Source organism: Danio aesculapii, chromosome 24, assembly GCF_903798145.1.
Source record: "Danio aesculapii chromosome 24, fDanAes4.1, whole genome shotgun sequence".
NCBI classification, from domain to species: domain Eukaryota; kingdom Metazoa; phylum Chordata; class Actinopteri; order Cypriniformes; family Danionidae; genus Danio; species Danio aesculapii.
This window is the reverse complement of record NC_079458.1, coordinates 33,950,001-34,089,747: the sequence shown is the minus strand read 5'-3', so window position 1 is coordinate 34,089,747 and position 139,747 is coordinate 33,950,001. Positions and strand designations below refer to the sequence as shown.

The 139,747-nt window shown below is 36.4% G+C and overlaps 4 protein-coding genes across 5 annotated transcripts; 2 read left to right on the top strand and 2 right to left on the bottom strand.

Moving 5' to 3' along the window:
- Positions 1-1,179: 1,179 nt before the first annotated feature.
- Positions 1,180-39,512, bottom strand: rpgrip1 (RPGR interacting protein 1). The gene is made up of 27 exons (XM_056450118.1): positions 39,428-39,512; positions 39,287-39,343; positions 31,272-31,389; positions 30,886-31,085; positions 29,263-29,368; positions 28,352-28,366; positions 27,750-27,893; positions 27,318-27,423; positions 26,659-26,682; positions 24,162-24,308; positions 24,007-24,080; positions 21,135-21,346; positions 20,457-20,563; positions 20,318-20,368; positions 20,041-20,220; positions 19,856-19,973; positions 16,359-16,859; positions 15,973-16,121; positions 13,824-14,172; positions 11,909-12,084; positions 9,811-10,182; positions 9,685-9,721; positions 9,502-9,599; positions 6,134-6,323; positions 1,888-1,972; positions 1,656-1,783; positions 1,180-1,568 (listed from the first exon to the last, which is right to left on the bottom strand). Exons 1-27 carry the CDS (start codon positions 39,510-39,512, stop codon positions 1,345-1,347), a joined length of 4,053 nt encoding a protein of 1,350 aa, XP_056306093.1. The 3' UTR covers positions 1,180-1,344.
- A 17,079-nt stretch (positions 39,513-56,591) lies between these two features.
- Positions 56,592-99,214, top strand: ptprh (protein tyrosine phosphatase receptor type H). The gene is made up of 18 exons (XM_056450475.1): positions 56,592-56,869; positions 69,153-69,432; positions 72,328-72,579; positions 74,887-75,144; positions 77,583-77,849; positions 78,194-78,466; positions 82,367-82,600; positions 82,686-82,955; positions 87,381-87,477; positions 88,131-88,178; positions 88,303-88,384; positions 88,475-88,565; positions 90,225-90,298; positions 90,472-90,609; positions 91,393-91,515; positions 93,532-93,692; positions 93,806-93,941; positions 95,577-99,214. Exons 1-18 carry the CDS (start codon positions 56,822-56,824, stop codon positions 95,721-95,723), a joined length of 2,979 nt encoding a protein of 992 aa, XP_056306450.1. The 5' UTR covers positions 56,592-56,821; the 3' UTR covers positions 95,724-99,214.
- Positions 98,051-104,054, bottom strand: si:dkey-197c15.6 (putative nuclease HARBI1). The gene is made up of 2 exons (XM_056450476.1): positions 102,964-104,054; positions 98,051-99,731 (listed from the first exon to the last, which is right to left on the bottom strand). The coding sequence occupies exons 1-2, from the start codon at positions 103,715-103,717 to the stop codon at positions 99,298-99,300; spliced, it is 1,188 nt and encodes a 395-aa protein (XP_056306451.1). The 5' UTR covers positions 103,718-104,054; the 3' UTR covers positions 98,051-99,297.
- Positions 104,055-105,018: 964 nt separating this feature from the next.
- zgc:101569 (uncharacterized protein LOC449822 homolog) lies at positions 105,019-135,079 on the top strand. Of its 2 annotated transcripts, none has more exons than XM_056450553.1 (6): positions 105,019-105,216; positions 106,688-106,858; positions 114,591-114,688; positions 117,006-117,150; positions 132,629-132,778; positions 134,829-135,079. In XM_056450553.1, the coding sequence occupies exons 1-6, from the start codon at positions 105,087-105,089 to the stop codon at positions 135,062-135,064; spliced, it is 930 nt and encodes a 309-aa protein (XP_056306528.1). In that variant the 5' UTR covers positions 105,019-105,086; the 3' UTR covers positions 135,065-135,079. The 2 variants fall into 2 exon arrangements, with proteins under 2 accessions (XP_056306528.1, XP_056306529.1); XM_056450554.1 differs by lacking the exon at positions 105,019-105,216 and adding an exon at positions 105,460-105,587.
- The last annotated feature ends 4,668 nt before the right edge of the window (positions 135,080-139,747 follow it).

Genomic DNA, 139,747 nt, shown 5'->3' with positions numbered 1-139,747 from the left:
TTACCAACAGAGATAAGGACTTTGAAACCGCTGACTCATTATGTGTGGTGTTTGGATATGAAGATTGTTCTCTGAGGATCTTGTGCTTGAATGTTATTCTGTTTTGGAATATTTGCAGAACACCGAACTGCTCTGAATGCTTTAAAAATAACTTGTTATATCAGAAGTAGATACATGGATCAAGCTGAGTACACCGTTTAGCCACTTTGGATTTGCAAATGTTACTTTGAAACGTAATCTTTTAAACCTTGTGGGAAACATTTTCATGTTGTTGTTGTTTTTTTTTTTAAGCATGAAAGGTCAATTTGTATGGCTTGTATAGTATGATATATGGATAATAATAAGCTCATTGTGTGAAGAGGCAAACACTGCAATTAAATAAGAATATGCAGTTGCTTACATTTATATGGCACTTATATTAAATTCTCATTTGTTATGTTTAATTTATAAAAACCATGAAAGATTTCACAACATGGTGGAATTATTTTAGCATATAAATGCATTTATTTGCATTTTTTTTTTTTTTTATAAAAGGTCTATACCTGTAAAAAGGCAGAGGGATTTGGAGCCCTTCTTGCAAAATAGGGATCAGGTCACTGTGTTACGTTTGCTGAAAACATTTTCTTAATTGCTCCTCCAAAACAGCTCAAAGTGGCTCAATAATATTAGGATCTGGTGATTGTGCAGGCCATGGGAGATGTTCAAGTTAATTTTCATGTTCATCAAACCACTCTGTCACCAGTCTTGCTGTGTGTATTGGTGCATTGTCATCCGGATACACGGTACCGCTTTCAGGATACAATGTTTGAACCACTGGGTGGACATGGTCCTCCAGAATAGTTTGGTAGTCCTTAGCAGTGACGCGTCTGTCTAGCACAAGTATTGGACCTAGGAAATCCCATGATATTGCTGCCCAAACCATCACACAAACATGTTGGCTTAGCTGAGTTGTTTATTCAAGATGCTTTTAGTAGAGTGGAATGGAAAACATCAGTGGCTGGTTGCATTAACCACTCCGACTAGTCCCACAACTTAGTTATGTGGTTTGTTCTGTAGCCAATCAAAAAAAATCTTAAGGTGGATAATAATATTGACCTTAAAATATTTTTTAATGGTTAAAACTGCTTCTATTCCAGCCAAACCGAATAAATAAATAAATAAATAAATAAAATAACCTATTCTGTCCCTTCTTTTGCATTTTCCACTTTTTTTTGCATTTCAGTACAACGACATCAAATATTTTGATTAGTATTGAATGTGGTTACAATGTCACAAAAGCATTTTCTCCTATAAAAAAATCTATTGATGTTCCTTATAAGACTGGTCTGGTTTGACAGAAGAGTTTCAATAAAAATCACTATCTTCATCAACTTCAAAATCGAGCACATGCAACTCCTCCTTTTTCTTTGTCACTTCTTCTTCCTCGTCCTCTTTGCTGCTTGGGGATTCTCTACTGTTCCTCTTCACAGTCTGATGATATTCCTGATAGATTCCAGTCAGAGCCTGAGCGGCTTCTACAGAGACTTTCAGCTTTCCCACCACCTCCTGTTCTTCATCCGGACTGACAACTGACATGGAGAAAAACAAACACTAAATGATGGGTGCATATGCCAAATATATTTTCATCTCGTTTTAAAATGACTGCGTTCTCCTACCATTGATTTGCTTTTCGATAACGTCATTTCCAGTCAGCAGAAGTTCTCGTAAATCCAAGTACGCATAGCCGACATCTTCACATTCCTCTTGCTCCTTCATGGGCTCACTGACCACTGTGAACTTTAGCCTGGATAAAAGAAGCTTAGAAATCTGAATATCTTTTTGTATACAAATATTTATTTTAATTTTAACATGGAATTATTTTCATTACATTAATATCTCTGTGTTTACCTGCCCTGGTTGGGGTCAGTGCCTTCCAGCATGGTGTAGAGGTAATGTCTCAGTGGAGCTGCTTCCACTGAATCCACATGGATAACTGTGATAAGGGGATATCAGTTGTTAATGATGTGTCTCTTCATCAATTTTCATACCAAATTGAAGGGTTGGTTCACCAAAAAAGTAAATTCTGTTTGTTAATTACTTCTCCTAATAATATTCCAATCCCCTGAGACATTCATTCATCTTCAGAACACAAATTAATATATTTTAGATGAATTTAGAGAGCTCCCTCATCCTCCATAGGCCGTAACAGTCCCGAGTAGGGTTACCACCCGTTCCTTAAAATACGGAATCGTCCTGTATTTGAGAATGAAATTGCACGTCCCATTTTCAATCAATACGGGACGGGTTTTGCTCCATATTTATCATTTTTTTTAAAGTTGCTTTTCATGCAAATCATCCTACACGCATTTTATGAAGATGCCTCATTTCCTACTTTTGATTGGGTAATACTTGATGTCATCGTTAGTTTGATTGGTCTTTGTCCAGTGAGGAGGGCGGGTCTTTTAAGCGGAGTCTGTCAAATCTTGCCCAGTGACTGTATAAAATGGTCTTGACAGCGAGTAATGGCAGACAGGGCCGGCGCGTCCATAGAGGCGACCTAGGCGTCCGTGACACCTCCCTCACCCCCCGCGTCCTCAGCAGTTATATCCGCGCCTAGGGCGGCAGAATAGAGAGGGTGGCATCCGCGACATCTCCCTCACCACCCGCGACTCCCCAATCCCCCCCCCCACCCCTTTCCGGTTGAGGGCGGCGTGATCGTCCTTTGCCTAGAGCGGCAGGTCAGCTTGCTCTGGCCCTGATGGCAGATGCTTTTCCAGGTATCCCCCACGTCTTAAAGTTTCAGAGTTTAAACGCAAGCGACTGCAAAAGTACAGCAGAGACTAGGAGGAAACAAATACCTGGCTGCAGAGTGTTAGAAACTGTTATAAAGCCAGCTGCTTGATTTGTCGGAGAGCGTTCTGTGGTCCTTGCGGGTCTGGTAGACGTGCAACAACATGCCTCCGAGAGCAGCATTCCCGCAATGACAGAGCTCACAAAAATCAAAGCACAGTCAGACAGTTCTTCGTACCCCAAGTCTCTCCCGAAGCAGATATGGTAATGACAGTGTAATCATTATCAACAATATTTAGGTTAATCGATAAATAATGCTAAAAATGTGACCCAGTCTGTAAATATCTAGCTGGAGTTTTTTTTGTTTGTAATTTACTGTTTTCTACATGAAATAAAGAACAGTCTGTGAAAATAATAATAATATATGTATTTAATATTAACCGAGTAAACCAACTGGAATCACAGTGAAATGAATGGCTACAATTAAACGTTATCTCAGAATTAGATTTGGCTTGGTTTTCACACACTGGTTCACAAATAGTAATTTGTAAAAATTCTGTAAATACAATGTTAGTGTCTCATATCCCAATGCAATATTATGATTTGTTTGTTAAGGTTAACACAGGCACATAAGCATTAATTTAATACATGAAACATTACATTTAATACATTAATAAACAACATAATGCCCGTGTTAAGAAAATAAACTAGTAATTTGCAACTTTCCATATTTTTAAATAAGAAATAGGCTATTTGAAAACTTGTTTGTAGCTAGTTTATGTATGTGCTGTTTCCATGTTTGGATAGGTGTTACTGCAAATAATGACAAATATTTTAGCCAAAATCTGTTATCAATTACACCCTTTAAAATTAGGTTCATTAGTATGTTCTCCTCTCCTCTAGGTGACAGCAGGTGTGCCACACTATTAAACATAACATCAGCTATATCAGTGCTGCAGAGTTGCAGAAGAGAAAGACTGACTGCATCTGTTTACACAGATTTCAATAAAACACAGTTTATTTTAACTGTCCAAGTTTTCATACTTTCCTGAAAACATATTTTAATTTGCGATTTACCACCACTGGCATGTTATTGGGCCTGTGATTGGGGATGGGGCCCCCGCTGCAGTATGCGTCCCTTATTTTTTGTATTAAAAGTGGTAACCCTAGTCCCGAGACCAGTATTTCAAACTGTAACATGATTTTATTGACCAATATCCCTTCTGTCAGATTAGGCTGTGCATTAACTATTAGCAATCCAATGCTTGCATATGCTATTGTAAACACACATACTAACCTGATGCAGAAAGAACATAAAGTCATTTTGTCGGTGCACAAAAGTGTTCTCGGAGTTTCCTATTATTACAGTTGCAATGTTTGACAATGTTTTTGCTTCCTTTTCTTTAAACTGCAGCTCCGCACAAGAAGTAGGTTAGAGGAGAAATGGTCATGCCCAACTGAGCCTGATTTCCAACACAATCTCACGGCAATTCGGAACTTTTTGATTTAGTGGCTAATTCGTATGAATTCGTACAATCTAATTCGTACATTTTCATAAGATTTGCTCATCACCCAATGACGGTTGGGTTTAGGGGTGGGGATAGGTGCCACGCCTCTTTTTTAAAATTGTACAATTTTGTACGACTGAACTCGTCCGAATTCGTACATATGAGCCACTAAACTGACAAAACGTAAAATACTTACGTTTTCTCATGAGATCAGGCTTGGATTTCTCTCAAGGTTTTTTTTCCTTCACTTTAATCAACTTGTGAAATTTTGTAATCTACATTGTAAAAGCACTATAGAAATAAAGATGAACTGAATAGAACTGAAACCTCTCAGGACCTTTGCTGTTTATGGAGGATAAAAGACCTCTCGGATTTTGTCTAAAAAGTCTTATTTCAAGAGTTCCCACTTAGATATGCTTGGCATATAAAGCAGGTTTTGCATGCTGTCCCGGGAGAGAACCCTGAGCTCGGAGATATTGGAGCCCAGGGCTCCCGCCCGGTCGATAAGCATATCAGGAGATCCGAGATCAGGTAGGTCTCGAGAGCTCCCCCTTTAGAAAAGGGAGGAAAAGGAGGAGATGGGGTGGAAGGGGGGATTCTTCCAAACGAAGATAGAACAGTAGGGAGAAAATGATCCATTTAAAGTAAACTAGGATCACTCTGATTGGATTATTACTGGTTACAGATGAGTGGCCAGACATGCTCAATCATATCACGTGCTCCTCTCGAAATTAGTTTATGAAACTTCACTTTGTGTTCTAAATATGAAAGGTCTTGGGGGTTAGAAATGATAGGAGAGTGAGCAATTGATAACAGAATTTTCAGTTTTGGGTGACAATTTAATATCAATAAATATACAAACAAAGGTGTACATAAGAACTTCATGTGCAAGTTAAAAGTCACTGTAAAGTTAAAAATATGAAGTTAAATTATAATATAATTTTGTGTAATTGTAATTACCAAATAATTAAATGTGGAAAATTTCTATATATTTAAATTGCACCCCACAACAACATTATTCTTATTCATTCATTCATTTTCCTCCGGCTTAGTCTCTATTTCAGAGGTGGCCACAGTGGAATAAACCACTAACTATTCCAGCTTATGTTTTACACAGCGGATGCCCAGCTGCTGTCAGACACAATGCACTCAATGAAGCTAGTGATGCCACTGTGAGGGGGAGGGGGGAGGGGGGGGGGGGGGGCGGTTAGGTTGTGGGGAAATGTCACCTGGTCCAGCCGAGATTCGAGATTCAGCGATCTTCTTGCTGTGAGGTGACAGTGCTAACCACCGAGCCACCGTGCTGCCCAACATTCTTATAAAGTGCATTATTTTGCTGAAGTACGGTATGCTTCTTTTTCAGAAGGTATGGTGAACAGCATTTTCCTTGGCAAGTGGCGTTTTTATTCATGCTAATCAAAAGCCCCTAACCCACATCTCCTAATCAAGTTATACAACACATTTCCATCGAGAGGTTATTTTAAAAACCATGAAAATCATTTCTGTTTTTTTTAAATACACTGCTGCATGTTGAACGTAGGTTTTGGACAACTCTTGACTCGTGACAAGAGTGAGTCAGGCTTGAGTTTGAGGTTTTTTTAACACAAAAGACTGAAGAATATTGGAAACTAGAAACCACTGACTTTTTTTCCTTCTATAGATGTTAAAGGCTTCCAGCATTCTCCAATATATCTTCTTTTGTGTTCAACAGAACAATAAAGCTTAAACTGGTTTGGAACAAGTAAAGGGTAAGTAAATGACAGAATATACCTTTTTTGGTGAACTCTCCCTTTACATTTTGTAGCTGAAGACCACCATTGAAGATTATCTCATCATGACACATAAAGGAAAATTACCTCGTGTAAAATTATAGTGTATTTCCTCCCCGTCTGTTGGTTTACGAAGCGACATGGGGGTTTCTGTTGTCTCCATGGGAACACCTAGAAGGCGGTACTCTACGTAGACCTGATGCACTGATTGGTCGAGTGCAATACTGGATGAAGGGTTAAAAGACAGTGAAAGGATTTCCACTCGGAGTCTGTCTCCCTGTGAAAAACAAAGACAAATTATTTTGCTGCTTGTTCAAACTACTTAATTAAAATGAGTTGAATCAACAAAATTCTTGAGATTTTTATGGGGTAAAACTAAATAGTTTTATGTTCAAACCACTTAAACATGTTAAGTATTGATTTGTTGGGACGACATGCATGAATTGATTGTAACCATGCATTTTTAACAATGTACTGAGTTTTACCATTTAGGAAAATAAATATACAAGTATTTGAGTTGACACAAGTGGCACTACAGTGAATTTATAATGGAAAATGTTATAAAACATATGGCAAATCAATGCTAAAATCTGTCTGAATAGTATAGATAGTTACATTTAAATTTATACAATCTCCTAGGTAGTGAGATTTGTTAAAACATAGCAGGGTGCTTGCAATGCGTTGGTCAACCATTCACATTTTGCATTTGTGCACTTAAATATAAAATATATATTATTATATATTTGAAGAGTGTTCTACAATAAACAATTTCAAAGCACCTTTAGAGAAAGCCATATAATTATGTCTGCAATGCTTTAGTATTTTACCAATGTGCAAGTTTTACAGATGAGATTGCAACAACAACAACAACAAAAAAATCATATGTGTGAACTTTCTTATTTAGATTGGCAAGCACATATAATATAACGGTGCAGAGTAACTCACCACATCTGATTCTCTGATATTCAAGGCAATTAGCAAATGTAAGTATTGGTTGTGGTTAATATACGCTCTTTAAATATTGGTTCAGTTTTGTTCAAAGCAAAATAAAATTAAAAAAGTTATCAAGTTCTAAGTAAAAAATGTGCAAAAAGAAAGCATCAGTGATGATGGTTGTATAAAAAGTCTGTTGTATTAAGTTTTAGTTGTAATTAGAAGTCATTCAAATAAGGATGTTAAGAAATATAGGGTATATTGCTTCAACCCTCTGAGGTCACCAGGTCAAGCTGGCGTAACCAGCATCTTTTTTCTTATCATTGCAAAAGACACTAAGAATGTCCCTTGATGGGTGAACATTAGCCAGTGGGGGAGTGTCTTTTGTCTCTCCAGGTGTGAATTATTCAGAGATATATCCAACTGCAGACCCGCAGACCCACACATGTTTCAGGCACACACAATCTAGCACACACGATCTAGGCAAACCATATATGGTTAATGACAGAATTCCATCTGGATTTCAGAAATAGGGTGATTGAGACCGCCTGTGCTACGATTGCCATTCATTAGACTAAACAGTTTATGATTTCCCATATCAGTCATTATTTCATTATCATGTCGTAACAATCATTTTGACATCTGTGCAGTTTTGGAACAAAAATTATGTAAATAAAATTAATTGGTTAAACACTTATTACTTTATTCATGTGTCCACATACACAAAGAAAACATGAAAGACCGTCTAATTGTACAATTAAGTGTAATGAACTAATTTAGGATCTTAATGTTGTCATACTTAATTAAAATCGTTTTGTAGTAAAATAAACAAACAATAATGTGTCACATTAAAATGAATGACTATAGCTAATAATTTTAAATTAATATAGTTATAAACTGACAAACTACTTTATCTTTTACTAAACTTTTACTTATTTTTTTTTATTAATTATAAACGATTAATTTGTTTGTATTTTTATATTTGTTGCAACTATAATCACCGCAAATTACCAGTACTTTATGGTTTAAAAACAATACATTAGTTAATATAAATTACTATAGTATTTAAATGTGGGAAATCATTGATAAAAAAGTTATTAGAAAATTAAGCAAATAAATACTATTCAGTCGCTGGGGCAAAATATTAATATAGTGTTATACATTTATTAAATGTAAAAAAGATTTTTATTACATATAAAAGATGTATTATCGATTATACATATTAACTTGCTATTATTTCCTTCATTATAATGAATCCATTATATAAATTGAACCTGCCCAATTACCGTTTATATATCTCTGAAAAATGTTTCAGCAAGGCCAGCAATTGACTCTGTCAGATGAATATTTATTGTGTACAATTTTTATTAACATTATATATATATATATATATATATATATATATATATATATATATATATATATATATATATATATATATATATATATATATATATATATATATATATACACACACACACACACACACATATATTATATATATATATATATATATATATATATATATATATATATATATATATATATATATATATATATATATATATATTTATATATATATATATATAATATATATTGATCACAATGTCCAAGAAGACTTTAATAACATTAACATCCCTCGAAACCATATATGGCTTGCCTAGATCTTGTGTGCTGGATTGTGTGTGCCTGAGACGTGTGTTGGTGTGTGGGTCTGCAGCTGGATATTATTGATTATTCATGGCCATTGTCACTCCCACGCATACAACAGTGCTGACCCAAAAACTGAATTTAAAAAAATGAATTGAACATGAAAAATGAGAGGACAGAATATTTTCACAAAAATTGTGAAGTAAATATTCTAGCCTACAAGACTAGTTACTCAAAGTCTTATTCAGGCCCATTCAGTGAGTATTTTTGGACCTTATTTCAGCAACATTTTTACATTTTACTCTCCAAGTCCACAAAACACTAATTTGAAAAGAGTTTTGAACTCAGTGTTGAAGGTAATGAGTTAATTAAATACCTCATCACTTCGACTTCAATGGAGTAAGTTCATGGTACTCAAATAAATTAGTTTTTAAACTTAAATGGTTTGTAGCAATCAGTTTCCTCAAACGATTTGAGTTGCCTTAACCTATTGTGTTTTACAGTTCTCATTTGGTTTGAGTTCTCTTCATTTATTGGGTTTTACTGCTCAAATTGTCACATTTACTTAAATGGATTAAGTTCACAGTACTCATTAGGATTAGTTTTTGAACTTAAATGGTTTGTTGCAATCGGTTTCCTCAAATAGTTTGAGTTACATTAACTTTTTGGATTTTACAGTCTAGTTAACAATGGCTGTTTTGGTAATGGTTTTGGTCCAATATTACTTGTACTGCTATTAAGATTTGCATTGAAATTAACATATCTTGCCAGTTTAAGATCACTCATATTGTGCTAAAACTAAAATTTGGGTAACATTTAGAGTCATGTTTTTTATTGATGTGTTTAATGTAATGTACTTGTGTGACCTTCACCTTTTTTTGTGGCTTTGGAGGGTGAGGAATTATGATGACATCACTTCCATTTGATTCTCTCGATTCTTCAGAATGAAGGACGTCTACGTCACTTTGAGCTATTTTGGATGTAAAAGGTAAAAATAAGCTTGAACTCATTTTGTTTAACTTGTGTAATAATTAGGAGACTTAAACATAACTCACTTTTGTCTTCTGTTTCATCATCCTGTTCTTCAACTTCCTGTTCCTGCATTGATTTAATAAGAAAATAACGATGATACTTTTGAACTGCTTTAGCTGACATTACATCTTCCTGTTCTATTATCTTACCTGTTCGGAGTTGCTTCTGTAGCTTCTTTGGCTGCGTAGAGTGCTTGGCTCTGACACTGATACTTTGAAGTCAATAACAGCATTAGCATCAGATTGTTGTGATTGAAGTGATTGAACAGACATGGCAGAACTCCGGTAAGGTGGAGTTGTGGGTTTCTGGATGGACAATGTTGCAGGGCGGTGTTGCTTCTTTCTAACTGACCTCGATGGCTGAGCTGAACTAGATGAGGGTTTCTGATGATCTGACCTGGCTTCAGACACCTGAATAGATGGAGACTGATGGGATGTGATCAAATGCCGTTCAGATTTTCTAATGGGTGTGGATTGGTGAGTGTCAGTGACTCCATGAGCAGGTGGAGGCCGAAGCTGTGACTGAAATTAAATGAAAATGTTACATTTAGATATTTCAGGAACATTGTAAAACGCGGTTTCCATAACTATGTAACTCTGGCAAAGACTTTAGAACAGCGTTCCCATTCTAAGCCAAAATAACAAAATCCCTGTGTTTTCCCTGACTTTCACTAAGTTAAATTTGTATGAACTATAATAAATGGAAAAACAGACCACTGTTGTGCCCTGTATTAAATTAAAATTGTTTTAGTCATTTTGAGAACAACAATGGACAATTTACTGTTACTTAGGGTGTACTCACACAAGGCTATCCAAACCATGTCCTGGCACATTTGACTCACATTTCCTGGTTCGTTTGACAAGTGTGAGTGCTTTGAATAGGGGCCTGGTGCAGTTCAGTTGGCCGGCCCTTTCTGATTTGGAAGAGGAGTGCCAGAGTGTGGTTGGGTTGGGCTTTGGCGCAATGCGCTTGTAGTATGAGTGCTAAGCACGCCTGAAGACGCGACGTCCCTTTATCTTTATTTAAGATACAACCCCCCCGCTGCAACCTTTAACAAACCTCTTAATACGTGCAGCATGATGACTTTCATGAAAATATATGAGGGTCAAATGTGGTGGATCTGTTCAGCAAAAGATTTGAGTGTAAGTCACTGGATATCAAATGCCTTAAAATCTCCATTGTACGGAGCGAGAATGCTTCTCCTCTGTTAACTGAACAGTCACATGATCAATGACGTAAGCGTGCTCAGGCTCAGAAGGTAAAAAATGCAATGTGAGTGTGGGCCGAGGGGGATAGCCTGGGCACGGTTCAAGACAACCGTGCCTAGTGTGAGTACACCCTTAGTGTTTGCATGTGAGGCTCTGAGGTGCTCCCTTACCTATATTTGATAGCTTGAAGGTAGTTTTACATACTTTACACCTAGGCATAAAAAATACACTATAGAAAAAATGCACTTTGATAAAGTAAGATTTCAGATGAAAAACCAGTGCCATCTGAAATGATCTTCTAAAATGAGCTTTTTTTTCTCAGCCTTTCGTGTTTGTTAAGTTATTTCATTCTTTAAAGGCAATGAAAAGAACATATTAGATCCAATAAAAGTAAAAATTACTGAAACTATTCTGATGAAGGGCACACTGTACATTAGCTGGTCATATCTTATCATATCAGCTAAAGGGTAAGATTGTTGCCCCCTTGTTTCCCCAAACATTTCATATCATTATCTTATACTTGCATTGTATTAGTACACTACTATTATAAACAAGTACGGTCTAAATTGGTTTAACTACTATGTAAATTGCAGTAAGACGTATTGTATGTATGATGACATTGTTTAGAATGACATATAGTTTGTAGTGTATATAAAAGTCATCAAAATGAAAACGTCAACGTTTGCTTGAACCTTTACTTATTTCCTGGAACACAGCCGGAAATGTTTAGAACCCTCAGCTGTTCTTTTGTGTAGAGTGAATATGCATAAAGATCTAAACTAAACTAAAATACAATAAAGAAGCAGAGAGTACTGAACTACTTTGAACTAATGAACAACTGAAACATCTTCATCTCATTCCATTATACTTATACATACCGTATTAGTTCACATCAGTACTGTTTCAAAAAATATGCTATACATTCAGTTGACCTATTATGCACTTATTCACTTAATGTAACATGAAATGTCTATGAATAGTAGATAAATTATAGTTGATAAGTTTATGTGGCCAGATGTTGTCATCCACAGACACTCACCCTGGGCTTTGCAATAGGTCTCTGTGACACTTCAGCACTCGGCATTATCCTTTCCTTCTCTGCTCCTTCTCTTTGTCTTGAGGGCACTTCAGGTGACTGGAAGGGGTACTTCCACCTGAGAGAGACCCTCACCATTCCTCTTGGACTTCCAGCAGGGTCTCTTAGCACATAATCACCTGGCAGCAGAGAATATCACTTATAAGTCATGTTTATTTGTTTCACTACTGTGTCAAAATTACGAAATACTATGATTTTTTTTCTCTTATACTCATAGCTGGATTTATGTGATAGACCAAAAAGGAAAAGCAGAAATATTGACAAATTTCTAATGGTTTTCTGTTTTAATATAATTTAATTTCTGGACACTCAAAGCACTTTGCACATTTTTGAGGGAAATCTCCTTATCTCCACCACCAGTGTGCAGCATCCACCTGGATGACGTGACGGTAGCCATATTGTGCCAGACCACACACCACACACCAGCTGATTGGTGATGAGTGATGAAGCCAGTTATAATATGGGGCGGTTAGGAGGTCATGATGGACAGAGGCCAGTGGGCAAATTTGGCCAGGATGCCGGGGTTAAACCCCTACTCTTTTTCCAAGGACATCCTGGGATTTTTAATGACCACAGAGAGTCAGGACCTTGGTTTAGCATCTCATCTGAAAGCTGAAATACTGAGCAGTATAGTCCCCATCAATAGGACTTAGGACTCACACAGACAGCAGGTTGAGCACCCTCTGCTCAACTTCCAGCAGCAACCTAGCTTTCCCATGTGGTCGCCCATCCAGATAATGACCATTTGCAGCCCTGCTTAGCTTCAGTGGGCTACCATGTGAGAATTGCAGAGAGATAACTGCCCGCTATAGATCAGTGGATGTACAGAAATTTATTCCTGTGATGTCAAAGCTGTATTTTCAGCATCATTACTTCAGTCTTCAGTATCATATGATGCTTTGGAAATCAGTTAAATCTGTTGATTCTCAGTGTTGAAAGTATGGCTGAGCGATTTGGCCTAAATCTAAATCTTGATTAATTGAACATTTTAACTCGATTACGATTAATGAACGATTATTTTTTTTATTTATTAAATTTTTTGTGCCCTCATAGTTCACTGACAAGTTTTATTTGCCATCTAAAGGCATCTCTGGCTTCCAATCATCGTCAATGTAGTGCAAAGTAAGACTCAAGAATGAGTCCATCATCCTACTTGACCAGATATCAGATGTGGCTGAAAAGTGGCTGCAGAGGTAGAAATCAGCAGCAGACTTTAACAGAGCAGGGTCATGTGACACGTAGGGAAAGTAATTGAAAAAGTCATCCTGGAAAAATTAGATTGATTATAGGTTCTGAATGTTGATTTTGACCACTTTTTCGATTTATCGCTTAGTCCTAGTTGAAAGCATTTTTTTTTCAAGATTCTCTGGTAAATATAAATAACCACATGTAATTTACATAGTAATGTTCTGGGACATAATTAGCATTGTTCTCAATTTAAGGCATCCCTACTAAAATAAATAAATAAATACAAATTATTAAGCAGCAGAAATGTTTAAATTAAATGTTCTTGAGGGCCAAATAAGCATGATAAATTATTTCTGAAAGTTCAGACTACTATTAGAGGATTACCTTACTTTTATATATTAAAAATAGTCATTTTAAACTGCCATATTTGAAAATATGGTGATTTAACTTCATTATTAGTGGGATTTTCCATTAGCATCCACACAGAACACTCAATTGCCTAGCAATGTGCATTACAGTAATCCAGCCTAGAAATCATAAAAGCATGAACTAGCTTTTCTGCATCTGATACATTTACATGGACACCAATAATCCATTAAGACAGCTACAATGTTGTAAACTGTGATTTTTGATTAATTTAGTCTGATTAAGTTTTGTTTAACTGCAGTACCTCTGATTGGTCTTCCTGCTGCAAGGGATCGTAGTGGTATGGGAGTCTTTGCCAAATAAGTGTGAGAAGTCTGACTGTCGCTGTCATCAAACACATAGACCCACAGACTTCCCACATTCAGGTATTCTAGTACATCTGTGGTTACAGCTAATGGATAGCTTGCAGAGTCTTCAAAGACAGGATCCACACAGCATTGGATTATGGGTGTAGAATGAGGTGGTAGGTCATAAAGGCGATACGTCAGGTAGGCATCAGGTAGAAGGCCTGGCCAGCGGGTACTGAGACCTACACAGCGCTCCAAAACCACCTCAAGTTCATTGGGTATGCCTACACCGAAATCATACATCTCCTGAAACACAAAGAACACATACTTTTAACAGTTTCAGCTTATAAACAAATTTTGCTGAGTAGTTTTGTAACAGTCCATTCATTTTCTTTTCGGCTTAGTCCCTTTATTAATTTGGGGTCGCCACAGCGGAATGAACCGTCAACTTATCCAGCATATGTTTTACACAGTTGATTCCCCTTTCAGCCGCAACCATTACTGGGGCACATCCATACACTCTCATTCACACACATACTGTAACAGTCCAACAAACAGCAAATGTATATTATTGGACAGAAATTAGTATGTTGTTTTTAATCTACATAATGAAGTTATTTGATCTAAAAATAAAACTCTTGAATGCTTAAATTAATTATTCCTTTAATACAACTGGAAAAGCACTACTAAATGACTTTTATGACAGTTTTTGGTGTTCTTTGTGTTTGCTTCTGTACAATATTTGATGCCCCTAGTCACTAAAAATCACCAATGTATGGAAAAGAGCAGCCTGGAGATTTTTCGAAGTACTCTATATCCATTTGTGCTTATTTGGTACAGCTGCTTCTATTGAACACAACATTTGGAATAATTGTTGTGACTATTGATGGTACCAACCAATTTCTAATTCAAAAAGAAGTTTGAAATTGCTGTTGAAAAAATACTGTTTAATGCTTCACATCTTTACATTGTTTTCTTTCTGCCGCAGACAGACACCAAATGGTGCAGCCAGCGTGTGTGATAAGGTGATAAGTTGGCTTCTAGTCTGATGTGTAAAAATCTTTAAAATCTCTTCGCGAGCGTTCGTACTGGTGCGGATACATCTGCACTCAAAAAATGACATTTGCTCTTTGTTCAAACTGCTTATTTAAAATCAGCTGAAATAAAAATTATTGTTTTTTTTTGGAGGGATAACTCAATTGTTTTATGTTCAATCCCCTTAAATTTGTAAAAATTAATGTTAACTTAATTCCTTCATGTTCTCCCAACACAAATTTATTGTGTGGAACCCAGCATTTCTTTCGATGTGTTCCAGCTCTGCTACTCCACTCTCCAGTGTATTAATGTGGCTAGTGTTGTTGTTTTGTGTGTTGTTCTCCTCAATTATGTACACATCACAACGCATCATTGGTAGCTCTAAGTTTTTAGGACTCCCTAATTAAACTCCCTAAAACTTTGCTTTGGTGAGCAGTTTCGAAAATAACTTAGTTTCACATGTTGTTTATTCAAAATTACATCATTTTAATTCATCCCTTGATATTGTTCGATGTGTACTGGGGCCTTAAGAAAAAATATCATGGTTACGTTCTATAATATCTTTTATTTTCACCAACAGAAAAAAAGAAAACGCATATATGTTTGCAACAAGTAGAGGGTGAGTAAAAGTTTTTTTTATAAATTTTCATTTTGGTGTTAACTATGCATTTGTTTATATAGTATATTATATATGGATATATTATGGTCATATTTAAGAATTATTGTTAAAACTGAGCTACAATTTTTTTAATTAAATTAAATTACAGAATTGTAATTTTTGGATTAAATATTTGTACTTTGAAAGAATCAGAATCAGAATCAGAGCTTTATTGCCAGGTATGTTCACACATACGAGGAATTTGTTTTCGTGACAGAGCTTCTACAGTGCAACAGGATAACAGAGACAGGACAAAAAACAGGTAATAAATATATATTTTTTAAAAATAGAAAAATAGAAATAAAATAAATAAAATAGAATAGAAATAGATACCCTAAAAGGTACCCTAAAGGCTACCCCAAAGCTACCCTAAAAAGTCCTACATATTATATGTGGTATTTGTTGGCATTTACCTCTGGTTCCCCATGAGCCCAGTCTGAGCCTCTAGTGTGTCTTACAGCTGTTCTGCTTGCAACTCTTTCCGTCTGAGGTTCAATGCGTTCCACCTGAGGATGTAAACACACCCAAAACTCAAGGATTCCTATGACTTCCCCATCTGCTCCTGCAGAATAAAGGATAACACATGTTAAATCCTGTAGCAAATATAATTGGAATAAACAGCTACTGAAAAATATGGCAAAGGTAAAATTTACATAATGATTATTTAAATCAAGAGTGCCCAGTGCTGTTTCTCAAGATTGCTCTGTTCCCTTATAGATCTCAACTATAAGGGAACAGAATGGGCACCCTTAATTTAAATGCATTTCTAATTGTAAAATAAAAAAATTTATAAGCTTACCTGTGAGGTTGGTTCTGTTTTTCACTCGTTCACCTCTGCGCTGTAGTGCTTCCATCAAAGAGATCCTCACTCTTCCACGTGTCATAAACTGTACCCCTCCGAGCGCCTGATGCAGTTCAACAGCGATGAACCCACCCTGAACCATGAGCTTCTCCAGGTCAAAAGCAGAGAGAGCATAATGCGACGTGAAGCCATAATTTGGCTGACCCCCTGACATTAACGAAGTTGAGAGGACTTCAAAGTCCAGAAAGCCATAGGTGCAAAAAGTCACAACCCCTTGGTGCTCTCCTGTGTCTTGTGCCATGAGTCTCAATCCCAGTGGTGTGAATGTGGCTCCTGTGAGATGGACCTCCAGAAGAGATTCTCCTCCATGCAGGTGTGTGATTATGGCACTCTCCACAGTGGGTCGGACTGACTCTTGTTCTAGTCCTGTCCAGGTGTACTGCAGGGGTATGGTCCGCTTATTGTTTCTAGGGCTATATGCTAACTCTTTGAGCTGAGCTAAATGGAAGAAAAATACGATGTCAACAATCTTGTGTTGTTAACCGAACAAATATCCATAGGGGTGAATGAGGCTAGCAATCACACTTTTCAAGTACTTAGTATTCTACTGATACAGTCACTGTATATTTTCTATGAAGAAATCAATAGAGCAATATCCAAAATGTGTACCATTTGTGTGTGCTTTACTCTATTGAACAGGCTGTTTTAGTGTAGCTCCTATCTAAAAAGTACAACCCTAAAACAGAAAAGTTGGGACATTATGGAAATGCAAATAAATAAAAGAATGTAGTGATTTCCGAATTTACTTTGACTTGTATTTCATTTGTAAATATACATCCTTTCCTATTATACAGACCTGCAACACATTCCAAAAAAAGGTGGGACGGGAGCAGTTTAGGGCTAGTAATCAGGATTTGAAACAGGTGATGTCAACAGGTGATTGTAATTATGATTTGGTACAAAAGCAGCATCCAAGGTTTAGTCTTTTAGCAGGAGTGGCACAAGGCTAACTGGAGCTCTATACAAACCTATACATGACCGTACTGCTCTTACTGTTTATGGTGCCCTCACGCAAGTGAAGAGCGGGGACAGTCGGGGGGTGTCGCGGACAAAAGTGAAGAGCAGCGGGGTGGGGGAGGTCTCCATGCCGCCCCTAACAACATGCCGCCCTGGGCGATCGTCCATAATGCCCATGCTTAAATCCGACACTGTCTTTTAGCAGCAAAGATGGCCTGAGGATTGCCAGTTTGCCAATAAATATGTGAGAAAGTTACTAAAATCTTCCTCAAAGAAAGATAGGAAGACATTCATATATTTTACCTTCTACAGTGCATAAGAGAGTTAAAAGATTCAAGGAATCTAGAGGAATTTCAGTGCATAAAGGACATGGGCGCAAACCTAAGCTGAAGAACCGTGATCTCATGCCTCAGGTGGCACTGCATCAAAGAATTGTCATTAATCTATAAGTGATATCACCACATGGGCTCAGTATTACTTTGACAAACCTTTGTCATGTACCAAAAAAGAAGTTACATCCACAAAAGCCAGTGAAAACTGTATTGTGCAAAAAGGAAGCCCTATGTTAACACTGTTCCAGAAGCGTTGTCGACTTATCTGGGCTCGGAGGCATCTGGGTTTCATCACACAGTGGAAACGTGTACTGAAGTCCTATGAATTAGTATTTCAGGAATGTTTTGGGAGAAATGGACATCGTGTGCTCCGGACCAAAGAAGAAAAGGATCATCCAGACTGTTACCATTAACAATTCCAAAAGCCAGGATCTGTTGTGGTATAGGTTTGTGTCAGTGTCCTTGACAAAGGTAACTTGCACATCTGTGAAGGCATCATTATTGCTAAAAAGTGCACAGAGATTTTGGAGAACAATACGATGCCTTCTTTTCCAGGGACACCTATACATACTTTAATAAGACAATGGAAAACCACATTCTGCACACCATACAAAGTCCTGGCTACAGAGGAAGAATATAAAGGTACTTGACTGGCCTGCCTGCAGTCTCCAATGGAGAATGTGTGGAACATTTTGAAGAGCAAAATGTGACAATGAAGACTCGTACTGTTGCCCACCTTAAAGGCTGATTTATACTTCTGCGTAAAGCGCACGCATATGACGCTGACACACACCTCTCAAAAAATGTAACTACACATCGCAACGACACATAGTGCAAGCTCTGTGATTTGTCAGCTTGGTAGCGCTGATGAATGTGGGCAGTGGTGAGAGTTCAATGTAGCGAGTGTTTACAAGTGTGGAGTCCTATGAAGGAGCTCCAGATGGAAACTGTTGTTTTGTGTTTACCTTATGATTAAAGTTGTTGCATGTTTGCCAGTTCCTACATCAAAATGAGCGAGTGTGAGCCACTTGTACATTAAGGTAGTGTTCAGAAAAAATAAAACACCAGTGAAGAAACTCGACACAGAAGAACATAACCACAAAGTATAAATGCATGACAACACGAATTGCATGCACCGTGGGTCACGCCGATCACTTGATGCAGAAGTATAAACCAGGCTTAAGACTTTTTTGCAGGAAGAATGGGACAGATTCATACTTGAACACTTCGTCAACACTTCATCACTTGGTGTTTTCAGTCTCTAAATGTCTTTTAAGTGTTGTGAAAAGGAATGGCAACATTACAATGTGGTAAATGCTTTAGTGTTCCAACATTTTTTTAAATGTGTAGCAAGAACCAACATTGGAATACGTGTTATTAAAAACAAAAATCATGAGTAACATTAAATAATGTGCTGTTGCATTGCCTGTAATGAAATGAAGTCGAAGTAAATTGAGAAATCGCGTCTTTTTTATTTGCGTTTTCCAAACTGTCCCAACTTTTCCTGATTTGGGGTTGTATAACAATAAAAAGCTGCACTTAAATGACACAATATTATATAATATTAATAAAAATATCACTTCAGTGCAATTAAGGGAAGTGTACTTTTTTGACCATGCTTCTTAACAAAAAATGAGCAATTAACAATATTCAGTGTTCTAATTGTAATAATAATAAACGAATTGTTATTCACTTTAACTATAAATAAGTCAAATTAAATTAAGAAATCGCTTCTTTATTTTTTATTTGAGTTTTCCAGTGTCACAACTTTTTCTGATTTGGGGTTGTAGTAAAGCACGGATACTGACCCTGCATCCCAGTGTGTTGTTTTCATAGTCATTTATCAATCAGTAAAATTACAAAAATACAAAAAAAATGTTTGTTTGAAAAGTATAATCCAGAGTGAATCATTAAAAGCTATTATTAAAATTCATTTTAATAGAATTTCTATAAAATATGTATTTAATTTACTATTTTAATAATATATTATTAATTATTAATTTTAAACATAAAATACTGATATAAAATGATTTTGAAACCAACACACAAAGTAACGGCTATAAAAATCAGACTTTAAAATGAATTTATGTCAACGTGCCCCAGTCTCCTGTACTTTGTACATGCTGCAACAGCAGTTTTTCTAACCTTGTAAGTTGCTGATCTGAAGGCCTCTGCTTTTCAACAGCTTGTCTTTTTCTTCCGCCCTCCTCCTGTTCTCCTCTCTCTCTCTTTCAGATTTCTCAAGAACTGTCTTCATTTCATTCTATAAAAGAAACACTATAGTGGTTGGAGCACAACACACCATATATTCTCGCTGCAAGCACACATACCTGGAGGTCAGCATTTAGGCGATGCTGTAGTAATAATAAGTCTCTAGTTTTCTGGAGTTCTAAAACAGTTTCTGCATATGAGGCCTGTACTGCGGTCAAATCCCTTGATGTGTCTTCAAGCTTTACATCTGTTTTCAAAAAGCGCATCACCCCTAGAGTCTCCTGCTGCATTCTGAAAGACTAAGAAACAGAAAATTTGAATTTACAAAAAAGAACTGCTACACAGCCGTTTGTTTGGAAATATATACAGTAAATATCCCCAGATTTTTAAAACTACCTTGATCTGCAGCAACGTCTCACTCAGATCCTCCACACTCATATCAAACTCCTGATAGAGAATGAAAAACAAGGTTAAGAAAACTTTTTATATTGAATTGAATATTTGACTACTCTTATTCTTTGAGATTTTAGTTTACTTTTGTAACTGAGTCTAATTTCTCTTGCAACAATATGACTTTCTGTCTGTGTTGTAGCACTTCTCGCTCCAAGCAGTCATGTTTTTCTCTGAGGAACGTAACCATATCTGAAAACAGAAAACACACATTGAGTTTATTGAGGAGATGTGTGTGCATCAACAGTGAAGAAAATCAACATCGGGTGTGTTTTGTATTGTGACAGAACTGATACGGAAGTCTGATATACGGTCATATGCTGTATAAACATACACACAATTATAGTAGATATATATATTTGAACTTATAAATACAGTTCAATGTGTACATATGTTCATTGGTTGCCAATCAATCGAACTTAAGAACTTTTCACACACTGAGGAAGGCATTGAGCTAAAACGGATGTTGTTAGATTTCCAGACGAGTCATGTTCTGGGAAAAATAAAACTGTTTGGTCGACATTGGTCACGGTAAAGGAATTATTCATTTACAAATTAAGCTCTGCCCATGACGGCTTCATATGTAGCAATAACAGTCATTTTGAACTGTCACTGTATATGAAATCCATACATGAACTTATTTGATATATGTAATTTGCATATATTTCCATATATCAGATTTTTACAAGTTGTGGTCCAGAACTGATGTTGCTATTCAATGTTCTGGCATTGGAAGACTTCACTACAGTTTGGACTACAGTACCTCTATCTCGCTCCTTCTCCTTCTGAACTTGATCAATCTCATGCCTCATCTCTTCTTTCTCCTGCTCCAGAATTCTCCTATCACTCCTTGATTCCTCTAGTCGTTCTTTAAGCCTCTGTACCTCCCCTCTCCATCCTTCTTCTCTTAACTCTTCCTTTCTTTCCTCTTTTTCTTCATGATTTTCTCCTTGATGGTTCTGGATGGACATTGTGCTGTGGTGGAAACCGTTGAAATAAAATCATCTAGGGCTTTTTCTGTGGATTTTTTCCAGTTTCAAGTTTGCACATTGTTTAACAGTTACTTAACCAAATGAACACCAAATGAACTTACTCAAGAACATTGCTATCCTCTGTTTAGCGGTTTATAGAACAGCTGCTGCTATTTTATAACCTGCTACTTTTTGCAGAGGTGTTAAATTAAACTTTATCAACAATGAACTGATTTAGTGCTGCATTACAGCAGAATTTGAATTTATCTCATATTTAATAAACTGCATTACTGATTATGTTATTTGCCTTATGTTATTTACCTTATTACTGTGGATCTGCTTTGAAATAACCAGTATTATGCAAAGAACTATGCAAAAAATGTACTTGTTTTACAGGATGAGTTTGTGGTTAAAATAAGACACAGATTAACAACCAGTTTTATAGCTTGAATACAAGGAGCATGACATAAAACTATATAGATAAGCACAATTTAAAAGTGCAGAAAAAGCTAGCTATACCTTAAAGCAATAATTCCCCCAAAATTATAATTTGCTGTTAATTTTTTCACCTATCTAAGATGTAAGTCATTTATTTTCTCCAGTAGATTGTAGATAAAGTACAATGAAAAACATTTTTTTTGATAAAAATGTTCACTTAAGAATAAACCATTCATAAAAATTCAAGTAAAACAAAAAATTACACTCCTGAATGACAGTGTGAAGATTCTATGAAGCAAAATTAGCTATGAAGCATTATTTACAACAATACTAAGTGGTTCTTTTAGACAGTTTACTTTTGGTTCAAATAACTGATTTGATGGTGCATTGTTGCAATCCTGCACTGAAGCAACATTAAGCAATAATAAAGTGAAGTGATTACTGTCAGGTATGGTAAAGTATCACACCCGGAGCTGTGGGCAGCTATTGCAGGGTCCCAGGAGCAATTAGGTATTAGGTGCCTTGCTCAAGGCCACTTTAGCTGGGAATCGAAGATGGGAGAGAGTGAAAACAAGTAAACTTTGGTAAAAAATTTAAGGTGGAAATTAAGAAATTAAAATGTTAGAGTATTTGTACACCCATTTGTTTGAACTGGAGTATAATGACCAGGAACTTCAAGAGATGGAGGAGTCTGGAGCAATGACACAACAACAAACCTTTGAGTTGGGGAGTTAGGATGGTGTTCATGAAGAAAAGGTATGACAAAGCCAACCGAGGCTGAAAGAATTGGTTGACAACTGAAATGATTCAAACACCTTGTAAGGGTAGCATACCGTATTGAACTTATTCTTTGCATACGAGCAATTGGAAATGTTTGGCTCGAGACTTCCGGTCTCATACACTTCCATTGGTTTTTAGACTTTAAAAACAGCTCGATGTTACAAGCTTGATGTTACAAACTGATCATTTCTTATGATATTATTCTACTTTTTAGGCATAGTCATGAACACACTTGTTTGTAGAGCAAACAGATTGACCGTTCTCTGTTGTTTATTATTCCTAGTCATTTCTCCAATAGGCAACTGAATCAGAAGTTCTAAAACAATCGCAAAAATGAGCACACTTCAGCATTGAAGAATAAGGTCAATAATGTTTTACAGTAGTGCCTAGCTTTCATATTCGTTGTCTTCTTCTGTGGTAAATAAACTGTGTGATAACGGGCTGAAATTAGACACATTTATTCCCAGACCTTCTGCTATAAATAGGTCTTATACCATGTGTCATACATTGGGTCAATGGTTCCATCCAAAGATTTATAAGCAAAACTGGAATTTCATTCATTCATTCATTCATTCATTTTCATTCAGCTTAGTCCCTTATTTATCAGGGGTCATCACAGTGGAATCAACCAACAACTATTCCAGTATATGTTATATGCAGATGCCCATCCAGCTGCAACCTAGTACTAGGAAATGTCATGTAAAACAAAAAGAAGAAGGCAGGAGAAGCCACTATGGGCTTTTTTTCTTATACAATAAATAACGTGTGGCTTTTAGATGGCTTTTAGAGGCACGAGATCGATCTGTGGAAGCGCACAGCCGTTCAAGACTTCTGAGAGCTAATAATACCAAACCACTTTGATGACGGACATTGGCTAAAAGATTTTAAAATGACCAAAACAACAGTTCAGATATTTTAGAATGTAGTCGGTTTGCTAGTTTGTCCAGTAATGCTGTCCCATCCGACCCATTTCCTATAGTTTATGCAAATATTGTCTTACCGGATGCTGTGATATTCCAAAATGCACACAAAAATAATTGGAAGGAAACGCATTTGTCGGTGGCTGGAAGTCCTTGATTTGAGTTCCTAATTTAAAAATTTGATAATTTATTGTCACAAAAACACATTGATGGATTTCATAAGACATGTGCTATCCCCATGATGGTGTATGGGTTAGTTTTGTGACAGATTTATGCACTTTTGGAAGCTGCAAAATTAGCCACTACTCATGACCATAATACAGGAAGAGCCAGAACAAAATTGAAAACTAATCGGACTATGTTAGCTTGAAAGAAGAAAGTCATATACACTGAGGATGGCTTGAGTGTGAGTAAAATATGTGTAATTTACATTTTGGGGTAAACTATTCCATTAAGAAGTCCCCTTTGTCATTGTCCCAATGATCCCAATACAAAAGACTCTGTTTAGACCCTATGAAACACTGACCTCTCCAGAAGGGAGTCGTAGCTCTTCTTCAAGAGGTTTCTCTCCCCCTCCAGGTCTAAAACCCTTTCCTGAAGCTGTAAAACAGAGGATGATAACATAAGACGGCAAAGAAGAAAGCCTACAATAAAAGTCCAAAGGTAAAACTAAATCAGTACCTCCCCCAGAGCCTGCAGTGAAAGAGTGGCAGCACTGAGCTGACCTTCGAGAGTTAGCACTCTTTGCTTCTCCTGTTTCAACTGCTCACTCAGTTCTTCCACCTTCCCCAGCAGTGCTTCTTGGCTCTCTTTTAAGGACTTTTGGCCCTTTAGTATATTAAAAAATACACACATATGCACACACACACCAATATTCAACGCTATTTATTAATGTTAACAATGTATTTCTTAGTTTTCTATTCAGTAAAAAACAGGGTAATTCAGTACTCTTGTCCCTTGTAATATTTTTTAAATCCTGAAGAAAAGATAATTAGGCTACACCATGGCACTGTTTACACACTTTTTATTCAATCCAATTGTGAAACGGGCTGGTGTAAATGCCTCAGAAATGCATTTGAGTTGGATAAAACCTGATCACTCAAACCACTTTAGGAAATGGCCTGGAAGACATTCCAGGTGAAGCTGGACAGGTCTAATGCTGCGGTCACACTAGAGTTTGAGCTTGCGAAATTCTGTTGTACAGCACCACGAAAAGGGGCAGGATTAAACAAGATGATTAAACATTGGTCCATAATTTCAATTTCTGTACAGAGAGGTCATGTTTTGATCTTCGATTGGTCTCACGCAATCATGTGATGCGATTTCGCAGGTCAGAGTTCATCAAGCTTGAACTTTCCAACGCAGCGAACTGCGAAACTTGTCGCACGAGCTTGCGTTTTTGATGCATTTGCATATGTATGAATGGAAGTCTATGGGGAGAAAAGTGCACTGTGACTGCAGCTTGAATGTATGCTGTGTTTGAAACCACATATGTAAATTTTACTCCCAAATTGTAAAACAAATTAATTAATTAATTAAATTAAATATGAGGGCATATGGTATATTACTTAGTCAGATATAGCAGTGCTAATATACAAGCAACAGCACTGAGTTCCACACAATTAATTTGTGTTGGGATAACATGATGGAATCACTTATTAGTTTTTACAAGTGTGAACATAAAACAATTAAGTTGTCACAAAAAACCTCAAGAATTGTGTTGTTTCAGCTCATTTTAAATAAGTAGTTTGGAAAAAACACCAAACATCATTTTTGAGTGAGCAACAGTACAGATGACCAGAGAAGTTTGCCATGTTTGTTTCATATTATTCATATTATTATTTGACTGGACATTGTCCACAAGAGATAAAATTAGACTGTTAAACTAATACGAAATTACAGCATGAACAACAGAGACTCATCACTAGGGCCAGACAGAATCTGTGGACAGTTTTTGCAATTTCTGCAGAGGATTTTATCAAAAAATTTTAGATTTATGCAGAATAACTTGGGGAGTATCATAACTAAAAACTTCATCTATGAAATAAAATATAATTTTCAATGACCTTTAAAACTTATATTTAATGTTTACAGTTGCAAATCCAATAAGATCCACCTTAAGCAAGTTTCTTATATAATACATCTACTAAAAGACAGAACATATTACTTTACAAACTGTATTGTAAATAAATCATATGAAAATGTTCAATAATATTACTGATATTAATAAAAAAAATGTGAATAAATATAAATTCACACATATTTACACAAGTAAATAAATAGACTCAATTATGGTCTAATACTCTGCAGAAATCTGAGTGCGCAGATTCCATGTGGGCCTACTCATCACATACCTGAAGTAGCCTAGAGAAATAAAGTGTTTTGTTCATTTACAAAGGCGCAAAGTTTTATTTTGGGTAGAGTAGCCTATACACAAATACACAAACCCTTGCCTTTTTGTATCTGTACAACAAAAACAGATGTTTCATATAATGAAAGTAATAGTGGAGCCAAGCTTTGTGCGCTTGTGATGAGGTTTTACTGGAACAAGCCTCCTTGAGACTATGAAATAATTTGTATGCAGAATAAGATATGTTGCTTAAATTTCAGTAAAGAAATAATAATAATTAAATAAATCTGTGGTGTATCTGATGCTTAAATCAATGCACCCTAGTTAAATTTGCATATTGCATGGGATTTGAAGATGGGATTGATATCTATTTCAAGAGTTCCCACTTAGATATGCTTGGCGTTTGAAGCAGGTTTGGCATGCTGTCCCAGGAGAGAACCCTGAGCTCGGAGATATTTGAGCCCAGGGCTCCCGCCCGGTCAATAAGCATATCAGGAGATCTAAGATCGGGTAGGTCTCGAGAGCTCCCCCTTTAGAAAGGGAGGAAAAGGAGGAGATGGGGTGGAAGGGGGGATTCTTCCAAACGAAGATAGAGCAGTAGGAAGAAAATGATCCATTTATAGTAAACTAGGTTCACTCTGATTGAATTATTACTGATTACAGATGAGCAGCCAGTCGTGCTCAATCATATCACGTGCTCCTCTCGAAATTAGTTTATGAAACTTCACTTAGCAGAGACACAATTATGCGTAAATGTAACCATTTTCACAAATGTGACCAAGTGTAAACAGGCGGTAAAAGAATGTAAGGATTTTTGGTTATGCTTACCTCCTCCAGCTGGTTCTCGTAAGCCTTAAAAAAATTTAAAAGGAAGAGAGTAATAAGAATTAATATACATATTTTAATCCAGAAATTCAAGTTTGTAAAACAATACACCACCAACACTTTCCTAGTAAAGATATTTCTAAAATATGTAGCATATTTTCTGTCATAAAAAAGTAAATAAGTAATAAAAAAGTTAACCAGCACATAGCTACACTGTAAAGCAATGCTTAATGGTATTCTCTTCTTCACACACTAAAAGAAACAGGTTAAAACCAGAAACCTTGATTTTTTATTTTCATGCTTTTAAGTGTACTGAAGTCATTTGAAATGATTTTATTGACATTATTGGTGTTTTTCTGACATATTTGTTTACAAAACGTAGGGGAATTTTTTATAGCCTGCATGATTTAAGAGCCTTTACAGTGAATGTGTTCAGAATGTCCACCATTTTGATGACACAAAAAATTGATTGTGTCAGTGCTCATATGTTTACCCCTATTACACCAAGATTGAGAATGACCCTAGGAGTTTTAGTGTCTTTGTACACTAGTGTTTTCATCACTAAACTAATGAACTAAAAGCAGAGTCAAGCAATGGTGGTGTTATTTTAAATCTGATCATTTTTACCAACGTTTTTGGTCTGTTTAGGTTTTATATCTCACCTCCTGAAGACCACCAAACTTTTCCTGAATAACCAGAAGGGCGGCATTCTTTTCAGAGAGCTGCTTCTGCAGTCTGATCACATCTACATTATCTTTTATAATAAGTCTGTAAAGAAAAACAAAACAAATATCACACACACTGTGTTGATGCCATTGAGCAGTATTTGTTGGCTGAATTAAATAATATCTTGAAGGCAGGTGCTTGATCAAGCCAAACAAAACAGAGACAGAAGTAATTGTCAACCTGACGTTTCAGCTGACCTGATGAAGACCTTGTAGGTCGAAACGTTGTCTAATCAAATTGTTTTTTGAGAGCTAAAGTGGCAGTGTGCCGATTCTTCTTACTTCTGAATTAAAATAATGACCACAAATGTTGAATGTGACCAGAATCAGCACATGTACTGTTCATTTGACTGTAGTTGATAAACCTACCTGTGTCCGTCCACTTGTTGTTTGCGCAGGTCTTTAACGATACCTTCGATTTCTCTCTCTTTGTCTCTGAGTGTTTCTCTTAGTGACTGAGCAGTCAGCTCCAGCTCTGCCACTCTGCCTTGCTGGCTTTCTATGATGGTGGATCTGCTGGGAGAGAAAACGTGCAAGAAAATGGTAAAAGCCAGATTCAGGTAATGAGCAAGCAAGCTAATTAGTTGGTTTGGGGATGAATATGTGATTTAAACAGCAAATTAATAACACCGAAGCTGACCTACCATATGGATATGGATCATCAAGACGTATATGGATCAAACAAGTATATAGTAAAGAAAAAATAAATAAAATACTTGCAAAGTCTTTTGTGGGTGAAAGCATATCTACATGCCTGAAGTGTCTATGAATACCGGAGTGCCATGAGCAGATATAATTCAAAGAAGATATCATGATAAATCATAAGAAGTTATATTAAATGCTTTTAATCTTTGTTTTTATTTAGTGTAACTCTAAGCAACTATTTGTGAATATTTCTTTCTTTATATGTATGTAGCATAGCACTATACTGTGTTTTGCAATTATGCAGACATATAAAACAACCAACAAACCTGAGTAATGCAAGTCTGTTCATATGAAGGAGAAAGAGACAGAAAGATCGAGGGCAATAAATAGACATATTCTTTGCTTTTTTATTTAAGCATGATCCCAGAAGGCACACAATGTCATAAGATGTTAATATTAGGTTAGATTTAGGTCGTGACGTCAGGTGACCAAAATTCAATGTCTAGTTAGCGTCTAAGGACAACATTATTTTGATGTCCATTAATGACGTCAAGAGACGTTGATATTTGGTTGATTTTAAGTTGTGTTGGAAAGTGACCAAAATCCAACGCCGAGCCAACATCTTCAACCAACATCATACTGATGTGAAATACTGACATTTATTCGTCAGGTATGGCAACCAAAAGCCAACATCTGATAGACGTCATAGTGGTAATGTCCACACAACCTCAAACTGTAACATCAATTGACGTTGATATTTGGTTGATTTTAGGTCGGACGTTGGACATTAACATTGGCTTGATGTTGGGTTCTGACGTCAACCCGATTTTCAATTGCAAACTAAATGCAACATGCCCATGGCATTGGGGTACAACGTCAATCTGATGTCATGTTGACGTCCTGTGCCTGCTGGGATTGTATAATGATGCTTAAAATATCCTTAATATATCCTTAGCATTACTTTTAACAACTGACAATTAGCCACAAAAACAGAAATGCAGTTCTTTGGTTGTTGTTAAAATAATACAGCATTATCACATTCATATCATATCATATCATATCATATCATATAATATCATATCATATCATATCACATTCATATCATATCATATCATATCATATCATATATCAAAAATATTCAATATGTATTTAGAGACTAATTCCTTTAGACCTATCAGTGTAGTTTTTCAATCTATCATCCATATTATGTTAAACACACATCCACAGGTCAACTTACAATCGGTCCATCTCTCCTCTGGTGTCGTCCAGTGAACTGATGCCACAGCGGGCAGGAGCAGTTTGGGCAGCTCGTCTGACCCCTCCATCCCCATCGACACCTCGCCCTGAAACAAAGAAATATTTAAATAAATATTCAAAATACAAAAAATAAATAAACATAAATCAAACCAATATATTACCATGGTGTATGTCCAAAAACACCCTAATATTATAAATCTCCAATGTAGGCATATCACGATAATCAATATATCAACTTATCACATAATACATGAACATAACCTCAATACTGTTTGGTGATACAATCACCAGGGTAATTTTTTGCTATCTCTGATCAAAAGTTTGTAAAAACAATCTATGGATTAATGCGGAATGATAGTAAACTAAAAACTTAAAACATGAAAGTTTTATTTAAGGTTTGCTTAAACAACTATTTAAGGTTTACTATGCAAATCCATTTAGAAACACTTGTTTGGAAAACAAAGCAAGTCTCTCATATAATATATCTAATAAAAACATATATTACTTTACAAACTGTATTGAAAATAAATCATATAAACATTTGAATATTATTCAATAATATTACTGAGATTAATTTAAAAGAACTTTATAAATTAATAAGTAAATAAATAGACTGAATGAACAAAAAAAAAAATCTGTGAAATTTCGCAGATTTCTGCGCACACAGTTTTTTGGGAGCTTAGAATTGCTCATCGCCGTTTTTACATTAAAATGAATTAAAAATCTAATACCACCACTGCTTCTAATAGTAATTTAAACATGAAATATTAGTAGACTGAGCAACCTCTCTCATCTCTAATTTCTGTTAAAGGTGTCAGCGAGCTCATGGAACTACATTAGAAACAATGTTTACTGACAGCTGAAGAGAAAGTATAATTTTCTTAATTCTGCTGACTGTTTGGAAGAAGTTGTCTAAATTTGACATTAAACCAGAGTTATAAGTGACCTTTGATTTAGACTTTTGATTTATTTGGATAGCAGAATAAATAAGCTTTCCATCAGCATTTGGTTTATTAGGACAGGACAATATTTGGCAAAGATATTTGAAAATCTGAAATTTAAAAATGAGAAAAAACCTTTAAAACCTTTTTAACCTTTAAAGTTGTCTAAATTAAGATTTCAGCAATGCATATTACTGATCAAAAATGTTGTTTGGATATATTCACAGCAGGAAATTTACAGAATATCTCCCTAGAACATTATCTGTATTTAATATTCTAATTATTTTTGATATAAAAGAAAAATCAATCATTTTGACCGATACAATCTAAGGGTCACAAATCATCTCTGTTTCAAAGCTGCAGCACACGTCCATAAAAGTCACAGTCCAAAATGAAATATTCTCAAATAACGTTACAGAATTTAAATAACCTTAAGAATCAAAATTATTTGTCCCTTGAAAGTGTTTATGCCTACTTGCAAGACTATGCTTTTCAGTGGTATAAATGGTCTTAAAATGACAATAATATCCCTTGTCAGAACATATGAATAATAAAATTTATAATATTAAATAAAAAATATTTATTATAGGTTAGACCTACCATGTTGAAAACAAAACAGTAATTTCATAGTAGTAAAACTTTTTTGGTAAGTGACTCCTTACCTGTTCGTGGCCTGATATGTGTTCTGACGCCCAGATCTAAGATGTGTTGCTTGGCTAAATTAAGTTTACTCTGCAGCGCCCCCTTCTGACTCTCTAGGGTCGCTACACGAGCCTCTAGCTCTTCAATAGTGTCCTCCAGCTCTCCATCCCGACCCGAAGCAGAAGATCCATGCTTTAACCGCAACAGTTTAGTTGACAACCTAAAGAGTCAAGACAAAGGCACTTAAGGATTTGTTACACAAACCAATAATAATAAAAAAACAAGTGGCAATTAGGTTTAAATATCCCAGCATCCAGGTTATATGAATCTACAGGATTGTTTGCTCACACTGCCATTGAAATGAATGAAAAATTTGAATATATATTTTTAAGTTGGTGTGTGTTACCTGCGTAGTTTTTGCTCTTGTGTGCGGCTGTGTTGTTTGAGAAGTGTGTTTTCCTCCTGTAGTCGGTGACACTGGTCCTCCAGCTGATCGCGTGGTACTCTGAATAATCGCTGACGATCTGTATAAAGACGGAGAGACTTACAAAACCGTAATATTGTAAATGTTTTCTAAAAATTGGGCAGAATAAAATTACATTTGTGATATACAGTATAAGAATATATCCACTGTAAAAATCGATTAGTTACTTTTCTTTTAAAAAGTGAGTAAACATGTTGCCTTAAAAGTGACAAGGGGACTTTACTTAAAAAAGTGGAAATTTTAAGCTGACTTAATTTTTATAATTAAAGTTAGCTAATTGCTTTTTTTACACTGTAGAGCTTTGAAATTTGAATATTTAAGAAGTTTGTATGTATTAGCAACACCTAAACTAAAGTAAAGAAATGATAATATATTATGCTATACAGTATATGTTAAGATGACATTTAACACATTTTGAGTTTTTATTTCCACTTTATTTCTTGTTTAATGCATTTTTTTTATAAATAACTAAACAACAGTATTAAAATACATATTAAAACCATTACAATTTTGTATAAAATAAAGCATTTTCAGTTGTTATTTAAAAAAAAAAGTAAAATAATCTGAAATTACAATTTAATTCTGATTGTGAACAGCTCTGGTGGGAACCATAGCTAGCCAGTAAATGCTGACTTAAAAGAATTTGATAAGATATTTTAAATCTTTTAACTGCATTTGTCTTTGCTAAACAAAGGCAAAGTCTTTGCAATAAAATATTTGTAATTAAATTTATATTTCTCTTTTGAGAAAGAAGTATTTCTGTTTTGATCACGAGCAATCTAGCCTTTGCTTAGCTCTTTTGTTAGCCTTGCAACATTTTGAAGTGTATGTTGGATCCAGTCCACAACCCATTGAGGTATTTACTGACCACAACCCACTTGTTTTTCTTCAGCAAATGTGTAACAAAAATCAGAGACTGATGCGGTGGGCTCTCATTTGTCAAAGTTTTAATTTACAAATTAAGTACAAGTGTAACGAATGTGGCAGATTACCATTCATCCGTCCACCAGAGGGAGCTCTCTCCCGAATATTGACTGGGTACTTCCTCGGTGGTACTTCCTGGTAGCCACCATATATAAGCACACTGTTTATGTCTGTTCTTTGCGAAGTATTGCCAGTTCCACTGCCTTACCAAGCGTTTTCCTACTGTTGTGTTTGCTATAGTGTTATGACCTTTTTGCCTGCTTTTTGACTACTGTTTTTTGGATTTTGGACTCTGCCTTGTTTGCTATTTTCGGACTGCCTCTTTGTTTGCTTGACTCAGCCTGGTTAGGATTACGATTCTGCCTTTGTTTGATGTTTGCTGTTTACTTAATAAACCTCCAGCGTTTGGATTCAATCAGCCTCCATGTCTTCACCTACGGCTCCCTCACAGAATACTTCGCCTAACATCAATCCAGCGGAGGTTTCTCAGATACAAGCAGCTTTCAACTATCAAAGCGAAGTTCTATCTGGATATCAGGAACAGCTGATGCATCTAAGGGATGCCAACGACCGTCTCACCCAGTACATCCATTCTCTCCCTGCTCCTCAAAGCTCACCGGTAAGACTGGCATTACCTGATAAATTTGATGGTTCACCAGAACTTTATCGTGGCTTCATTCGTCAGTGTAAAGTCTTTTTCACTAGTCAGCCTGAAACATATACTCATGATACAAAGAAATGCGCTGTAATGATGTCCTTATTAACCGGACGAGCTTTAGACTGGGCATCAGCTGTTTGGGAGAATGATTTCCTTGTACAGTCTTCGTTTGACCATTTTATTTCCCAACTCAATGAAGTTTTTGGTTATCCTGAAGGAGGACAAGACATTTCTGAACAATTGCTAGATCTCAAACAAGGAAATCGCACTGCTGCAGATTATGCTATTGACTTCCGAACACTAGCTGCACAAAGCGGTTGGAATGATGTGGCTCTCAAGGCTGTATTCAAACGAGGACTGAATGCACAATTACAAGCTGAATTAGCATGCAAAGCAGTTGATTTGTCTTTTAATGAGTTAATCACTCTAGCCATTAAAATCGACAATTTGATGCGCAACACTCCGCGCTCACGCCGGGTTTTACCGATCAAGTCTGAACCTGCCATGACAAGTCATGATGCCCCTGAGCCTATGCAGATAGCATCTACCCGCCTTTCCTCAAATGAGAGAGAACGACGGCAGCGGGAAAATCTATGTTACTACTGTGGAGGTGAAAATCACCAAAATGCTACCTGCCCTCTCAAGACCAAGAAGAGCCATGTTCCTCAATATCATGTGACTACCATTGAAGTTCCCCATCGCCGTAATTTTCTTTTGGAGTGCAGAATTGAACTTGATACTGCTGTTCAATATATTTCAGCATTAGTCGACTCAGGATCGGTGGTTAACATCATCAGTCAAGAACTCACGGACAAACTCAAGATTCCCACAACTCCCTGTGTCCCAGTAATCAACATAACAACGATAGACAATGGCCCTATCGGTTCTGGAATTACTGCTACCACTGCACCCATGTCTCTCCATATTGGACTGTTTCACAAAGAAACTATCACCTTCTATGTGGTCCCTTCATGCAAGTACCAAATGATATTGGGTCACCCTTGGTTGGCTGTTCATGATCCAGTCATTTCATGGACCCACGGTGAACTCACTCAGTGGTCAACTTATTGTATTAACAATTGCCTTACAAAAACGCTGTCATTTCCCTGCCTTTCCACCAGCATTGAAAGCTCTGAAACTGAAGCATGTCCGACTCTCCCAGCTATCTATCACCAATTTGCAGATGTCTTCAGCAAGTCCAAGGCCACACAACTTCCCCCTCATCGACCCGGTGACTGCGCTATTGAACTACTTCCTAACATGTCCCCTCCAAAGAGCAAAGTGTACCCTCTCTCTCGTCCTGAGACCCAAGCTATGGAAAATTACATAGAGGAGGCGCTAGCATCTGGTTTTATTCGACCCTCTACATCACCAGCAGCTGCTGGATTCTTCTTTGTAGAAAAGAAGGATGGTGGGCTCCGCCCTTGCATCGATTATCGGGGGCTAAACAGTGTCACAGTTAAGTACAGATATCCATTACCTTTAGTTCCATCTGCATTGGAACAGCTAAGAGAGGCACACATCTACTCCAAACTTGACCTCAGGAGTGCATATAACTTAATTCGAATCCGAGAAGGGGATGAGTGGAAAACAGCCTTCCTGACCACTAGGGGGCACTACGAATATCTTGTTATGCCGTATGGACTAGCTAACTCACCAGCGGTATTCCAATCATTTATTAATGAGATTTTCCATGATCTGTTGAATAAATGCGTCATCACCTATATTGATGACATCCTGATCTACTCTCCCAATCTGGATCAACACATCAAGGATGTCAAGACAGTCCTCACACACCTACAACTTCATCAACTCTACGCCAAGCTTGAGAAATGCGAGTTCCACGTCTATAAAACATCGTTTCTGGGTTACATTGTTAGTCATAAGGGAGTGGAGATGGACAAATCGAAAATCCAAGCAGTCACAGAATGGCCTCTTCCAAAGACAGTAAAGGAACTCCAACGATTTCTTGGATTTGCCAACTTTTATCGCCGGTTCATTCGTAATTATAGTTCCATTGCCGCTCCCCTTACTTCCCTCCTTAAAGGCAAACCTGGTAAACTTGTGTGGAATCCATCCGCTGTTAAGGCTTTTGAAAACCTAAAAACTAGCTTTACCACAGCACCTATCCTAAAACATCCGGACCCTGAATTACCCTTTGTTGTAGAAGTGGATGCTTCTGACTGTGGAATAGGGGCCATACTCTCTCAACGACATGGCAGTCCTGGCAAATTACACCCATGTGCATTCTTCTCACGAAAACTGACAACAGCAGAAAGGAATTATGATGTGGGTAACAAAGAACTTCTTTCAATGAAGGCAGCATTGGAAGAGTGGCGCCACTGGCTCGAGGGAGCCGTCCACCCATTCCAGATCATTACTGATCATAAGAATCTGGAATATATCAAGGGAGCCAAAAGAATTAATCCCAGGCAGGCCCGTTGGTCATTGTTTTTTACACGCTTCAATTTCTCTGTCACTTACCGTCCAGGCAGTAAAAATCTCAAAGCAGATGCTCTCTCTCGCAGATATGAAACTGATTCAACCCATCAACCCAACGTTCCCATCCTTCCATCAACAGTAGTTATTGCTCAAATAAGTTGGGACCTCATGGAGGAAATACAACGAGCACAACAAAATGAACCAACCCCACCTGAATGCCCACCTAACCGTCAATATGTTCCTCTAACCCTCAGGAATCGCACTCTCCAATGGGTACATACCTCAATAGGCTCAGGACACCCAGGAATTCATCGAACCATGACTCTAGTAAGGAATGCATTCTGGTGGCCTTCCGTGAACAAGGATGTTACCAACTTTGTCAAATCTTGTACTATTTGTGCCCAAACCAAGACCCCTCGTGAACTTCCCACCGGCCTATTACAACCCCTTCCCATTCCACACCGTCCATGGTCGCATCTGTCTATTGACTTTATTACAGACTTGCCTCCATCCAATGGTTTCACGACTATTCTGGTTATTGTAGACAGATTCTCAAAAGCATGCAGATTGATTCCATTGAAAGGACTACCCACTGCCATGGAAACAGCAATAGAACTCTTTCAACATGTCTTCCGAACCTTTGGAATCCCGGAGGACATAGTATCTGACCGGGGTCCCCAATTCACATCAAAGGTGTGGAAAGCCTTTTGTAAACACCTGGACATTAATGTCAGTTTAACTTCGGGCTACCATCCAGAGTCAAATGGTCAAGTAGAAAGAGTCAATCAGGAAATTGGTCGTTACCTCAGGTCTTACTGCAGCAGAGAACAGAATAAATGGAGTGAATTCCTCCCTTGGGCGGAATATGCTCAGAATTCCCTCACCCACTCATCCACAGGTCTCACCCCTTTTCAGTGTGTATTAGGCTACCAACCTCCCATGTTCCCATGGTCAGGAGAACCTTCAATGGTGCCATCGGTGGATGACTGGATTAAGCGTAGTGAACAGGTGTGGGACAGCGCTCATGTGAGGCTTCAGAGAGCAATCCGTGCTCAGCGGATTCAAGCAGATCGCAGGAGACATCCCCACCCCAACTATCAACCTGGCCAGAGAGTCTGGCTTGCCACCCGAGATCTCCGTCTACGCCTACCATGCAGGAAGCTCACGCCAAGGTATGTTGGACCTTTTAAAATTCTTAAACGAATTAATGAAGTTACATACCGTTTAGAGCTTCCTGCTAACTATCGTATATCTCCTTCCTTTCATGTCTCCCTCCTGAAACCGGTCCACCCTGCATCTGACCCCGGCCCCTCGAGTCCTGAGCCTCCTCCACCTTTGGAGATTGATGGCACACCTGCTTACTCAGTTAATGAGATCCTAGACTCCCGCCGTAGAAGGGGACAGTTGCAATATCTGGTGGACTGGGAGGGCTATGGACCTGAGGAGAGATCTTGGGTGGTCTCCAAGGATATACTGGACCCGTCATTGATACAAGAATTTCACCAACAACATCCTGATCGCCCTGCACCACGTCCAAGGGGTAGACCTATGAGAAGAACACCAGGAGGTGTTCGTAGAGGGGGGGATTCTGTAACGAATGTGGCAGATTACCATTCATCCGTCCACCAGAGGGAGCTCTCTCCCGAATATTGACTGGGTACTTCCTCGGTGGTACTTCCTGGTAGCCACCATATATAAGCACACTGTTTATGTCTGTTCTTTGCGAAGTATTGCCAGTTCCACTGCCTTACCAAGCGTTTTCCTACTGTTGTGTTTGCTATAGTGTTATGACCTTTTTGCCTGCTTTTTGACTACTGCTTTTTGGATTTTGGACTCTGCCTTGTTTGCTATTTTCGGACTGCCTCTTTGTTTGCTTGACTCAGCCTGGTTAGGATTACGATTCTGCCTTTGTTTGATGTTTGCTGTTTACTTAATAAACCTCCAGCGTTTGGATTCAATCAGCCTCCATGTCTTCACCTACGGCTCCCTCACAACAAGAAAGGTACTGACAATATAATAGCAGATTCATTGTCTAGATCGGATTTGTAAACTTGTAACCATGTTTACACTTATGTATGGGGGTGTTACAACCCTATGTTGGTCTTGTCTCGTCTGTCTTTTCTGTTTTGCTTAGAACACATCTAATTGGCCACTTCCAGCTTGCTTGTTCCTGATTGGCCTACAGTGTTTTAAAAAGCCATGACACTACTTCCTTGGCAGCCATCTTGTTTTTGGTCCCTTGCTTTGTGTTTGTTGATACTTTTGTATGTGGTATAGGCCAGAGTTATATGTGTTAAGTCTGATTATTGATATTTGTGATTACTTTTTGTGTTAGTGTTTGTTTTGTTTATGATACTTTGTTCCACTGGCTTGTTTGACCTTTGTTGCCTGCTGACATTGATTTTTGGATTGTCCTTTAAATATGATTGCCTGTTTTGTAAATAGTTTGTAAATAGTATATATATTGGGATAGTAAGGAGTTTGACGCCATTTTCTTTGTAAAACCTTTTTGACCTCTGTTTTTTTGTGTTAGGTAGTTAGGGTAGTGAATTGTACTTTCTTTTCTTTTATTTTTGATCAGGTAAGTTAGAGCTCAAATTCAAACCCCAATAAATCTTTGACTTCACTTTCGTTGTCTTGTCTTTCATGTTGTGCACCATCCCTAGACGGTGCGTAACAAGATCGCTAGAGAACACACTCTATCATTCACACTACTACACACACTGTAAAACCCAAAAAGTTAAGGTAACTCAAACCATTTGAGGAAACCGATTGCAACAAACCATTTTAGTTCAAAAACTAATCCAAGTGAGTACTGTGAACTTGATCCATTTGAGTAAATGAAGCAATCTGAGTACAGTAAACAGTAAAACCCAATAAATGAAGATAACTCAAACCAACTGAGTACTGTAAAACTCAATAAGTTAAGTCAACTCAAACCGTTGGAGGAACCCAATTGCAACAAACCATTTGAGTAAAAAAAAACTAATCTATATGAGTACTGTGAACTTACTCCATTTAAGTTGAAGTAATGAGGTATTTAATTAACTCATTACCTTCAAAACTGAGTTCAAAACTCTTTTCAAATGAGTAGAATTAGGTTTCAGTAAATTTTGAGTTAACTACACTCATTTCATTCAATAAAGTTGACTGTTGGGTTTTACAATGCATACCTGCCATCGTACTGAACTATATATCCCATTATGCACCTCACTTACACACCGGTTCCAGATCACTTCCTGATTACACACACAGCTGAAGCTCATAAGGACTAATTACATGGACTACGTTTAGACACACACACACACCTCTGGGCTAAGTCATGTAGTAAGCATTCTAAGCATCATCCTAGTTTTCCCTTCCATGTTGTTAACCCTTGTTTGTTTGTTTGTTTGTTTACATTGTTTTGCTGCATGCCTTGACTATTTGCCTGTGATATTGACCATTCTCTGGATTTCCTGCATGCTCCCGTCTATTCCTGTGACCTTTCCTGTCTGACAACTCTTAAATAAAACTGCAACTTTGTATCTAATCCTTGTTGTCACCACCAACTCATTACAATTTTTTTTAGTTTGGCTACGAAAAAAATCCAAAATATATTTTCCCGGCTACAGAACAAACCAATATTGTCCACTGACTTGATTAATTAACCTATTTAATCATTTAAATCACACTTTAAGGTGAATATTAGTATCTTACAAAATGACTTGTAATTCATTAAAACTATTATTTAAAAAAATGTGTTGGACAAAAGTTCTCTCCATTAAACACTTTTTAAAAACACTTAAAAAAACTATTAATTTAAGGACAAATAAATTTGCATTTGACTGCATATTTATAATAAGAAATATAAATAAGGTTTGGCTAATTTAGTGTTTACAATCGGGACACATTTGCTGACACACATCTTTACCTTTTATCTTGAGCACCTGTGGTTGTCTTCTCCAGCTTCTGGTGTCATGGTCTGTGTCTGAAATAAAGCACATCTTCAACAGATCTCCTCATTTAACTATGCATTTGATTGAAACTATCCTTGTCAGTTCTATACACACACCTGCGAGAAGAGTTATCAGTCCTGCTCTCAAGCCCACATCCCTCACCGGGAGATCACCTGCTGTCTCATCCACCGCCAGTGACATTATGACAACAGCTCCAACTAATCACTGCCTTAATGAAGCAAAGGATTCAGGAAGTAATGTCAATAGAAAGACAATATTATGGGATTTTTCATCACACAGATAATGAATGAACAATTTATTTTCTAAATGAATTAACAGATAATAAATTAAATTCCACCCATACCTGCAAATTAACAATACGTAAAATATAATATTTCAAATTTGAAGCCAACCCATTCATTCATTTTCTTTTCGGCTTAGTCCCTAATTAATTTGGGGTGTCCACAGCGGAATGAACCGCCAACTTATCCAGCACATGTTTTACGTAATGGATGCCCTTCCAGCTGCAACCCATGACTGGGAAAGAAGCCAGCCCATGATTCTCCAATACTTTTTAGCCCTCCTGTGAAATGATTTATTCTTCTTCAAATATTTCTCAAGTGCCATTTAATTAAGAGTGTTTGCTATGAATTTAAACATTGTACAAAAAAATTGTCATAATATTTACTAGTTAAAACTTATTAAACTAGTTAATTTGTAAAATACTAATATTCAGCTTAAAGTGTGGTTAAAAGGCTTAACTAGGTTAATTTTGTTAACTAGACAAAGATTACTTGCGATAAATTAATGTGTGTGTGTGTATATATATATATATATATATATATATAGAGTAAGCTGAAAGAAAAAGAATGAATAATATAATATAATATAATATAATATAATATAATATAATATAATATAATATAATATAATATAATATAATATAATGTCTTTCTATCAAACATTTTACGCACACATACAATGCTCAGTACATACATACAAGCTACAATCTGTCATCCGTTCCAAAATAGCTGCAGAATTTTTCCAAACCACTCTATAATAGATTATAACAAGGGTTGGGAACCAGTGGGGGCATATATATATTTAATTTTTTTTATTTTGTGTTTTTATTTTTTTCTACTATAAATAATACAGGTTAAAAAAACTTTATTTATATCCATGCACAACTAAACAAAGAATATAGAAATATGAAGCATCGCATGTTGATTTATTTATAGGATTTTTTTCTTTATGCCATCAACACTCATACATGTTGTTTAAATGCATGAGGTTACAATAAAAACATAAGTGATGTGCCCTTTACTGGTGTAGCAATTCAAGTTTAGCCACAATGACGCCCACATGTACTAGTTAAAATGTCCTCTTATTGTAAACTGAGTTCTTATTCATTTTGCTGTAAAAACAAATTACAATAAAAATGGTATTCTCAATATTAAATGGATTTCTAGTGACAGTTATAATTTGTTAAATGTAAATTACTATTGAAGGCACATGCATAAGCAGAAATCGAGGAATAAAGCAAGTATTTGCTTTATATGCGAACTTGAAAAAATGCCACAATCTAGTAAAACATAAATCATATTTTTATTCCAATAATGAAAGGCTATTAATGAATATTGCACTTTTGTATAGTTAAATGGCCCTGCATGGGGTTGACAACTGCTGTTTTTAACAGTTGAAACAACAACAAAGTAACAGGCAGAAACAACAAGCTGAAATGGACAAAAATGTCAATAAGGTCACTAAAAGGGTTAATATGTCATCATCAGCTATCTAAAACTATATTTAAAAACACTCAAATTATTTTATACATACAACTTTCCTGACCTCAAATTAATTGACAGACTGCATCAAATACTTCAACAGCCTAGTAGTTGTTAAAATGAATGTCACATTTCAACAGAAGGAAAAGTTTACAAATGGTGATGTCCTTTAATAACAGAAAACATTATCTGCTATCACAGTGATACTAATGCAGATGGAAACAGTGACATGCATGACACTGCATATAAAAAGAATAAATGGTAAGACTTTACAATAAGGCTGTATTAGTTAATGCATTTACTAATATGAACAAAGAACACAGTATTTATTAATCTTTAATGAAGGTTAGTTAATAGTAATGAAGTTAGTTTATGTTAACTCAGAGCATTGTCTGGTGTTAACAAGAAAGAATAATGCATTAGTAAATGTTGAACTATGATTAATAAATGCTGTAAAAGTATTGCTCATTATTAGTTCATTTTGGTCAATACATTAACTAAGATTAATTAATGAAACCTTATAGTAAAGTGTGACTGAATAAACTATATAAAGTCACATACCTGTACAACAGCGTGTCTTGTGCAAAGCATTGAGCTTTAGCATTGAGTGTTACTCCATCTCTCAGTTTCTCAGTCATTTATATTCAGCAGGTCTGTTCAGTCATCATGCCTTCCTGCTGCACTGCTGTCTTTCTCATACTCAGCTCATCATCAGAAACATGAACATTGGTTTATGGTCTGATTATTAGTTTCTCTCTTTCTTGGAAAGACGCTGCTTCATCAATCCGGCTTTAATCTGCTTAATCTCTCCCTGCTCCTCCTCCACTCTTGTGTTCCTGCCTCTATCAGTTACAAATCCATATGCAAGTATTTAAATTGTTCCTCAAGAGCAAAAAACTTAAAATGACTACAAATGAGCAGCATATGGTTGGAAAAATCATGTCTGACGTGATTGGCTGTAGTTATAGTAACACATAATCTGATTGGCTGTTGTGCTTGTAGTAAAGACATCAACAGGAGGTCAATGAAGAAAATCAGATTAGGATGAAAGGAAGCTTTAGTGTGTGAGTTTGTGTGTGTGTGTGTGCACACGTGCATGCATGCATACATACTACACTGTACAATGAGATGAAGACATGTTTTTGTTACTTTAATGTATTTTAATAGGTTTATCAGGGGGCCGTACAGTGATCAGTGGTTAGCACTGTCTCCTCATAGCAAGAAGGTCGCTGGTTCGAGTCCCGGCTGGGCCAGTTGGCATTTCTGTGTGGAGTTTGCATGTTCAAGTGAGTGTTAATGATGTCCTCAATAGGATAGAAAACTCTGAGACTTTTAACATTGTGGGGACTTACCCACAGTAGGCTTAGCATAGAGTTAAGCTCAGGTAATATCTTTTGGTCAGAATAATATCAATAGATGTCCATGGAAAGGTTCCACAGAATTTCCCACAAGTACAGCAATGCCAGTCAATTTTGAAAGTTCATTCGTTCTTTCATTTTCTTTTCGGCTTAGTCCCTTTATCTTAGCAACCCATCGCTTGGAAACATCCATACACACTCATTCACACACATACACTACAGGCAATTTAGCTTACCCAATTCACCTGTACCGTATGTCTTTGGACTGTGGGGGAAACCAGAGCACCCGGAAAAAACCCACGCGAACACAGGGAGAACATGCAAACTCCACACAGAAACGCCAACTGACCCAGCCGCGGCTCGAACCAGCGACCTTCTTGCTGTGAGGCGACAGCACTACCTACTGCGCCACTGCGTCGCCCCAATTTTGAAAGTTGGAACAGTAAAGCATTTACTATTGTGTAAGGTTGCCAGTACTTTTTACATCACTTAAATGACATTTAGGGACTGGAGACAACAAGTGATGAAGTGTTTTAGGTGTAATTTTGTTCTATTCTTCCTGCAAACAAGTCTTTAGGTTGGGCAGAAGTACACAGTTTTCGTTGTTGCATTTTGTGCTTCAAAATGCATCACACATTCTCTATTGGAAACAGGTCGGGACTGTAGACAGGACGTCAAGTACCTGAATCCTCATCCTCTATAGCTAGGACTTTGTGTGCAGAATGTGGTTTTGCATTGTCTGGAAAAGATGTCTTGTTGAAGGCAACATATTGTGCTCCAAAATCTCTATAGACTTTTCAGAATTAGTGAAGTTTTCAAACTAATTTCGAGAGGAGCACGTGATATGATTGACTGCAGCTGGCCACTCATCTACATTCACTAGTTAGCCAATCAGATTAACCCCAACTCACTATAAGTAGCCCAGCTAGAACTACTCTCTTATCTTCGTTTTCCGAAGAAACCCCCCATCCACCCCTTCTCCTCCTTTCTTCCTTTACCACGGGGAGCTCTCGAGAACCACCTGATCTCGTACTCCCCGCATATGCTCTATGGACCAGGCGGGAGCCCTGGGCTCACCTATCTCCGAGCTCAGGGTTCTCTCCCGGGACAGCATGCCAAACCTGCTAACAGTTGTCAAACAATATCTAAGTGTGAACTCTTGAAATGATGCCATCACAGAAATGCAAATTACTATTACCAAGGGCACTGACACAACCCCATATTAGGACAGAGCCTGGAGTTTGGACTTGTTTCTGATACCAGTCTGGAAGATTCTTTTCTTTTTTTGGTCCGGAGCATTCAGTGTCCATTTCTCCCAAAAAATATCTGGAATACTGATTCATCTGACCACAGTACACATGTGTGATGGTCCATCTCAGATGCCCCCGAGCCTAGAGAAGTAGAAGGTGCTTCTGGACACTGTTAACATAGGGCTTCCTTTTGGCACAGTACAGTTTTAACTGGCATTTGTGGATTTGTGAATTGTGGTTTAACTACGTATTGTGGTACTTGCAAAGGTTTGCCAAAGTAGTCCTGAGCCCATGTGGTGATATCACTCATAGATGAATGACAATTCTTGACACAGTGCCACCTGCAGGATTGGAGATCATGGTTGATCAGCTTAGGCTTGCAGCCTTGTTCTTTACACAATGAAATTCCTCAATATTTATTGAATCTTTTCAATTGCATTATGCACTGTTGAAGGTGAAAAATCCAAATGTCTTCCTCTCTTTCTTTGAGGAACATTGTTTTAGTCATAGATGAACTTCAGGTCATATCCTCTTCTGCATCTGCTCCTATTTTGAAAGAGGTTGATAAGTCGCCTTTAAATGGGACGTTTTTTTTTTTTATAAATACAGTTGTAAAAACAATGTGTAAATATAGCCAGCCTCTAATGGTACAGATTAATTAATTCTATTTTTTTATAATCATACTCGATAAAAACAGTCCTTTATACATGTCCCCTGCACATGCCCCTGCACATTAGTGACAATCTCTCCCTCATTAGCCTAAACAGCCTTGAGTGAGAAGCTTTTGTCTCCCATTAGAATTTTCACCTACTGAAGATAATGTCAACAACTAACAGGAGTATAAATGTAGAGTTTTAGGTTGCACACATGAACACTGTAGTCACCATAGATCTTTCTGAGCTGCTTCTTTTGATATATTGAGTTTTCACAGTTTTGAAACTGTTACTATGGTTACACACAGGCATTTGTAGCTCCGCTCTTTTAAAAATTGATCTCATTTTAATTTAAAACGACAGTCACAAAAAATTGGCACAATTTGGATCAAAGCTCAAAAAGGCAGTTTCAAATAGGTATAAAACATATCTGTGTAGTATTTTAAGCTATAGCTTAACATACACAATCTAGGGACATCAGAGACTTGTTTTACATCTTGTAAAAAGGGCCATAAAAAGCATTTAGGGAAAGATGGATGTTTTTCAACAACATATAAAAGAAGAGAATTTATGAAAGCTCATTTTTCAGTTGTTGAGCCAGAACAATATATATTGGACAATAAAGACAACAGAACATTACAGGATGTTCCAATTCACCAGTCTTTGGTGTTTCTTTGAAGAAAAGGACCTAGTCATTCAATCAAAAAAAAAAAAAAAAAAAAAGTATGGATGTGCATCAAAATATCAGTCCTTCCATCACGGATTTCACTTTCATGAAAATGTGTTTTTTTTTGCAGATGTCGAAGTATTATACTGTGCATTGATGACTGCGAAGTCTGCAATTTTTCACAAGATTCACAAAGTCACTGCTGTCACGGATTGGCCAGGCTCTTCCACCAGTATCACGCAACGAGCGTCCTCACCTGAGTATTAATCACACACAGCTGCACCCAATCACTCCAACTCACTATAAAAGCACACACCTCTCTTCACTCATTGTCCGGTCTTGTTCCCACGAAGCGGACTCATAGCGAGTACCTCCTGGTAGTCCATCTCATCTCATCTCATCTCATCTCATCTCATCTCATCTCATCTCATCTCATCTCATCTCATCTCATCTCATCTCATCTCATCTCATCTCATCTCATCTCATCTCTGTTTCCTTCCAGTGTTCCTGGTGTCCTGTCAGAGTTGTGTCGTCAGTCTGTCTTACCCGCAAGCCCTCTGGTGTGTGCGCATTCGGTCTTCCTCAGTGTCTGTCATCCATCCTGCCCCAAAGAAGGATTATTAGCTCCACCGAACTTCATTCACTTCCCCATCGTTATCCTTTGTGCTCCGCTGTTGTAATAAACATCTTTCATTATTTACTCACCTTGTCTGTCTGCTTCCCTAACAACTGCAGTCTACAGGGTGTCAGGAAACTTTCCAGCACATGTACAATCAACAATGGCATCTATTAATTTAGCCATTCTTTGTAAGGCAGATGACACACGTTGATTTGGATTTCAGAAAGTTCTTGACCTACTTTTAACTGATTTCCAAAGCTTGGAAAAGGATGGCATTTTGATTCCAAGTTTAAGTCATGAAAGTTATAAGTGTGGTGGCTGATAATTGGGAGCTCATTCTGTAGCAGGATTCTTTGAAAACTTCACAGGATTTCATGTCTGCTGATTTAGTCTTGCAGGCAGGTTCCAGTTTCAGACCACAGAAGTAAGATCTGGCTTTTTTCCAGAGAAGAGATAAAGAGCAGCCCATTCTGCCTGTTGAGAATTTTTTTTGGAGTTGTCAAAAACAGAGTGCACATCTGAAATAGTTGAACATTTTCACGTAACATCTGTTTACCCTCCAGATGTATTACATGACCTACTTGAAGGAACTGTATTAATGGAACTGGCATTGTCATTTCAAGCTTTTATCAAGAAAAAACTTCTCTTAAGGAGCTCAATAATTGCATTTGCCAGTTCCCTTATAAATGGAATGAACAAACAAATCATCCATATTTGATTACTGTCAATTTTGCAACAAAAAATATGTAGGAGATATGGAGGAATTGGTGTCTTGCCTCTAATGATAGGCTTGAGTACCTAAGGAGGATAAAGTGTGGCTAATGCTAATGACCTTAAAAGACATTGTGAAAATTTCTATGGCTTCAGTTCATATAGAATAGAGCATTTGCTACCACGGCACAGCTTTCCTGAAAGTTTCCCTTAAGAAAAACTTATTCCCAAACACCACTTTCTTGGGCACTACCCTGAGCTCATTTGGGAATTTGGTCCTCTGGCAGCCATGTGGACCATGAAATTTGAGGCTAAGCATGGCTTTTAAAAAGCTGTCAGACCAACAGGTTGTTTAAGGAATATACTGTTTTCCCCATGCAAAAAAGGCTCATGATGGCATTGCATCACCATTAATCAAATGTGAGTAAATCATCCCTTTCACTTAACAACAACTACACAACTCTCTGTTGGCATTCTAAAAGATGACATAAAAGATTTGGTGCAACACAGATATAATATCTATGTGTACAAATCATGCACAACAAGCACCTTTTGGGTTTGATCTCAAAAAGAGTTGAACAAACTTTAGCAAAGAGAAATGGTCAACTACTATCCCCTGGCTGCTTTCACTGTTGCAGGAAAATGACTGGCAAGCATAGAATGTTTGCCTCCCATATTAGGTGCATGATTAAGGAAGTTAATGCTATAGTATTTGTAAAAAAGGCTGTAGCTGATAAGTGCAATTCTAACCTTTTTCTCTTGTCCTTTATGATGAGGCACCCGGCACACACGAGAACACGATACCTGAGCCAATCAGCGTCCGGGATCTGTGACTACGCAATCTCCCCCACCCACACAGATTTTTAGTTCTAGTGTAGCGAGACATGTAGACGGACGCTAAAGTTGGAGGGGAGTAGTTCACAGACTGTTTTCATCACTGTTTGTCAGCTGTTGCCACAAGTGTTGTGCGTGAAAAAGCACAACACAAGTGTTATAAAACCAGTGTATTGAGTGGTGACAATAAATGGGTTGCTCCCACAAATGTTCATCTTCGCCTCATTTCTAATCGGATAGTCTCTGGTGGGTCAGCAATCAGAACTGGCAACTAAAAGTCTATGGTGCAGAGCTACTAAAAGCCAACCATTTTTTCTGTATTTTTTGTTAGGATTGTTTAAATTACTGTATTTTTCTCTTGCAGATGCATACTCCAGCAAAGCTGCATATTGTTTTTGAAGAAAATGACATTGACAAATTGGTTTTGCCCTCAGGCATGCCCAGTACTATTCAATACCTTATGTAATCCAAAAAATTACCCTGAAATTACCCCATGTAACCCAAGAAACATTTGACTTTCCAGTCTGCTTCATTAATGTATGAATACATTGCTTTTGGGGGCCATTTTTTCAGCTTGAGCTCAATAGATATGACATACAGGATAAACATACTTTAAAGTGGTACAGACTAAACCCTAAATCTAAGTGCTGTGGAAGAACAACAACAACAACAAAAAAAAAAAAAAAACAAGTCTGATGCCATGCCATACAGTTCTCAGGATACTGTTGTGCCATGTCCTTCTGTTTGTGATTATTCTTTCTTTAGACTCCAGATTCAGCAGTTCGCAAGACTGCCCTTTCATTGGCTGTTGGTCATCACTGATGTGTTTTTCAGTCAGAGCTCATTCACACAGCATGACTTAGAATGGCAGACAAGTCAAGATATTTAGCATGCCCAATTTTTCACAGGCGTCGGTGACACATTGACAATTCTATCTGAACACTTTTTTGGTCCTTCACACTGTTTGATTGTTGCTCGTGAAGAACAAGTGCCTCAGATTTTGGGCTTTTGTCTGCGATTTCACAAAACCTGTTGGGGAGAGTGAAACTCCAATCAGCCGTTGGACTGATCATGAGCATGGAGTGATCTTAGGAGAATCAAACTCATTGCTAACTTCTCTGTGCTGGTTATGGTTGTTGATCTGTGATCTTGTTGGTCATTGCGCCCAGTGTTGTGCAAGTTACTTCCAAACTGTAATACATTACAGATTACTTATTACTGTGATTTAAAAGTAATCCCTTACCTTACAATATTACTGTCTCAAAATTGTAATATGTTACATTACTCTTATATTACTTTTTAGTTACTTTCACCAAAATAACTACAGAATTAGAACTTAACATTCTAAAATGACTAAATGTACTGCAGAGCATTTTACATCCAGTAGAAAGCGATATGATGTAGCAGAATGACGGTGACCTATCCAGGCTACTAACAATATAGTATATATTTGGCAACGTGAAGGCTCAAGACAATGCAAGAAAGGAAAAGAGCCAGAATCACAAATGATCAAAGTCTGTTGAAAGTATGGTAAAGGTAAAGTGATTATCTGGCAATATCTGTGAATAGCTTGGCTATTTTCATATTAGACACAACAGGCCTATATGTAAACTCCAATGCCATGACGAGATGCATTTTTTTCTTAATCTTGCCATTATTCTATTCACTTTAAATTCAGGTTCACAACACAAAACTGTCATGCACAAAGTGAGCATGATGAACATAGCTTTCTCAATATAATGCTCGTGCACCGATTTCCTCTGTGGACAAAACTGCTTGTGAGCTCTCAAATATACGCTGCTCGCGTGCAAATTTTCTCATGCTCTCTCAAATATGCACTGCTCACGCACAAAATTTCTTGTGCGCTCACAGTACACTACTCGCTCAGTGAGATTATATGCAGACTCACAATTTGTGTCTTGTGTTCCCTCTTCCTTTCATGCTTTTTGATATAATTTATATTTGTACACTATTTATTAACAATAACCAAAATACTAAAATAGACTTACATATAAAATTTTTATTCTAATCCACTATAACCTTTTTTGTTGTTTGTTATATGATGAAATATTTCCAATTTCAAACACTTAAGACACAGAGAAAAGAAGTTGAATGCAAAGAATACATTTTTAAAAAACATTTATTAAACATCCAAAAGGTGCACCATACTAATCAAATAAAACAACATTTAAACAAAAATATAACGAATGCAAGCAGAAATGTAACCGATAAAAATAGGGGAAAACTTGATGAGCTATTATAGCCTACTGAACTATTCACTCCTCACATAAATCTCACTATCAATCCCATTTTATCATGGCAACTAAAATAAATTGAACACGTCTCTGTTGTCTTCCACATTGCTGATGAGATTGTGGAGGACATTTTCCCTGTCATGTACAGTGTTTTGAACAGTTCTACAGTAAAGTACTTCAATTAATCAGTTGTGCTAATACTAGTTGCTATGGTAACACAAGCGTAATATAAACAAATTACCCAGTGCTGTATTTTTTTTTTTTACAATATAGGGTATACTATACTACAATTCACCACACTTTACTGTAGTAAAACTACACTTTGTATTTCATTTTATCAGTTCACTATTCTTAATACTACAGTATGCTGAAGCATTCATTAACAAATTGTAAATAATACTAGCCTAAAACATAGGCAGTATATCTAACACTCAAAAACACAAGTATTTATTATAGAATTTATCATAACCTTTTAGTGTTTCGTGTATTGCTAATAAATACTGTAGCAATATATAAACCATATCAACATTCTTGGGATAACCAATTGAACAGGAGGATCTCTGGAGAGCAAAAGCACGAAAAGAAGAGGAAACATGAGGCACAAAATGTGAGTCTGCATCATCTGACGGAGCCAGAGCAGATCATTTGCACGTGAGCAGCCGTGTTTTGAGTGCATGCGACTGCGAAAAAAAATTGCGGTCGAGTTGTCCACGAACAGAGAATCACATGAATGCGCTCTTGTAAAACTGCGCTTACGACTGTTGTCAGTGAAATAACGCCATATGCACATACGTCCATCTCGCGAATGTACTGTCTTCTGCTCATCTATTTTGCCGCTTTTCCGCTGCACGTCAGGGCTTGACCTTACTGTGAACCGGGCTGAGCCAATAGCCTCGGACCTCGAGCTCAGAGGCTGAAATCATTCCGCGTTCAAAGTAAAAAAGTTCCAATAGCCAGAGGGATATTGATGACAACATGCGCATATATTCACTAACCACGAACAGAAAATAGAACTTACTTGCGGTATTTTTTATTTGGTAATGTCTTGCGGGCGAAAAGTTTGTTGTAACGCACGCGTTACTGAACATGTACCGAGTAAAATATTACTGAAAATGTATAAGTAATGCCTTACACTACTGCGTTACTGGAAAATGTAATACATTACTGTAATACATTACTTTTGTAACGCATTACTCCCAACACTGATTGCGCCACATACACACACACATCTTTCCATTCTAGAAGTGAAACTTGTATAATGTATATGTTCATTCCACACAGACTGATATAATTCAAGTGTTTATTTCCTTTAATTTTGATGATTTTGATGACAGCTAATGAAAACCCCAAACTCAGTCTCTCAGAAAATGTAAACCTGCAAAGCCTTTAAATGGTCACTCATGCTGTGTCCCAATTCGCATACTATCCGTCCTAAATAGTATTTAAAAGTGTAATTAGTATGTCCCAAACTGTAGTATGTTGAAAAGAGTATGCCAAAGCTTCCCGTATGCTTTACTATTTCCGGTAAAAACTCGAAGTGTAGAAGCGTCCATACTCTAACCGCTTATATTGCCCACAATACATTACGTGTAGGATGTGAATTCAATTTAGATCTACAAACGCGGGTGAAAAGTGTAAACAAACTACAAACATGAAGGACGCACGAGACCAACCGTCAAGTAAAGATGTTTGTATGACTGTTAATCCAAATCTAGCCCACTGGAACATGTTTTGATCGCGTTTTCTGTTATATTTCATCTGCAACAACAATACTGAACTTGTATAAAGACGTGTTTGGACATTAACGTCTGAATGCAGAATTATCCAAACACCTGAGGAGATTTCTCTGCACGAAAATCTGAGAATGGGAGATTAACCTGCTGCTGCTTCTCCAATAAGGTAGGAAATTAAATATGAAAGAAATGTGGATGATTGACAGGGCTCGTAACTAAGCAACACAATGATCTGTTAATGAGGAAGTAGTATGTCCCAAAAGCTTGCATACTCTTCTGTTACAAACTCAAAAGTGTGTACTTTTCCTTCAAAAAAAAAGTACATACTTTTAGGGTGTAGTATAAGTATGCGAATTGGGACGCAGCATCAGTCTAGTTCTGTAGGCTACACAATCATGGGGAAGACAGCTGATTTGACAGTTGTCCAAAAGACAACCATTGACACCTTTCGCAAAGAGTACAAGACCCAAAAAGGTCATTGCAAAAGAGGTTAACTGTTCAGCATATTAATAGTGAGGCTAATGGTAGGAAAAGATGTGAAAGAAAAAAGTGTACAAGCAATAGGGTAACCACACCCTGGGAAGAATTGTGAAACAACCTATTCAAAAATGTGGGGGAGTGGACTGCAGCTGGAGTCAGTGCTTCAAGAATCAATATGCACAGACATATGCAAGACATATGTTTCAGCTGTCACATTCCTTGTGTCAAGCCAATCTTGAACAACAGACAACATCAGTAGCATCTCACCTGGGCTAAAGACTGGACTGCTGCTGAGTGTTTCAAAGTTCTGTTCCCTGATAAAAGTAAATTTTGCATTTTCTTTGGAAATCAGGGTCCCGGAGGAAGAGAGAAGAGGCACACAATCCACGTTGTTTGAGGTCCAGTGTAAAGTTTCCTCAGTCAGTGATGGTTTGGGCTGCCATGTCATTTGCTGGTGTTGCTCTACTTTGTTTTCTGAAGTCCAAGGTCAACGCAGCTCTACACCAGGATGATTTAGAGCAGCAATTTTAAGGAGATGCAGATTTAATTTTCCAGCAGGACTTGGCACTCGCACACAGCGCCAAAGCTACCAGTACCTGGTTTAAGGTCAATGGTATACCTATTCTTAATTGGCCAACAAACTCATCTGTCCTTAACCCCATAGAAAATCTATGGGGTATTATGAAGAGGAAGATGCGATTTATGCAGAAAACACCAATACAGAAGAGCTGAAGGCCACTATTAGAGCAACCTGGGCTCTCATAACACTTGTTCAGTGTCACAGACTGATCAACTCCATGTCACGCCACATTGCTGCAGTAATTCAAGCAAAAGCTAAGTATTGGGTGCTGTGCATGCTCATACTTTCATGTTCATACTTTTCAGTTGGCCAAGATTTCTGTGTGCATTGATGGGTTTTGGAGGAGGCATGGCTTAGGACTGATTACCTAGGCAGGCAGGATTTTTAGCTTTAGCAACTGCTAGCTTCTCTGAAATTTACTTTACCTCTAATGTTTTTATGTTTTTCAGCAGTGATGTTGTTGTTTTGTTTCTTCATTTCAATTCTGACTGTGAAACTAACAACAGCCTGGTTCAGCACTGACATCTTGTGGACAAACTTAGCAGTGCAAAAACTATTTACATAGATTTACACATGTTTGAAGTGCTCATACATTATTTTTATTAAAACAAACAATTTATAAATATTAGGCTGTAGACATACAATTAGCAAATTTAGAAATAAGTCCAAATTACATTTATGCTACTTGTATGTTACTGATTTAAACTAGCCAGTTTGGCTTTTCCCTTCATATAAAAAGCATGCCTTACTATTTGCCATGTTGGTTTTAATTGAGTCTTTGGGAAAATAAATGACAAAAGAAAATAAGCACCAAAACTGAATAAATAATCATATATTCCGAGTCCATATTGACAACTAGTTTTGGTTTCCAGCAAGTCATTAATCGACTGAATGTCAGTGGCCATGGTCTACAGCAAGACGATGTAAACATATCCGACAAGGTCTTGCTTTGAAGGCTGTTTATATGTAAATATACAAATTCTTGTGATGTCACATTCCATTTCAAATCTAAACAAGCAGATTTTGTTTGTTGGTTTGTTTGTTTTGGCCTATAATGAGCAGCGTTTCCGCTATTAAATTTGCAGAATATGTTAATACCTTAAAAGTCAAAAGATCAAGGCACATGTTTTAATATCTAAAAAATGTATTGTAATTTTACCAATAATAGCATCATCATCATCAATATTAACAAAATTAATAATAATAATAATAATAATAATAATAATAATTCTAGTGCATGTTTTAAAACAAAAAATGTGTTGTCATATTTTTAAAACAGTGGATAATTATTATTATTTTTTTATATCTCTTCAAAGAACAAGTGATTTGTGTGTACCTTTATTTTTGTAAACAAAGAAATGAGACACCAATTTGTACTCCATATTCGTGGAAAGTTCTAGTTGACAAAACAAGTGCTGTGCTGCTGATGATAGCAGCTCGGATGAAGCGGACAAGTCAAGTTTTAATTGTAAGTGGAAGAACTTGTTGAACTGCTTTTGAAAAATGCAATGTCTGAAAAATTTTATTATAGCCGAAACATATAGAGTCTAGATATATTAGTCACTTTTTACAATAAAAAACATACACACTCTCCTTTACACATGCACTCATAGGCCAAATTTAGTTTATTCAATTCACCTATATTGCATGTCTTTAGATTGTGGGAGAACTCGGGGCACCCAGAGGAAACCCACAAGAACACGAGGAGAACATGCAAATTCCACACAGAAACGCCAACTGGCCCAGCCAGGACTCGTACCAGCGACTTTTTTGCTGTGAGGCCACTGTGCCACCCTGCACAATACGGCATTTATTAATCAGTTTAATAATGCATTATCCAAATTCATGCTTGTCAACATTAGTTAAGGAACTGGGAACAACTTTATTTTTTATTAGCTAACGTTAACAAACATGAATATATACCGTAATAAATGTATTGTTTATTGTTGGTTCATATTAGTAAATACAGGGTGGGCCATTTATATGGATACACCTTAATAAAATGGGAATGGTTGGTGATATTAACGTCCTGTTTGTGGCGTATTAGTATATGTGAGGGGCAAACTTTTCAAGATGGATGGTGACCATGGTGGCCGTTTTGAAGTCGGCCATCTTGGATCCAACTTTTGTTTTTTCAATCGGAAGAGGGTGATACATCAAACTTATTGGGAATTTCACAAGAAAAACAATGGTGTGCTTGGTTTTAAATGTATTCTTTCATAAGCCCCCTCACATATACTAATGTGCCACAAGCAGGACGTTAATATCACCAACCATTCCTATTTCATTAAGGTGTATCCATATAAATGGCCCACCCTGTACATTAACTAACATTTACAAATACAACCTTATTGTGAAGTGTTACTGAAATATAAGTAATCGTTGTTACATTGTCTTATCAGTGGTTTTGTTTATGACTGTAATTGTATAATTGTAAAGATTAAAATATAACTTGTATCTAGCCACATATCATTTAATACAGTTACCTATTACTTTCACATTCACTGGTTAGGAAAAGATTTTCAGGAGCATCTAAAACAATTAAAATGTGACAGAAAAAAAAGAGTGAAAACGGTTTTAGTGCTGACGGTGCTACTTGAGTCTTGGCTGATAATTAAAAGTAAACTAAACCCTCCACAGTTCATTTCCTCCTGTACACTCACTGGCCACATTATTAGGCACCTTACTAGTAGTGTGCTAGACTCCCTTTTGACTTCAGAACTGACTTAATCCTTTGTGGCATAGATTCAACAAGGTACTGGAAATATTCCTCAGAGATTGTGGTCTATATTCACATGATAGCATCACGCAATTGCTGCAGATTTGTTGGCTGAACATCCATGATGCCAATCTCCCATTCCACCACATCCCAAAAGTGCTCTATTGGATTGAGATCTGATAACTGTGGAGGCCATTTAAGTACAGTGAACTCATTGTCATGTTCAAGAAACCAGTCTGAGGTGATACGCGCTTTATGACATGGCACGTTATTCTGCTGGAAGTAGCCATCAGAAGATGGGTACACTGTGGTCATAAAGGGATGGACATGGTCAGCAACAATACTCAGGTAGGCTGTGGCGTTGGCGATGCTCAAGTGGTACTAATGGGCCCAAAGTGTGCCAAGAAAATATCCCGCACACCATTACACCACCACCACCAACCAGAACTGTTGCTAGAAGGCAAGATGGATCCATGCTTTCATGTTGTTGATGCCAAATTCTGACCCTTCAGAAATCGAGACTCTATTCTCCAATTTTGATAAACCTGTGTGAATTATAGCCTAAGTTTTCTGTTCTTAGCTGACAGGAGTGGCACCCAGTGTGGTCTTCTCCTGCTGTAGCCCACCTGCCTCAAGGTTGGACGTGTTGTGCATTCAGAGATTCTTCTGCATACCTCAGTTGTAATGAGTGGTTATTTAAGTTACTGTTGCCTTTCTATCAGTCATCAACAAGGAATTTGCGCCCACAGAACTGCCGCTCACTGGATATTTTCTTTTTTTGACCATTATCTGTAAACCCTAGAGATGGTTGTGCGTGAAAATCCCAGTAGATCAGCAGTTTCTAAAATATTCAGACCAGCCCGTCTGGTACCAACAAACATGTCACGTTCAAAATCACCTTTGTTTCCCATTCTGATGCTCAGTTTGAACTGCAGCAGATCAACTTGACCATGTCTACATGCCTAAATGCTTTGAGTTGCTTCCATGTGATTGGCTAAATAGAAATTTGCGTTAACGAGCAGTTGGAGAGGTGTACCTAATAAAGTGGCCGGCAAGTGTATTTACATTCATTGTCATTCATAGAAAAGACAGAAAAAGAAGAAAACACAATTTTATTCTTGCTGATGAATGATCTTTGTGCTCTTCTCAAAACTTCTATGACATGATGACCACAATCAGATATTAGAGATATCAAGACACACCCAACTCGGCTATTTATATAAAGTCTGTACTATTATCTATTATTACCACAATAAAGGCAATAATAAAAGAGTTGTTTGTCAGAGTTCAATCTTTGAAAAGGACCCTTGATGCTTTTGTTCATTCATAAACCCCCTGGTTGAACACCATTCAAGCAAAAAATAAAACATTCAGACAAAATGATCACAAGTCAGCTTTTAAAACGTATTTATTTTGGGTCACTTCTGCAAGTAAGGACATCCCAAAACAAGAGTGAATTATATGAAAGAGACTGTCCTAAATTAAGTATAGAGGAATGAGAGGGGCATTTAAAATGAGAAAAAGAAGCAATATATGAGTATAGGAAACAATAAAAGGGAGGAGTTTGAAAATAAGGAAGAACTTTGCTTCAAGGCAGGACAAAGGTTGATGTACATTGCCTTCCCGTCATGGGAGAAAGGAGAATTGGCAATAAAACAGGTCATCATCACTCAAAAGAAAGGGAACAGAGACCGATAAGCACCAGAAACTGAGAGTTTAAACAGGTTAAAAAAATTTCAGCTATGAACACCGTAATGCCAACATGACAGGTTGTTTCGATTAAAGGCAGTTTTTGAATGCAGGGGGTAAATAAGACATTGTAGTGTGACAAAAGTGCTGTTTACGCTGGACACATACTGGGTTGATCATGGAACAGGTTTTGGCTTTCGCATTGCTGTGTGTGCTTTCTGTATCGGTAAGTCACTCTTACTCTATGTACAGCTGTTATTTGTGGTTGGTGTTAACTGAGAGTGTTCTGATTTGGGGTTCAGATTGTAAACCTATAGACGTGTGTGACAAAGAGGTTTCATTTTCAGGAAAAAAAAAAACACCTGTGACCGATACTTGTAAATGGAGCTTGACAAAGTCTATGTAAAGAATAGCTCTGTTTATGAAGACTGAATACAAAGAGAAACTAAAGAGTCAAGTGTAACTCTTCTTGAGAAGCAAGTAAATTATCTATACTGTATATACAGTGCTCAGCATATATAAGTACACCCCTCACAAATCTTTTACATTCATATTTTTAATAGGAAGCTATAAAATATATTTGTGCATTACATTAGATAGTCAGTACTAAAGCCAAATCTGGAGCTTATCTAACAAAATAACTTAAGATAACGGTCCAAAAACTAGTACACCCAAATTTATATGTTATAGAAATATATTAAATACGAATTTACAAAAGAGGAAAAATCAAGAGAAGCAACAAAATATATATATATTGTAGGTTGTAATTCTTTTTTGCAATATTTTGCTTGAATTTAATTGTATTCTCTTTCAATTTCTAAATATGTTTGGTGACTAAAATATTATTCTAATAAATATATCTGTTTAATAAATCAGATAATAAAAAAGTTTTGTTTAAATGCACCAAAATGCATTGCTTTCACTGAGAAATGGATAAAAATATTTATTTCCAAAATGGGGTGTACTCAGTTATGGCGAGCACTATTTATATATTTATATAATGTATTTTGATGTAGTTGTAGTTGTTGTAAATACACATTATTAAAGCTTTATAGATTTGGATATCTTATCAATACCATGAAATGCAATAAACATTATACAAGGGCTTAACAATCTGAGGTCAATGAAAAAACTACAGAGGATTTATGAGATCAATTTTGCTTAATCTATTTAAATTTTTCTCTTTTTTTGTGGTATGTAAACAAAAAGTAAATATGAAACTGCTTAAAATGCGAAAGAGACAGAAATAAAAACTAATGGCGGTATAAGAGAATCCTAAACTTGATGTGTTTGATAATTATAAGGGAAATAGGCTAAAACCATACTCATACATGGTATAATGGATTAGAAGGTGGTTGTGTCCCAATTCAGCAGCACTCATAGTCTGCTACATCAATTATGCTACTGCACATAATAAATCAGCATTAACGTCCCACACATCTGGACTGCTGTGTGTTTGAAGCATCCTCATATACAGTTGTACTGACATTATGTGGCTTTTGTGATTCGGTTGGTTATGAAGTACATGGCGATGTTATTGTCTTTTGTTTATTACAAACATGCCCTGTTTTAAAATGTTTTAAACTTGTAAAACTCTTAAGGTGCAGCTGATCACAGAGAGTTGGAACAGAACTTTTAATTCCAGTTTCTTTGCAAATCCTGTTGTGGACATGTTTATACGTATGGTCACACTTCATTTTGATGGTCCGTTTGTTGAATTTAAGTTACATTGCATCTACATGCCAACTAATTCTCATTGGATTGTAAGTAGACTGTTAGGTTGGGGTTAGGGCTGGGGTTAGTGTAAGTTAACATGTACTTGCTAAGTTTCTTATAGTCAGTTAAATGTCTGTTGAAGGAGCAGTATCAACAGATATTAAGCAGACACTCTACTAAAACTCAAATGGACCATCAAAATAAAGTGTTGCCATACGTGTTACCATGAAGCCATGTTGATACACCCCTGTCACTCAATATTGGTGGGCGGGGAAAACCAAACTCCTAGGTCATGTTGCGGGGGACCTTAAAATCGTTGGGATTTGGATCCTATTTTAACGTCAGGAAAAAAAAAGTTGATTTTGATTTTGCATCATAAATGCCCTTTAAGTGGGTTTAACTATTTTTAAATGAATTCAAAATTTGGGAGAACCTGCTTTAGGTCTGATATTAACAGAACCCTGATGCAGTCTGTGTCGTTAAAATAATCTCAATAGGGGATGTGAGGGGCAATTAAAAAGACAGAAGTGAATTATATTGGTTAGATAAGAATAAAAATTGAGGAGTTGCAAAAAAAGGAAGTACTTTGCTCAAAGGTGGGGCAAAGGCTGATGTAGTTTTATTTTTCTCTTTAATTCTCTTTAAATCCTTTTCACATCTAACCACACTTGAACAGATAAACACACAGCTCTTTGTGAAAAGGCCCATTTTTAGTGTGAGTATCCTAAAAAACTTAAGTCTTAAGTGGGTTAAAAATCCATTAATAAATGTAAAAGCTACATTTCAAATCTGAAGCCTTGTGCAGTCTATATTATAATTAAAGTGCCTCTGTTAAAGTTTTTAATTTTGTTATGGAGGTCTGCTATACAGGTCAAAAAATACTTGTATTTTCTTATTAGTGCACTTCACCTGAATTCTCAAATGATTAATTTAGATATAAATTTCATAAAGAGCCCATATTATACATGAAATAGGGTCATATTTAGGTTGTAAGGGTCTCCAACAACAGTCTAATATGCATGCAAGGTCAAAAAACACTTTGATGGTCTTATAATCTGCATTTAGTTTTACCTAATTATCCCAGCGACTCCCATATGAATCGTTCAGCGATTCATTTGTTCCCAAACCCCTCCTCAGCACGAAGCTAATTTGCGCTGATTGGACTGATGACAGCCTGCTGCGATTGGTCGATGACACTGACGGGCTTCAGTGCGAGACAGAGTGAAATGACCAGCTGCTAATCAACAATATAAAAGTAGTCATAGTGCATACACGCTTCATAGTGGATTTTGGCTGCCAGTGGGTGAATGTAAATACAGACGATGGACTAGAAAATACTGACGACTAACTATTTTATCAAGCAAAAAGTCCAAGAACTGGCGAGGAGATCTCCTAGCCCATCACAGTCTACCTGCTCTTTTCACACACACACACACACACACACACACACACACACACACACACACACACACACACACACAGGGCCGGCACGTCCATAGCGTCGTCGGCGACACCTCCCTCACCACCCGCGTCCTCAGTTATATCCGCGAAACAACTTACACTTGTGAAATGGGAGAAGAAACTGAATCATGATGCACTGATCCATGTTCTGACAGTCTTTACTGATCCTTCCTTTAACAAACCGATGAAGTCTTCTTTGTAAGCATGTAGTTTCCAGAAGCACTCGAACTGCTCAAGGCTGGGCTATATTGCTGAGGTTTCATCTTTGGATGGACTGTCAATAATATCCATCTGCAAAGCGTGACTTCATTCGACCGGTGTCTGTCTGTGTGTGTGTGTGTGTGTGTGACTTTTTTTCTGTTAGTGGACGGGGCAGCAAGTTTCAAATCTCCCGGGTTTGCGCGCGCAACTACTTGTGTTTCGTAGCCGCGTCATCACGAAACACCTAATGACTCGTTATCAAGACGACTCGTTTGAAGCACTATGAGTCGACTCTTTTATAGATGAATCAACAGTTTTAAACACTGTACACTTACAGATTTAAGCCTTAGCTGGACATTTCACTTCACTTAGAGCTGTGGTACACACTATATGGAAGAGCATTTTCAAAAACCCATAATATGGGCTCTTTAAATCCCCCCCCCCCTTTTTTTTTTTTTTTTTTAGCTCTGGAGGCTTCTGTAAACCTCAGCAATTGTACACTCACAGGACTGAAAAAGATGTGTGAATTTTACTACATCAATTCTAGTCCAGTGATTAGTATAATGTGAGTATAACTTTTTTTTGGAGGTTTCACATGTAGTGAGCAACAGCAGAATTTACTCACTATCTGAAATCTACAAATTCTCATTAAACAACAAAGTTCTCAGACAGCATGTAAAGGATTCCTTTCACGGTTGCTTTTTTTATTTTTGAAGTGCATAAGTCATGCTTGAATCCATCTTTGTTGTCAACAGGCACTGTTAACTCAATAGATGACTTTACAAGAAAATTTAATGGAAACCCGTAGCATTAAACAACTTTAGTTTTTACCCAAGGTGAAACTAAATAACCCTAACTGAATTAACATCATATTAAGTAAAGTTTTGCACTCTTAACCCAAATAGTTGACTTTTTTTGCATGCAGGGAAACCTATTGCACTTATTATAGTGCTGTATGATTCTCTCTGTAAAAAAAAAGGATATGCAAATAACTGTGTATGCATGTACAACACAAGCCTGAGGAAAACTGCTGGTATGGTGAATTCAAATGCAGATGTGTGGGAGAGCAGAGCTGAATCAGCCCACGAGATTAATGAAGTAAAGAGAACACCATGCTTTAAGTTTCAAGACAGTCAGTACAATTTCATAGACACCAATACTCTGATTTTAATATGACAGTCACACTTTACAATAAGGTTTTACTAGGTAATGTTAGTAAATGTGTTTACTAAGATGACCTAATTATGAACGATACTTGTATGGCATTTATTAATAATAGTTCATCATTTACTATTAAAATCCAAATTCATGCTTGTTAACATTAATGCACTGTGGGTGAACTAACAATGAACAACTGCATTACCATTAAATAACATGAACAACACTGTAATAAATGTGCTGTTCATTGCTTGTTCATGAAAGTAAATGCATTAACTAACATTAGCTAACACAACATCATTGTAAAATGTTATCAATGTGATTTAGACAATACTAGAGTTGATCACGTAAACAGATTTTTGATTACCTTGATCCGACTATAGTCATAACTGTAGTAAACACAAATTCAATTCAGATATGTTGAGTTATTTTTATTTTAGTCGCATTATTGAAATACAGTACAGACATTTAAACACCTTAATCAAACTATTACTGTCATGTTGGACTTTTCGCTGCATTTTGCAACAGGATAGGCCACACACACAAGGCTGTTTGCCTTATCTCATATGGTCAACCAACGTAATCTCACAGCAATTCGTAACTATTTGATTTAGTGGCTAATTCATATGAATTCGTATGATCTAATTCGTACAATTTAGTACGATTTGCTCATCACCCAATGACGGTTGGGGTTAGGTGCCACGCCTCCTTTTTGAAATCGTACATTTTCGTACGACTAAACTACGAATTCGTACGAATTAGCCACTAAACTGACTGGGTGACTAAACTGGCTGGGTCAGCTAGCTTACTAGTGAAAAGGAGGCAATGGCTAGTAATTAAAACTAATTAAAAAGCAAACTGTGCATAATTCATTGCTAAGTTGCTGGGACGTTATGCTTCCTTTTCTCTCAGCTGTTACAGCGATGCTTGTGGATTCAGACATGTGAGTGTCTGCAGAGCGAGTTTTCTCCACTGTGTCTATCATGGATTAGCTGTGATAGCCGCAGCTGTTCTTCAGTGTCACTGCTCGGTGAACAACGCTGACTATTAAAGTCAATTGCAGTCCTTTCTGTTGAGTGCGTGAACACAATGAACAATCAAATAGGCTTTTAAGAACTCACTCAACAACGCTCAAAGAGCAAGCTGGATTATTATTTACATTTGTTTGTTTGCTAAAAATGCTCTTCTGTGCATGTACTAGAGTTTGATACATTTAAAAAGAGTGTTGACAACGCACCGTGATGCATTGAGATATTGAATTGAACTGAAATGATGACTTTATAATGGTAACTGAACTGAATCCTGAGACCAGTGTACAGTAGGTTTACAACTGTACCATTCAGTCTGTGGGATCAAACTCCATTAAACAACACTCTCCCACCAGTACTTAATTTATACTCTCATCCAGTACATTAGAGTTTGTCGTGGGGGCATGAATGAAATGTTAAGTCAAATGAAAAATGAAAGTCAAAATGTTTTAAATGAAACACGTTTATAAATTACATGAAACTCCAGAGGAAAAAGCGTGGTGATTTATTGACGTTAATCAATCTATGTACTATAACATATAAAAGGGAACATGAAAGAAACGCAAAGCAACTCATGTAAACATTCTAATTTTATTATTTCCTTATTCAGATTAAGGTAAACAATTCGATTACTGGTGTCCACGTAAACGTAGTCAGTGTAGATATTGAGATCTAAAATTAATCTCAAGTCGAAGAAAGGTTGAAGCACCATGTTGCTGAACTCTTATGAAGATGGATTATTGTAAATTTGTCTTTATTCAGGAATGATGTTTGTTTTGATCTTGGGCATTGGCTGTTTTAACTCATCTGTTGTGTGCAACTGCGTTTGAATTCCCATACCAGTAGTTTTCCTCAGGCGCATGTTGCACATGATTATATTGATGTGGGACTTGTTCAGCCAACAGTTTCACTTTGTCTTAATAGATTGGTTGAGCACTACTGAACATGTTGAGTAAATATACATTCTGTGTAGGATTCATAATTATTAATTCATTAATTGAGACAATATGTAAATATCAGTTTGACAAATGTTCACTTTACTTTTTTGCAGTGCAGAATGCACAAATAGAGCTACATTACAATACAAACAACTAAAATACAAAAAAAAAAAAAAAAAAAAAAAAACATTTAGGGGCACTTTATTGTTAACCCTTTTGTGCTATTTAGGGATGTTTTCATCCACTTTGATTTTGAATTTGGCAACAACATTCTCAGTGTTTCCAGCCTGATCTCATGAGAAAACGTAAGTATTTTACGTTTTGTCAGTTTAGTGGCTAAACTGAGTTCAATCGTACGAAATTGTACGATTTTAAAAAGGAGGCGTGGCACCTAACCCCACCCCTAAACCCAACTGTCATTGGGGGATGAGCAAATCGTACTAAATCGTACGAATTAGATCGTACGAATTCATACGAATTAGCCACTAAGTCAAAAAGTTACGAATTGCCGTGAGATTGTGTTGGTGTTTCAGCAAATGGAATGATTTTTAGTGACAAATTTTATTTTAACACATATTTTGGGAACATTTGTTTTTTTAATTTAAAAATTTTTACTATCCTTTCGTTATGTTCGGGGCTGTTTTTGCCCCATACAAATTATGTTTTTGCCCCATTGACTTCCATTATAAGCCATGACAGCATATAATCATGCATTCTGGTTTTCCCTTTTGGGAAGAGGTACAATTTGTGATTTTTTACTGTTGATCATCAGTTGCAGTGCAAAAAAGCTTAGTTTCTGGCTTAACACTAGAACCGCCGGAGGTCGATGTATACCTAAAATCATCCGATAATTTTACCCAGCACAAATTTTGTTAAGAAATTGCTAAAAAAACAAACAAACTATTTCACTGTTTTTCGCCACTTTAACAAAAAGTGTCTAGGCTCATGAAATTAATATTTCAGGATAGAAAGATTATTTTAGGAGTAGGTTAGGAGTTAAAATATCTAAATTTGAGCCATCATACTCTGATGCATAACTTATTTCTCCAGACTCTCCATCATTCATTGCATTTTGTGTTTTTAATAGCTACAAATCGCCTTCTTTTAGTCATTGTGACTTTATTTATTATAACCACTAATTCAGTGAGTGAAATTGAAAGTAAAAGTCATTGAGTGAGTAATTTTAAACATAAGCAGTGGATGAATACCAGCATTTTTATAGTGGGTAAATTAGACCCACGCTGCCGCTTATAGGTATAAATATCCCACTTTTTAATCTATTTTTATCTAAACAATTTTTAATATCTGGGAATTGTAAATAAGGCAATTTTAGTAAAAGTTAATGACTGGGACGCTTAAGTGTTTTACTGAAGGTCTGTTATGTACATTTGAATAACATTGATGGTTAAAATTGACCCCATGGCAGTTCTAGTGTTAAATTACATGGTTATATAAAGTTTGCGTGAATCATACCCCAGACAATCTCTCTCAGGCAGATTAAGGTGCGGTTCATAAATGTGCGCCCGAGTTCAGAAGACAGCGTTCACACTAGCTAAACGTACCATGTCAAACGAACCTGGGTGCAGACCAAAAGTTCTAGTGTGAAAGCACCCCAGAGTTTATTTATACATGCACACTATAATTTGCTGTTTAACTCCATATAACTCCATATACATGTCTGAATTTTTTGTGCACAGGTAAAGCAATGGTCTCAAACTCAATTCCTGGAGGGCCGCAGCTCTGCACAGTTTTGCTCCAACCCTAATCAAATACAGCTGATGCTACTAATCAAGGTGTTCATGACTCTTTTGAACACCTTTATTACTTGGATCAGCTGTATTTGATCTGGGTGTTATCAAAACTGTGCAGAGCTGCGACCCTCCAGGAATCAAGTTTGAGAGTTATGATCTAAAGGAGTAATGGTGCCAACTAATGATCAACAGTAAAAATTTACAATTTGACCTCTTTCCAACAGGGAAAAAACCAACAATGATGAATGAATGAGTATATGCCGTCATGGCTTTGCAATTAAAAAATGTGGTTATAATGGAAGTCACTTGGGCAAAAATAGCCCCGAACATAATGAAAGGGTAGTTAATTTGAACAGTACACAAGGGTTAATCACTCAATGCTTTTGATGGAATAATGGTTTAGCTTTAATAAGCAAAATATTATTATGTTAAAGAGCCCATATTATGGGTTTTTGAAAATGCTCTTCCATGTAGTGTGTAACACAGCTCTAAGTGAAGTGAAATATCCAGCTAAGGCTTAAATCTGTAAGTGTACAGTGTTTAAAACTATTGATTCATCTATAAAAGAGTCGACTCATAGTGCTTCAAACGAGTCATCTTGATAACGAGTCATTAGGTGTTTCGTGATGACGCGGCTACGAAACACAAGTAGTTACGCACGCAAACCCGGGAGATTTGAAACCTGCGGCCCCGCCCACTTACAGAAAAAAAGTCACACACACACACACCGGTCGAATGGAGTCACGCTGTGCAGATGGATATTGACAGTTCACCCAAAGATGAAACCTTAGCAATATAGCCCAGCCTTGAGAAGTTCGAGTGCTTCTGGAAACTACATGATTACAAAGAAGACTTCATCGGTTTGTTAAAGGAAGGATCAGTAAAGACTGTCAGAACATGGATCAGTGCATCATGAATCAGTTTTTTTTCCGCAGATTAGCTTCGTGCTGAGGAGGGGTTTGGGAACAAATGAATTGCTGAACGATTCATATGGGAGTCGCTGGGATAATTAGGTAAAACTAAATGCAGATTATAAGACCATGAAAGTGTTTTTTGACCTTGCATGCATATTAGACTGTTGTTGGAGACCCTTACAACCAAAATATGACCCTATTTCATGTATAATATGGGCTCTTTAACATAATAAGTGCGGCTATAGAATCAGGTAAATATGACATTTATTATAATGGTTTATCACACGGCTCTGTGGAGTGCTTGATTAAAAATTGTATAATTTATTAAGAATTAACAATTTTATAAATTATAATCTATTAACAATGATTAATTACATAAACATTTGAGTTTATACACACATTTATTGTGACTTAAAGTGTTACTTAACTGTTAACGGCATTTAAAAATGAGAAATATATATTAAATATAAATAAATAAATAAATATATCCTGTTTCTCTGGATTTACAATTTATAGTTTTGTTCCACAAACTACTGATGACATTTCACCTAAATTTTATAACTATTTTAAGAACGTCTTGTCAAAATAACAAAAAGGTGCAATGTTTTCTCACACTCACATTTATAATTGTGGCTCTAATGTTTCACTTCAGTAAGCCATTCCAGTCCAAGGTCCTGAAGATAAGTGACAGTCATGAATACTGAATGTGTTATCATTCACTTATAATAAGATCTTAATATAATGTTTATGACAGTGTTGTTTGGTGCCCATTTTTAGGTGCAGAAGGCAAAAGTTTTAAAGCTAGTTTACTAAAATATAATAAATTATCAATTGTGTATATGCATTTAATATGCTGTAACAATCAATATAGGGATTAATTGTAATTACCTACTTATATACTAGTTTTAATATTAACTAACTAAATAACTAAATTAATTAATGAATGTCTGACATTGTGCAGCATCCTAAGACACATCTCATGATGTTCAGATATGTACAGCTTGCAAAGGGCGGCTGCTTTGAAGAAGCTACCAAAACATAATTTTAATTATAGTGTGTGTGTTTAAACATAGATCTTATTATTCATTCATTTTCTTTTCGGCTTAGTACATTTATTAATACGGTATAATAATAATAATACACAGCAGCATGAACCGCCAACTTATCCAGCACGTTTTTACACAGCGGATGTCCTTCCAGCGGCAAACCATCTCTGGGAAACATCCATACACACTCATACACTACGGACAATTTAGCCTTCCCAATTCACCTGTACCACATGTCTTTGGACTGTGGGGGAAACGCGAGCACCCGGAGGAAACCCACACAAACTCAGGGAGAACACACAAACTCCACACAGAAACGCCAACTGACCCAGCCGAGGCTCGAACCAGCGACCTTCTTGCTGTGAGGCGACAGAACTACCTACTGCGCCACTGTGTCGACTAGATATTATTATTATTATAAATAAATACTACTTTTAATACTAACTAACTACATGAATTAATGCATGTGTGACATTGTGCAGCATCTTAAGACACACCTCATAATGTTCAAGTGTGTACAGCTTGCAAAGGGCGGCTGCTTTGAAGAAGCTGCAAAACAAATAATTTTAATTATAGTGTGTGTGTTTAAATATAGATAGTTTTACCGCCACAAATTTTTCCTGCCGATATTATTGTACAAAATATAATGCTAGAAATTAAATGAAAAAAGGTGGCTAAACTTTAGACTGGTAGTTTTATATAAGTTGCCAGATTTAGATCACACAGTATTTCCTTGTTTGTTGTGTCAACAGCTTTCTTATCAATCCATGTGCACTTTTCAGAATTACTTACTGTAACCTGTTAAAGAGAATCATTTACTAGATTGAAATGTCAAATGCGAGGAGAGAAAGAAGTGTTTAGCAGTAAGCTGTAATTAATAATGTATGGAAATTCATTTTACTGTTTTACTGTCATGTCACTGTGTGGCTCGGAGTCATAAAGTTCATCATTCACAAAGTGGCTTTTGTGTTTAAAAGGATGGTTCACCCAAAAATGAAAATATACTCAATATTTACTCTTCTTTAAGTAGTACCAAATCTTAATGACTTTCCTAATTCTGTTAAACACAAAAAATATATACAATTTGAATAGTGTGTGACTTCCATAGGAAATACCATAGAAATAAATGGTTACAAGTTTCCAGCTTTCTTCAGATGATCTTCTTTTACGTTTGACAAAAGAATGAAAGGTTTGAATCTAGAAAACTGTGAGAAATGACAAGAACATTTTCAGTTTTTGGTGAACTATTTATTTAAGTTTACATGTCATGCTGTAATGATTCATTAATTAGGGTAGCTCTTGAAAATGGTCTCTGCCGTTACCTCATCATCTTGTTAGCTTATATGTATATGTGTTTGTCAGTCATTGAATGTATGTGGATTGGAATTTCTGTGATTGTCTCCAGCTCTGTCTATGTTAGTGATGGGAGAAACAAAGCATTTTTTAAGCTTCGAAACAACTGAACCACTTGCTTCACAAAATAATATACTGTTTCCAAAATTTGAAACACCACATGCTGGCATGCATTAAATGGTCTTTTTCAAACAGATCACAAATACTGAAAATATAACATCATCAAATGCACTTAGCATATCATCGTATATTACTCAATATTAAGTGCCTGCATTAGAGACTATTAATATTCATTTAAATTATATAATTCACATGTATGTGTATGTTATTGTTGTATCTGTATGTATAGTAGGCTTTGTGATTTAAAGATAAATAAAACAAGATTTTTAGTATTCTATTTATTCTATTAGTGTTCTATTTTTAAAGTTTTTGATGTCTTATTTTAAAAATAAACTCTGTTTATATCTCATCTTATTTTGTTAGTGTCAGATTATTTATATAAGGGTGATACACACTTGTTGGAAGACCCCTGTCAATTGTGCCTAGAACCACAAGAGGTTCTAGAATCACATCTTACTGTTTTAGTTATGTGAACCAACAAAGAAAAAATCCCATAAAGCATTTTCTTTACTTATGTTAATTTCAACATTAAATAATACATAAATTTTTTTAATTAGGCAATTTGTTCCGCTGTGGCGACACCAGAATAATAAAGAGACTAAGCCAAAAAGAAAATGAATGAATGAATGAATTTTTAATGAATCTTAATAGATCCCAAATTGTTATCTATATCATAAACTGCCCAAACAAACTATTAATTAACAATTAATGTAAATTTTTCTTTTGAGTAATTCTAGTGATATTTTTCATCATTGAGATTGTTTAGGAGTCCTGCAGTTTTAAATATTATTTGAGAATTAATGAATGCTGTTTCTTTCCCCAGGGACTAACAAAACCACCTGATGTTGAGAATGTTAAAATATCTCATCGTACAGAGACTGAATTAACATTTGAGTGGGATAAAGTTAACGGCAATAGCAGTTACAATTATACACTTAAAAGAGATGGTATTGAAGGTGATGAAACAATCACAGTCTCAGACACTGACATGCAAGTAACTCATACAGTCATAGGTCTGTCTCCTGGGACTGCATACTCCTTTAAACTCTTCACTGTGTTTGAGGACCAAACGAGCGAAGGATTTCAGTTCAGTGCAGAAACTGGTGAGTCACTGATGTTTTACAATATATTTATTCATTACAAAACATCTAAAGCAATTTAACAATGTAAAACTAATTAAAATAGAAATAGGCCATTACTAGAGTTTAAATATTATACAAGTTTAATACCTAAGATGTAAGCAAGAATTTCATTTAGCACAATGGAATTCATTTTTCAGAAACTGTCACAGTTCTGCCACTTTGGTTTGTACTTTCTGTTTTCTGTTGTATTTTCTGTATGTATTTTTACTATCTGTAACACTGCTCTTTTTGGTTCATTTCTTTAAGTTTCTGTGAGGACTTAACATGTGTTATTTGTGTTGCCATGTGCTCTCCTGTTTTCCCACCACTCTTGTTACCTGATTATTGATTAATTTGCCACATCTGTTTAATTCCTGATTAGTTTGTTTTAAATAAGCTCCTTTTGTGTTTTGTCGTGGTTCCCTCATGTGCCCTGTTTTATGCATTGTAAGCACTGATATTATCCTTGCTCAAGTTTATATTTTGTTTCATTAATGTCTTTGTTCAGTTTTGTGTAGTTAGATTTCCTCACAATATGTCTGTAATAGAGATACAATAAGTATCTTTTTGACAGTTAAGTTAAACCATGGCGTGAGAAAAAAAAGTAACATTTACACATAAACAGAAATAAACTAAATTATAACAAGAGCATTTGTAACTAACTTTTTAAAGCTGTAAAATATTAACACAGGAGAAAACAATGTTATTTATTAAAATACCAATTACAAAAAATACTGTATGTACTGAGCATCAGTGATTGTTCCACTGCCTCAGTATCCCACCAGTGACGATATACAGCCATATCGCACTGCTATGAGTGTGATATTACGTTTATACAACAGTTCGACGGCATGATCGTGTATAAAAATCTTTTTGTATGAGGAATTTTTTTCTGCCATTCATTCACATCTGCAGCTGACGTCACCACAGCAGAAGCCGTTTTTTTTCACCAACATCACTTTAGAGCTAGTATCTTAACGATTCTTAAGCGCAATGTCTAAAGTGATGACAAAACAGCTGATTTTGCTCACATTTTAGGATTATAAGGCTGACCGACATGAAATGCCATCAGTTTAGAGACATTAACCTAGTATTTCTCTGTTGCAATCAGGAGATCACAATAATTAATCCTGAAAAAGCCAAAGCACCACAAACACTACCAAATTAGTTTTGTATTTGTGATAAGGAAAAACGCTAAACACATGCGGGCATTTCTTCTTTCTTTTTACTGAACTAGTCTGTAGTAACGAAAACATGAGACTCATTAGTAACAAACAGATGACCAACCAAAAAGTAACAAAGTGTGGCCAACACAAAATACATACATTCCTGTAATGCGAGACCCATCTCACACTTAACACACTACAATTAGTATGGTATAAATACACCACTGTAACATACAAAAGAGAAAGATTGACTTAGAATATCACTTAGCTGTTTAATAATGATTTAATCAGCTGTAGTTAGAAATTAAGCTGCTTTTAATCCTCTAAGGGCTTATTATGCGGTCTCTGTCGCCGTCTTGTAGATGAACAATGTCAACCGTCGTTGCTCTGCTCAATGACAGGCTAATTGTAGGTATTTAAAATAGGCACTATCCATATAAATAAACTGAATAGTTGCAATCTAAACAACTACATTCTCGATTAAAAAAGCCTAAAAGTACATTATGTTGTCCAACAGAAGCAATATTTGTCAAACTGTAGAGTGTCCTCTGCTTGTTGCTGTATGTGGGCGGAGTAATACACAAGGGTGAAGGGTTAAGAGGCTGGACGAGTGCTGTTATTTGCAGAATATGGCACGGCTATATACGGGGGTGGGGGGAATTCCAGGAGTTTTCCGGGAGACGGAACAAAACGGGAGATGGGTCTGAAATACGGGAGACTCCCGGGAAATATGGGAGTGTTGGCAGATATGATGATTGGATGAGACTGGCAAATTTGAAGTCCTCATGTATGTTGTCATTTTCACTTTTTTGTATGCTTGAGAATTTAAATTTTTTATGCAACTTTATTCCATGAAATAGACCTCAACCATTCAACGCCACCCACCCCCATGGTAAAATGTGTGTATAAGAAGCCTAGCCTAGCACATAAATGATTATGTTTGACAGCAGCATATTGATTAAATATCATTTTGGATATATTTATAAGCATCATTAAACTCTGATAGATGTCGATGTCACTACTGGAAAAGTCACTGAAGAGTGATACTTTCAGTGACGCAGGTCTCAAATACATTGACACACATCACTTGAGTCAGTGACACATGCCACTATATAGACATGCAACCAGAAGTGTCACTATGCACATCTCTAGATCAGATGTCATGTCACTTCATGTGTAAAACTGCTACTGGTTCTTGGATTGACATTTGTCACTGATAAGTTAAACTTTAGAAAAGTGAAATTTTCTGACACTGCCAGAACCAAATTGTAGGGAAAATTGGATTACAACGGCCATTAATCGGCTGTCGATGAACATGTCAAACTAATTATCAAAGACCACAGATTTTAAGCAATGAATACAGGAATTTAAGCAAGACAAATTGTGCCTGAAATTGCAGTGAGAAGGGCATAAGTCATTCTTTAGTAAAGTTGGACCACTTTTAGCTATAATTTATCAATTTTTAAACTGCTTTTTTACATCGAAGTCTATGAATATATCTTTTTAAATTTGAATAAATTTTGTGTTTAATTAGGCTACATTAAACAGTTGTCCTGCAAAGACATAACTTTATTTATAGGGAATTACTGTGAATGGAAGCTTGGTGACTCCAGCATAGCACTAAATTTAAAAGATGGCACCACTGTGGATACCATGAGAGAAGCAGCAATAGTAATAATCAATGTCTCTTTCTGTGTCTTTTCCTCTTCAGTTCCTTCGAACGTTGAAAGTGTTTCAGTCATTGAACAAAACGAAAATATGATTAAATTAAAATGGAATAAAGGAAAAGACAAATACACGTATGAGCTGAACTATGGGGATAAAGTGGATGAAATAAAACCACAATCTAATGAGGTAGAACATACTGTCAAGTCTCTGTCTCCTGGGACTGAATACAACTTCACACTCTATACTGTGCTTGGAAGTCTGAAGAGCAGTGGACACAACTTCACAACTGTAACTGGTGAGTTACTTCGTGTGTGTGTGTGTGTGTGTGTGTGTGTGTGTGTGTGTGTGTGTGTGTGTGTTGTTTTTTTTATTTCAAACTCATTTTCATAAACTAATAGCAAATAGGCAATTCTTTATTTCTTTTAACTTTCTTAGGTCTATGTCGTTCTTAAGCTGTACACTGAAAAACATTATTCAATAATGATTCCTTGGATTTACTAAATTCTTTTACGTTACAGTAAGTGGTTGCAAACAATTTATTTGGGTTGAATTTAAACAAACAAATTAAGTTTTATTTTCTTAAATTTAATTTGTTTGTTTAAATTCAACCCAAATAAATTGTTTGCAACAGTTTTGCAGACATCATTTTTTTCAGTGTGCCTTATCATTAATGTGTCTTCCAAATTGCTTTTAGTTAAGTATACCCTCTAAGTCATACTTTCATAAAACTGCTCTGGACCCTCCTTGCTATAGCTTATCACTGTTGACACTATGCAAGTCTATACAAATATATATTTTTAAAGTTATAATACAAACAGAGTTTAAATGATAAGAGTCTGGATGCAGACTGGGTGCAGATGCAAGCTGAGACTCCATGCAATCCTTTTAATGTGTACACCTAACCCCACTCACAGTGGCATCAGTGTGCATGGTGTCTGAGATTGCATGTCTCAGTTTGCATATGCAAGTCTGCAGTCAGATACTATTGATTTAAATAGGCTAATTCAGCAGTACAGTGCTAAATCAAAAGATGGCACATCTGTGAACATATTTAGATGGGCATATTAAATCGGAGAAAACTTTCCTCCTTGGTACTATGACAGAAGCTGCAATAATAATAATAATAATATAGCTGCAAGCTGCAATTACAGGGGTTCAAGCATTTTAGCAGCGTAAGGTTATTTAGCAGTTAGGACTCTGTAATTTATTCGACAATGAAATATATGATTAGATTGTTAGAGTTTATAGATTGAGCTAACAAATGTTTGATTAAACACTCCAAAAAAGCAACTTTGGTTTTTACATATTGACAAATCTTTAATGAACATTTTGAGTGACCGTATTTAGGTCAAAGAATTCAGTATAAGCAGCCCTATGATATAATGTGTAGATCAAGTCATGGCACCTTAGACACAGACACTGCATGTCAAATTTCTAGATAATTGGATTAATGGTTACTCAGAAACAGTGATTTTTTAATGTATAGCGCCACCATGTGGCCAATGTGCACAAGTTTCATGCTATGACCTTAGATTGACCTCTTGCATGTGTGTAGCAAGTTTGGTGAAGATATTTTAATCCACTCATGAGTTATGGCCAGTATAGCTCTTCCCAATAAAAATAACAAAACAGCAGTCAAATAAGCTATTAGTGATCTCCTATTGCCATCTAGTGGCCAACGTGTCATTTATTTGATTACAGCCATTTAGGTGTGCATAAATATATCCCTTTTACGAATGAGCATGTTATAACTATACAAAATTAAAATGTAATATTTTATTAAAATAATTAATTATCTACAGAGTAAAAAGTGTGACAAGTTCGCAAAAGTAGGTTTCGGACAAATCGCGATGTAGCGGGAAAATGGTGCGTCGTAGAGCAAAAAAGTCGGGCTAACCCAAGGATTCAAACAATGTTTTTGAGCCTACGACAAACGGTGTACAAATGGCGGTCAAAAATGTCCAAAATGTTGGTTTTTGGCGTCATAGCGCCACCTATGGTCCGATTTGGCTGATCTTTGGTGAGAATGTAGTGTACCGGGGTACTACCATCTGACCAAGTTTCAGCTCTCTCGGACTTACGGTTTGTTCTGTGCAATAGTAACTTCGGCAGAATAATAATAATAATAATAATAATAATAATAATAATAATAATAATAATAATAATAATCTTAACAAATACAATAGGGTTTCAGCGCTTCGCGCTTGAACCCCTAATAATAATAGTAATAAATAATAATAATATTAATAAAAATCTTAACAAATACAATAAGGGTTCAGCGCTTTGCGCTTGAACCCCTAATAATAATAATAACACAGCTTTTATATATTGCTTGTCTAACTTTGCAACAAACATGACCCTCAGTCCTGAAATTAAGCTTTTGTTTCTTTCAGTGGGCTGTGAAGTGCTGTAATTATTTTGGCATTGTAAATGCATGACATATTTTTCCTTTTTACATAGATTTGACAGTATCATATTTTTTGGGTGTGTTCTACAGAAAATAAGGTGTTTGAAATACAACTGATTGGTAGCCTAAATGATCAACTGGTGAGTAATAGCAGGGTTTAGCAACACATAACATTTCTGTCTCTTTCTTTTTCAGCTCCTTCTGATATTCAAAATGATTCATTCCAAGTCATTGATCGAAGTGATTCTGCGCTAACATTACAATGGACTAAAGACAAAGAAGAATACAGTTATGAGCTACACTACAGAGATGTTTTAAAGCCTATTTCATCTACTGATTTTACAGTGGTGTATGTCGTCACACCTTTGACTGCTGGGACTGAATACTTTTTTACGCTCTATACCGTGTTTAAAGAAGTGAAAAGCCATGGATTCAGACGCTCTTTAGTAACTGGTGAGTCTCAGTACATAATTACAATCAAGCTAAAGTGACGTGTTGATTTAGATTCAGGGGGTCACATATTTAATGTGAAGGGGGTATTTGATATGAAGACAAAACAGCTGTATTTACTGTCATATTTATAACTAGTATTCATGTATCAGAATAAGAACTGATGCTTAGCAAACATTTTTAACTGAATAATGTTACAGTTTACTTCTGTCCTTGATGAATTTTTATTTTTATTATTGATCATAATGACAACACTGTCATTTTTGTAGCTCAAGTTATTTCAGATTAACCCTCTGGGGTCAGAGATGATTTTGGAGCCCCTAAGATGTTTTGAAATACCCTGACATTTGTGCTTATTTCTGCTGCATATTACATAGTATTGGCATACCTGTCAACATTGGGATGTAAAAATATGGGATGCGACTTTGTATGTTTACTCATATTTAATGTGTGCTGTCTTCTTCTTCTGGTTAAATGCTGAGTTACAGACCAGCGTAAAGGTATATACTGCCACCTACAATCATGATGTATGTAAAATCATGGCTTAGCAAGGGTTGTTTGCATCTACGTGGCCTTTTTTTTTTTTTTGGTTGAACTGACAATACAAGAACATCAGAACAAAATCCAAGGGATCACAGACAGATCTTAAAATCACAGGTCAATAATATACACAGTCATAAGAGAAACCATAATCACATACTCATACAATAACATACCATTAGACAGAAAGGGAAAAATATTAATAGTATTAATAATAATAAAAAATTATAACAAACAAAATTAAACAAATGAATGAAAATACAATGACACTTAAACAAATAACCATCAGGAAGGCAACTATAATCGAGGACCTCCTTTAAATACATCTGTATAATGTTTTGGGTGAATCCGTGTCGTGATAATGTCAACGTAAGCATCTAGACCAGGGATGTCAAACTCAATTGCTGGAGGGATGCAGCCCTGCAAACTTTAGTTCCAACCCTGCTTCAACTGGTAGGTTTCAAACAAGCCTGAAGGACTTAATTAATTTGATCAGGTGGGTTTAATTAGGGTTGGAACTAAACTGTGCAGGGATGCGGCCCTCCAGGAATTGAGTTTGACATCCCTGATCTAGACCCCGAATTAGAGGGAAATCCACGGCATTTCAGAAAGAGGTGCGTTTGTTGATTTTGCAATAACTTCATCGATTGCAAAAACGCAAAGTCCTGGAGGGAAACACCTAAATCCCAAAGCGTCCATTTTTACTTCTCTTCAAATCGCATGTACAAAAGCTAATGATGGAGTGTGTCTGTCAGTCAGCACCATTACATGCATTGGCTGATTCAGAGGTTGCACAGGAAAAGCGATGATTGACCCATAGCTTTAATGGAAATTAAGTGTATGCAGCTGTTTTTATATTCATTTCATTGTGGTTTCAAGCACAAGCACAAAATAAAGCGAAAGCACAATTCTCTTGAACAGCTCTTGCAATTATATCACATGTGAGATCAGCTCTATAGATGCTACTTTTACTTTTTATAAAAAGATTGAAAATTTGGGAGAAATACAGGAAAATACTTAAACGGGATGAAAGAATGGTAAAGTACTGGAGAATCCCGGTGTTACAGTCTAACTGGTGACCGTGTTAACTGGTGTCAATTTCCAGTTGTAAACTGTTTACGTTTGCAGATTCATCACTTCTTCACAGCAACAAAACATGCCCATACCAAATAAATATTCTTATTACTTGGTGTCGGTGTCATTGTAAGCATTATTGATTTTAATATCTGTGTCGCAGAACAGTATAACCAAAATTAATCTAAAAAATAATTATAATTTACATGTCATCAACGAGATTCGAACTTGTGTAGTCAAAAGGTTCAGCACACGCATCAAACAACTTATTTAACTGAAGTTTGCTTAAAGTGGTATGTTTTAATATCTTTATCAGTCAAAATATGCTTTGCTGTGGTTGTGGACTCGTGTTAACCTGTTTCTAACGACTTAAACATGTTTACATGTTGTTTAGTTACATGTACTCGCGTTAACATGTTTCTACAAACTCTCCCTCAGATAAAAGAGCTCTGAATGACAAAACGATGTTTCATAAGTTGGTCAAACCATGTTTTTTTCATAGTTGTAGACTCATGTGTTCCTGTGCCTTTGGACTCGTGTTAACTCGTGACCCATGCTCACACATGTAACGTACATAAAAACTTTTTTTTTATAAATACAATGACGATATTATTATGCAAAAAACTATGTCTAATATATCTTGTACTTTACATGAAAATTTGTATATTGTTACAGATATTTAAGTATAAATAAAGGTGAAAGTACAAACATGAAATACACATCAACACTGAAAAGTTGTTATAAAGCTGACTTGTCAAATAATACTCTTAATAATTAATTAAGTAAATGACAGACTTGGTTTCTTGTGTTTTATGTGTTTGTTTCAGTGCCATCTAATGTTGAAAATGTGTCTGTGGTGGAGGTCAATGACACTGACGTGATCTTACAGTGGAATGCTGTGCCTAATGAATTAAACAACAAATACGACTATGTTCTTAAATATGGTGATGTTGAGGAATTTCTTGAGAAGACAAATGGGAATATGATTGAGCTAAATGTATCAGGCTTGATTCCTGCAACAAATTACAGCTTTACTTTGCACACAGAATTTTATTCTCAGAGAAGCACTGGATTCAACTTTTATCTTTCCACATGTAAGTCTCTCTCTCTCTCTTAATTCATATTTTCTTATTCTTTTGGAGTACACAAATAATAAGCCATATAGCACGGTTTGGCAAAATTTCAGAATAACAATTATGAAAATTGTCAGCAATTGTCAGAAAGGTGATTAAAAATGTTTAGGGAAATTAAAAATGTTTAATTACAGTTTAGAGATCACATATCCAGCATTTATTAGTCCAACACAAGATTTACAAATAATTACAAGAGCTGATCTGATAGCAGTTTGAGATACATACAGTACCATGTCTCAGTCAGAAAATTATTCTGCAGTATTTATATAAATTACGATTCATTCTTGCTGAATCTTTCTTGACAGCTTTATCTAGCATAACTGAAGTCAGAGTCACCCGATCACTCACAGAGTTGACTGTCGAATGGAATAAATTGAACCGAAACAACGTCTACAACTACACTTTGCTAAGAAGTGATGGGGCAGAGGCAGATAACAATTTCACTGGATCTGCTGTTGTGGGGGATGTGATTACACATAAATACTCATCCCTCAAACCAGGGACTGTATACAGTTTTACTCTCTTCACGGTGTCGAATAATGTCAGAGATACAGGATACGGATTCAAGAGCATCACCAGTAAGTTTTTTTTAAAAAAATACTATGATTTAGCTAAAAAGCAGATAAAGAATTGAGTCTTGACATCTCGCCACAGTTTTAGATTCATTAATTAATTTATTTTCTTTCTTTTATTTCACGTTTCTTTTAATTAACATTTCTTTTAATTGATCTGATTTATTTATGGTTTCATGATAATAAGATGAGTTTAAATAAATGTAAAATAAAATCCACTTTACAATAATGCACATATTTGTTAACTGGATTAGTTAACCTGAACAGTGAATAAATTCTAGAATCGTTAATTAATTACAAAAATTAATTAATTAATTAAAATTCAAATAATATTTATTGAATAATAATTGTGACGGGTGAAGAATCACATGACCAGAGAAATCAAGTTTAGATCCCAGAGGGTGGATTTATTTACTAGGGTGCATGAGTGTAAGATCCCAAAGGGTGCTCCAATGGGTGAGGTGCTGAGTGTCCGTGAGGTGTGTCTGGGAAGCCGATCAGTCACCAACTGCTGTCTATAGGAAAGAAAGGGAGAATAAGCATTAAGCTGCGGTCACACCAGAGTTTGTGTGTGCGAAATTCTGTCGTACGGGGCTGCGAAAAGGGGCGGGATTAAACAAGCCAGCGATTTGCTCCATGTTTTAAATTTCTGTCCAGAGAGGTCATGTTTTGATCCTCGATTGGTCTCACGCAGTCAAGTGATGCGATTTCGCAGGTCAGAGTTCACCAAGCTTGAACTTTGCACCGCAGCAACATGCGAAACTTGACGCATAACCTTGCGTTTCCGGTCTGACGCATTGAATGGAAGTCTATGGGAGGAAAAGTCAAGTGTGACCGCAGCTTCAAACGCAAGGTCATGCGTTAAGTTTCGCATGTTGCTGCGGTGCAAAGTTCAAGTTTGGTGAACTCTGACCTGCGAAATCGCATCACTGGACTGCGTGAGACCAATCGAGGATCAAAACATGACCGCTCTGGACAGAAATTTAAAACATGGACCAATCGCTGGCTTTTTTTAATGTCTAAACATCTTGTTTAACCCCGCCCCTTTTCGCAGCGCCGTACGACAGAATTTCGCACACACAAAGCCCAGTGTGACCACAGCTTTATGTAGCCGGTCTTGGATTAGTTGCAGCTGGTGCTGATTAGTTGGGAACGAGAGGGGCAAGGTGACGACGCTGATAGGTCCATGGGATGCTCGTCACATAATATATAGTCACTTTAAATATAATTACTGTATGAAAAGTGTGTACTGTACACAATAAACGCACAACAGCATTAATTTAAATGATAATATAATTTTTTTTAAAGTCACTTACTCTAAAGTGGTCCAATATTTGTAACAAATTTATTAGTTTAATATATAAATTTCAGCATACCTGGACACTATTAAATTGCCTGCAAACACAAACTAATAATGCACAGTTGAATTTTTTATTTACCATCACGTATATCCAAAGGAAAATAGGTATATTGCTCATTCATTAACTAATGTCCACTAATCTGACCTCATTTTAGTTTAACTGTTTTAATTATTTATTTATTGAGGCGACGTGGTGGCGCAGTGAATAGCACGTTCACCTCACAGTAAGAAGGTCGCTGGTTCAAGCCTCAGGGTCAGTTGGCATTTCTGTGTGGAGTTTGCATGTTCTCCCCGTGTTTGCGTGGGTTTCCTCCGAGTGCTCCGGTTTCCCCCACAAGTCCAAGACATGCGGTATATGTGAATTGGGTATGCTAAAATTGACCGTAGTGTGTGAGAATGAGTGTGTATGGATGTTTCCCATTGATGGGTTGCAGCTGGAAAGGCATCTGCCGCATAAAACGTATGCTGGGTAAATTGGCGGTTCATTTATTGCGCTGTGGCAACCCCAGATTAATAAAGGGACAAAGCCGAAAAGTGAATGACTGAATTTATTTATTTGTAAAATTTGGGTCAGATATGAACTGTTGGGTTAAAAATTTAATTTTAAATATTAAAATGTGTAACTCTGGGTTTGTGCATATTTGTCCCATATTTGTCCCATATTTGGGTAACAATCCAGCATTTTTTAAATTATTTTTAGCACATTTAACAAAATATATTATTTAGGGATCTCTGAAAATAAGGAATGTAGAGTAAAATCATCAAACCCACGCTTTTAATTAAAGACAGAGACCCCCTACTGCGCAAAGACACGTCCAAACGTTGTCTATTGCACGTCATTTTTGAACGTGCGATTTTGGTCGCCTGAAGGTGCAGACTGTGACGCCAGATGACGTCTTTTTTTCAGATGTTTTTTAATAGTCCTGTATTGACGTCCACAGGACTTCCGTGTTATGTCTAACTGTGGTTAGGCCAAATGTGGTTATTGTGGATGTCTTTTCTACGTCAAATCTGAACTTATTTTAGACATCATTTTATACTGCTTATATGCTTTGGCATAACTTTAGTCTCATTTCAGAAAGTGACTGTTTAAAATCATTTGATTGTCTCATTAGCAGGATTGAATTGGAAGTGCATGACACCTTTGCATGCTTTTTCAGTTATCATCTGCTTCTGAGACAAATAAGCAAACACGGGACTACAGTTAAACACAGGCATTTACAAATAAAAATAACTCAACCAGTACTCACTTATTACCACCTTTATTGTTTTGAACCAGAACAAACATCTCTAATAAACTTTGACTAGGTTTAATAATGTGCATCGTTACAAATTGAAAATCAGCACTGGTGGTAAAATATAAATATAATAATAATAACAACAATAACAACAAAGTTACAAAGCTTGTATGGGTCTCTACAACAGATTTAAAACAATAAAATTTAAACACTGCTTACCTGAACTAAGGATTCATTAGGTAATGTATTTACTAACATAAACTAATTATGAACAACACTTGTACATTATTTATTAATCATGGTTTAACATTTATAAATGCTTTATTAAAATCTAAATCCATAAGAATAGTTAGTGAATGCACCACGAGCTAATATAAACTAACAGGAACGACAGTATTTTCATTAACTAACATAAACAAATAGTGTAACTGTTTATGTCAGTAAATGCATTAACCAGCACACTGTAAACTATAACAAGTTGAGTTTACTTAAGAAAATGTGGCAACTGATTGCCTCAAATTTAAGAAGAAAGCCAGTTTAACTTTGAGTAGACCATGAATAAAACTTAAACTGGGATTTTTTAAAAGCAGTTGAAGTCAGAATTATTAGCCCCCCTTTGAATATTTTTAAAAACATTTCCCAAATGATGTTTAACAGAGCAAGGAAATTTCCACAGTATGTCTGATAATATTTTTTCTTCTGGAGAAAGTCTTACTTGTTTTATTTTGGCTAGAATAAAAGCAGCTTTTAATTTTTTTTAAAACATTTTAAGGTCACAAAATGATTAGCCCCTTTAAACATAGTCTACTGAACAAACCATCATCATACAATAACTTGCATAATTACCCTTACCTGTTAACCTAATTAACCTAGTTAAGCCTTTAAATCTCACTTGTATAGAAATGTATAGAAGTGTCTTGAAAAATACCTAGTCAAATATTATTTACTATCATCATGTCAAAGATAAAATAAGTCAGTTATTAGAAATGAGTTATTAAAACTATTATGTTCAGAAATGTGTTGAAAAAAATCTCTCTGTTAAACAGAAATTGGGAAAAAAATTAACAGGGGGGTAATAATTCAGGGGGACTAATAATTCTGACTTCATATATATATAGATATATATATATATATATATATATATATATATATATATATATATATATATATATATATATATATATATATATATATATATATATATATATATATATATATATATATATCCCTAACTTCAAATTTATCTCAGATTTAAATTATTTAAATAATTATATTATATTTAAATAAACTTTTCCTTGTTTTCTGCAGCTCTGGACTGTGCGACTTTTAACTGGGAAGTCACCAACACATCAATATTTGCTGATGTGTACGGTTGCACATATGTCACGGCTCAAAACAGCAGCGGGAGTGGTAAAAATGGTTCTATAGAGGCAGACAAGGTGAATCTGCGAGACCTGTATCCTGGAGAAAGCTACACTGTTTCACTGTTTTATAACTTGGAGTCGAAGATGCTCACACAGTGCTCACAACGCCTGACATTAGGTGAGCTTAAACTCTCTGTTTTGGACCCTGCTGCTTATTAGCTGATATTTATAATCTTTTCTTTCTCCCTTTCAAACTACTCCAGTTCCATATGTTGTATCTAATCTTAAGTGCGAATATCATTCTGGAGGATATGGTCTGGCTGTCAAGTGGGTTTATCCGGATGGAATTGTGGATGTTGTGGGGGTGGATGTTAACGGAAAAAGTTTCAACCATTCGCATGGTTCAGATGAGCCAACTCAGCAGCTGGTAACAGGCCTGCAAGCTGCTCAGTGGTACAAAGTCACAGCGACATCATTTTCTGGAGCCAGGAGGAGTGAAACTATATGGATCACCTGCCAGACTGATCCAGCAGGTAAAATTTGTCTTGTACTGTATTGTTGTATTATAAAAAGTTGTATTATAAAAGTGTCTTAAATCGATACTAATATTCTTGTTTACTGTAAATAAAATTGAATGGAAAAGTTGCAAATTCATATAATTTGACATTTGACAATTGCTGCCATGTGTCTTCAGAAAAAAGAAAGGGTGTAGCAAATGAAATGGACTAGTCTTATAACTTTCTTTTTATTGAAAAGTGGCCAGGAATTTCAAGCATTAACTTAATTCACACTTTATTGTAAAATTCTTGCTATTAACAATTTATTATCATGACTATTAGTTCTTATAATTTGCTGCTTATTAATAGTAATTAAGGTAGTAGTCAGGTTTAAGATAAGATCATGCAGAATATGCACTTTATAAGTAATAATAATGTCTTAATATTAAGCAGGTAATAAGCCTTAGTAATAGATTTAATGAGGGGTCTAAAGGGTGGATGGAGTATCCATTAGCAGCATTTATTAAACTAAGTTTAATATAAGTAAGTATATATATATATATATATATATATATATATATATATATATATATATATATATATATATATATATATATTATACATAAAATGTTCATATACATAAAATTAAGCAGCAGGTAAGTTTGACACCTGGTTCAAAACTCACGCAGATTGCCAGATTGATGACATTAACAGATTGGTGACATCAACAGGAGTGTGACTGTCTATTGAGCACTATAGGCTGATTTAAATTGTGTTCTAAATAAAATATTTACGTAGAACTCTGAATCTGCGTCTCATTTCGGAGGCTGCTTCTGTCCACCGGAAGGCGCATTTTCGATCGCGGACGCATACTTAGAGAGCCTTCCTGACTGAATGAATGAAATACTCTGTTTTCCACCAAGGCAACCCGGGGTGCTGAAATATAATTGGCTAAACAGGCATTGGGCGGGTTAAAGGGACTAAAACAAAGACAGACGTTCTGGCACGGAAAGCACATTTTCAAAGCAGAATATCTGACTTCAGCATTGTTTTTCAGATAAACAAGAATGTTCATTTAGCATATTTCTTAAATATCTGCAGAAATATTAAGGTATTTTTCTGCTTTAGAAGAGTCAAAAACTTACATACAGCACCTTTAATATTCATAAATATTAATGAATACTAAAGTCAAACCTCTTGTTATATTTAGTGGCAACCCTGATAAAGAGTTTAAGCTTTTCTTTGGCAGAATTTATATGAAATAAAGAAACATAACGGATTCATTATCTCTCTTCTTACTGATTTTGATTCCAATAGACTTCAGGATAGGATTTAAGTCAATAGAATTTTTTTTCTCTAGCTTCTTCACCATTTCTTCAAAGAGTGTGTAATTGAGGAGATAAGTTTGCAAAAGTGCAAATATTACCGGTCTTTTATTCTTTATTAGTTTCTCTTCCTCTTAGTTTGTACTGTATGTGAGTATACTATAGTCTCCTTGGTAACATATTTAACAGTTGTTACATAAACTTTATTGTGCGTGATAATAAGTGATTCAAACAGCCTCATAAAGTAATATGAGTTTAAAAATACATAAGATTACTGTAAGAGTTGACTACAATATGACATTCATGTATACTGAATCATTGGGTAATGCAAAGTATTAGAAATCATTCTTTGGTGTAACCATAACATACTGTACATTATTGTATTTATCCTGCAAAATTCCATCAAATCTTTGATATTTAAGCCACATTATATTACAGGGTTAGTTCACCAAAATATTAATTATTGACTCTGATATCGTTAAAGTCCCTTGAGACGTTCATTTATTTTACAAACACAAATTAAGAGATGAAATCCGAGAGCTCCCTGACTCTCCATAGACAGCAAGGCTCATGAGATGTTCAAATTCCAGAAAAGGAACCAAAATCTTTGTCAATCACTTTAATGAGTCAATTATACAAAGCTCCAAGAAAACATTTGAGCACCAAAAAATCTGGAAAATACTTTGTATACCTAGTCTTCTCTTCAACATCAGGTCAAGGTGCACTTTACAGGCCATTAGAGCTGTAATCGGGCCATAAAAGTTAGTACTGATATGGCCTGAGCCTGACAAGTACATTTTGATTGACAGCATTTTAAAAGCCCGAACCCCTTTATAGCCAGACATTATTCAAATGTGCACATGCACACAGCTCTTTTGTCTTTTTTTCAAGATTGAGTCATTTAAAAGTGTTTTAACATAGTTTATTCATACAAATGTAGGCTATAAGTCACTTGGAAGTTGGAACAAAGAAGTAAAATAAGTCCTCTGTAACATCTTAGCACTCTAAATAGGCCTAGTTACATACACTTAGGCCCAATCCCAATTCTATTTTTGTACCCCTTCCCCATGGCTCTTAAAACCGAATGTGAAGTGGAAAGCCTTTAAAATTTACCCCTAAGAATTGGGACAACACTACAACACCTGCACCCACCATCATATGTCATCACGATCTCTTCCTTCATATGAGATCAGACGATCGCGACTGCTGAAGTTATTCCAGTTGTTTTATTTTTTGGTATTTATCTTCAGGAAATCACTGAAGGCATATATCATGTTATGATAACGATCTAATGTGACAATAATATCGTAACCGTACTGTGCATTTACATGGCCATATTACACAGCAGACAATGTAAAAAGCTCATTCCCAGCCACTAGACTTTTCTGACAGGGTATTCGAGTGTCATCTAGTGTCAGAATGTTGTGGGACTGCTGTACAGGACTTATTATTATGGATTATAGACTCTTTCCTAACAAATTAAATGAAAATAAATTCTAAAAAATTATGACGGGTATTTGGCAATAATGAAATTAAGATAAAGGCTCTGCGGGATTTGTTTCGCCACTTCTCTTCACAATCTGGCCTTAAGGCGACGATGAAGCTGAATAATAAAATAATAATGCCAACATTAGCCTATATACTCTGTCTACATTATGCATTTATGATTTAATTAATATCCTTTACCCTAATTTATAAATCCTTTATACTCACCAAGTTTATGCTACGTGTTTTTGTGGAGGAACATTATTGAATCCACTGTAAATGGCTTTAGCGCAGTCCTGTGCTCACTGATGGTGTGTCCAGCAACACTGAACACTCTTTCACTGCTGCTGCTACTGGCTGGCATACTGATCTGGCTAATTTAGCAATTTTATGGTTGGATTGTTTGTTCATCTTCCACCAGCCAAAAACACCCATTTCATTTTCCATGACAGTGGTTTCAATGTAGCGAGTGACCTCGTCATCTTCCTTGTCAGCTTACTGTACATGCTGTACATCGCTGTTCAGCGCTCTACCGTAATATGCATTGAATGAGCGACCGCCGAAATACCTTGGCGGCTAGAATGACCGCAGTCAAAATTCGCTCTTTTTGACTTCTCTGTCATCATTTGTTTCACCTTTGCAGGGATGGATTTTAAAGTGGTAACAAACGATTTGATTACTTTCTTACGCTTATCAAAATGCATCACATGACTATTCATTCACAAGCCCGACCCTGGCCCGATCCCATCTAAAATGATAGAAATTAAGCCCGAACCCGTCGGGTTCCTCCGGGTTCAGGCAAAGATCTTCAGCTCTACAGGCAATATAACATATATATGCCATTAGAGTCAGTAGCACAACACACAAGCATTGTATTGCTTGTAGTAAACACACTCCATGATCTGACACGGGAGACAATGTTAAACTAAATTGGTTTACGAAATGTATTCTTAGAGCTTTGGAAGTGGTGTTAAGTGAAACCAGCAGGGGGCGCTCAATCTGCAGTCTGTGTGGGTCCTAACGCCCCAGTACATTGATGGGGACTCTATACTGCTCAGTGAGCGCCATCTTTCGGATGAGACGTTAAACTGAGGTCCTGAATCTTTGTGGGCATTAAAAATCACTGGATGTCCTTCAGAAAAGAAGGCCATCCTGGTCAAATTTGCCCACTGGCCTCTGTGTCATGGCCTCCTAACCATCCCCATATCATAATTGGGTTCATCACTCATGTGTTCTCTCCACTAATCAAGCCGGCGTGTGGTCTGGCACAATATGGCTGTCGTCATGTCATCCATGTGGATGCTGCACACTGGTGGTGGATGAGGATATTTCCCACAAAAATGTGTAAAGCACTTTAAGTGTCCAGAAAATGCTATATAAATGTAAGGAATTATTGACCTCTGAAGTCACACGGGATGATTTGACAAAGTTTTTGGTTCCATAGTCATCTTTGCTGACTACGAAGGATGAGAGGGCTCTCTGGTTTCATTTAAAGATCTTAATTTGTATTCGGAGGATGACCAAAGGTCTCAGGAGATTGAAACGACATGGAAGTGACTAACTGATAACAGAATTTCAATTTTTGGGTGAAGCAAATCTTTAACCACATAGTTGATCAATTTATGGATATGTTTGTTTATGTGTCCTGCAGGTGTTATAGCTGGTGTAATGGTGTTTTTCTTGTTGGTCATCATTATTTGTGCTGGACTCTTTGTATGGTTCCGTTATAAATCGGCAAAGCGTAATAAGTATGATATTTATTTACAATTTTTAATCTATAGGTTAATGTATTTACAGTGCTTAGCATAATTAAGTACACGGCATTTTGAAAATGAATATTTTTATTTCTCTGTGAATATAGGCAATGTATTTTGGTGCATTTAAACAAAACAGATTTATTAAAGAGATATATTTATTAAAATAGTATTTTAGTCACCAGACATATTTAGAAATTGAAAGATAAGACAATTCAATTCAAGCAAAAAAAAAAATCGCAAAAAACAAAATTACAACCTAAAAAATTTCAACAAAATTTTAAAATATTTTTGCTTCTCTTGATTTTCCCTCTTTAAATGTGTATTGAAGATTTTTCTATACCATATACATTTGGGTGTACTAGTTTTTGGACCGTTATCATAAGAAATATTGTTAGATAAGCTCCAGGTTTGGCTTCAGTACTGAAAAATGTAATGTATGCACAAATGTAATATTGTAAGGCTTCCTATTAAAAATAAAATATGAATTTAAAAGAAAGATTTGTGAGGGGTGTACTTATATATGCTGAGCACTGTATATATATATATATATATATATATATATATATATATATATATATATAATGCAACAGAAACTCTATTATTTGTATCCCTTATATATTTTTCCCATAATATTTCATCTTTAGTGGACCAGATGCACCTGCTGTTTTAAAAGTGCCAAAAAAGAACTACAAGTATGTATGACTGGCTTGCACTTACTTTATTAATATTTTATTATTGTTGAGGAATTTTTAAGTGTGCTGTGTGTTGTTGTTTAGTGGCTTAATAATAAAAACAATTGTGAAATGTTTCCTTCAGAACAATCACCTGTGATAAATTTCCTGAACATTTCCGAAACATGAGTCGTGATGACAACAGAGCTTTCAGTGCGGAATATGAGGTAAAGCTGACTCAATATAAAACAATTGTTTTTATTTTGAACATTTCAAGTGTTTGTAGAGCATGATTTTCCTGAATATGTTTTTAACAGGACTTGGGTTCAGTGGGTGTAGAACAGTCAAAGGTTGCGGCTCTTCTCCCTGAAAACAAGGATAAAAATCGATTCTCCAATGTTTTACCATGTGAGAGTTTACACTATATACTATAAAAAATAATGAAAAGTGACAAGAAAAACATCAAGAAACTTCAAGAAAAGTGATGTCAAAACATCCAGGTATGGCCATTGTCATTTGGAGGCGATGATGCAATATGAAGCCATAAGCCTGTGCAGTAATCATCTTGAGTACTCAAAGTCCAAATTCCAGCAGACCCAAGCTCACAATCTTTATGCCTCACCCCATTTTATAGCTTCAAACAAATAAATAACAAATGAATGCTTGAACAAATGTCACCGTTATAAAAATGACTGAAAAGCTTTGGTTTTAGTTTTTTTTATTAGGATTAAACAGCCCCTATTATGCATTAAAAAGGGTCATATTTTGGTTTTGTGGGTGTCCAACAACAGGCTGATATGCATACAAGGTCACAAAACACTTTCATTGTCTTATAATATGCATTTATTTTTACCTAATTATCCCAACAACTCCTATATGAATCCTTCAGGCATTCACCCCAAGCCCTTCCTTAGCGCGATGCTAATCTGCACCTACTGGTCCGATGACCCAGTCTGTTGTGATTGGTCGACTACGTTTAGCGCGAGACAGAGAGAAATGCTCACCATGGCTTATCAACAATTTTGAAGTAGTCAGAGTGTATGTGTGAGCCCAATGCATGAGTGCATTAAAGCAATGCAGGTTAACACCAGAATATTGCTCTATTCTTTACCATGACACACATTCAGCATTATTCCACACAGCATAAAAAGCTGAACTATTTAGAAACTTGACAGCCGCACATGTGTAGGAACAGCTGACGGTGGCCATAGCAATGACAAATGGCAGTGGATTGCGAGCTCATAAATGCATTTAAATCCGTAAACAAAGCAGCACGCAATGCTTTTTCATTGTGGTTTTAGATGCAATATGAGAATATTAATAGATAACCAGATACAATACAAGCTGTTACAACTAACAAAACACAATTAAATACATGATTTGCAAGCTAGAGAAAACAAGGAGGCAACCATTTTGTAAAATGGAGGAAGAAACTGATCCATGAACTGTGTACTGTAAAGTTCCTGTCAAGCTCTGACAAAATCCCATACATTAATAGTGTTTTCTGATCCTTCCTTTAACAAACGGCCGATGAATCCTCTATTGTAAGCATGTAAATTGCTGAAGCACTCAGAAAAATGATGGGAACACAGCACAAGGCTGGGGTTATAATGCTGAGGTTTTTCTCAAAAATAAACTTCAACCACTGACTCTTCACAGCCTCTCCCTCACATTCCACATCTATGCGACATGATTCAACCGGGATCTGCTGCAATGTTTGTCTTTCTCTTTTTCTTCTTACAGTGTTTGTGGGCGGGGCTGGGGGTTTCTTTTTTCCCATGTCTGCGAGCCCAACAAATGGGCTTGAGTTCCCTATTGTCGTCACATCGACTCGGCTAAAGACTCGTTACATCTGCGATTCATTCGAACCACTATGAGTCGGCTCTTTTACAGATGCATCAATAGTTTTAAACATGGTGCACTTTCAAATTTAAGCCTTATCTGGATGTTTTCATTCACTTATATCTGTGTTACACACTGCATGGAAAGTCATTTTTAAAAACCAATAATAGGGACTCTTTAAAATAATTGTCTCATAAAAGGTCATTTATACTTCTCTCTCTTTAGATGACACCTCTAGAGTGCATCTTACCATAAATAAAGCGGGTGATTCTGATTACATCAATGCTAACTACATGCCTGTAAGTTGTAAAATATACACTACATAATATAAATTGATTATAAATGAATTTGTGAATTGTAGTGGAGTACTAACTTCTAAAACTACAAGAAAACTTCATTATTTTCTTTAGTATTTTTCGATCTGAATCAACTCACAAGACACTATTCATCTATTGTATCTTCAATGTATCAGGGATATGGAAATGCAACTAGAGAATACATAGCTGCTCAAGGTCCACTGCCGTCCACTGTCAATGACTTCTGGAGAATGGTGTGGGAGAAAAAGTCATCGACTATTGTCATGGTAACCAACTGTACTGAAGGTGGAAGGGTAAGGCAATGTCATGAGTATTACACAGCTTGTATATTGCATCTGTTTACATTGTATACTATTGTATTGCTCACACCATTTTGGAACTCTATTATTTATATATTATGTAATATTTACTCAGCATTTAGTTGTTGTTTTTTGTCATTTACATCATATATTTGATTATGAATACAATGTTGTATTTAAAATGTAGGAATAACCCGTTTTTGTCCTCAAAAATAAAGCACGATCTCTCTGTACATTGCTGTGGGGATGAGCAGTTTTGTGGTGCTTGGATTTCTACATAACTAATAATAATTAAAAAATTGTCACATCCAAGACTCAAAAAGGTGTAATTGTTCAAATAACATTGTTTCTTTTTGATATGTAAAGAAATTGTGAACCTGAAGCTGCGGTCACACTGGGCTTTTCCTCCCATAGACTTCCATTCATACACACGCGAATGCGTCAGACAGGAATTGCAAGTTCATGCGTCAAGTTTCGCCGTTCGCTGCTGTGCAAAGTTCAAGGTTGGTGAACTCTGACCTGCGAAATCGCATCACTTGACTGCGTGAGACCAATCGAGGATCAAAACAGGACCTCTCTGGACAGAAACTTGGCTTTTTTAATGGTTAATCATCTTGTTTAATCCCGCCCCTTTTCGCAGCGCCATACGACAGAATTTCGCACACACAAAGCCCAGTGTGACCGTAGCTTTAAGAGTTCAAGTTTTCTTTTAAGGTAAATAATAATTGCCATATGTACCTGATGGAGTTTGTTCTCTTTCTGATTTAACTTCTCCAGGTCAAGTGTGAACAGTACTGGCCACTGGACTACACCCCATGTCTCTACGAAAACCTGCTTGTCACAGTAAAATCAGAGAATAAATCTCAAAGTTGGACCTTGCGAGAATTTAATGTAAAAAATGTAAGCCGTTTCTACCAAGTTATAATTGATTATTATTCTCACTAAGTTACTCTTTCATCTTTCAAAAGTTACAGTCAAAAAACACTGCAGTGATCATGATTTTTTTTAGAAGTACAACAGTACAGAGTGTGTTTTAGCACTGTTTTGAGACCCTTGAAACAGTTAGACCTAAAGGTTTAGTTAACTCAAATCTGAAAATTCTGTTATTAATCACTCACCCTCATGTTGTTAAAATCCCCTGAGACCTTATTCCATCTTTGGAACACAAATGACCATACTCTAGGCATGTGTTTTTCAACCATGATCCTGGAGGATCACAAGCTCTGCACATTTTTCGTTTCTCCTTAAACAAACGCACCTGATTCAGATCATCAGCTCATTAGCAGAGACTGAAAGACCTGTGATGGGTGTAACAGACAAAGGAGACATCCAAAACATGCAGTTATTAAAGGACACAGAATGTTTACTGTTGTTCAGCAACAGAAGCAGATGACACTTGCAACATTTTCCAAAGAGACCGAAATTAAATGAACACATATGATGCAAGTATAAGTGTCCTATGTCTGTACGCATTCGCAGTACAGAATGAAAGTGTTTTCAGTCATTTTAGTGTGGATGACGGAAAGAACTGAAGATGATACTGTGGACATGGAGTATTTTTAGATGAAAACACTGTTTTCAAATGTATCCAGATTATTTCCTTGCTGAAAAATCCAGCTTAAACCAGCCTAGGCTGGTTGGCTGGTTTTAGCTGGTTGACCAGCCTGGTTTTAGAGGGGTTTTGGCCATTTCCAGGCTGGTTTCCAGCCATTTCCAGCCTGGTCTTAGCTGGTCAGGCTGGAAAATGACCAGCTAAATCCAGCTTGGTTTAAGCTGGACATAGCTGGTTTTGGCTGGCCTCCCAGCCTGGCTAGGGTGGTAAAGCTGGTTTTAGCTGGTCATTTTTCAGTCGTAAACGCTAATATGTATGTGTGCGTGTACTGCCAGAGATATTTGTGTGAGACTCATCATTTCAGAAAGGCTTGAATAAACTTACTTGGTATTTTTGACTAATGAGCTGTATTTCAGCTTCATCAGAGCTTGTCTGTCACTGACTGCTGTTTATCTGACATAACGCATGATGAGAAGCAGACAAGCACATGGGAAGCAGCTCATTCGCATTTAAAGCCACAGCCTACAAAAACAGCTACAATATATTCAGACACCAAAATGTGCAGATTCTGGAGGCTACAATAAAATATCTGATGGGTATTTCGAGCAGAAACTTTACAGACACATTCTGGAGACACCAAAGGCTTATTTTACATCTCGCAAAGGGGGAAAAATAGGTGCCCTTTAAGACTAAATCAGAGAGCTCCCTCATCCAACAAAGACAGCAACAGTCCTGAGACAATCAAAGTCCAGAAAAGGAACCAAAAAGCATGGTGTTTTGTGTTTCAAACAAATTTTGTGTTCCAAAAAATGTAAAAACAACATTATTCACCTATGCCACATCCGGTCTCGGTGTGCGTCTACTATGGGCAATATGATACTTACATATTGCATTGCGGACTCTAATGGCAATATGTAGTTTTGCCTATAGTAAACGCACAGCCTGATGAGCTGACAAGAAAAATAAGAAGACATTGGTGAAGAAAGATAATTGTAGTTGCTTCAGAATGTTTTGACAATGCCTTTGCTCCCTTTTCTGGACTTTGAGCGTCTCATTGCTGACTATGAGGGTCAGAGAGCTCTCTGATTTCATCTAAAATAACTTAACTTTGCTCTAAAGACGATCTCAAGGAATTGGAACAACATGAGAGTGAGTAATTCATAATGTTTTGCGTGAACTAACCATTTAACAGCAGTTTTAAGTGCCCCATAAACATTAGAACAGTCAACTTCTGTTCAAATATAGATGTGTGTGATTTCACAGTACAAATTTTTCTGAGAGTATTTATTATAAATATACTGTAACTCTAAGCATCCCTTGCCAGGTCCCCTAATACAATCTGTTTAACTCTTTGTGCATAATAGAAAATGACCTCGGAGACGCGAACAGTGCGTCACTTCCACTTCACAGCATGGCCGGATCATGGCGTTCCCCGGGGGACAGAAGAGCTGATCCAATTCAGAGAAATTATCCGTCAGCACATAGAGAGCCACTTCTCTACAGGACCAACAGTTGTACACTGCAGGTGATCATAAAACATGAATAATGACACTGATGATGAGCAACAGAAAGAGTAAGCATTAATAACAAACCATATTAACCACGTTAAATATTTCTTTCTTTTCTTGTATTCTCTAGTGCTGGAGTGGGCCGAACAGGGACGCTGATTGCACTGGACGTCCTGCTGCAGCAGCTGAACAGAGAGAAGGCAGTGGGTGTTGCAGCATTTGTCCAGGAAATGAGACTCAACCGGCCACTTATGGTGCAAACTGAGGTACAACGTTTGGGTCCATAATGATAAAAGCCATTTATTATTGTAGGAGGGATTAAAAAATATCAGGGTGGAATTTTTGGTGACTCACTCTTTATTTATTTTTTTAACTTACAAAGATCCTTAAATAATGCTAGAATACCACTAAAATAATTTTAGAATCCTTTTTTTTTTTTCAAAAGTTTCCTTTTCAGCATTAATTTAATGATTGCATGATATTAAGTTGATATTTTGAAGAAAAATATAAAAAATAAATAAATTAAAAAAAAAAAAAAAAATCAAAAACCATGAGCTATGAACTATTTGGGAGAAATAAAAAGTCTATAAACGGTTTATATACACTCACCGGCCACTTTATTAGGTACACCTTACTAGTATCGAGTTGGACTCCTTTCTGACCTCAGAACTGCCTTAATCCTTCATGGCATAGATTCAACAAGGTACTAGAAATATTACTCTGAGATTTTGGTCCATATTGACATGATAGCATCACGCATTTGCTGCAGATTTGTCGGCTGCACATCTATGACGGGAATCTCCCGTTCCACCACATACCAAATGTGCTCTATTGGACTGACATCAGGTGATTGTAGAGGCCATTTGAGTACAGTGAATGTACTCGGCAGCAGAAATTGAGACTCATCAGACCAGGCAATGTTTTTCCAATCTTCTATTGTCCAATTTTGGGGAGCCTGTGCGAATTGTAGCCTCAGTTTCTTGTTCTTAGCTGACAAGAAAGGCACCTGGTGTGGTCTTCTGCTGCTGCAGCCCATGCATCTCAAGATTGGACGTGTTGTGGATTCAGAGATGCTGTTCTGCACACCTTGGTTGTAACAAGTGTTTTTTTTTTGAGTTACTGTTGCCTTTCTGTCAGCTGGAACCAGTCTGGCCATTCTCCTCTGTCATCAACAAGACATATGTGCCCACAGAACTGCCGCTCACTGGATATTTTCTTTTTCACACCATTCTCTGTAAACCCTAGAGATGGTTTTGCATAAAAAAATCTATTAAATCTTCAGACCAGCCTGTCAGGCACCAACAACCATGCCACGTTTAAAGTCACTTAAATCACCTTTACACCATTCTGATGCTCAGTTTGAACTGCAGCGGATCGTCTTGACCATGTCTACATGCCTAAATGCATTAAATTGCTGCCATGTGATTGGCTGATTAGAAATTTGCGTTAACGAGCAGTTGGACAGGTGTACCTAATAAAGTGGTTCGTGAGTGTGGGTGTGTGTATATATATATATATATATATATATATATATATATATATATATATATATATATATATATATATATATATATATATACTGTCACTTTTGGTTGGCAACACTGTTTATAAATTCATCTTTTGTACTTTTATTCAACCTGTAAGTCCTTCACAGTCGATAATGTTACCGTACATTCTACAAAAACATTTTGAGGTTTAAAAGCAGCATCCAAAATTCATAGTAAAATACAGTCTAAGCTAGGCCTGCTTCCAATGGCTCCTTGGCCAACAGATCTTTTTAGTATTCTTTGGTCAGGATGTATTTTGTGATGATGATTATTATGGGCATTATGAAATATTAAGACACTGCAGACATGTTATACTCTTTTAAACTGTATTATGCTTCTCATCTTTTCTTACAGTCTCAGTATGTGTTCCTGCACCAGTGCATCCTGGACTCTTTGCAACCCAAGTTTGCGCCGCAGTCTGAACCCATTTATCAAAACACTGACACAATCTATGTCAATGCAATGGCTTTAAAAGAATTTGAAAATTCAAGCAACACATGAATTAAGCACTTTTTTGTTTTGTTTATCAAAACCATGCATGAATAATGTTTGTTGGTATAATGCAGAAAGAAATGCCAAGTTCAGATAATCTTCAAGCCAAATTACTATATTTTCAACAAGTCTTTTAACACCTAGAATGAAATATCTCCCACTTTCTTGTCAAGTGGTCTCATTCCATAAATAATCACTGAACTCATAGACGATCCAAACATTCCTTATTCTAAATCGCTGATTACTAATGAAAGACGTGGCATTTTAACCCTGAGCTATTAAATGATATGAGTTTACCATTTAAACTGAACTGCCAGTCTTTATGAATATATATTTGTGTATATGGCCTTGTTTCTTGATATAAATATATATATATATTTTGCTTGATAAAGTTTATGGATCATTTCATTGAGCTGTACTTAGTGCTGCTTGTTTTGCACAAAGCTTTTTAACAATGAGAATGTTTAGCTAGTATTTAAATGAGAGTCTATTTAAAATCAACTAAACTGTGAATCTATATGAAAAGAGCTGTATTGATTCTTTTGATCATTGTGTATAATTTTGTATTACTAATCAGATTTTAATATTAAATTATGGTCATATCATTTTGGTCAACCACTGTGACCAAGTTAAACCATACCAAAAATGTAAACTGTAAAGCATACAATACTTGAAGGTGCTGGCTTTTACTATTGTAATTTACTCATGAAATATTACTGTATTGAATTATGTTGAATAGTGTATTGTTAATGCTAAGAAACTGTATGAGGAAGCTGAAATCACTAAAAAAGGTTAAAGCTAAATGTTGCAAGCAAATTTTTTTTACTCTTACAAGGTTTCTGCAGGTTTCATTCAGTTAAATGTAAGACTTTTAAGACCATAAAAAAGAAATTTCAGACTTATATATGGCTAAGCACTTATAATCCAAAAAAATTTTACTTGCCCCATAAAAAACTAATTCTAATTAGTAATTTCGTAGCCACATATTTTAAATAATGTATCAAAACAATCAGTCCCTATACATACAATTTTTAAGATTAACTAAAAAGAAATCTTTAAAATCTAAATGTATGCACGACAGATAATATTAGTTATGAAGAGTTTTGGTAAGATGTATTGTTATTGTATTGATAGCTTTACATAAACAAAGGAAAATTAAGACCATTTTCTTAATTATTTAATACCTACAAGACAATTCAGTGAATTTAACACTTTTTTTAAGGCCAAAAATCTAGTTTTTGAAATTTAAGACATCTTATGACCCTGCAGATACCGTTTTAACAAAAAAAAAAGCTGTTTTTATTGTTGGACAACTCAGGAAATTCATGTGACTTTGATCCTGTTGTAAAGTAGGATTAAAGTTCGTTGTCATATTCTTATTTGCTTGTATTATAATGTCTAAAATTTGTGCGAAAATTATCAAAACTATGGTATAAACCGCTGTCACAATTTCAGGTACATTTTGTGGGCAACAATTACATTGACTATTGCCAATTCTAAATTAAGATGCATAAACAATTCCTATTCATAAACTAATCAAATTGTGAAATAGATGTCTGGAAACGCTTCACATAACGTTTGGGGCTCTTTTTTAATGATAGGCACAAAGTCTAAAGCGCATGGCACAAAAGCATTGAGGGCATGTTTGAATCCACTTTTGCTATTTTAAGGACAGAAAAATATGGTTTGCGCCCCGGCACATGGTCTAACAGGGTTGTGCTTATTCTCTTAAAGAGTTATGGGTGTGTTTTGAGTATAACGTGTATTAAACCAATCAGAGTCTCATCTCACATTCCCTATAAGAGTCAGTTGCGTCACACCATGGCGCATTTTCTATTTACGGGGCGGACTTTGTAAGTAGCAAAACTGAACGATTCGCTAGCGAAAAAACAGACTATCAGCAGTGCGAGGAAAAAGAACGAGCCTCCTCCACATTCAGCCTATTTACTTTCTCTTTACTTTACCTCTACTCTTTACTCTTTTACTTTCAGGGATAAGAAAACAGTGTTGCAAACTCCAGTTGAGGACATCCATTAGCCTCCATATTTAATTTCATTTGATAAGCGCAAAGATTTGTCTCAAAACTATTTCTAAGTTCAGTTCTAATTTCCACCAAATGAATAAATGAACAATAACACAAACAAACACAAATCCTATTCCTATGGTATATGGTACCCCCATATGGTATTGCAAATGTCTCCAAAACTCGGATCTAAAGTTGTTTTTATTAAAACAAATATAAATATGCATATATTAAATAATACTAAGCATAATAACATTATACAAATGCAAATTATCATGAATAAACTGGAAAAAAAACCCCAGAGGTGAAGGCATGGAGGTAGTGTTTTTTTATATTTCTGCAGAAGAAAATAATTTTTGTAACATTTTAAACCTTAAATTTGTTGTCATATGTAAAGATATTTGACTATTGCTGTCTGCATTAAGTAATGTGTACACTTTTGGACCTGCATAGGTGCATAACTAAAGTGCTCTGCGCTGGACTTTAGACCAGGTTTTAGTTGGTCAATGGCGCAGTCTATTTCAGTTCCTCAAAACAGCAACACGTCAAAAATACACCTTAACACACCTCCTTTTCAGACCAGCACACCCATAAGTCCACAAAGTGGCACAAATGGATTTGCTACTTAAACAATGTGGCGCAAAACGTGAAAATTAGGGTTGCGCTGATCTGAAAGCAGCAACAAATCGCGCCATACATGTCTTGCGTTGGGTGGATGATAGGGATAGGGCCCTTGATCTTTAAATCTCTGAAATGACTGAATTTAAACCACTTCTTTTTGAGTAAATGTGACCACATATTTGAGTATTTTTATATTGCATACTAATGAACATATCTATTTTATGTTGTTTTCACCAGTAATGAAATTCTTTTTTGCACTGAAAGTCACTTTAGTAAGAGCTGAAACATAAACCACCATCTTGAATGAAAAACCACACCATTTATGGTTATGCCGCTCAAAGCAAAAGCTACAAACTAGGAAATACACATGTATTACTGTATTGCACAAACATGTTGTCTTCAGAAAAAAGCAAGTAATCAACTTAAATGTGTAAAAGAAAATGTGAACAACATGTGGTAAGAACAACATCGTGGACGCATCCATGACAGTTCCTTGATTTTGGTATATACAAGTTGGGTGAAAAATAATTTTGCATTACATATTGGTAATAAACTCCATATTTCTAATACTGCCTTTCGTGGCTGACAACTCTTCAGCCATTCAATATTGCCTAGTCAATGTTCACCCAACCTGTATTTAAATCCAAAGCAGCACCTATTGTTAGCCTCACTGAACCACGGTACTACTGGAGTACTTTTTCATGTAACGAACTTGTAGTATTAAATGAGCTAATTTTTATAGCCTTCCAAACGTTTTTTTTTATTCATATCACTTGTTGACGAATGTTAGCGAATTAGCATTAACTTATTTGAATCAACTGTGTAATTAACGAATAAAGCTTGTGTACATAACCAACTGGCTGGCATCAGCATGCGTATGTCTGTTTATTTCACTTAGCATAGTTGAAATACTAATGGTTTCAGACTTTTGTTTTGCGATCATAAGTATTCTTTCATAGATCTGGTCGCATCAGATTCATCCTCGTTTTCTGTAGTGTTAAAAAACATTTCTATCATTTCATCTTTAGTGTCTTCCATGTAGTCAAACTGCTGCTCTGCCATGATGCTGAGCACTTCTGACGGCGGATGGAGCGGCTCCAAGCTAAAATCCGCAGGTAACGGCACGGAGAACTTCTTGCTGATGTTGTGCAGGACGCAGCAGGCTCTGATCATGCATGCCACCGACTCGGGTGACTGGATGGAGCCGAAGTCTTGCAGGCATTGGAAACGGCTTTTCAAACTACCAAAGACATGCTGCGAACTGTTGTATAGTTGAGCGTGTGCTTTGTTAAAGTGCACGGCCGCATTGCTTTTTATACGAATGGTCTCCACGGGGGTCAAAACATGTCCACATCCTAGAAGAGCTGGGCTACCTGTGGGGGAAAAAGAGAGAGTCGATGAGGCATCTGATAATGACCCCAGTTTCAATGTTTACACTTGGTATTTGTGAAACAGATCAATGTACATCTGGCCACATAAATGTGCCTCCAAACTCATCTTAAGAATGAAAAATGCTTGTATCCATCCCCTGCTGTCCTTTAAAGTAAATTTTCATGACCAAATGTTTCATGTAATGTCTACGTATAGGTAGTAAATCATAAAAACAATGAATGTTTAAATTTATTACAGCATATCATAGAAACTAAAGAGATTGTTTTGTGTTTTATTTATTTTTTATATCTATGTAAAATAGATGATGCTTACACAGCACTAATTATGAGAGACCATGTTTTTGGCCAAGAAAAGAAGACAACTAACCTCCATTCCAGAATACAGATATTTGTCGAACTTATTTTAGATGATGTTAATAGTTTGTTAAACTATAGTAGGTAAAGCCACTTCTATTGTAAAGCTGCGATCACACTGCACTATTCGCTCTATAGACTTCCATTCATGCGAATGCGGCAGACCTGAAACGCAAGCATGTGCGACAAGTTTCGCATTTCACTGCATTCGAAAGTTCAAGCTTGGTGAATTCTTACCTACGAAATCACATCCCATGATTGTGTTAGACCAATAGAAGATAATTTAAATAAGAAATTAAAAATATGGAGCAATCATTTTTATTAACGTCAAATCATGTTGTTTAATACCACCCCTTTTCGCGGCGCCATACGACAGAATTTCGCAAGCACAAGCTCTAGTGTGACCACAGCTTAAGTTGCTTTAGACAAAAATGTCTGCTAAATGACTGAATGCAAATGTCATTTCCATGACTTTTCCAAAACTTTGTGGGTTTTTCTGTTTTTCCAAAACTTTTCCAGGCCTGGAAAATGCCATGTCAAAATTCCATGACTTTTCCAGGTTTTCCATGACCGTATGAACCCTGTTGTATTCAACATTTATGTTTAACGTTACAACCACATCTAAAATTAGTGGGGGTCATGAGTAGGCATGCGATGACAACCATTTTCAAGGTATACCGTGGTTCGGAAAAAGTCAAGTTTTTAAAACCGCCACAATTTTCTGCTATACTGTTCCTATGTTATACGTTTTTTAGGAGAATGGTATGTCCAGCTGAAAAGAACTCCAAACACGTCTTTTCAAGTTGAAAGAATTCTGTGTTTTTGAAACTAATGAAGACAGAAGTCAATGATTCATTTGAATTATTAAGCCGGACACAGGGTTCATATATATTATTGCTACAAAAATTCCATGACGTTCAAGTCAATTTTCATGACCTAATGTTTCATGTAATGTCTCCATATACGTGGTAAATCATTAAAAAAACAATGAACTTTAAATTTATTACAGCATATCATAGAAACTAAAGAGATTGTTTTGTGTTTTATTTATGTTTATATCTATGTAAAATAGATGATGCTTACACAGCACTAATTATGAGAGACCATGTTTTTGGCCAAGAAAAAAAGACAACTAACCTCCATTCCAGAATACAGATATTTGTCGAACTAATTTTAGATGATGTTAATAGTTTGTTAAACTATAGTAGGTAAAGCCACTTCTATTGTAAAGCTGCGATCACACTGCACTTCTCGCTCTACAGACTTCCATTCATAGGCATCTGAATGCAGCAGACCTGAAACGCAAGCATGTGCGACAAGTTTCGCATTTCACTGCATTCAAAGACTCAAGTTTGGTGAATTCTTACCTGCGAAATCACATCACATGATTGACCAATAGAAAATAATTTCAAATAAGAAATTATAAAATATGGAGCAATCACTCACTTTTATTAACATCTTATCATGTTGTTTAATACCACCCCTTTTCACAGCGCCATACAACAGAATTTCGCAAGTACAAGCTCTAGTGTAAGTCGCTTTGACGAAAACGTCTGCTAAATGACTAAATGTAAATGTAATTTCCATGACTTTTCCAAAACTTTGTGGCCTTTTCTGTTTTTCCAAAACTTTTCCAGGCCTGGAAAATACCATGTCAAAATTCCATGACTTTTCCAGGTTTTCCATGACCGTATGAACCCTGCTGACATGTTTACGGCTCCAAAATGTTTGAAAAGTTTCTCAAAATAAAAAAGATTGTGTTCAAAGGGGAAAAAAGTTTTTGTTTTTACCCAGACATTTAAAAGGAACATATTTTAAAGGTGTAATCTCAATATCGTAAATTTGTATCTAAGGTTATCATAATGTCAGAATCTTATATCGGCTCATGCCTAGTCGCGAGTCACTGGCATTGAAGTAAAGTTGGTTTTATATTCACACATTCAGACTTTCTCCTTAATAATATAATTTCAGAAAAGTATTGTTTCAAATTCTAAATGGGGAAATCATATTAACAGACAATAACTAACAACATACAACACTGTTTACAATCAATTAAATAGTGCTAATGTTGTTTTGAAGTCATACTTGCATGCGATTTTCAGACTCAACATTTAAATTAGCATGGTAAACAATACAGGGACCGTTAAATGAACTAATATGTGAGTATAAAACCAAATTTACCTCAATGTCACTGGAATTGTTATTTTGGATTGAGGTAAAGTTGGTTTTATATTAGTTCATTTAACCGTCTATATTGTTTACCATGCTAATTTGAATATTCGATCAGAGTTAGCATACAAATATGACTTTAAAACAACATTAGCACTATCTAATAGACTGTAAACAATGCTGTACTTTGATAATCATTGGCTGCTAATATGATTTCCCTATTTAGATTTTGCAAAGAATACTTTTCTGAAATTATATTATAAAGGAGAATGTCTGAATATAAAACAAAGTTTACCACTATTTATTTTGGGGGTCGTTGGCTGAAAAGTTTGGGAACCCCTGACCTATCCCAGCTGAAAAATCCAGCTTAAACCAGCCTAGGCTGGTTGGCTGGTTTTAGCTGGTCGACCAGCCTGGTTTTAGAGGGGTTTTGGCCATTTTGACCAGCCTGGTTTAAGCTGGACATAGCTGATTTTGGCTGGTCAAGCTGGTTTTAGCTGGTCATTTTCCAGCCTGACCAACTAAGACCCGGCTGGAAATGACTGGAAACCAGCCTGGAAATGGAAACCAGCCTGGAAATGGCCAAAACCCCACTAAAACCAGGCTGGTCGATTTTTCAGTAGGGATGGTTTGAGGATTTGAGGAAAAATAAGAAAATCAAAGGTTAATTCGTTTTTCCAATGGTTCTTACCAATGATCCACGTATGACCGTGTTGAAATATGCTGAACTGTCTGCCAATGTCCGAGTTTTCCCAAACAGAGTGTTCAGGAGTTCCTCCAGGACAGCACTGCTCCAAACTAAAGAGATTCCCATCCGCGTCGAATATGACCTGCACCATGATTGAATGATAACCCAGAGTATTCACATACATGCGTTCCTCCAAGACGGGGGGTCTCACCCTTATGTGCATATACCCCAACACTCCCACCACATGCGGGATTCCGCTCAGGTTCTTGAAGGCTTGTGCGGCACCCATGCGGTCGTTATAACTGTTCGGGAATGTGATGAATTCGCGGGTCAAGTCTGATAAGAGTTTGGTGGTGGCCTTCACCGCCTCGCATGCTGTTTTCTGATCGATTCGCAGACGGTCTGTGACTTTATTTGGCAGAGACCCCTGTGCGTAGTAGGCGAGTGCGGCCAGGATGTTGGCCTCTGTCAAGTTCGGCTTGTGGCTAGACGCAAATATGTCTTTTTTAAAACGGGCCTGGATGAAATCGACGATGAACCGCAGACACTGTCGGTTGAGATGTAACCACCGTGAAAGAAAGTGATCGTCCAGTCCGCTCAGTACAGAGTGGCTCTCGGGAGGAGAGAAGGGCTCACTGGTGCTGAGCTGTTTGTCTGGTTTTATGTTGCTGATGTTGGATGATGTTGTGTTGTTACATACACCGTTTGTTAATAAATCATCCTGAACTGCAAACCACAGCGCACCCGCTAAAGACATTATGAGCAGCAGGGGGGAAACTGACAAAAGTCCTCCTCTGGGTTGTACTTCAATTGAATAACGTTATCACTTGCACGGGATTACTGTGGTGTTTACGAGTAAACTTCTCGTGAACTGGACCATAAAGCGTCAGTATCCTCATACATCAGATTAGTCCATGGAAATACAGCATTAACTGAATTGAATGACGACCAGGTAGTACTTAAAGCATCTCTTCTGCGTTTGGTTTACGTAATTTTGAAAGAAAAGCCAACATTTTACCTTCAAAACAAACGAAAAAACACGAAATGATTGAGAGGCATGTTGAGGATGGATCGTATTTAAACATCCGGGTCAGGGGAAGATTTCAAAATAAAGGTCCCGCTAAATATCAGAAGAAAATAGTAACTAATATTAAACATAAATAAATAAACTAAAACTTTATCTGGATGATACACACAAAGATTGAACGCATTTATTGCGCTTAATATTACGTTAAAACTGCGACACAGTGGCTTAGTGGTTAGAACTGTTGCCTCACAGCAAGAAGGTCATTGGTTCGAGTCAGTTGGCATTCCGTTGTGGAGTTTCTCCCAGTGTTTGCGTGGGTTTCCTCCGGCTGCTCCGGTTTCCTCCACAAGTCCAAATACATACAATAGGTGAATTGAATAAACTAAAATGGAGTAGTGTATGAGTATGAATGAGTGTATTTCCCAGTGTTGGGTTGCGACTGAAAGGTCATCTGCTGCGTAAAACTTATTATGGATAAGTTGGAGGTTCATTCTGCTGTGGTAACCCCTGAAAAATAAAGGGACAAAGCTGTACAGAAAATGAATGAATAAATATTTTTTTTGTGATTGAGAGCGCATTCTCTACATACATTAATGCAGTATTTCTCAACCACGTACCTGGAGGACCACTAGCTCTGTACATTTTCAGTGCAATGTACATCAACAGTGCTCTGCTCATTAGCAGAGACTGAAAGACCTGCAATGGGCGTGACAGACAAAGGGGACATCCAAAACATGCAGTGTTGGTGGTCCTCCAGGAACGTGGTTTAGAAACACTGCAATAATGTAATTTATACATGCGTTAGTAATGACACGAATAACCTTAATTTTTCTGAATGTCATTCTAATATAATAATGAGCATCTTTTGTAAAGCGGCTTTAAAGCAATAATTATAGTGAAACAACATACATATAAACGTAACTGAATTGAATTAATGCCGTTTTCTGAGTGACTTTTAATTTGGCATTCTGAACTCTGAAGTGTCGGTTTTTATTATTATTATTATTTCTTGTAATAAAACAGTGAAGTTTGACGCAATATACCACTTTAAACTAGGAAAAACGCAGATGAGACATACGTTACCAGTTTCTCCTTAATTATGGCTTTAGCTTTAGGGAGAATGTCAGCTAATGGTGCCTTTAGGAGGGCGATCCTGAGTTTAAACTCAGTGAAAGGGCAAAGATTTAACAGCAGCACTTTAAACGAAGAAAGAAAAACTACTAGCTCAGGTAACGTAAAAACAAAGTTTCCGCCTTTGTCGGTAGAGGTCAGCATAAACTTAAAGTTTGGACTTTGGTCGAGCTCGGTACAGGTCTGTAGGAAAGTAGTAGGAGTAACCAGACCGGTAGGCGAGGCCAAAATGGAGGGGCGTTCTGGCACCATGTCACCTGATTGGGTTCAGGTAATGTTAGGCGTGGGGTTGGGAATGGAGATCATTTTCATTGCATGATATAGAAAAAAATCATCAGTTTGAAAACACCCACACATTCAGAAACGCCTGTGAACGTATGAGGGGACTGTGATGTTCACTTCTGACCAATCAAATAACTTCACCTGAGACTCTTATAAACTGAGTTGGACTTCAGCAACATTGCAATGGGTGAATAGCTTTCAATATTGATTAGTTCCAGTTATAGACGACATATGTTACCCGGTGTTCATGTAGCTTGAAAGGAAAGATTATTTAGAAGCATATCGTTACGACTGAACTTATTAACATATTTAGGGCGTATAGAAACTAAAGCAGAAATGTGACGCAATGCACAGAGCTAGTCGAACCATAATTTCTATTAAACGAAGGACAGTATGTGGTATACTTTTCCAAAACACGTTGTTGACATGATGAAGGGTATAGAATTTCTTTTGAGATGTGTTTTTAAACTTGACAAACTTCCAGTGAAATTAGCTAAATTTCACAAACAAGCTTTATTGGCCTGAATGCTGGTATTTAAGCACAATTTCCCCCCATATTAGTATATTATTTGGAATAATAGATGTATTCAATATAAAAATAAATATCTCTTCTTCCAAAATTGGCATGAAAATGATATTGTATTAGTTCGACAACTTCTAAAATTAATAGGGTAATTTATTATCTTACAGTGAATTTTTAGATACATTTGGTTTTCCAGTTTTAATTAACAGTATTAGTGTTTCTATATTTAGATTTTTAATTAGTTTTAATATGTTTCAACATGTCTTCTTTTATTGTCATGTGTTCTTTTAGTTGTTTTCTCTTATTGTAAAGCACTTTGCGACTCAATGTCTGGGAAAGGTGCTATATAAATAAACCTTTACTTAAATAATCTAAAATAATTATTTAATAATATCACTTTAATATAAAAAGCTGAATAAATATGTATTTATACACATCTATCTATAATCTGAAAGTAATCTAAAAATTGTTGGAACACATTACCTACAATAAGTAATCAAATTATATTAACACTTATATTAACACTTTTCATCATGCAATTTGTAATCAGAAACAGACTACATATTATCTATCTATCTATCTATCTATCTATCTATCTATCTATCTATCTATCTATCTATCTATCTATCTATCTATCTATCTATCTATCTATCTATCTATCTATCTATCTATTGTTTTTTTTAAATCTCTTTCTACTGTATGTAAGGCAAATTTCAACAGATTACTTTTACATTAATGTATGTTCACTCCTATGATTGTGACAGGTACTAATGGCCCAGTGGTTTCTGAGAGAAGGGGTACAGTGATGCTTATTGGGATAAACCGTCCTGAGGCACGTAATGCAGTGAATCGAGAGACTGCTCGGAGACTGACCGAGGAGCTGTCAGCCTTTGACCAGGACAACAGCCTTAATGTGGCAGTGGTGTATGGAGTGGGTAAGTTACACATGATTTACGCATTAATAATCACGTGGATGAAATTAAGTGGACTGACTTGGTGTATATTTGATGTCAAGTGATGATCAAATTTAAGTTTGATGTTGTTGTCTGACTTGCAGTAAAAATTCATGAGTTCAAGAGTTCATTACGTAGGCTAAATTTAACTAACATTAGAAATGAATGTGCAATACTGTACATTCATTCATTCATTCATTCATTTTCCTTCAGCTTAGTCGCTTATTTATAAGGGGTCGCCACAATGTAATGAACCACCAACTATTCCGGCATATGTTTTACGCAACGGATGCACTTCCAGCCGCCACCCAGTACTGGAAAATACTCATACACACTCACATTCACACACAAACTCATACACTACGATTCAATAAGTTCATCCAATTCACCTATAGCGCATGTCATTGGACTGTGGGGGCAAACCGGAGCGCTTGGAGGAAACCCACGCAAACATTGGGAGAACATGCAAACTCCACACAGAAATGCTGGCACAGCCGGGACTCGAACCAGCGACCTTCTTGCTGCTAATCACTGAGCCAACGTATTTATTTGCTGTGGTTAGTTCACATTAGCTGTAATATATTATAGAATCAAAAGTTGTATTTGATTCAATTGTTTTGAATGATTGTTGAATTTAATTCTAAAATTATTAAACACTTTAGAAGTGATTTCATGTTAAAGTTGGTGTTATGAATTGTAAAGCCGAGTTAGTTTATAACCAATTTCTTAATGAATACATTTTTTTGCTGTGAAATCAAAAGTGAAAAATAATTAGTTAAAACAACTTTTAATCTGTTTTCAATTTCAATAAGATGTATTTTATTTATGTATTTATTTTTTAACATGATTACTCTAGTCTTTACTGTCACATGATCATTCATTGTATCAAGAAACAGTAATACTCTACCATTATCAGGTTTAGGGTACATTTTTAAAAACAAACATACCAACAAAGGGAACTTTAATTCAGGAAGAATATATTCAATGCAAGATTAGGGATAATATAACACTTGTAATGTAAGACCAGAAATATGTGATTATCTATAAAATTTTCTATTAATTAAAAATCTCTGAAAATATGCATAATGGCTTCCACAAATATACTGAACATTAAAAAAATTCAACATTGAAACTATATTAAGAACCTTTACAAATAACCACCAAAAATAGCTAATAGTAACTGAGCACATATTAGAATAAAAAAATATGTTGTGACATTGAAAATTTAAAATACAGATTTGTCATTACAGAAATATATTACAAAAATATATAAACAAAAAAAGAAGATATTTGTAATTTATAATAATATTTTAGAATATCAATATATCTCTGATCCTACATATCTGATTTTGTTAGTTAATTAATAGGCCATTCAATGGTGAAGCACAAGTTTGTAATATTAGGATGTGATCACTTAAATTGTTAATTCTAGAAATGTTCTAGAACCATCTACCACCGAAGCATGTTTTGTACTGATTTTAGCCCAGTGAGAACAATTTTTAGCCAGTAAACATCTGTGAATTTTTTTACACCAAAATTTGTTGAACTAATTTTAGCTAAAAAAAACATTATCTCAAAGGTTTCTTGCCATAAAAATAGATCTAGAAGCTGACATGGTGTTAAAATACAGATATTTCATAATATGATCAAATGAATACAGTCTTACTGAGCATAAGAGGCTTCTCTTAAAAGCGTTACACAGTCTTAATTATACCAAAGTTTTTACTGATAGTTGATACACCGTGCTCGTCATGCAGTATATGAGTTCAATCCTTACAAATCGCTCATTTAAATTAAAATGTTTTCTATAGGAAGCTTTACAATAATGTATTTTTGCATAAACATTAGTTTAGTCAGTACTGAAGCCAAATCTGGAGTTAAAATAACTTATGATAACGATCCAAAATTAGACAAATAAAAATAAAAAAGAGCAAAACTGAAGAGAAACAAAAAATGTTGTTGAAATTTTGTAGTTTGTAATATTTCACATGAATAAAACCGCATTATATTTTTATTTCTAAAGATGTTCGGAGACTAAAATAATATTTTAATAAATATATCTGTTTAATAATTCTGTTTTGTTCAAATGCACCAAAATGCAGTCACCGGCCACTTTATAAGATACACCTTATTAGTACCGGGTTGGACTGCCTTTGCTTTCAGAACTGCCTTAGTACTTCATGGCGTAGATTCAGCAAGGTACTGGAAATATTCTCAGAGATTTTGGTCCATATTGACATGATAGCATCACGCAGTTGCTGCAGATTTGTCAGCTGCACATCCATGAAGCGAATCTCACGTTCCACCGCATCCCAAAGGTGCTCTATTGGATTGAGTCTGGTGACTGTTGAGGCCATTTGAGTCCAGTGAACTCATTGTCATGTTCAAGAAACCAGTCTGAGATGATTCATGCTTTACGACATGGCACTTACCCTACTGGAAGTAGCTATCAGAAGATGCACAGTGGTCATAAAGGGATGGACATGGTCAGCAACAATTCTCAGGTAGGCTGTGGCATTGACACAATGCCCAGTTGGTACTAATGGGCCCAAAGTGTGCCAATAAAATATACCCCACACTATTACACCACCACCACCAGCCTGAACTGTTGATTCAAGGCAGGATGGATCCATGCTTTCATGTTGTTGACGCCAAATTCTGACCCTACCATCCAAATGTCACAGCAGAAATCAAGACTCATAAGACCAGGCAACGTTTTTCCATCTTCTATTGTCCAATTTTGGTGAGCCTGTGCGAATTGTAGCTTCAGTTTCCTGTTCTTAGCTGACAGGAGTGGCACCCGGTGTGGTTTTCTGCTGCTTTAGCCCATCTGCCTCAATGTTCGACGTGTTGTGCGTTCAGAGATGCTCTTCTGCATACCTCGGTTGTAACATGTGCTTATTTGAGTTCCTGTTGCCTTTCCATCAGCTCGAACCAGTCTGGCCATTTTCCTCTGACCTCTGGCATCAACAAGGCCTTTGTGCCCACAGAACTGCTGCTCACTGGATATTTTCTCTTTTTCACACCATTCTCTGTAAACCCTAGAGATGGTTGTGCGTGAAAATCCCAGTAGATCAGCAGTTTCTGAAATACTCAGACCAGCCCGTCTGGACCAACAATCATGCCACGTTCAAAGTCACTTAAATCCCCTTTCTTCCCCATTCTGATGCTCGGTTTGAGCTGCAGCAGATCGTCTTGACCATGTCTACATGCCTAAATGCATTGAGGTCATGTGATTCGCTGATTAGAAATTTGCATTAAAGAGCAGTTGGACAGGTGTACCTAATAAAGTGGCCGGTAAGTATATATTACCTATATTTACTGAGAAATGGATAAAAAATATTCATTTTCAAAAAGGGGTTCACTCATATGTTGAGCACTGTATATAGTAAATATTAAACATTTACTGGGTCATGTGTTAAACATGTATAAAAATGTATAAGGCTATAAATGTCTTTGCCTGAGTGGGCAGTACATGGCTGCAAGAGTCCTGTGTTGTGTCAAAGCCTCTGATGACAATTTTACTACATTGAAAACAATTATGGCCGACCATCAAATTGCACACCCTCAATAGAAATAATTTGTTCAACCTGGACCAACCATCTCTGCTCAAATTTCCTAAATCACCTTTATCACCAGTCAGACGAGTGGTTTTACTCTCTCTCACACTTTAAACCTGGACCCCTGCCAGAGAAACTGAACACAGCAGATAGCGTTACATGGTCAACAACACAGAGAATGACAGTAATTGCTTAAATTTTGAAGAAACGAACAAGTGTCAGAGGTGATAACGGCCACACAAGAACTCCCTTATTTCAGAGGTCCAGGTCTGTTTTTACATCTACTGTATCTCAGACTTTTAAACGGACATTAAAATGCAATCGAGAACATTACACATTATCTCACTTTCTGGTCTACATTTTACAAGTCCATTAGGAAGCCATTAAGTAAATTGTGTCCATGGCATGTTCGCGTTGAGCCAAATTATAAATAATTGCTGTTTTACTGCTGGGTTCAAGCAGTGGTGTGTGCAAGTACACTGAAAGACCGTTTTAACTGGTAATTGTTCACTGAGGAAGGTTTGAAATGACACTTGGTATTTTGTTAGATTTATTTTGTGAAAAAGAAGAGTGCACAATTGTATTTTATATTGTCTTTCAGGTAATATCAAAGGAGACTTAAGTGTGCACTACCTAAAAAAAGTTTTAGGAGCAACAAATAATAACTTCTAGTTGATCATTTGGTGTCAGAAGTGGCTTATATGAAAGGCAAAGGCCTCTAGATTACACTTATTTTACCAAAAATATGATCATGCCTTGATTTTTAATTATTTAATTAAGACAATAAGGTCTGACTTTGCTTAGACAAAAGTCTTGTCACTTAACAGAAATAATGTACAGAATATAAAGTCATGATGCAGTGGGAAAAGAATTAATAATGTGTATGACTCCCATGAGCTTGGAGGACTACATCCATACATCTCTGCAATGACTCAAATAACTTATTAATAAAGTCATCTGGAATGGCAAAGAACATGTTCTCGCAGGACTCCCAGAGTTCATCAAGATTCTTTGGATTCATCTTCAATGACTTTTCCTTCATCTTACCCCAGACATGCTCAATAATGTTCATATCTGGTAAATGGGCTGGCCAATCCTGGAGCACCTTGACCTTCTTTGCTTTCAGGAACTTTGATGTGGAGGCTGAAGTATGAGAAGGAGCGCTATCCTGCTGAAGAATTTGCCCTCTCCTGTGGTTTGTAATGTAATGGGCAGTATAAATGTCTTGATACTGTACCTCAGGCTGCTGATGTTGCCATTCACTCTGCAGATTTCTCACACACCCCCAATACTGAATGTAACCCAAAATTATGATTTTTCCTTCACCAAAGATTTCTGTGAGAATCTTGGGTCCGTGCGGGTTCCAGTAGGTCTTCTGCAGTGTTTGTGATGATTGGGATGCAGTTCAACAGATGATTAATCGGAAAAATCTACTTTCTGCCACTTTTCCAACTGATCAACTTGAAGTCAAGTTATTATTTGTTGCTCTTACAACTGGGATCGACGACAAGACTTTTGTCAGGCAGTGTACACTTTAAAAATATCTGTAAATTAGCAGAATTCCATATTTTGTGATTCATGTTTTTATTTTTCTTCATTTATTTATGCTTTTGAATTGCATTATGAGACCTTGAGCTTTCTTCCAACAACTTTTAACCTCGATAGATTCGAAAAAAAGTGACTTTTATTAACATTTTAAATAGTTAAATGTGACTATTGTCTGGGTTGGTATTGCATATTATGGTACAAAAACCTTGTACTAAACTGCCAGGACATTTTCTGTTATTATAATGACTAATTTCTCTATATTGTTTTTTTATACATTATATTATTTCAAACTTGATTATAAAAACTTTATCATTTCAAAAAATGTCAATAAGTCACTTTGTTTTTGAATTTTCAACATCAAAAGTCGACAGCAGAGATCAATGTCTCATAATGCAATTCACAACTGTAAATAAATAGAAACACTTGTGAATAACAAAATACAGAAACTGTTAATTAACAGATGTTTTTTCAGTGTTGTTTAAAAAGTAAACTTTAATCACTATGTTTTCCTACATATTTAAAGACACAGTTTGTAATTTTCGACACTAAAGGGCACATATTTACAACAAAAGTGTAGTTTGATGATCCTGTGACTCAGTGTGGTATCATGGGAGTTGTGGTCTTCATTACATTCTATGGGACTCCTGCAGAAATCATGTTGATGGATGAGCTGAAGTCTTCAAAACTTATCATGCACGCTCAGAAATAAAGGTACGCGAGCTGTTACTGGGGTGGTACCTTTTCAAAAGGTACAAATTTGTACCTAAACGGTCCATATTAGTACCTAAAAAGTACAAAAGTGTTCCTGTTAAAATTTTTAGGTACTAATATATACTTTTGAGGTACCAATATGGACCCTTTAAGTACAAATGTGTACCTTTTGAAAAGGTACCACCCCAATGACACCTCGCGTACCTTTATTTCTGAGAGTGTGATAGCATGAAGCAGAATAAAGGTTATTGCACACTGAATCTGAAATGTTTGTCCAAACTTTCTGCACGTCAAAAAAATACATTTGCTATCGGGTTTTGTCAATCATATTGCTTTCATCCATCATTAAAAGAAAGTTCGGATCAGGTTCAAATTTTCTGTGCAGTCTAATAAAATGCATAGCATATTAAAACATATTTGGTGTTTCCCTGTTTTCTGTAAGGTCAAATCAATAGCAGTGATCTCATTATGTCATGATGACACAGGACACGCTCTGTGTACACTAGTTAAAACTGCTTATTTCTCTATATTTGAACATTCTCTCAAACATTTGGGATAATGTAAGTACATAAGTCACAAATACAGTACAAATCACTGTTGTAGTGGTTTCTAGATAGTGTTGGGAAGTATTGGGAACTTAATTTACAACAGTTAAGGGAATCTACATTACATTTTAGATTCAACATCGTCTCTTTTGTCTGTTTTTCCATCAAAAATAGATCCAAAGAAAGCAGGTTATCTATTTTTCCCGGAGCATCATTGCTCTATTTTGCTCCAGAATAAATCTGTTTTTTAATTAATAATTTGATTTTGAGATCCATTCATACAGATCAGTCAAGGGTATTTGTTTAGAAGTGAATCGGTTGATTTGACTGAACTGTTTGTATAAATTACTAGTCAATGTACCAACACAAAAGATTATAGAGTATAGCTTAACTCCAGTGAGTGATTATTGCGATATCATATTTCTTTCAACATTGCACCTTGTTTCTTTTTTCTCAGAGGTTTTTCTTTCTTTACTAAAGAGTATGCTGTCGCAACAGTTATTTGCATCAGTTATTCACTTTCTTTTCATAACCAATGTAAAACCCAGAAGTGAAGAAGTGTAATTTGCAAACTACCTAATTAGAATGAACAGTAACTCCCTTGTAATTTGAGGAATTTAGTATAATAAAATGTTAATAAAACCAGCATTGTAAGCTCCACATTGGACTAACATGGACTTAAATGGTCCAAAAGGTGTAAATAATCTAAAACTAAGTATTTCATATTACTATACTTAAATATTGAATTTACTGGCTGCAATTAATGAATAGAAAATGACTGAAATGAAAGGAAGAAAATTAAAGTTATACTCCTTGAGTTTGCCCAAAAGGTTGAACTTCTGCTTAAATTTATTTACCATATCAGCAAATGTTTTTTTTTTTAAAAAACCTACTGGCAAAAATCTGCATTAATAGGCATAGGAGACTCAGTAAACCATGGGTCTCAAACTCAATTCCTGGAGGGCCGCAGCTCTGCACTGTTTTGCTCCAATCAAACACAGCTGATCCAACCAATCAAGATGTTCAAGATTACTAGAGACTATTAAGCAGGTGTGAGTTGGAGGTCGTTGGAGCTAAACTATGCAGAGCTGTGGCCCTCCAGGAATTGAGTTTGAGACCACTGCATGGTTATATTTAGCTGAAGCCATACTTCATCACGTAAAGCATTAAAAACTGTAACCACTTGCTACTGGTAGAATATGAAAATATAACAACATTAATAGAATAATTGAGCAACATGGGGCTGAAGCTGCACACGTGCAAATCTTATTTTTAATATTTAGTTATGATGTACTTTCCGACTTTAATATTTTAATCTGCTATGTTGTGTAATTGAGCTGTTTCTTTCAGGAGGGAATTTCTGCGCTGGATTTGATCTAAAGGAGTTGGCCCATGGTTCTGATTCCCTTGAACTTGAGCAAGATGTCAGCAGTGGTCCTGGTCCCATGGTAAGGTCCTTTTCAGATGAGAATGAACATGGTTATAATAAAAGACACCTGTTTGGACAGAACTGTGTGTGGGTGTAGTGTGTCTACTGTCATATTGGAGCGATATAAACACAAGTCTCTTTTTAAAAAATTTCCTGATGTTAAAATAATAGTCCCAGTGATTTTGAGGCCCACTGCAACGTTACGTAGGAGTGCGGTTTTCCCCACCCACTGAATTGATTGAAAGGCGCGTGTTAACTTGTTAACATAGTAACTTCTATAAACATGTTTACAGTACAGGATTTGCAAAGAAACTGGGATTAACCAACTCTATAAGCGGGGAGAACCAGCTTATATGCATTTAAAGACACAGACTACAAAAACAACTACACTTGATGCTCAAAATGGACATATTCTACACTGTATAGTAAATAATCGGATGGGTGTTTTGAGCTGAAACTTATCTTACATCTTAAAATAGGAGCCCTTTAAATCATGTACTACTTCCTCTTAATTCATCTATAATATTACAACCAACATGTTTTGCTGCAAATAGTTTTTTTGTGATCATGTTTTCTCCCTCTCTTCAGACCCCTATTGGGCATTACAACTAGCTTCTTTTTGCACATTTGCATTTGCTATGCCATTTATCAAACAACCCTAAATACAAAAGTATAAAGACAAGAGAGCTGTTTCTGGATTATCTTTAAGAAGCTGAGTAGAACATTAGGGAAGACTATTAGCTGAACCTGTAGTGATTGGTAATTAAAATTCGACATGATATGCCAAAGACAATAACTACTGCCACTTCATGCGGCTTCATGAGCAGCTATAAACAGAAAATGATGAAAATCTATTGGGTATACAGGCTGATAAGTCCTTCTCATCTGCTTCCAACAACATAGTCATGTGATTGGTTGCTGTCACCTCAGCAGCCAATGAGCTTTATCCTCAGCCTTCAAATACTTCAGTGTTGTTTGTGTTAGCAATCTACACCATGTTTTTGGAGACCTTCCTCCACCCCAGCTCCACCTGTAATACATTTTTCAGAGATTTGTTATGACAGAAATAGCATTATGTTTGTCTATCTACTGATTTTGCAATACTAGCTTGAGCCAGAGTCTGATAATGAGAAGGTTTCATTGACATCACTTAGCTAGCTTTTCTTTCAGTGCGTGCCAAAGCAATTTTGTATATACAGTGCTCAGCATAATTGAGTACACCCCATTTTGAAAATTTATATTTTTATCCATTTCTCAGTGAATATAGGCAATGTATTTCGGTGCATTTAAACAAAACAGATTTAATAAACAGATATATTTATTAAAATAATATTTTAGTCACCAAACATCTTTAGAAATTGAAAGATAATACAATTAAATTCGAGAAAATGTTGCAAAAAAAACTCCCCTGATTTTTTCAGTTTTTTTGCTTCTCTTGATTTTTCCTCTTTTTTTAAATGTGTATTTAATATTTTTTCAATAACATATAAATTAGGGTGTACTAGTTTTTGGACTGTTATCGTAAGTTATTTTGTTAGATAAGCTCCAGATTTGCCTTCAGTACTGACTAATGTAATGTATATGCCCAAATATAATATTGTATAGGTTCCTTACATATGCTTATACAGTATGTGTGTACTTTCATATGCTGAGCACTGTAACCAGGTGACATAAAGTCACAGAAGTCATAAGTGTTGCCAGATGGGGCGGTTTTGAATTTGATTGTGCGCGTAAAAATTTGGGCAGTTTTGAAATGTCGCGCCCTTAAGACCCAGATAAACATCCCCGCTCCTGGTGTTCACTTATTACCTGGTTATGATCACCTCAACAGAACCAAATCAACCCCAACCCCTCGGTGTTCACTTATTAACTGTTTATGATCTTTCCAAGAGATGCCAAACCACTTATGACAGCCTTCGGATTTCGGCGGGTTTTTGATAGTTTTTGGGATGGAATCAGTCAGCTACATCTGGCAACACTGGAAGTCATTTCAGGATTATACAAATAAGTCATTTCAGTCTTTTTGGAGAGATTAAAATTTTGTCATGTGGTTTATGCTTTGCAAATTTGTTTACATATACACACTAAAAGACAGCATAATCATTCAAATAATGTGTATTCTTTAAAGTATTTTCACTGAAACCTGCTTTGTTGTGATTGGACTTGTTCTTCATGATGTGTGAAATGATAATCATGTTTCACTTAGGCTATAGAGACTATATCTAAAACTGCAAAAAGTAATGCAAACTGTGGCTGTGGAGCTTACAAGATCTACCAATTGAAATAGTTGGAAACAGCGGTTGAACAGCAATAAACTGCTTTGCTTCATTTGCCAGGGTCCATCTCGTATGAGGCTCTCAAAGCCCTTGATTGCTGCAGTCAGTGGATATGCTGTGGCTGGAGGTCTGGAGCTAGCACTGCTGGCTGACATGAGGGTGGTCGAGGAGAGCTCTATCATGGGCGTTTTCTGCCGCCGATTTGGTAGGTATTGTTGTCTATGTTATTTTACTTTAAATTACGCTTAAAGTTGAGTTATACAGTACTCTATTTGAACAACTGAATTGATAATAATTTATTTATTTACTTATTAAATAACAAAAAGGGTTACACTTTAGTTTAAGTTTCAAGTCCCACTATTAACTTTATTACCTGCTTATTATTAAGAATATAAAAGAGTACTTACAGTATACTAAAGTATAATCTTGTTCTACATCCCTAATCTTACCCAAACCCAACTTCTACCTTACTAACTATTAATAAGCACCAAATTAGTATTTTATTGAGCTAAATGTCTTCGTTAATGGTTAGGTATTAGCAGGAATTGACTCAGAAAAGGTAACAAGCCATAATAAAACAATTCTTTGGACCTTTAGTGGCTCTATTCTGACATATAATGGTTATATATCTGACATATAATGGACATTATAATTTTAGCCAAAGTGATTACAAATGAGAAAACATCATGCATCAACATACAATAGCAATGTGCGGATGTAAGCTGACATTCATTAAATAATATTAAGATCAAGTATTTTTTATTTTAGCATTCCAATAGAATAACAAACATTTGAAAGCCTACAAAACATGACGTAAGTATTTACTCATCCACATAAAACTGGACAACTCCGAAACCATACCGTTTCGTCCAACACATCAAACAAGACAAGCAAACACACAACTGAAAATAAACAAGAACCACAATCTACACGAAATATGACAATATAAGAATACTAGACAAAACAGATAGCAGAAGCCCACAGTGAGTGAATGAAAGAAAAGACATGCAGCATGAATGTCTAAACCTTGACATTCAACCAAAACCGAACTACACAGACATACCGGAATATAAATGCTTCATCTGACAAAAGTCGATCCCAGTTGTACGAGCAACTAATAATAACTTGACTACTAGTTTATCATTTGGAAAAGTGGCAGAAGGTAGATTTTTCAGATGAATCATCTGTTGAACTGCATCCCAATCATCACAAATACTGCAGAAGACCTATTGGAACATGCATGGAAGATTCTTACAGAAATCAGTCAAGTTTGGTGAAGGAAAAATCATGGTTTGGGTCTAAAGAGTGGATTTTATCAAGACATTTGTGCTGCCCGTTACATTACAAATAACAGGAGAGGGCAAATTCTTCAGCAGGATAGCACCATTCTCATACTTCAGCCTCCGCATCAAAGTTCTTGAAAGCAAAGAAGGTCAAGGTGTTCCAGGAATGGCCAGCCCAGTCACCAAACATGAACATTATTGAGCATGTCTGGGGTAAGATGAAGGAGGAGATATTGAAGATGAATCCAAAGAATCTCGATGAACTTTGGGAGTCCTGCAAGAACGCTTTCTTTGCCATTCCAGATGACTTTATTAATAAGTTATTGATAGTCGTCTAAGCTATGGAAGTCATACACAATATTAATACTTTTTCCACTGCACCATGACTTTATATTCTGTACTGTACATTATTTCTGTTAAGTGACAAGACTTTTGTCTAAGCAAAGTCAGACCTTACTGTGCTAATTAAATCACTAATAATTAAGGCATAATCATATTTTATTTTGGTAAAATAAGCGTAATCTAGAGGCCTTTGCCTTTCATATAAGCCACTTCTGATACCAAATGATCAACTAGAAGTCAAGTTATTATTTGTTGTTCCTATATCTTGGATAACTTTGACTAAAAATTACAAATTGATAAAACCAATTAAAACACATATTACCATCTGATAGCATTACTGAACTAATGTGTGTGCTGTAACTTTGTCTACTGTTTGTCATTCTCAATTCAGACATTGTTAGCGAGTTAAATCCTGGACTGCTAAAAAATTGCAGATAGGCTTCGCAGTACATAGAAAGAGAGAAAAATTTGATGAAGTTCCATTCTGCATGTACCAGTTTCTTAATGCTACATATATGACCACAGTGTGTATAAATATGCCAGCAGTGCTATAATTTACTGCCAGGAACTGATTTTTCCAGCTGCTCATTTAAAACATAGAGCCATCATCATGACCCTCTCTCTTTCATTAAACCAAGCATCCGGGCATTGCCCGCATGTGCCTGTGAACCCGTTCCTCAGACAGTCTGCCTCTGCTGAATTCGCGCCACCCAGGAAGCCATAACGCATCCTGTCTAGAAGTCTTTATTGGTACCCTAAAGTAACGTGAGTTTATTTTAGTTATGCAATATTTTCTTGTTTTTCTAAAACAATCATCAGTATAAGTGTTGTTCTTTTTTAAAAATTTAATGAAACAAAACTTTTGGTCTGGGACAAATAGCAGCACTATGTGAGATACACAGGAGAGTCAAAGGTTATTTTACTATGTAGATATTTTATTCAATCAAAGCAGTGGACATTTAAGCTATAAGCTCTGAACGTACATCCGGCCTTCAAACTATTCTAACTCAGCAGTATCTTTTCCAATTGATCTGACTTACTGTTTTTCAGAAAACTGGTGTATAAAATTCAGAAAAGTCCCATTGACTTAACATAGGGCTACATTTTGTGACCTCATAACTCTATATCACACTGTCGTACAAGCAAGGCTGGTTAATTTAGCCCAGACCACCGAGCTGCAAATAAATGTTGATCTTTCAACTTCCTAGCCACACCCTAACAACTGCCCCACAGACATCCATTATAAAAACTGCCATGGACTTAACATTGGACAAAAATTGAGCTCATAACTACACCCTTATGGAATCTGCACACGCAGAAATCCGCAGATTTTTAGCCCATCATTGAGTCTAAGTATTTACTTGTGTAAATGTGTGTAAATGTATATATATTCACTTTTTAAATCATTTCACTATCATTATTGTGATATAATAATAGTAATATTAAAATGTTTATGCAATTTATTTACAGTTTGTAAAGTAATATTTTCTGTCTTTTAGTAGATATATTATATGAGAGGCTTGCTTTGTTTACCAAATATGTGGATCTAATGGGCTCTGTGCACAGCTAGAGTTTTAAAGCCAATGATAAACTTCTGGTGAAAGCTTAATGTGACTATTTTCAAGGTTGTTTTTACAGCATCGATGTTGTAATGTAATTATAATACATTCAGTTAAATAGACTTAATCATTCATTTTGTTGTTCATGCGTAAAACGAGATGAAAGACTGTTGTAACCACTAACGCCGTTAGTAGCAACAGGCTGCCGCAGAAATTCCATTGAAAATACTGGGGTAAAATAAACAGTCAAATTTTAAAGACATAGTGGGGGGGAAATGGAATTTAATTCAGTGGTTCTTGTCCGATCTGAGACCCACTTCATATTGTATATCTAACAAGCAGTGAAGATCGCTGTTTTTTTTAAAGAATTCAGATCTTAAACGTGACAATTTTGTAATGGAAAGACTTTGGGCTGCCTGCCTGAAAATAGCTGAAAATGAAAAGTCTGTGTGCATATAGCCCATTGGATTTGCATTGTAAACATTAAATAAAAGTTAAAAATGTATTATTTTTTTATTTCAAATAAAGTTTTTAGTTATGACACTCCTAAAATTATTCAGCATAAATCCGCAGATATTTTATGAAACTCTCTGCAGAAATGGCAAAAAAATGCCCGCAGATTCTGTCTGGCCCTACTTATAACTCTGCATCAGACTGTCAAAGAGTCTTAAGGCTAGGCTTATTTAACTTAATCTAGCAAGCAGCCAATAAAAGAGGACATTTTAACTTTCTAGCTACACCTAGCTACAGACGCTAGCAACAGCACCCTAGCAACTGCCCCAATAGAATTCCACAGTAGAAGACTGGCATGCATTGAAATCTCTTCAACAGAACACTGTAGTGTAGAGAAATGGGACTGGACTAGACTCAGACTGTCAGTAATTTAAATATCACCCTGGCAACAATCTACCCATGCCCTAACAACCATTTAACCAAGCTCTATATCTCTGCCTCAACATCATAGAGGACTAACAGGATTTATCTCTTTTGACAAACAGGACTAACAGGACTAACATGCTAAAAATTCTAACCTGTTAGTGACATTCTAAAAGCATGTTAAGGCTTTCTTAAGCCAACATCAACGTTTGTATTCAGACTTTATCATCTAGATCAGGGGTGCCCAAACTTGGTTCTGGAGGGCCAGTGTCCAGAAGATTTTAGCTCCAACTTGCCTCAACACACCTGTACGAATGTTTCTAGAAAGCCTAGTGAGAGCTTGATTACCTAACCCAGTTGTGTCTGATTGGGGTTGGAACTAAGCATTGCATGACACCAGCCCTTCTGGACCGAGTTTGGGCACCCTTGATCTAGATGATTTTGATGTTTTAATTGTGAAAACCACACAAATATCATCAGTGGACCATCAAAAGACAGTCCACAAGTCCTTTAAATCCTTCAGGGGCTAATTTTAAGCAAAAACTGCACCGCTTTGACCTTCATTCAAAAAATCTTCTGGTGTAAAATGAATCTCTGTAGAATAAGGAGAGCAGTTCCTTTAATAACAAAAGCAACCAGCCTTAAGTCTTTAGTGGTCAGGTGTAGATGGAAAGATTCAACTCGTTTAGGGAAGAGTCTTGCTGCATCCCAATTCGTATACTTACACTACGCCCTAAAATTATGTACTTTTTGTGAAGGAAAAATATATACTTTTGAGTGTGTAACAGAAGAGTATGCAAGCTTTGGGAAATACTACTTGCTCTTTAACAGATCGTTGTTGTGTTGCTCAGTAATGAGCCCTGTCAATCATCCACACATCATTCACATTTCTGTCATATTTCATTTGCTTCCTTATTGGAGAAGCAGCAGCAGGTTAATCTCCCATTCACGAGTCTTTCATGCAGAGAAATCTCCTCAGGTCTTTATATAACACGGAAAACGTGATTTAAATATGATATGATATTGGCTATGAGCTTTTCTATTCCAAAAGTATGAGCCATTATGATAATCAACTCTGAGCTTTCAAGTAAAGGAACTAATTGTGAAGTTGAATGACTACATTATCTCCTATGCTAAAAAATCTTTCAGATTAGGTGCTGGTGGCTGTGATTCTGATTTAAATTTAAGGAGAAAAGTAAAAAGGACTGCAGTGTTTGGGTGTACTGTGTTTGTCTGAGTTATTAGTCTGCGTTTACTGAAATGTGTGTATTCCATACAAAGTGTGAAGCAGATTGGTTAGTTCTACTTGCATGAATCGCTGTGCGCACGCAGCTCGGAAAAGTTCAAATGTTTTTCAACTAGGTGTACCTGGAAAATGCGCGTCATTCACATGCGTGCCACTTGTGAGCCAACATGTGAGCATGCTGCAAGCCTCCATTGTAAATGACAAACTTACATTACAAGGCACGCGCTCAGCAGCCACCTTTTAATAAAACTATAGCGATTCTTACCAAAACTACATACCGAATCTTTTTTTTTAATCGATATTGAAAATGGTGTTCGGTCAATAAATATTGATACCAATTTTATCGCCCAGCCCTATGTCAAACTTAGGTGGAAAACATCTAAATGTTGGCGACTGGCAACTTAAAAAAAACACTGGAGAGGGAAGAGTTAATATATATTCCCCTAAAAACATAAAAAGTTTCCAGTTTTTGTCTGCAATTTTTTTCTTGGAAACAGCACTTTACATATCTTTAATAACAATAGGTTATGTGCTTACATAAGCTGTTAGTAAATCTGTCTTGTAATAACTATTGTCACATTACGTATCTGTTTGATGAACGAAACATATAACTATTCACTCAGCTTAATGAAATGTTTTGTCAGCTAATTTTTTGTGATGTTTCTGCCACACATTGGTTCCTGTGGCCATTCCGCTATGATTGAGTTTAAATGAGAACTTTCATTTGGAGACTATTTCTCCCAGAACAAGACTAAGCACTCTGACACTACCCACTTATTTCCTCTGAACGTTCTCACTCACTCCTGTACTTACCCCACAGTGCACAGCAGGCCCTTAAACACCATTCATCTCACATAATAGATGTCTTGGCCACCATCAGTGGAAAGGGTTTATTTTAACATCCTGCTTGTCGGTTTTATTTTACCTAATCTTGTTTTGGCAAGTTTTAGAGCTTTATTTTAGGGTTGTAGTTGGAAGACCGAGATGGGAACAGCCTAGGGGAATCCCTTGTGGTGGCAGACAAAGAGAAAGGAATAGGAAAGAGGCATGGATGAGGGAGACAACCCTGGAAAAGGAAAACATGCTATCAAAAGTCACTGAAATCTTTCTGATGTGGCCAAATACTTCCTGTTGTGTCTTCAGATAGTACATTGAGACCCCAAACTAATAGAAATGGCTCTGGAAAGCATGGGGACATTCCATTTAAGGCATTCAGATATGCTCTTAGTAACCAGTGTACACTTTTGTTTACACTGTACTCAAGTCAAACAATCTTTCAGTTAAGATTTACTAAGTTCAGTTGCCTTCAAGCCTATTAACCTTTTTTTAAGCCTTAGGTTCATGGAAAAAAAACTATTTCTTGTAAAATTTCATTTAAATGTAGTAATGTCTTTGCAGGATAATGTTACAACCTCTTTAATGTTAGTCTAGGGCAGGGGTGCCCAAACTCGGTCCTGGAAGGCCGGTGTCCTGCAGAGTTTAGTTCCAACCCCAATCAGACACACCTGGGCTAGCTTAATCAAGCTCTTATTGGCTTTCTAGAAACATCCGTGCAGGTGTCTTAAGGGCAAGTTGGAGCTAAAATCTGCACAACACCGGCCCTTCAGGACTGAGTTTTGGCACTCCTGGTCTGGGGTAAAAGTGATCAAATTTAAGGTGTGGCAATTTTACCATGTCATGGTGGAAGTAAAAAAAACGATAATTGCGTTCGACTTGAACCACGGCTGAAGCCATTGATCAACGAGATTAGCCGAGCGCAGGCGGGGGCGGAGTTGAAAACGGACCTGTCAAGCCGGACAGCTGGATACTGCGGGGCTCAAAGTTGCTGCAGTCATGATGACCGATCACATGGCGTCATCATCATTTTTTAATTTTATTTTATTTTTTATAACAACAAAAGATTTACAAATAAAACAGAATACAGTCTTTACAAATTATAGTTCATTTTTAAACAATAAGAGAATTATGAATTAAATATATAAAAACTCATAAGAGAAATAAGGGGAAACAAGAGGGTAATATAAACATAAAAACAAACCTTTTAAATATAAAGTAATAAGCACAAATTCTAGGAGTTTAAACAGCACTCTAGGCTAATACTTCTTGTTTGAATATGCTAAAAAGGGGTTTATATTTATTTACATTTATAGATATAACACCTGAGTGTGTGTGTGTGTGTGTGTGTATATATATAAACAAAAAACTAATAAAAATGCTCCTCCTTTTGCCATTAATGGTAATCTATTCAAACATGACCATTATAATTATAATGAAAATATTGAAGAATGTATCAGCACAGAACTATAAGACTGGAACTGCTTTGTCCACCTAGAAAATTGTTCATCAACTTCTTCCTCTGTTAATTCCACATCTTTGATATAACTTATAAAAGGACTCCAAATGTTTTCAAATGTGTGCTGTTTAGCTTTTAGTATATAAGTTATTTTCTCTAATGGCAGGCTTGACAACATTTGCTTTATCCATTGAGTAGTGTTTGGTCTTTGCATCTTATAGTGTTACTTTCTTGCCTTTTTAAAAACATTTCTCTTTTGACAACATATCCAATAGTCAACATTTGGATCAAGTGGATCAAAACAGTTTTTCGAAATTATCCCGAGACAAGAATGAGTGTTGTTCAATAGTTTAAGGACAAATTTGATAAAAGGTTATGATCCTCTTCACTCTATAGCAGGTACTTGACAAGAATGTTGCTATTTGAATACATAAAAAAATCATGACCTGACCGTCAACCTTCATAAGGCGGTGTCTGGACAGGACCTTTATGGTTCTGCAATATGGAACGCCCACTTTTCAATATCTTTCCGTTTTTTCTTATTGAATATTTTGTTTCATTTGGACAGTTTGTTCTCAGCCCAGATGAAATGTAGATCATTGATCGGAGACTAGAAAATCTGTGAAATCCGAGTTTATCATTTTAAAGAGGCCCAAATTGCACATATTGTACCGTATCCAGCATCCCAGGTGGTCAAAGCCGTTTGTTCTGAATGCAGTTTCCATTTGTCCACCTCAGCCACCAGAGCAGCTGCCAACAACTGAAATGACTCGACCTTTCTCAGATTTTACAGACATTCTCTTTCAAACTTTAGATCCTTCTTTGACTTATAATGCTTGAATGCAGACTACATTAAGTACATTGATGAATTTGATGGACCTTGTAAAAAAAATAATTATTTTAATTATTTATTTATTTATTATTCTCAAGTTGTAATTAACTGAACTTACACTCTACTTTTAGGAAATATAAATAGTAAAAGAGAGTATCATTGTCACGTTTTTTAAAAGACCTATAGTAAAGTCAGAATTATTAGCCCTCTTAAAAAGGTGGTCCAGAGTGTATTTTTAAGGCTTGGTTGTGTTTATAAGATGCAAAGCAATGTGTGCTCATGCTTCATTTGTAATTCATTTGTTATTTTTTTCATATCTCTTACGTTTCTACTCCGCTAACATGAAAACAACTGTCATATTTCCTAGTTCCTCTGAAAACCCCCCTCAAGAGGCTCTGATTGGTCAGTTAACATAATGTACTGTGATTCGCGGATCGGCTCCACGTCACCAGGAAAAATGTCAATCAGTTTAGCTGTTCGCCGTAGCAGTTTGACAAAAAATGAAAAGGATACAGCTGAACCTCATGCATGTTCTCTAAAATAAAATCTGACAAGTGTCTTTTACATACATTCGGAATAACCATGTGTAAGTAATGTGAAACATTCACATATCTTTTGCGAGTTTGTTATTTGAGATGTAGAACGCATGGAATGCGGCTGCATAGAGAGACACTGCAGCACTGGTGAAGATTGTGAGTGATCTGAAGATTCCAGGCATCTGAATTTGTAGAAATTGTTATTGGTGCCAGACAGCATTTCCCCTTGTTTATGTCCTTGCTACAACATACTGTTAACGCTAGACACTATGCATGTGATAGAATAATTTTATCTAATAAAAATACTTACAAGTTGTGGCTCACAATCCACAGCTTCTGCTATTATGTTTGGAGCTGCTCCTTCTTTGAGGAGTTTTTAGCCAAATCCAGCACTTAACTGCGAGAGATGTCCGTTGTCAAATGCTGGATATATATTTTTTTAGAATTCTCTGGAACATAATTAAAATTAAATTGTAAGCACTTCTCTCTTTGTGTCGTGTCCTTTGGAAGCCTTTGGAAGAAACAGAAGAAGCTCAGTGGAAATAGCAGCGTTTGGACTGCATTTTAGTTTTCTATGCTATAATATTACAGCGCCTCTGGTGAATACGTGTGGTGAATGCGCATAACCTGAAGCGTTTGTGATCTCACTAACCTGGATGTATTTTTTTGTAGTCTCCAAACTTTATTCGCTGTAGGCTTTGCTAAGCTAACTGTAAAAGCCAATGTCTCTCTTTGCATTGAACTTTGAGCGTGTTACATTCAGAGATGTTGTTTATGTTCACACAGCTACATTACACATGAACTAAAGTTTAAAATATGATATTGTAGTGTACCACCCCTTTAAATTATTAGCCCCCCTGTATATTTTTCCCCAATTTTTTTTTTTAAACCGAAAGATTTTTTTAACACATTTCTAAACATTATAGTTTTAAAAACTAATTTCTAATAACTGATTTATTTTATCTTGCCATGATGACAGTACATAATATTTGACTAGATATTTCTCAAGACGCAGCTGAGATGAGAATCAACATGGAAAAAGGTGGTTTGCCATCTCCAGATTGGAGGAAAGTCCTTACCTCAGGTGAAGGAGTTCAAGTATCTTGGGGTTTTGTTCACAAGTGAGGGAAGGATGGAACGTGAGATTGACAGGCGTATTGGTGCAGCAGCAGCAGTAATGTGGTCGATGTACCGGTCTGTTGTGGTAAAGAAGGAGCTGAGCCGAAAGGCAAACCTTTCGATTTACCAGTCAATCTACATTCCTACTCTCACCTATGATCATGAGCTTTGGGTCATGACCGAAAGGACAAGATCTCAGATACAAGCGGCCGCAATGAATTTCCTTCGAAGGGTGGCAGGGCACACTTATGGATAAAGTGAGGAGCTTTGACACTCGGGAGGAACTCAGAGTTGATGTCCCACTGGGAGGAGGCCTCGGGGAAGACTCAGGACACGCTGGAGGGACTATGTCTCTCAGCTGGCCTGGGAACACCTTGGGATCCCCCCGGAGGAGCTGGAGAAAGTGTCTGGCAAGAGGGAAGTCTGGGGTTTTCTCCTAAGACTGCTGCCCCTGCGACCCGGCCCCGGAAAAGCAGCAGAAAATTCATGAATAAATGAATTTTTCAAGATACTAGTATTCAGCTTAAAGTGCAAATTAAAGGCTTAACTTTAGGGTTAGGGTAAGTTAGGGTAATTAGCCAAAATATTTGTTAAACATTAGTTAGCCATAAGGATGGTTTGTTCTGTAGACAATTGTAAAAAAAATTGCTTAAGGAGGCTAATAATATTGACCTTAAAATGGCTTTTAAAACATTTAAAACTGCTTGTACTTCCTCCAGAAGAAAAAATATTATAGGAAATACTGTTAAAAATTCCTTGCTCTGTTAAACATAATTTGGGAAATATTTGAAAAAAACTAATTCACAGGAGGGCTAATCATTTTGAATTCAATTGTATATCTGAAGCTAAGTGTCCTCATTTAGCTGCTGTTCTGTGTACATTTAAAGGTTTTTCCTGATATTAACTACAGGCATTACTCCCAACACAGTTGTGTGTGCAAGCTCGCATAGGCTTTGTCATGACTTTGATGTTCTGTGGATACCAGTATCGCCAGCATGAACTCACACAGGAAGACATAAAAGTTCAACCACAGGCTCATGCTTACACAGACAGATCCATTCATTCAGTCAAACACCTGAGGTGAAATGAAATCACACAGGTGCTAATGCTGGACTACTGACATGGCGACTCCATCTGTGGTTTCTGTAAAGCCATTGTACCACTTCAATGTCTCCTGTGTGCGAGCAAGAGGGTTTTGTGCTATAGTAAAGGTTTGGCCATGAAGGTATTGGATTTACTTGAAGAGATGTATAGACTAAAATGCATCGGAGGGAAGAGTTCAAGTAAATTAACTGATAAATTCATTTTTTTCTTGGGAAAATGGAGTTTGTGACATATTAATATGCCCACGATACCCTATTGTGCCTATAAACTACATTTAGATCAATTCTATTTGTTTATAATCAGATTAAAGGTGGTTAGTTCACCTAAACATTTTAATTTTGTCATTAATTACTCACCCTTATGCTGTTTCAATCACCGGAGAAACAAAAATTAGGATATTTTAGATCAATTCCGAGAGCTTCTTAGCCAGCAACAGTGATTAGAAGTTCAAAGTCCTGAAAAAGGAGCTAAAACTTTGTCAAAGTCGTATTGCCCTGAGTAAACACAAAGCTATATTTACACTTTGTTTTGTTTATGGAGCTTCGTATCGTATGATTATAGTTCAAACACTCCATTGTCAAAACATTCTAAGTAGCATGTTTTGACAATGTTTTTGGTTCCTTTTCTGGACTTTGAACATCTCGTGACCATTGCTGTATATGAATGATAAGAAAGCTCTGAGATCTAAAATATCTTCATTTGTGTTTTGAAGATAAATGAAAGTTTCGGGATTGAACTGACATAAGGATGAACAACATTTTTTAAAATCTCATATCTAAATTATACTGGTACAAGTTAGGAGTCTCTTCCATTAGTCTGACTGAACTCGGTCACTCTGTGACATATATAGAACAAGCATTGATATATTGGGTGATTCGAATGTTTATCCATGGAATCACCCATAGATGGCCTATTAAAGGGCTGACATACTCTACACACCAATATAGGCATGCAAACTGTAATACCTATGGGAAATAATCTGTTTTTATTTATTTATTTATACTTGGTTTTAAGATGGGCAACGCAGTGGCGCAGTAGGTAGTGCTGTCGCCTCACAGCGACAGCAATCTTCTATTGTCCAGTTTTGGTGAGCCTGTGCGAATTGTAGCCTCAGTTTCCTGTTCGTAGCTGACAGGAGTGGCACCCGGCGTGGTCTTCTGCTGCTGTAGCCCATCTGCTCTAAGGTTCGACGTGTTGTGCGTTCAGAGATGCTCTTCTGCACACCTCAGTTGTAACGAGTGGTTATTTGAGTTACTGTTGCCTTTCTTTCTGTTCGAACCAGTCTGGCCATTCTCCTCTGCCCTCTGACGTCAACAAAGCATTTGCCCACAGAACTGCCCCTCGCTGAAAATGTTATCTTTTTTGGACCGTTTGTAGATGGCTGTGTGTGAAAATCCCAGTAGATCAGCAGTTTCTGAAATACTCAGACCAGCCCATCTGGCACTAACCAACATGCCACATTCAAAGTTACTTAAAAATCCTTTCTTCAAGAGTTCCCACTTAGATATGCTTGGCGTTTAAAGCAGGTTTGGCATGCTGTCCCGGGAGAGAACCCTGAGCTCGGAGATATTTGAGCTTAGGGCTCCCGCCCGGTCGATAAGCATATCAGGAGATTCGAGATCAGGTAGGTCTCGAGAGCTCCCCCTTTAGAAAAAGGAGGAAAAGGAGGAGAAGGCATGGAAGGGGGGATTCTTCCAAATGAAGATATAGCAGTAGGAAGAAAAATTATCCATTTATAGTAAACTAGGATCACTCTGATTGGATTATTACTGATTACAGATGAGCGGCCAGACATGCTCAATCATATCACGTGCTCCTCTCGAAATTAGTTTATGAAACTTCATTCATTTTCCTTCGGCTTAGCCCCTTTATTCATCAGGGGTCACCACAGCGGAATGAACCGCCAACTTATCCAGCATTTGTTTTACACAGCGGATGTCCTTCCAGCTGCAATCCAGTACTGGGAAACATTTGTTTATATCAATGTTAATATAACAATGAATGTACTTTCATTCATTTTTTTGGTTTATTCAGTTTATGGATTTTGTGCTGCCTTTGCTTTTATGGCATTAAAATCTCATCTTCTGCAATAGATCACCTCATTATGTCTGTTGTGTCAGCTGCATCTGTATAGATGTGTAATAAAGATGGAGGTCTGACTATCTAAATGACAGACTTGAGTAATGGTGTTAAGAAGCAGAGGAAATGTTGAAGGAAGTGCGCACTGACAGAAACTCCTTTCCACCTCAGTTCAGGGTGCCAGATGTGTAGCATGTTGGACTGGAGGACAGACACATGATTGGTAGCAGATGTATCCACTCATTATCTCTCACCCTCTCCGTCCACTCAGAGCTGCATTCTTTTCCATTGCTAGCTACAACAGGGCTTATACCCTGTTTCTAGAATGTGATATTAATGATATTATTTTGAATTGGGAGGAAATGGAGAGTTTTAGCGCTGATGGATTGCATCAATCACATTTTAATTCACTCTTTGTATCCAACTGCTAATTTCATCAGTGCATTGGCAGAGGCTGTTGTCATTGACTGGTCTAAATAGATTGAGTGTCATCCGTATGGCTGTTTCGCATCAACTGGCTCTGTGGGGGTAAGTAAAGGTTGAACAAGAGAGGTCCCGGAATTGAGACTTGTGGGTGTCCAACTTGACCTATGGTCACCTATACTGACAACAACCATATTTTCTATACCGTATTTACAGTGGGTGAAATAAGTATTAAACAAGTTTTTTTTTTTTCCTGGGAATAATAAGGAGCTGTTTTGGTTTTTGTTTTGGCCAGATTTTGGTAGAAACAAACAAACAAACAAACACAATACAAACATAAAAATATAACAAAACAGAAATATCTGAAAAATGAGTTATGTGTAATAATAAAATGACAAGGAGAAAGTACTAAACTGCTGAAATGGATTTAATACCTTATATAAAAGACTTTTTTGGTGATGGCAGCTTAAAGACGCCTCTCATGTGAAGAATTAAGTCACATGCATTGCTCAGGTGTTAATTTTTGTCACAGACTTCAACAGGGTGTAAAAATCTTGATGGTTCTGTGGGTCTTGTCTATCAATTCTGATCTTTGTTTTGTATTTTCTATTGGATTCAAGTCAGGTGATTGGCTAGGCCATTCTACAGCTTGATATTCTTTTTATGAAACTATTTGAGAGTTTCCTTGGCTGTGTTTTGGATCATCTTGCTCAAATGTCCACCCTGGTTTCATCTTCATCATCTGGCAATGTAGATGTTGGACTGAACCAGCTAATTTACAATTACGAAGGGCAGAGGGTTGCTGAAGAACTACTAAGAGATTTCAGCTGCTGTCTGGACACTCACTGCCTTTCTACACCTCCCTTTCTACATGTTCAATATTTTTCCCCTGTATCATTTCATTTTATTACACATAACTTCATTTTTGTAAACTAATTAGTTTTGTGTTCTTTGTGGTTGTTACCCACATCCGGTGAAAATTTTAGTAACACTTTATTTTGATGGTCCAGTTGAGTATTAGTAGACTGTCTGTTTAGTATCTGTTGATACTGCTCTTTCAACAGACGTTAAACTGACTATAAGAAACGTAGCAAGTGCATGTCAACTTACACTAACCCCAACCCTAACCCCAACCTAACAGTCTACTTATAATCTAATGAGAATTAGTTGGCATCAGTGGTGTAGTCCTAAAAAAAAAAGTGGTGTACTATTACCCACCCAACCCACCTATGCTGTTTTATCATTTTACCTGAACGTTTCAGCGAGACATCATTCAGTTGACTTTGAAAAACTCACGAAATTTTCTCACAGCTGCTGTGGTCGTCAGGGGGCAGGGAATGGTGCAAAATATAAACAAAAATGCACCAATTGCAACAAATTAAGATGAGAGTTAAAAAAACATTTAGTATACAGTTAAGGGATGCGAATACACGTAAATTAGGGAAGTCTAATCAGCAAAACAAGTGAGTATACCAAGGGTATACGCAATTATTGATCCTCAGAAGGTGTAATACCCAAACAGCTAGTGGAAAACAGTAGGCATACTGAGTATACGTGCGTATAGCCCCGACTACACCACTAGTTGGCATGTAGATAAAATGTAACTTAATTCAACAAACGGACCATCAAAATAAAGTGTGACCAAAATTTCAAATCAACAGCCCCTTTAAAATAGTGACGAGTTGAATACTTATTTCCCCCACTGTATATGTTACCATTAATACTGTATGTTGTTAATAAGTTTTAAAGGTTTTGAAATGAGGATCATATGCTTACCAAGGCTTTTCTTTTTTTTTTTAATAGTGTAAAATAGAAATATTATATTATATATAGATATTTTTTTCATTTGTTTTAATAACATCTTTTTACTGTCGCTTTTGATAAGTTGAATGTGCTGAATAAATCTATACTGCCTGATAATGTCTGTCCATTGTCATATAAGTTAATCTTCAGAACGTCTGTGTCTATAAGCCTCTTTCTGTCTCACGCAGGTGTGCCATTGATTGATGGAGGTACAGTGAGACTGCCGCAGCTGATTGGTCTTTCTCGAGCTCTAGATCTCATCCTCACAGGCCGACCGGTGAAGGCACAAGAGGCTTTAGCATTTGGACTGGCAAATAGAGTAGTCCCTGATGGCCAAGGTACACATATGCTCTCGAATGAAGCTGCACAAAATATCAAAAAATTATGATTAACGTGTTTATGGTATATTCTGTGGTTTATAGTGTATTCAGTATTAATATCGCAGAGTTGTTAGAATGTATTTTATGTACAAATGATGTCCTAATTGCAGGCATAGTTTGTTTATTCAAATCTGACCTATCAGATTGGACCTTACTCTCTCTATACCATCTCACCAGAAGGTGCTATTATGGTATTAGTTGGACCGGGCTTGATAAATCTAGTGCCCCAGAACAGAGAGTTGAAATGTGTGTGTATATATATATATATATATATATATATATATATATATATATATATATATATATATATATATAATATATATATATATATATATATATATATATATATATATATATATATATATATATATATATATATATATACTAATATATAGTAATATAATATATATATACTAACTTAAAGACCATTAATAAGCAGCAATATAGGGAGTAATTGTTAATAGTGAGACATGTCCCTTAAAATGATCTGTGACCATATATATATGCACTATATATATATACACACAACAGTTCTGTCTGGTTCTTGAATCTGTTCTGTCTGGTTCTTGAAACTGGTTCTTGAATCTGACTGGCTAATAGCCCTGCGAGATATACATACATACACACACACATACTATATATATATATATATATATATATATATATATATATATATATATATATATATATATATATATATATATATATATATATATATATAATATATATATATATATATATATATATATATATATATATATAATGTCTCGCAGGGCTATCAGCCAATCAGATCAATCAGATTCAAGAACCAGACAGAACAGATTCAAGAACCAGTCAGAACTGTTGTGTGTATGTGTCTGTGTGTATATATATATATATATATATATATATATATATATATATATATATATATATATATATATATATATATATATACATATACATGGTCACAGATCATTTTAAGGGACATGTCTCACCATTTTATCAGAGTAAACTTCCTATATTGCTGCTTATTAATGGTCATTAAGTTAGTAGTTGGGTTTAGCTATTGGGTAGGATTATAAATGTAGAATATGCTCATGCTAAATATGTACTTTAGAAATACAAATAAACAGCCAATATCTTAATAATAGACTGGTACTAAGTTCTTAAACTAAAATGTTACCTACATATCTATTTTTTTTTTTTTAAATGACCAATCGTTTCTACAGATCCAACCTACATTCCTTGGCTGATATCTTATTTAACTTTTTGATACTGCATTAAAATTGCAATTAGGATCTTCAGCCAGTTGGTCCATGCTAATATATAAAGAGAAATCTTGAATGTTGTCCTCAAAAGAATTTTATTTTATTTTTTCATTGTTAACCTTCCATTTATTTTTGACTGAAGAAAGAAAAAAGTGTAAATATTGAATGACACCATGGTGAATAAATTATTAGGGCATTTTAATTTGTGAAATGAATGCCTCTATTTGTGATCTTGTGTAATGTATGTAATATAGGTTTGGATTAATGTGATATTTTCAAACTCTTGCACACTCCAATGCATATCAGTGCATTTGTTCATGGTGCACTGTGCTGCATATGTGCTGCTATGCATGTGTGTGATTGATTCCATCTTTTATATTTATTCACAGTAAACTTCCCTTGAGGATGGGAACAGATTAAACTAATGACAGCAGAGGCAGTAGTTCACACACAGACACAGTCATGTTTTGATGAGAAGAGCTCAAAGCTGATTACAGATAGCGTTAAAGTAAGCACTTCAGTTTCAAAGTGACAATCATCTGAGTGGACTTTCCATAGGAGATCTGGACAGAGGCCAGAGCTTTCAAGAGTTCATATCACAAAGGAGTTTGTGATGATGCGAAAGTCACTTGAGGTCACAGATTATGGTTGGCTGAGAAAAAAAGAGAAAAAATGTCGTCTTCTGTAGTAGGTCTGTTAGAATGGCCCAATTTTGGCATCTTCACATCTAACAGTCAGTCTGTGTTTGTTGATTTTAGCACTTCAAGAGGCTCTTGAACTCGCAGAACAGGTCAGCGCATTTCCACAGCTCTGTCTCCGTGCTGACCGTAACTCCGCCTACCATGCTGTGTTTGACTCCACCTCCTTCAACCAGGCCATGCAGTATGAGACGGATAATGGCATACCAGTCATTATAGCTGAAGCCATTGCTGGAGCAGCAAAATTCAGCTCGGGCGTTGGGAGAGGTGGGACGTTCTCCAAGAGTAAACTGTAAACAGACAGAAACTGTGTGTAATTATAATTGTGCGTAATCCACTTATAGAGCATCTTCGAAAAGCTCAGTTTTGAGTTTTATTAAACATAGTAAAACACCACGAAAACAGAATGTGCATTTGTAAATCACTGTCACTGTTTAAGCAGTATAGTGCTGCTGTATTAAACATCATATTCTCAAAAGGCTGCGCGATTTGATCTGCTCAATTTGTTCAAAACCTGCTGCAAAACCAGCACTGCGCTGTCAAGGTATGGACTCTGCAAGACCCCTGAGGGTGTCATGTGGTATCTGGCACCAAGACGCTAGCAGCAGATTCTTCAGGTGCTGTTGGTCGGAGGTGGAGCCACCTTGGATTGAATTTGTTAGTACAGAAGGTCCTGCAGATGCTCAGTTGGATTGGGATCTAGGGAATTTGGAGGCCAGGACAACACCTTGAACTCATCCTCAAATTATTTTTGGACCATTAAAGGACAAATTATCCTTTCCCTAAAAAATACCATTGTAATGATATGGTGTTCCTGGTTTAGAACAACATGTAGGTAGCATGCTTAAAGTAATAGTTCATCCAAAAATGAACACTTTAAGAGTTTATGTCTGTTATTTCACCCATTCTTCTCATTCATTCATTCATTCATTTTCAGCTTAGTCCCTTTATTAATCTGTGGCCGCCACAGCGGAATGAACCGCACACTTATCCAGCATATGTTTTACGCAGCGGATGCCCTTCCAGCTGCAACCCATCACTGGGAAACACCCATACACACTCATTCACACACATAAACTACGGCCAATTTAGCTCATTCAATTCACCTAAAGCACATGTCTTTGGGCTGTGAGGGAAACCCACACGAACACAGGGAGAACATGCAAACCACACAGAAAGGCCAACTGACCCAGCCGGGGTTCGAACCAGCAACCTTCTTGCTGTGAGGCGATCTGTGCGCCACTGTGATGCCCTTCTCATAATTATCATTAAAATTGAGTGTGAATTGACTCTTGGTAAGAGCTGGATTATCAGTATAAAGGTATTGTATGACCAAATCAAATTAGAACTCACAATCGCTGTAGAGAACATTCTGTAACTTTACTTGAAGGGGTGTTCAACAGACTGTCATGAAGCATGAAGATCAATGACACTTATGCATGTTTATGACAACTGGCATTAGGTGTCATTCACTCAACTGAGTGATACCGAGCATGCAGCATGCACAAAATCTTCATATTTAAGATATGTCAAGGCATAGTTCATTCTATTGGTAAATGACATGTCTCATGGTTTTACAATTATTCATTCATTGCTGTTATTTAGTTAATAATAGTTTTTAAAGTAACTGTGATTGAAATTCAATCCAAGTAGTCCAACAGTTGGCAATTAACATGAAGAACTATAGCTTCAACATAAATTCCTACCAGAATGCAGTCATCTGGTACATCTAGTACATCATAATTGTATTTTAAGTACCAAATGCTTTACATTCTTATGAATGCTTATTATATAAATTGTAATACATGTCATTATGAACAAAAGGTAGTTTCAATGTAACTAGCTACTTTTAGAAGGGCAGTGTTTTGTACTGTTGTTTGTAGCTTTTCAAGCCAGTTTCAGAGTAGTTTTCCTAACACTGCTGATGCCTACGGCTTATAGACTAAAGTGTGGCAATCATACACACTGCAAAGAACACATCCAAATCCACTGAAGGATGTTTTAGCAGGTTGTGTAAACCCTCCAGGTTTAAATCTCATTAAAAGTATTTGATGGACCTTGAAGAGAGCAGTGGTCATGCGAAAACCAAAGATTATCTGATCCTGATGTCTTTCAAACGAGGAATGGACAGAGATTCCTAGAAGTGTGTAAGCACTTAGAGGCAACATTTATACTTTCTACAAAAAAAAGTTTGGTGGAAATTTATTTTAACATAAGTTACATTAGTTACAAAATAAGTGCTTTATGGCTTTTCATGTACACAAACTGAATAATTAAATGTAAAATAAATACGAGTGTAAAATTGTCATTAGTTGCAATCAGAATAATTAAACCCTCTTAGAATTTTTTTCTTTTTAAAATATTTCCCAAACGATGTTTAACAGAGCAAGGAAATTTTCACAGTATGTCTGATAATATTTTTTCCTCTGGAGAAAGTCTTATTTGTTTTATTTCGGCTAGAATAAAAGCAGTTTTTAATTTTTTAAACACGATTTTAAAGGGCACATAGTTTACCTCTTTTTTATGATTTAATATTAATATTATGGTTCTTCTGAGTGTGCCAGTTTAGGTTCAGTTCAAAACCCAATTCAGATTTTTTTATTATAATGTGCTAAAAAGTGTTATGTTGGGGGCGTGTCCACAGTTTGCTGATTTAGGGGTGTGTTGCTTCACATGTAGATTAGTTTCAGCTTCCCGCCCAACGTAACAAGGGGGCGGGGCCATAAGCTCACCCGCTCTGTGTTTGCAACACAGACAGGCAGACTGAGAGGAGCAGGAGAGGATCCGCATTCAGTCGTACATGTACGGCTCGGACACAGACCAAGCAGAGAGTACAAAATCATATGTGTCTTTGTACAGTTTTACAGCCAACTGTGTGCTAGTTTCAAGTACTGAGCTTGTACACAAACTAATAACCACGCACACTGAATTAACTTTGACTGAGGCACCAGATGCGCCGCTCGAAGCCGCGTCACGGCACACCAGACACTCTCTGTGGCGAGGCAGAAACATAAGTGTGCCGAATCGTTGCGCCACACATTTTTGAATTCTAAACATAGGTTTTTGCAGCGGTCCGCGGCGCCCAGCCGTCGACTTGAGTGTACCCTGATAGAAACCGATGTTTAGAATTCTAAAACGCATGCTAGTTAAGATCACAGGGAGCTTCTGGGATCGCGAGAAATGCAAACGGCTGAAGTATAAGGTAGACTCAATGAGAAGTACACATGTTTGCAAACCTACCTAAAGATACAACCAATAATTCCGATTAGAGTGATAATGTGGAGAATATTGCTCTTGTGTTGAGCCCAATGAGCCTTGCATCTAAAAATAGAGCAAGGGTGTTCCTTTAGTAATATCGCTTCGACTTACGCTGAAAATGGCGGACGTGAATCAACAAACTGAGGATATGATGACGCACCTGTCAATCAATATTGGTGGGCGGGGGGACCGCACTCCTACGTAAAGTTGCGGTCGGTTTGAAAACCGCTCCAATTGGTCCACCGTTTTTTGTGTTGTGAAATTGAAAAAAAAGCACTGGGTGTGCTTATATCACCCCAATATGACAGTCTATACACCATACATGCACATATGGCTGTCCAAACAGCTTGAAAAGTAGATTTTTACCATAGGTGCCCTTTAAGGTCAAAATTATTAACCTCTTTAAGCTATATTTTTTTTCTCGATAGTCTACAAAACAAACCATCGTTATACAAAAACTTGCCTAATTACCCTAACCTGCCTAGTTAACCTAATTAACCTATTTAAACATTTAAATGTCACTTTAAGCTGAATAAATCAGTTATTAGAAATGAGTTATTAAAACTGTTATGTTTAGAAATGTGTTGAAAAAAAATTGAAATTGGAAATTGGAGAAAAAAATTAACAAGGGGACTAATAATTCAGGGGGTTTAATAATTCTGATTGCAACTGTATATACCTTATTAATCTTTTTTGAATAAGTTATTAAACATTAAACTGGCTTGAAATGCTTAGGCACAGGCCTTAAAACACATTTTTGTGTAACTCTATGGTTAAATTTTGCAATTACACCACAATCAGATGTGTTTTTAAGTCCTGCTAAATTATAACCCAGACCCGACATTGCAGATCCTGCAATGTGACTATTGCGGATGTGCAACATTACGATATCGATGCTGAAATGATATATTGTGCAGCTCTAATTGAATACATTTGATTGAATACAGATTCACCATTAGGTCAAATTAGGAGACTACTTGAAATTGTTAACTGGATTAAGTATGGGTTTGATTAAGATGTTAATATTTGTTTATTCTATAAAGACTTCAAATAATTTATTGTCTTTTAAGAGCTTTAATCTGTAGTTCACAAGATATAAAATGTTTATATCAACTAATACTCAAAAAGCCTGGAGTTCTATGCTTTGATCAAGGGTAGATGGTCATTTTCTATATGTGTTTTTAAAGTGAACCTTTGTCTAGACAGTATGATGACAGGAGAGTTAGTCTGTTAACTGACCCCACACAGAATCACGCACAGGTCATTCATCACACTTCTGGCAGCCGATTAGCAACTGACCCTTGAAGAATGGATGAGTTTAAACATGAATGCTGACTTTTTGCATTCCTTGTTGTCTTTGCCTGTCATCCTATTCACGATAAGGCTCCTTAAAATAAATGTGCCCCTTTCTGAGCATGTCAAGTTGCCCTTTTTTTTTACCAAGTTACCATGAAAACAAAACAAACTAGCATGTTACTTTTGCAGATCTTGCAATGGAATGTCATATTAAGTGAAATGACTATGCTGCGCACAAACTTTGTCTAATGGCTGTGTGCAAGTGTGTGTTTAACACTTTCAGCTACTGATTGAAATGCATTTGCAGAGGAATGTCCAGCTTTTATCTCACTTAACCTACTTATCTTGTCGCTGCTGTCTCCTGCCTGTTTCATTTCACTGCTTAAAATATTTTCTTTCGTAACCCAAGGTTGGGTCAAAAATGG

Bases quoted from the DNA above. Each gene is read 5' to 3' on its own strand.
- rpgrip1 (XM_056450118.1), bottom strand. From the start codon at position 39,512: ATGTCACTGGCGGTGGATGAGACAGCAGGTGATCTCCCGGTGAGGGAT. The intron at 12,085-13,823 runs GTACTGCAGTTA...CTCTGCTGCCAG, and splicing joins AGCAGGAAGACCAATCAGAG to GTGATTATGTGCTAAGAGAC. The intron at 1,973-6,133 runs GTAATTTTCCTT...CCCTTATCACAG, and splicing joins ACACTATAATTTTACACGAG to TTATCCATGTGGATTCAGTG.
- ptprh (XM_056450475.1), top strand. From the start codon at position 56,822: ATGGAACAGGTTTTGGCTTTCGCATTGCTGTGTGTGCTTTCTGTATCG. The intron at 56,870-69,152 runs GTAAGTCACTCT...TTCTTTCCCCAG, and splicing joins TGTGTGTGCTTTCTGTATCG to GGACTAACAAAACCACCTGA. The intron at 82,956-87,380 runs GTAAAATTTGTC...TGTGTCCTGCAG, and splicing joins CTGCCAGACTGATCCAGCAG to GTGTTATAGCTGGTGTAATG.
- si:dkey-197c15.6 (XM_056450476.1), bottom strand. From the start codon at position 103,717: ATGTCTTTAGCGGGTGCGCTGTGGTTTGCAGTTCAGGATGATTTATTA. The intron at 99,732-102,963 runs GTAAGAACCATT...TTTCCCCCACAG, and splicing joins CGGTCATACGTGGATCATTG to GTAGCCCAGCTCTTCTAGGA.
- zgc:101569 (XM_056450553.1), top strand. From the start codon at position 105,087: ATGGCTTTAGCTTTAGGGAGAATGTCAGCTAATGGTGCCTTTAGGAGG. The intron at 105,217-106,687 runs GTAACGTAAAAA...TGATTGTGACAG, and splicing joins AAGAAAAACTACTAGCTCAG to GTACTAATGGCCCAGTGGTT. The intron at 117,151-132,628 runs GTAGGTATTGTT...TGTCTCACGCAG, and splicing joins CGTTTTCTGCCGCCGATTTG to GTGTGCCATTGATTGATGGA.